Genomic DNA, 144,179 nt, shown 5'->3' with positions numbered 1-144,179 from the left:
TGGATGAGATCTTTGATTAGAGATCTCATCACCTTTTACTTTATATATAGATATACATTGAGTTTCACCTTCATTTAGAATTAGTACTTTTAATTCCTACATAGATTTCATTATATCATTGATATTACTATTATTAGATTTAAATATATTCATCTGTTGTTATTGTATCACAAGAATTTTCAAAATGCTTTCATTGGAGGCTTAGTACTATGTTCATTGGTTTATACAAATTCTAAGTACTTTGTTCAAATTTATTATGATAAGTAATAGATTTTTTTGCATACTTCATGATGGATTTTATATATGGTCATATAGTACTCCATATTTGACAAGATAGTAAACATGGATATATATATTGGTTTTTTTCTATAAGCAATAGTATAAATCCCTATATCCATTGGAATATGCTTGAATACTTAGTAGGAGAAGCCTAAGTACTTTTCTCGAGAGTACTATGTATTGCTAGAACCTAAGAAATGAAACAAAAGTCTTGTATGGGACTCCAAACACACTTTAGTCCTGTGTATTTCTAGTTATTATAGCAATCATAAGCTAATCGTTTGATGGTGTGGCTAAACTCCAAGATAAATGGTTCTTGGATTATCTCGACAATGCCTACTACTACTTGGAAGAAATCTCCAATCATTAGATCTTTTGGAGCTCCCTATTAAATCCAAAAATGTGCACCAAACACTAGCTTATACTTTGTTACTTGGACTGCAAATCTAATTGTTCCCTTGGCTCGGAAAAAGGGAAGTAAAATCCTAGGACATCTGTTTAGAATTCTCCTCAATCGCTTCTTCTCCCTTATTTCCATATGAAGTGCTATTTGCTATTTGAAAACTATGATCGCATACTGCACGAATTCGAAGCCCTTATTTTTTATGAGATTTTTCTTAATTGGCTAAAAAGCCACTTGCTTTCTAAATATCATTATATTCTAGAAGTTTACTATTCCTTTTGAGGATATTTACAATAAATAATGGCCAAAATATCAAAATAGACTAAAATGGTCCAAATACCCCATATTTTTGAACCATCCATACTATGGAGACTAACACTAATGACTAATATGGCATTAACTCTCTAGATTAATAAGAAAGCTAGATGATGATGCACTCTAGGGTTCTTCACGGTGTGTCTGTGTAGTGGTTTGACATCCACCCCCTTTGGACTTGCACATTCTCCAATATGTGCCATAGTCCTAGTTGTCACTAGATTCAGAGTTCTCCTCACCCTCAGCAACCATATCCTTTGCTTCTTCATCTTCCATATCTTCTTGGCTAGCCCTTGTATCATGGCTACTATTTTCATCCAATTCTAGCAACTCATAGATAGTAGATTCCAACCTCTTGAATAATTTGATTATTTTCCTTGTTACCAGAATTCTTATGGTTGTCCCATCCATCTTATTTAATGCATAAGTATCAAACACATGTCTTACCATATAGGGTCTGAACCATCATCTGGAGGCTTGGAGCCCCAAGAGAAACACCAAGGAAAAGGGAATTCTCTTGCAAGAAAATCTATCTTGTAACATCAACAAGCCTTTTTATTAGGTTTTATATGATCACAATGCAGAAAAGAACACCAGGCACAACAAATCTTCATGCAGTATCATGCAGATCTCCCACGGATTTGATAGAATCAACCATATTCTTCAACATCTTCACAAAATCCATCAATATAACAAAGAAAGCAAAGGAATACACCATCTTTGAATGGAAATACATCACATAGTATTCATCTTCAATATCTTCATAGTCTTCTCTCTCAATTTCTCATATACAATCACTCTGTTTTAGTAGAAGTGGCTATCTCTGACTCTCTCTCTCTCTCTCTCCATCAATCATACATCATATCCTCACTACAATCTCTCATAATCACTCTCAATAATCCTTCTTAGGTCGTGGATACCCCTCCCAAGAGGTATGTCTGATATGAAGAGTCACCAGAGCCACTACAGTGTCCTTTCGTAGCTCACCACTGTCACTTCACTTCAGTCTTTACTTGAGTCTTCAGCAGCTACTTCTTTCACTTCTTTTAGCTCTTTTGCACTTGTATTCATCTCTTTCCAAGGCTAGAAAACTTTCCCAAGCTACTCATACATTCTACAAAATACATACAGAAGCATACAGAACAGTCACAGTACAGCACCAGAACAACTACAGTACAGTTACAGAACAGAGACAGAAGCTCTACAGAAGGTTACAGAAGGTCATCAAAACCTCATAACTCATACTCAAACCATTCCAAACTCTCAAAAACTATTCAATAAGCTTTCACAAGATCTCAATCTTCATCAATCATCAATCCATGCTTCATACAGAAGACAATCAGAACAAAATAGAAGCTATACAGAAGGTATACAGAACCAATCAGAACATATCAGAACATCACAGAACCTCATATCTCTACTAATAAACATCATGAACTTCCAAAACATAATCAATATCATCCAAAACACTCTCAAACCACTTCCAAACCAATCAATCATCTCATAAAATCAACCATTCAGCTCTCAAAAACAACAAAAATCAGCCAAAAAACAGGTCATTTCAACACTCAACAAGGCTTTACGCATAGGTCTATGTTGGTTTTCCAAATTGCTATCATAAACTAGCACCCAATCCCCATCTTGTATGGTTTTGGGTCTCAATCTATGTCTTTTATCAAATCATTTTCTATCCTATATCCTTACTACCCTTAACTTTCCAATTGTTTCCTCTATGTCTTTTTATTTTCTTTCCAACCTTCTAATACTTAAGGCCAACAACTACTCTTGATTTAGCTCCTCTTCCCAAGATAGCACACTCCATGTGGCTGTCATCTCTTCTATCGACATGATAGGTTTTTTATCATACATCAATTCAACAGAGGCATATATCTTGTAATAGCACTATGAGTTGTTTTATCAGTCCACAATGCACAAGGGACAATCATGGCCACTCTTTTACCTTCCCACCACATGATTTTGTCAATGCCTTCACAATAGTGGGTGACCTCTTTCACTTTTTCCATTTTCTTCAAGGTTATAAGATGAAGTTAAATCAAGCTTTATCCCCAACCATACAAAGAAATCATGGGCTTCATCTGCATTCAGTTTACCCCTATCTGTTGTAATTTTTTCCAAACTACCATATTGACAAAATATCTCTTTTAATAGAAAAGTACACTTTGTATTTGTTATCTTGGTTTGTAGAGCTCTCCCTTCCACTTGGTTAGCCAAGTCATCATAGGAAAGTATAAGATATCTCATTTTCCAAAGACATGTAGGCATCGTGACTAAATCCACCACCCACTTAAAATGAAGAGATAAGAGATATGTGGGTTGCATCCAATCCATCCCGATGTCTCACAGATGAATACATTTGATAAGTCGTACATGTTTCCACAAAGTGATCAATATCCTTATACATGCACCCTACCACCAATATCTTTCTTTGATTTTTGCAAAAGTATCCTAAATGCCTCTATGGCCCCAACCCTTAAGATTTCATCAAATTCCTAGATAACATTTATTTGTGAAGCTCTATCACCCAAAACTCGCAATGGCATACCCTATTTCTTCTTAGCATGTTTTGACACGTATCAATCTTTTAAGAAAACCCATAGGATTTCCTCTTGATCTTCTTAAACTCCTCATCTAACCACTCTTCTATCTTTGTTAATATGCTGAGTTATTGACCAATTCTCAGTCACTCTCCTACATATTTGTCTTCTAGGAGCACTTCTACACAAGATACATAGCATCTAAAGTGTTTTCTCTTTGCTATCCAAGCTTCTCTTAGTGCTGTAGTAACTCCTTGAATTACTGAATTCACTATTACAACACTTGTACTTGACAAACTAGCTACTGTACTTACTGCATTTAATGTTATCCTTGCATTAATGAAAGTTGTACATGTAGTTACAACAACTACCAATTTAGTTCTACAAAAAAAAAACATCATTTTTAGCAGCAAGAAAGTCATCTTCTTCCTCCTCATCCATCATCCCATCTTCATTCTCACTCAATATAACATGTTTGCCACACCCGGTTATCTCTTCTTGCAATATGCTAAAATTCAGAGTTCAAAGATTTGATGTATGCAATCCACTATAGCATAGCAATGTCCAAGGTAGTAGCACAATTAGTAATCTTACCCAATATCGGCAAAGGAATCAAACTCTATTTCTACATGAGCACCCATCAGATCCTCCTTATCACATTTAAGGGCTGTCACAGTTCCCCATATTTTTCTTTTTACTTATGGATACCTTCTCTACCATTTGATCAATACTTTAGTACAAACCAAATTTCATATATTTTCCATTTCTCATCATCTTGCCTGATTGCCCATCCAATCCCAATTGGGCTCATATTTACAATAATAATTATATGCTTCCCATGTGAATAATCAACCTTTCTCAATGTAGAAGTAAATTTCAAGAGCCGCTTCAATTTCTTTATGGCTTTTTTATGCTTCCTTTCCTAGTAAAACCTATGAACTTTCCTTAAGAGCTGATATAGAGCATCAGCTACATGTGCAAAGTGAGGGATCCATATCAAATAGAACACACATGCACCCAAGAATCTATGCACCTTGGATATATTCATGCATATATCTTGCATTCTATCAATCCCATCTATTTTCACTGGTGATGGTCTTCTCCCATAGGGCCCACACATATGCCCAACAAATCAAAACCTCTTCAACTCCAAAGACTGACTTTTTTCTAGAAAGAGATAAATGCACCTCTTCTAGATGCGTTGAACTTCTTTCACAATCAACAATATGGTCTGCAACAAATTGTATGGACCCAAAAGCATCCATGTCTTCATTCTTTTCATCTACATCATACCTTTGATTAGAACACCATCCAAGAAGAGCATCATCAACTATGGTATAAAATCCCCAAGTATCCTATTCATAGCATTGTCATGTGTGCCATTGAGTTCGTTGCACTCTGTAAGAGAGTATACATTCGTACTAATCCCAAGGGAGTCTTCATGGTTATGGTATCCCTACTCTCAACTACAACCTGAAACTAATCATACCCCAAGTAAAGATCATCCAAAGAATAGATTTCTTTGCATGTAAAAGCCTCTACAAATTCATCAACCACAAGACTTGCACCACTCGCATTTCTTATGGTCACTTTATGGTTACATGTCTTGAATAAATCTCAAAGCCCCATTCTTTTTGGGCACAATAAACTAACGATTTGAGTACAACACTGAAGAGGGATCCAAGATCTTCATTGTAGCTTTTTATTTAGCAAATCCATTAGCTTTGATAAGTAAGCTTCAGGCATCATTGAAATAGGCCTCAAATTCCATGGTACATGTGGCACAATAAATATTACTATAGGAGAGACAACATTCGGATCCACATAAACCTTTTTTAGTTGATTGAAATGAAAATGCTTTCTTATGCCTAACCAACATCTACATAAAATAGTCTCTTTCAGTATAGGAAAAATAAACCGTTCTGTACCAACTTTCAGTTTCTATAATGTTTTAGCTGTAAATTGATGACCTATATATTTAGGATCCCGTAAACTTGCCTGCCTTAACGCTCTCTCATACAAACCCTCCCTATTTGGTGGAAGTGGCAAAGCAACCGGTTTTACCTTTTTGTTAATCGTCTTATATTTTATCTCCACAATTGCTTTAGGCCATTGTAATCCTTCTTGCTAAGCAAACAATGCTATAACATCATACATGTCCAAAGAACATAATGTCAACACTCTATTTCAACTTCTACATGTAACATCATACATGTCCAAAGAACATATCAACAACACTTTATTTTCAACCTTATTTTCTACATGTATGGTTTTTGAAATTTCAGCCATAGTGTCACCAATATTTAGCCCATAAAAGAGGCCTGAAATGCCTTAGCTATACCAATCCCAAAGGCTCTCAATTCCTTAACAACCCATTTCATAGATATGTGTTTAGCCTTGCACATAGCTTCCATAGGCTTAAACCAACATGAATTGTTTACTATAAGCTGAGAATAACTAATAGTAAATGCATGCTTCATTTCATCATGAGACGAGTACATCCTCTAAACAGCACTACTGTAGCCCCACATTATAGCAATGCTTAGTGAAAATCTAGTTCTTTGAATTCCCTTGCATTTGGAGGAAAAGGAGGCTCTCAAAGCGTATCTTGATTCCTAGGATGATTAACAAAAATGGTTAAAAATTGGATTGCTTTCCTTCCATCCTTGCTTTTGACTCTTACATAAGTAGAACCATCATTAAGGACCTTTGTTTCTGCATGCACTCTTGTAATATAGGGCTATCCCAAGATCACTGCATATGAGGAGCCATCTTACACAAAGTAGTGTTGCTATTCTTTTACATCACGAATTTTTACTTTTACATTAAGACACGCATCACATAGCTCCCCCAAATAATTATTTGTAGCCCTCATATGCCAACCATGATCAATGTCCACAGGCCATGCACCATTCTCATACAATCCATACTCAATGACATTAATCTTAGATCCATCATCAAGCAAAGCAACACAAGGAGTTTCATGCTCCCCTATTTTCACTACTATTTTAGTGGTAGCCCTTGCCTAGTGATTTCTTATGTAATGAACCCAAGGAATAAATCATGGAGTCTCTTCCCCTTTAAATTGCTACATCTGTCTTACTCCATCATGCATATTGTTGCAAGACAATGCATTTTTAGCCACTTCTCTTTTCCACATGCACTCTTGATTAACAGCATCCTTCATTGATAAACCTACACTTAACATCATGCTCATATTCAGCCCAAATGCCCAATAGACTAGTTTTCTCTTCAAATTGCAACAATGCATGAGTTGTATCTCCAAGAAATTGATGTTTCCTCTTAATTATGTCAATGATTTTGTCATGAAATTCTTGCTTGGCGATGCCAAACACCTCTCCAAAGGTGAATTCCACTGATTGTTTAAAATCCATTCTTTAAGAAACTTCTTGAGATCCATGGCTGTCTCAATATCATGTTGCACCTTATATCCTGGCTACTTGCACTTATTTTTTACCTCTTCTTTGCTATCCTATTTCTACTCTTGCCCAACCTCTTCCATAACATGATCGGGAGGTGGTTGATTTGTAGCTTTATCCATACTTCATTTTGTCACTCTCTTAGATGTCCATGTATTATCTTCATCTCTCTTTTGTTTCTCTTCCACAAGTACATCCATGTTTTGCACTTTTGCTAAATATGCATACATCGAATATACATCTACTAGAGATTCCTAGCTAGTCATGTCGCAAATGTCTTGTCCTACATGAGACATTTTAATATTAGTAGCTTTTCTCTTTTCACTTGCATACAAAGCATGTGTCCATATTGTAGCCTTTGGATCACTTGGCTAGGCATTTCCATCCAATTATAGATCAAAACTAGTAGCATGTACAGTCGCATAAGCATTTCACATAGCCAAGTCTTTCAACAACTTTTATATACCTTCCTTTCCAAAATTCAAAGCAAGAAACAATCTCCTTTCTTGTGCATGGATCTTGCCATCTTTTCAAAAGATTAGTTGTCATGCCAAGGTATCTTGATAAGTAGCACAATCCTTCCTTTCATGTTGTAAACTATTACACCACATACATCTTTTCCTTGGTTTAGGGGCTGCTGCCTGTTCTCTTTTTCTTGTCCTTTCTCATCCAATTTTACAACCTTCAACTGAATATCCCATATGCCTTTAACCAATTCATCTAATATATCTTCCCTAAGAGTGGGAACAACACGTGTAGTAGCCATAGGGTTAGCCATAGAAATAGGTGGCTTATTGGATACATCAACTATTTTGCCTGTAACAGCGAGCAACTTTGATGCATTTAACCTTTCTCTTCTTCTAGATTTTTCATCAGTGCAGTACCACAATCCTTTCTTTCATACTGCAAAGTATCACATCATATACATCTTTTTCCTAGTTTAGGGGCTACTACTTGTCCCCTTTTCTCTTGCCCTTTCTCATCCAATTTTGCAATCTTCAATTGAAGATCCCACATGCCTTTAACAAATTTATCTAATATATATTTCATAATAGTGGGAACAATAGGTGTAGCCATAGGGTTAGCCATAGAAGTAGGTGGCTTATTGGATACATCAATTATTTTTCCTGTAATAGTGGACAACCTAGATGCATGCAATCTTTCTCTTCTTCTATGTTTTTCATTAGTGTAATAAGAACATCCTTAATATGCCTCCACTCTTTTTTAAGCCTTGTATCTATAGTCCAATCCTCTAACAAATTAGTAAGCTTCTCTTAAAGCTCAGGATATCTGCCGCTTGTAAAAACAATTCAATTTTCTGACTTGCAAGAGCATGCTGTTTTGCAAGATCTAATTACTTAAATTTACTTTTAAATTCCCTTAACAACTTTGCACCCCCAAGACCCTTATTGGGTTTTAGAGTCCATTCCTGGAAAGTCTTGCAAATAATCAAACTGGTGCCTTGAATGTAAAATTCTTCCCTAAGTGTCTTCTTGAAAGCTACTTAGTTACTATCCTATATGTATAATTCAGTAACTCTAAATTTCAATTCATATACAATGATTCATAAAAATTCCAACTCCATGCAGGTTGAGCCACCCCAAAGAGCTTCATCTTTTGAGCATAGATATAAAAATAAGTAGATACATTTCTACAACATTAAACAACTTCATCTCATGCTCTACTTCTTGTAGAGTGTTCATCACAATAGTTTCTATTTGAGTAGAATCCTGCATCACTTGTTGTTGTTGTTGTACCTGCATAAGCATGTTCATATTCTACACTAACTACTATAAAGCATCACCATAAATTATGCTTGAAGGTTCTCCCATCTTGCCTTTCCTTTCGACAACATTTCACGTCAGGTTCACCAATATTAGGAGGATTTTAGTCAAAAGGTCATATCCACCAAGGATGGGAGAGAGGAAGTAGGTAATAGGAGATAGAAGCAAAGAAAAATAATAGGCAAGAGATTCAAATGAATCCCAAGAAAGCTAGAAATCAAGTTCTCTTTATGACATATCCATATATCATGAATTAATCATAAGACCTTCTGTTAAGTCTGCCAAAGCCTTTACATAAGATAAAGACAAAGCTCAATGATTTAGACTATGCATGTATTACATGTAAACTTTGTTGAAAGAGTGCAAAAATTCCAAATATCAATAGGTTTAGATGAGTTCTTGGTAGGAGAATCCCAAGTACTTCTCTCGGGTGGTGTACTATGTATTGATAGAACCTGAGAAAAGAAACAAAAGTCGTGTATGGGACTCCAAACCCACTTCAGTCTTGTGAATTTCTAGTTATTACATCAATCATAAGTTGATTGTTTGATGGCTAAACTCTAAGTCAAATGGTTCTTGGATTATCTAGACAATGTCTACTACTACTACGAAGCAATCTCCAAGCATTAGATCTCCTAGAGTTCCCTGTTATACCCAAATATGCACACCAAATACTAGCTTCTACTCTGCTACTAAGTCTGAAAATATGATGGTTTTGTTGTCTTCAAAAGGGGGATAAAACTCTAGAACACCTATTTAGAATTCTCCCAAATTGCACCTTCTTCCCTCTTTCCATCCAAAGTGCTACCTAAAAACTATGATAACACATTGTACGAATTTGGAGCCCTACTTTTTTTGTGAGATTTGCCAAAACTGGCTAAAAGCCACTTTCTACATATTACCCTATTCTAGAAGTTTAATATATATTTTGAGGATATTTACAGGAAATAATATCCAAAAAATAAAAAAACAAACTAAAATAGTCCAAAGATCTCGTATTTTTAAACCATCCATACTATGGACACTAATAGTAATGACTAATATGAAATTAAATCTCTAGATTAATAAGAAAGCTAGATGATGATGCACTCTAAGGTTTTTCACACTATGTTTGTGCAGTGACATGACAACAAATTGTTGTTACAAAGATGAAAATAAAGATTAGGACATATAGCATCTCTTTTCCTGATCTCCATAGTCATCTTTGCTACAATTGCCCGATTTAAGTTCTTGGACGATTGGATTCGCTCGAAGTAATGTGTCTTGCAAGTCCGTTGGGCGCATTGATTCCAATCGAGTGTTTATGGGTGGATTCAACTCAACATAGAATTTTGACACCTATTGTGTCATATCCATTGGGGGTGCATACTTTAGGAGTGAAACGAACTTCGAATAATATGCTTCAAGGGATAATCCTAGCTGCTTCAAGTCATAGAATTCATTCATCTTTTGTATGTGGTAGGCAGGCGGCAGATACCTTCCTCGCACAGCTTCCTTAAGCTTATTCCAAGTGACTGTCCCCTCTGAGATCACTTGGTCTCTGCACCACTCTTTCCATCAAAGTCTCACTTTGCCTGTAAGCTTAAGTTTGGCAAGCATGGCTTGGTTAGTAGGTGCAGTTCCTACTGCCTCAAAATAGTCCTCCATGGACTCAATCTAGATCTTGGCATCGGCTTGAATAGTCCCTCCCTTGCCATCAAAATCGGGTGGCTTAATTTGTTTGAGAAGGAACTTCTTCTCTTGAATCACAGTTGGACTTAGTGCACGAGTTGGATTTGGAACATGTGCTTGGGGTTGCGTCTGGACAATAAGATTCTTTATGTTAAAAACTTATCAAGCGTTCCCCATATTACGTTAATACGACTAGCATAGCTTTTAGCCAAGTGATTTAATCACTTAACACCTTAGCTAACATTTACGATCAAGATAGACAATTGTAAAAAATCTCATTTATTCATGAGGGCATATCCCTTTGAGTACATTTATTTTGGATAAGTAGGACAAGTTGATTGATACATCAGTTTGGGGAGAATAAGATGGTGTTACAATTGGCTACAGGGAGGGAATGGTAATATGGAGTGGGGTCATAGATTTTCAGGAAATAGTAAGTCATAGGAAGCTTGGGGTATCCCTTCCTTTGATACCCGTTCTTCTCATAGCACCCTAACACTTTGATCCTGTCGGCAGAGATCACCCGGGTCACCTCTTCATAGACATACTTGTTCTGCTTGACTTGCCGACCGCTAATATGCAAATTTGCATTTACGTGAGCTTCAACAAAGATAAATAGCTTCACGATCTTTAAATCCTCCATCCACTTGATTCTCTTCAAGTTGGTCTGAAGGTACGCGAGTTGGTGGGCTGCTATGTAGTATATTCCTGAGTCTCCCGTCCATCTCTGCTCCGCATACAGAGGCGAAGGGTTATAGATGCGGTCCAGAATATCCATCATGCCAAGTCTTTGACGATGATTCAAAGCATGCATTGCAGTCATGAACATGACCTGGAACACCAAGAACTTGCTCCATGCTTCGTGACTCTACAACCCAGCATCCATAAGTGAGTAAAGAAATGTTTTCAACAGAAAACACTGCTCTATTCCACTCACCTTTCCCTGACTATCCCCTTATTCCCTTTATTTTCCTCCATTAAGTCCCCTTGTAATCCTTGGGTCTCGTTGGTTCGCTTTGATACCAACTGTAACGTGTCCGCTCGTCCACTTGAGGGACACGTCTTAGCAGCCCATCGTGAAGAGAGTCTGGAAAGCGCCACCTAGCACTCACAAGGAATGTCACAGGGTTTGCGATCTAGGTCTTCTCGAGTCTGCCCCGTGCGGAAGTATCCGGCCATTTCCACTAAGATCGACCTGAAGTCCGAGTTCCTCGTAGTCGGGTCTTCCTAACAGTCTTCTAGCGTTGGTCTACAACTACTCCACTTTGCACAAATGCAATTGGACCCAAGCAGACTCATACCACACTTGGTTCAAAGAGAATGGGGAATGAGAGAGATGCATCGCTCGACCTCTCTACCCGTCGGGCATAGTCCCATTCCGGTCCCCTAAAACAGTATGAATCAGGGTTCTAACCAACATTGTCTCAGGTCATCGTCCGACTTTTCCTAACATTTCTCGTTAAGATTTCCTTTGAGGAAAGCTCTCTGCTAACCGAGACCACCCTTTCGTAGGATAGACCCATTGGTCACATCCACCACGCTTCACTCGGGGGTTATTTTAGTTATCTAATTACCTACCACATTATGTTTGACACATAAAAGCAGCTTTCTTAATTAACCCGTTAATCACAGGTTCCTTTACATAATTTAGGGCACAGACACGAAGACAAGATAACAAGATCAAACACTTCCTTAAATTATCTTCAGATTAATGTTTGTCTCCCGCCCATATAGGAGAATTAAGTGTCACTTTTTGCCTCTGCAAAAAAAATCCTTTCATCTCTCGGTAATAAAAATCTGAAGGTTTATCCTACCAAGATTCTACCTTGTAACTAGTATCAAGGCCTCGAGTTCCTATCTCGAGTCACGTAAAACACTTGTGTAGGATCCAAAGGCATTGGGATTTACGGCCAGAGCCCCCCTGGCACCCAAGCGTCCTCCTACGCCAAGTAATTTCCACGAAGGGACCTCTCGCAGCGGGTTCGGTCCACATTCCTGGCGCAGATTCATAACCCCCTTGGTTAGGGTTTGGCGGTTTGCGGGGGGTAGCTAGTGCCATCCTTCCTTAATTATCCCTTTAGGAAATCATCCATAGGTGAAGCAACCAGCCTAGTAACATTTACTAGGGAAAACATCCCTTTTGTTCCCATGGCAATTTATCCTTACAATTCCCGCCATAAAACTTGGATATTCATACAAAGCCACAACCAATCCTTAAATATCCTTTTGGAAACAATCAAGCTGAAAGAAGCCAGCCTAACATCCTTTAACTAGGAAAACATCCTTTCCTAATCCAGCAAGTAACCACCCTGCTTACTAACCTCTTTTCCATCTTAACAAGGTCAACCCTCATTAGAAACATCAACGGTAAACCATTTCAACAAGTCCCTTAAGCCACCGTTGCATTGGAACTTAGCTTATCCCTACTTAAATCATTTTCAGTCTTGATATACTGCCTCCCTAGGGTTTACTCTCCCCCTTGTGATCTAGGGTTGCTCAAGGAACAACTTTAGCGGTTATCTTCTAGATCTTTTTAATGATCTATGTGATTCCACCTTGACCTTTATTAATCAAGGCTACCTATTTAGGGTAGAATATCAACCCATCTTAAGCCCTTTAATGGCAAATACATGCATTTATGTTTTTCATGATACGCCGGATTAGGGTCTAACTTACCCATCTTCTCTCTAAGACGACTTTTAACTTTATCCTACAATTTCAAGGCTATCATACAAAACTTGAATTCAAGCACTTCAATGTACATTAAAATTGATGCAATCTTCTTATGCAACCTTGATATGCTTCTTCTTATATTTTATGCAATTTTCCTTCAGTGCATCATCTATTGTTACTTGCTTTTCAGTCTCCTTTCCTATTACTCATCTAATGTAACGCTAATGACTTTTACCTATTTTATGCATGCAATTTCTACCTCTAATTAAGAATTCAAGATGCGTAAGAAGAATCTAAATCTTGGTACAACTTGGATTTGAGCTATAGTTGCTAGAGGGTAGGTGGTATTAATGTCTCCTCTTGCATTGGATATGTTCCTAGCTCCGTTTGCAACTTCAGCACTTGTGCTCCCTGTAGCTCGTCTCTTGGGTGCCATCCTTGTGCAATCTTGGTCTTGCAACCCTTGAGGTAAATCGACCGCCCTTGCCTTGGCAGAAGAAAGTGGTACGAGGGTTCACAAGGAATCTAAGGCCAATCAATGTGACTTTAAACAAGCATAACTCTTCTCCTTCTCTCTCCCTCTTCTTCTCCTTCTTTCTCTCCCTTCCTCTTCCTCTTCTTCTTCTTCTTCTCTTCTTCTCCTCTCTCTCTCTCCCTTCTTCTTCTTCTCTTCTTTTCCTCTCTCTCTCCCTTCTTCTTCTTCTTCTTCTTCTCTCTCTCCCTCTTCTTCTTCTTCTTCTTCTTCTTCTTCTCCTCTCTCCCTCTTCTTCTCCTTCATTCTCTCCCTTCCTCCTCCTCTTCTTCTCCTTCTCTCTCTCCCTCTTCTTCTTCTTCTTATTCTCCTCTCTCTCCTTCTTCTTCTTCTTCTTCTCCTCTCTCTCCCTCTTCTTCTCCTTCTCTCTCTCCCTCTTCTTCTTCTTCTTCTTCTTCTTCTTCTTCTCCTCTCTCTCCCTCTTCTTCTCCTTCTTCTTCTCCTTCTCTCTCTCCCTCTTCTTCTACTCTCACGCCCAAGGGGCGCTGTTCACAGACGACGATTGGGGGGGGGGGGGGGGGGGGGGGTTCCCTAAACATGGCCAGGGGGCACTGTTGACACAAACAAGGGGGGCTGCTGCTACCTGCGGACGTCCAAGGGGGGCACTCCCAAACGGAGGGAGGGGGGAGGCTCTTAGGGGGAGAAGACGGCTGTCCACCACCACCCACCTGGGGGCTGTATGCCCCCCCACTCATTATTCACACACACTCTCTCTCCCTGCCATGCACACGGTAGGGGGAGAGAGAGGGAGAGTAAAAAAAAATTAAAAAAAATTTAAAAATTTTTGAAAGGGGGGGTTCTCATGGGGGAGGCACGGGGGAAGCACCGGGCGGGGGGGGGGGGGGGGGGGGAAGGGGGGATATTACACAATGAATCAAAGCACTATGTATTGATAGAACCTGAAATTCCTTGTCTGGCACTACTCAGAAGCAATCTCCAAGCATTAGATCTCTTGGAGCTCCCTTGTAAACTAAAAATATGCATCAAAATAGTAGCGTCTTCTCTGCTACTTAGATTGCAAATTTGATGGTTCCATTGGCTCCAAAAGGGTAAAACTATAGGACCCCTGATTAGGATTCTTCAAGATCACTCCTTCTCCTAGTTTGGAGTGTTGTTTGCTACCTGTAAACTGTGATCATGCCACATGATTTTGCCAATCATTTTTTTTGCATGAAATCTCCAAAATTGGTTGAAAAAGCAACTCACTTTTTGCATATCACCCTATTCTAGAAGTTTTCTATAGCTTTTTAGGATATTTACAAGAAATAATATCAAAGATATCAAAAATAGGCTAAACTTGTCTAAAAATCTAATATTTTTGAACCATCCATACTATGGACACTGACACTAATGAATAATATGACATTGACTCTCTAGATCAATAAGAAAGTCAGATGATGATGCACTCTAGAGTTTTTCACATTGTGTCCGCATAGTGACATGACATCCACCCCCTCTAAACCTACACATCCTCCAGTATGTGCCAATGATGCATCCACTTGGGTCAAATACCCATAGGGTCAACTTGTTGCTCATCATGCACATAAGAAGGCATCCCCTTGGATCATAGATCAAAATGGCTAGAATTTGCACATCTCTAACACCATACCAAGCATCCACTACTCTAGAGTCATTAGGCCTTGGGTGTGCATCATATACTAGAGGCTATTGAATTTTCATATATAGACTATCAATATACCCATCAATAAATACATAGCAACATGCCTGCTCTTTCAAAGTTGAGCGCATGGAAATTTGCTTATACTAACAATTGTATACCATATCAAACATCAACTGAGCCTCACTTGCATCCAACACATATTGATCATTACCAAAAATAGTGAAGTAATCCATATCTTAAAGCATCTTTGAATTGCCTATTAAGGCCTCTAATAAAGCATCTGAAATAGTTTCTAGCTATGGAACATTACATCTAACATCCTTTAAAGGCATATCTCAAGCTCATGAATTGTCTCAAAAATGATAACTCTATCATGGAAATCATGTACATCCAACACTTCACCAATCTCCCTTTGAGTCCCTACATAAAGTAAAACATAAGCTTCATAAACATCTTCAGATGCATTAAGAAAATCTACAAATGCAATGGTTGGATTTTCCACTATAGGATCTTCCAAGGCATCTGTGGTTATCTCAATATCAAACTGCAACTTATATCCCAGCTATTTGCCCTCTTGCTTGCTATCATGTTTTCGCACCTTCCAAACCTCTTCCACAACATGCTCTGGAGGTAGATGATTTGTAGCTTTAGGAGGATCCACACTTCTTCTTGTCACTCTCTTAGATATCCATGTACTATCTTCATCTTTCTTATGTTTCTCTTCTATAAGTACATCCGTGTTTTGCCCTTTTGCTGAATATGTATCCACTGAACATGCATCTACAAGTGATTCCTAGCCAATTATGTCACAAATGTTTTGCCTTGTATGAGACATTTCACTATCAATAACTTTCCTCTTTTCAACTGCATGCAGCATGTGTCCATATTGCAGCCTTCAGACCTGGCCAAGCATTTTATCCAACTATAGACCAAAAGTAGAAGCATGTATAGTCACATAAGCATTTCAAACAGTCAAGTCTTCCAAAAACTTTTGCATACCTCCCTTTCCAAAATTAAAGGAAAGAGGCAATCATGTTTCTTGTGCATGGATCTTGCCATGTTTCCAAAAGATGAGATGTTGTGCCAAGGCCTCCTGATAAGCAGCACCATCCTTTCTTTCATGTTGCAAACTATCACAACACATACATCTTTTTCCTAGTTTAGGGGGGGATGATGCCTATCCCCTTTCCTCTTGTCCTTTCTCATCCTATTTTACGACCTTCAACTGAAGATCCCGTATGCCTTTGATAAATTCATCTAATATATCTTTCTCCCTAATAGTGGAAACAACAAATGTGCCATAGGATTAGCCACAGAAGTAGGTGGCTTAGTATATACATCAATTGTTTTGCCCATTCTCGTGCTACTACATGCACACAGTGTAAAAAAAACATGAAATGCATCATCATTCAACTTTCTTATTAATCTAGAGAGTCAATATCATCTGAGTCATTAGTGCTAGTGTCCTGGCATGGATGGTTCAAAAATACTAGATTTTTAGACAATTTTAGCATATTTTTTATATTTTGGATATTATTTATTATAAATATCCTAAAAAGCTAGGAAAACTTTTAGAACTGGGTGGCATGTAAAAAGCAAGTAGATTTTTCAGTTAGTTTGGGATTTTTCATTTTAAAAAAAGAAGATGGGTGAAATCGCATGGGTTGCGATCGTAGAGGACAGACATAAAATAATACTCTAAACTGGGAGAGGAAGAAGGAGTGATCTGGGAGATTCTTGAGCAGGTGTCTTGCGGTTTTACCTCCCCTTTGGAGCCAACGGAACCACCATATTTGTGTTTCAAGAAATAGAGAAGAAGTTAATGATTTGATGCACATTTTTTGTCTATGAAGGAGCTCCAAGAGATCTAATGCTTGGAGATTGTTTCTGAGTAGTGCCAGATAAGGACCTTCAAGCTCTATCAATACATGGTGATTTGATTCATTGTGCTTTGTCTTTATCGTGTTTATCTCTTGTCTATTATTTTTCTTCTCTTCCTTCTCCTATTCTCTACTTCCTTCCATCTTTGATCCCTAGTGGATATACGACCTTTCTACTAAAACCCCTCCATCACTGTAACAGTGGGCAATCTAGATACATGCAATCTTTCTCTTATTCTATGTTTTTTCACCAGTGTAGTAACATCTTTCTTAATATATGTCCACTCTATTTTAAGCCCTATCTCTGTAGCCTGATCCTCTAACAAATCATCAAGCTTCTCTTGAAGCTCAAGATATATCGCTTATAGAAACAATTCAATTTTTTGACTTGCAAGAGCTTGTTGTTCCACAAGATCTAATTGCTCAAACCAACTTTCAAATTCTCTTAATAACTTTGTAGCCACAAGACCCTTATTGGGTTGTAGAATCCACTCCTGGAAAGTCTTGTGGGTAATCAAATTGGTGTCTTCAATGTAAAATTCTTCCCTAAGTGTCTTCTTGAAAACTAGCCAATCAGTATTCTGCATGTACAATTCAATAACTCGGACTTTCATTTCATATACGATAACCCATATAAAATACTAGCTCCATGAGAGTTGACCCACCCCAAAGAACTCCATCTTTTGATCATAGGTATGCAAATATGTAGATACATTCCTACCATTAAACAATTTGATCTCACTCTCTATTGCCAATAGAACATTTATTACAACAATATCTGTTTGAGCAGAAGCCTCCATCACTTGTTGTTGTTATTGTATTTGCATAAGCATGTTCATATTTTGCACTAACTACTGCAAAACATCACTAGAAATTGTGCTTGAAGGTTCTCCCATCCTATCTTTCCTTTTGACGACCTTTCACGTCGAGTTCACCAATGTTGGAGGGGTTTTAGTCGAAAAGTCGTATCCACTGAGATCAAAGATAGAAGGAAGTAGAGAATAGGAGATAGAGGAGAAGAAAAATAATAGACAACATGTACACAAGATAAAGACAAATATCAATGAATCAAAGCACTATGTATTGATAAAACCTGAAATTCCTTGTCGTCTAGCACTACTTAGAAGCAATCTCCAAGCATTAGATCTCTTGGAGCTCCCTTATAGGCCCAAAATGTGTATCAAACACTAGCTTTTTCTCTACTGCTTAGATTGCAAATCTGATTAGCTCCAAAAGGAGGGTAAAACTGTAGGACACCTGATTAGGATTCTTTCAAATCACTCCTTCTTTCCCCAGTTCGGAGTATTGTTTGTTGCCTGTAAACTGTGATCGCGCACCGCGTGATTTTGCCAATCCTTCTTTTTGCATGAAATATCTAAAATTGATTGAAAAAGTAACTTGTTTTTGGCATGTCATCCTATTCTGGAAGTTTTCTATAGCTTTTTAGGATATTTACAAGAAATAATATCCAAAAGATCAAAAATATGCTAAACTTGTCCAAAAATCTAGTATTTTTGAACCATCCATACTATGGATACTAACAATAATGACTAATATAGGATTGACTCTCTAGATTAATGAGAAAGTCAGATGATGATGTACTCTAAGTTTTTCACACTGTGTCCGTGTAGCAGTACGACAACGTGAAGATTGTTGAGATGGTAAACTGAACATGTGGGGACATTGATGATGGGTCACCTGCCTAGATGGGTCTACATGTCTATACTTAGTATGTTGATGATTATTATGATTCTCATATGGCTACTCACTTATTAATTATTATATTTAGTTTGTAGCACCTACCTACAGGTAGCATAGTTATATCACCAAGTTGATTATTAGTATAGTTAGTTATGCATTTTTTAACTTAGCAAGCCACTCTTGTTTATGTTGTATCTTATCTATACATATATGTATATTGTATTGTGTATGGAAGAAGAAGAAACCACAAGAAAAACATTTTGGTCTCCATCTCTCTTCTTGTGTTCTTGAATGAGTTTTCTCTTGTGTGTATGGTGTGCGTTTAGTACAAGAGCTAAAGAAAGTCCACCCACCATGTGATTCTTGACATGGTATCAAAGCAACACCATTAAGAGAGGCTTGTTTTGAAGGCTAAAGTGAAGGAGAAGAAGAAAGGATTCGAGTAAGAAAACAATGGATAAGAAACTCTCCAATTCTTTCACTTTCTCTCTTGGATACTGCCTATGGTGGCATCGAAAGTAGAGTAGAGCAAAAATCTCAGATTGCTATGAGATTTGGTGTCCAAACAGAGCACTTTATACCTGACAGATAAGCCCGTCATGGTTTTCTTACTGCTCTTTTAGGCATCTAAGGCCGTTTTGGGCCCTGTTTTAGAGCTGCAAGATTGTAGATAATAGTTTCAAAATATACTACCATTTTGGGTGTATCGATTGAAGTGGGTGCACAGATTGCATATTTCAAATCTATAAATTTTGAGGTTTTTTCCAAGAAGAAAACATTAGTCTTATCTATAAATAGGTTTGCAGATTACATGTAATATTGAGCAGGCTCACAATGAAAAAGATTGCTTGGTATATTGCTGTACACTTCTTATGAAAGGTTGGAGAAAACTTGCTTGTTGTTTTATATCATTTTTATGATAATGGTAGAGAATAGTGAAAATCCCATAATTGAGAAGCTAGATAAGAATAACTACCCATCATGGAATTTTCGTATAATTAAATTTCTTATTAGAAATGGTATTTATGAGTTCATTTTAGGTAAAGAAAATGAGCTAGAAAGCTTAGTAATCCTGCGAGTGTAGATGAATTAAAAATGTGAAAAGAATGGAATACAAAGGACAAGAAGTTGATATATTCTTGGCTATCTGTAGTCATTCATAATACTATGCTAGAACATATCATGTTAGTAAATGTGAAGACATGGAAGATTCAACTCAAGCAAGAGTCGAATACCTTGAAGAAAGGCAAAATGTATGTCAATGAGTATGTCTTGAAGGGGAGGATCATTGTAGATGCTTTAGCAACAATTGATACAATGCCTAATGATGATGATTTGGTTTCATCTACTTTGGGTGTCCTTAATAATGCAAAGGCTTGAAAATCATTTGTCACTTCTCTATATGTACAGAAGCCATTTCTAAATTTTGATGAATTGGTCTCTCTCATGAGATTTATTGAAGAGATCAATATGCAAGTTGACTCATTTGAAAAAAAATGATGAACAAGCCCAAGCATTTTACTCAAGTTTAGGAAAAGAAAACATGGTAGATCCTCATTGAGAGGCGATGATATGGGATGTGCTGGTGATAACGAGCAAAATAGGTTAAATCAACAATTCAATGAAATGCAAGTTTCAGGAGGCCTTGAAAACTATAGAGGCATGGAGATCTCTAGAGAAAGAGGTGGATGGAAGAATAGAGGTTTTAGAAATTATTTTATTATTTCCCATTATTTTGACAAAATAGGTCATATTATAATCCATTGTTATGCTAAGAAATGATGATATCTACATTGGTAAATTGCAACAAGAAAACTATGTATCGTCTTCACGATAAAATAAAGACAAAAATGAGCATCTATTTATTATGCAGCATATGATGAATGCTATTATAGAAAAGGAAACACATCATGATGTATGGTATATTGATTCAGGTGTATCTAATCATATGAGTAGTCATGCTAAATGGTTTGGAGAGATGTAAGAGTTACAAAATCCAAGTTATATGTAGACATGTAATGATTTATACCATCCAATTTCACACATTGAAAAGGTTACCTTATCCTTGGATGATGGGCAAATAAAGAGTCTATCAGCTGTATTACATGTGTCATCACTCATAAAGAATTTAGTATCTATTGATCAAATGGTAAAGCAAATATTATAGGGTCGATTTAATGAAAAATGTTATTTTGTAGAAGACTTTAATGATAAGTATAGGTTGGTTGTAAAAGAAAGTAGAGTTGGCTGCATGTTCACTTTAAATGCTGGAATTCTCACAATGAATGTTGCTATGTATGCTAAAAGAAAAGGAGTGGTTGGCAAATATTGAAATGTGGCATGAATGTACTGGGTATATAAATGTGCAAAGGATGAAATTAATGCAATTCAAAGGATTGATTACAAGATTGTTAGCTTTTAGAGTTGAAGAATTTCATAAAGTGTGTGAAGCTTGCCAGCTTGGTAGGCACACAACAATCCTTTTTGCATGATAGAGATATAAGTAAAAATATACTTGATGTTATATATACAAATATTTGGGGCCTACACAGAATATATATCTTGGTGGCAGCAAATATTTTTTTGTATTCATTGATGATTGTTCAAGGAAGCTATGGGTATATTTCATGAAGGAAAAGAGTGATGTATTTGAGCACTTCAAAACTTTCAAGTCTACAGTTGAAGTAGAAACAAGCTTGAAAGTTAAGTGCTTGAGCTTAAAAGGAGGGATAGAGTATCTCTCTAATGATTTTAGTGCCTTCTTGCGGTCTCATGGGATAAAAAGATAGTTTACTTGCACATATATCCAACAACAAAATGGGGTTGCAAAAAGAAAAAATAGACATATTGCAAAAGTTGCATTGGCATTGATAGCTAAAAATAATATGCCAAAACATTCTTGGTTTGAAGCTATTCATACTACTGCCTATATTATAAATAGAACTCCCATACCTATGGTTCATGGGATGACCCTCGAAGAATGTCTTACAAGCAAGAAGCCTGATGTATCCCACTTGAATGTGTTTGGCTATATTGTATATATTCATATGTGAGATGAGCTACAAAAGAAGCTTGATCCAAAGGCTGAAAAATGTATTTTTACGGGTATTTTTATTGGATACTCTTTAGAGCAAAAATGGTATCATTGTTATAACCTTGTCATAAGTGAGTTGAAAGTAAGCAAGGATGATATTTTTGATGACATGAGCAATTGGTATATATCTAGTGGTGATGCATTAGATGATGATGATGATCATGCTAGTTATATGTAGAAAGAAAAGCAAGAATTATGAAGACTTAGTGCACTAGAAATATCATATGGCAATATATCTACAGTTAGCTCTTAGTTTGGGAGACTAAGGAGTAGTCCCATATCTTCAAGTGGATCTACAAGTGTTGCAGATAAAGACAAAGGAAAGTAGAAAGTATTGGATAGTAATGATACATCTACTAGTCATTTGGGACTTGATGGATATTCTAGTGGTTTAGAGATTTCGGATGATGAACTTAGTATTCCTTTAGTCAAGACACCAAGTTTACAGAGAGTATATGATAATGTAAAGGCTCCATTAACTAATCTAGTGGTACACATGTCTAGTAGGGTTAGATACCTTGTTAAAAGATTTGGTTTTGACGGCTATGTTGCTTACCATTATGCTTATATGGTAAAGGGAGTTGAGGATGTTGAGCCTACTTGTTTTGAGGATGCTATTGGTTATGCTCATTGGGATGTAGTAATGGATTAGAAGATGGCTACATTAGAAGCCAATAAGAATTGGGATTTGGTATCCTTGCCTAAGGGAAAGATAGCTATTGGATGTATGTGGGTTTACAAAATCAAGGATAATGTAGATGGCTTGGTTAGCAAGTATAAGGCTAAGCTAGTTGCAAAAGGCTATGCTAAAATATATTGCATAGATTATGAAGAGACATTTAGCCCAGTTGTTAGGATAGCAATTATTAGATGTGTGATTGCTTTGGCATCAACCAAAGGTTGGAATTTGCAGAAAATGGATGCCAAGAATGCCTTCTTGAATGGTGAGTTATAAGAAGAGGTGTATATGGAATAGCCAACAGGTTACGAGGATTTAGAGTGTCCCACATATATGTGTAGGTTAAAGAAAGTGCTCTATAAATTGAAGCAAGCACCTAGAGCATGGTCTGACAAGATTGGGGAGTATCTTGTCAACATTGGCTTTTATGTTTCTCATGTTGACCACTCACTTTATGTGAGAAAGGGAGATGCATGCTTGGTCATCATAGTCATCTATGTGGATGAGTTGATTATTACGAGTGACAATGACAATGGGATTGATAAAATCAAGGATTTTTTGAAAAATAAGTTCCAGATGAAGGATTTGGGTGAGTTAAGGTACTTTCTTAGTATTAATGTGATTAGATGTGGTGATGGTATATGGCTATCCCAAAGGCAATATGGCTTGGATATGTTATCCAAGTATGGTACGACAACATGTAAGCCTCTTTTAGTACCATTGGAGCAAAATGTGAAGTTGAGAGCTGACATTGGGGTTGAGATAGAAGACCCTACTATGTTCACGACGATAGTAGGGAGTCTAATCTACATGACTATCACAAGGCCAGACTTGAGCTCTGTTGTTGGTCTTATTAGTGCAAATATTAAAGCGGCCTTAACCGATTCCATCATGGTTTCTCTACAACAATAAGTTTCTATTGCTTGTTTCTTGGGTATCTTTATCCTTGATCTCATTAGGTATGTTTCTTTAATCATCTTTTTAAACCCCCTCTTGTTTTTTGATTACTATGTGGTGACTTTTCTATTATTGTCATTGCATAATTGTGTATATTTTCTCGATTTGCTAATATCGAGGGCCTTACAAGACAACGAACAATCATATCCCGTACTTTTGAGAAGGTTAATCATATCCCATACTTTTGAGAAGGTTTACTTACATGAGAATTGATTATGTGTGAGTCATTTTCATTTCTTATCATGAGTAATAAGTGCTGGATCAAGAGCATTGATTGGTTGTTTTCATTGGCTTCTTCTATCCTAGTTTTGGTGCTAATGCTTTGGAATTCTTATCTTATTTGATAATTGAATAGGGAACATTGGAGTCTTATATTATATGATTTGTAGATAAATATATGTTACTTTACAAATACTATTGGCAAAGGCTACTATGGAAGAGCCTCATAGTTAGTATCTATGTCTCTCCTTTGAGCTTAGTTTGTGCTCTTTGAAGGTGTTTTCAAGAATACACTAGGTGTTTGTCTCACACGCAAGCTTCTTTTTGTATGGAGACCCTTCTTGCTAATTAGTAGGACCTTGGGGGTACAATGAACACATGGATTATGTGAGTCTCATAGCAACCCGATCAAGGCATGAGTTGTGGGTGGACATCATGCCTCAATGTGTTTCTGATCCTTGACACTATATTTGATCTTCCAAATATGAGTGCTTTCTAATCAAAGCTTATCTTTGCTAATCAAAGCTCACATTTTGTAGATTTGTCCACACATGATACTAATATACAAAGCTACTCTAATTTTGATGTTAAAAATTTCAAGATCACCACTCTTTAGTTCATTATAGCTCGTATTGGCCAATGCCATGGGGAGGGGTATCCTTGAATTTGCTAGCAGCCACTCTTTGCTCTTAAAATCTCAAAGGGAAAGACTGACAAGGTTTTCCATTGCTCATTTGGAAAAAAGTGGTAAATAAAAATTATCATTAAAAAATATGCCCCTCTCAATGAGTGATGCTTTGGTCCTCCCCTTCTTAGGCTCCTCATCCCAGCTGAGTCATGGATGGTATCTAGAACATCCACCACACATTCCATTGGCTGCCACGGCCGAATCTGGATGTATGAGGGCCAAGTGGGCTGAGGGCCGACGGCCGAGTCGCCCGGGCCGAGTGAGTTTTTGGGCCAAATCGGCCGAGCTGAGGACCAAATTAGTCGATGGTCCGAATGGTCAACTCGGACGGGCCAAGTAGATCTAGTCCGAGGGCCGATTCTGGGGTTCAACCCAGAATGGCCGTCACTCGGACGGGCCGAACATAGCGCAGTTTTGGCAAATTTGATGAATAATGCTTCATTTTTTATGATTTTGGTCTTGAGGGGTCACACAAACTTCCAAAATGTAAGGATAGACATGAATGAAGGATTCTATACCCCTGGAATAGCAGATAACCTCCAAAGTACAAATCGGCAAGCAAATCAAACCCTCTTTCCCTATTTTGATAGCAGAAACCCTAATGCTTATTTTCTTTGTTTTCTCCTACTCTAATGCATCCAAATCACAAAGTAAATACCTACACTACTCCACCTCACAACATAAATCTCAAAAAAGAAAAAAACCTTCTTGCCAAGGAGATCAAATACCATCTTCAACCCCCTCACTTCCTACCTGTCTCAAGTACCAATTCGGGGAAAACCCTACTTCAATGCTCGATGTGGAGCGGGCAAGCACTCAAGGCTTGAATCCGTTGGTCCCAGCAATGGAACCAAAATGTAGTGGGAGCTCACGCTCAACCGCCAAGACCCACGGACCGCTTATTGCTTCAAGCGTTTCAAGTCGAATGCTAATGGCTACCTCTCACATAGCCTACGTGCTCTCATGCCTACTGGGTGTAGTGAGCTTACCTTCATGCCGATCGAGTTGCCTCCTCTCCCACACACTCTGGTAGCTCCATGATCCAAGTGCAAGCTTGAAGCAAGCTCGATCCTCCTACTCCAAGCTCCAAGCTCCATCGCCGTGAGCAAGATAAGAGAAGAGAAGAGAAGAGAAGAAGAGAGGAGAATATGAAGAGCTTCTCCACCCCACGGTCCCTCACCCTCACACACTCACTCCCTCACACTCTCACACTCCCTCTCTCAAGCACAAGCTCAAGCAAGCAAGAACAAGAAAAAGAAGAAGAGGAGGAGAGCTACTTTTGGCCACACACAAGAATGAGCTTCTCATTCACTTTTCAACTTTATATACAAAACCCTAAATCCCTTTTGGGCGGTCATCCTCTTTTTCCCTTTTTTACATAGCCCGCCGTATCCTAGCCCATTTTTCCCATTGTTCTTCTATCTTCCTAGCTTCCTTTCCACCGCCCGTCTACATTTACAAATTGTACGGGTGAGAGCCCGGTGCTCCTTGAATTAAACCATGATGCGCTTGTGCTCTTTTACAAAAGTTTTGACTTGCAATTTTCCTTGTGCACCTTTCTCCCTTATTTAGGACTCTTCTCCTTGTGCATCTTTGTCTTCCGTTTCTCTTTGCCTTGGCCTTTGTCTTTGTCTTCTGCTTTAGCTTTTTCGGATTTTCCACCTTCGTTCATTTGAGGGTTAACAAATGCCCAAGTTCAACATCCTTTGGGAAACTACCACCAATTCTTGATCCTTTGCCTCTTCCCAAGAAATTATCCTCGTTTGCGATCTCGAACTATAAAACCAGAAGTTAGAATGAAAAAAATGAAAATATGTATGTGGTTTCACAAAAACAAAAGAAAGCATTACCGTTTGATTTTCATCACTCTCAAGTTTACTTGGATTCCATAAACTAATTGATGTCTCCTTGATATCCTTGAGTTCCTTAACATATTCTAACTACTCCCTTCCAAAATTGGAGATATTAAACTTCTATGGTCAAACTCATTGTCAATAGCTTGTAATTCTCTCTTCACATATCTTACCTTGCTTAAACATAGGGAAAATGCATCTAATGCATCTATAAACTTATCATCTGAAACTTGAGTATCTAACTTTAGTAAGTCCTCCTTGGATTCATTCTCAACATCCACAATGCCTTCTGCATCTTTGTAGATGCCTCTACAATAACTACCAAGCAATAATCCTCTCTCAAATTGAAAAGGATTTGTAGATGAGGCAATAATTTGTACTCTTTGTCTTTGATTGGAAAAGTTGGCAAGGATGGAAAAATGAGATTGGAAGGGACATCAGATACTTCATCAACCTCTGCATTGTTCTCTTCAATTACTATCTCTGCTTTAAATTGAGCAATGTCTAGGTCTTTTGCAATTGATGCTTCCATCTATGGGTCTACTTGCTCCTCAACATCCACATCATCTGCTAACTCTTTAAAAAGACAACAGCTGGACAATTTTGAGGTTTCCTTAAGCTTTTCATCAAATTTGATGGGGTACTTCACAAGAGCAAATACAATAAATATAGAAGATTTAAGCATAAGCTTTCATTTTTTTTGGGTGTAAAGAGCATAACTCAGATGCATAGAATCTACCAAGAGAATGATAACCACATTTCTTGGTGAAGGAAGACTTCTCAATGGCTAACCTCCCAATAGGAGTGTGAACATAATCCTTGGAGTCCAATTGAACAATAGAATATGCCAAATCTTCAAACTCTGCAAAGTCTTCCCTCAAAAGTCCTTTGAGTAGTTCGCAACCTGATCAAGATCCCACTCTGGATTGAAAATCTCCCTAGCTATTGCAACGAAGGACAAGTCAATATTGTTTTCAATAAGGAAATCCAAATGTCTCTCTTAGGCTCTGACCTCTGTAATATGAGTTCTAACTAGATATTGCATCCAGGCCATGCTACATGAAGCCTTCAGCGAGAGAATAGTTAGTGAGCACCAACCACCTCAGCTACATGAAGCCTCGAGCGAGAGAATAGTTAGTGAGCAGCAAGGTTCAAAAATATCGAGCCAAGGGGGAAGAAGGAAGTTTACTCTCAAAATCCCCATTCGAAATACCAGCTCCACCATTGAGGAAAATAAAGAGCTACAAAGGGTGGAGGATTCAAAGAGGTTGGAAGAAGAGTGTAGAAAGAGGCAAGAAGAGGAGGAAGAAAGGCTAATAAGACAAGAATAAGAAGAGATTGCCCTTGCCATTCAGAGATCAGTGGAGCAACCCTCCCGATCTCAAGAACTAGCAATGATGAGCCCCAGCAAGGGAGGACGTGCCAAGCGTTGGTCATTCTTATTTTGTTAGTGATTTTTACAATGTTGACTTGCTACTCTTTATGGGTTTCTTTTCCCTCCTATTCTCTTCCTGAGATCAAGATGGTCGAGCTTGCTGGGGTGGAAAAACGATGCTCTTCATGGATTGGTGATGCCTCCATGTGAATTGGCAATGGCTCCAAGATTTTCTCTACCACTTCTCTCTCCTCCTCCTCTAGAGCCTCCTAGATAATGGCTATCAATGCTCCCCCAAAACCTATGGTTGAGGCCTTAGAGGCAAGGCTTTTCCTTTCAAACTCTATAGTGATGATAGCCGCCAAGGACTCTCCTCCTACGAACCTTGGTGCTGCAGCTAGCACCTTTGCCAAGGCCTGTATTGTTTTTCGACCGTAGGCATTCTAATTCACTTCGTCCAAGGCATTGCCTAGAAGGCTTTCTAGCAAGGGTATGCAGATTCTACTCATAAGAGCATTGTATCTCTGGCTTAAAAATAGTGTGTGTATCACTTTAGCCTTCAACAAAATGGTGGGATCCGGGATATCGACTAGGCTGATTCCATCATTGATGTAGACTTTTCTTTTGTCCATCCCTAGCATTCCATACACATCCCTCTTGGATCTCCTTTTCGGATTCTCTATTAACCCCATTGCCCTCTTTACAATTTCTGAATTAAGGGGAACTGCCACACTTCTAGAGGTCTCACCTTGCTTGATAGTCACCGTTCCAATGTTCGTTTGGACGTCAAAGGCCCTCAAGAATTCGGTACATTTACTATGGTCGTGAAATGTGAGAAGGATCGAAGCTTGCACACAAGAGCTATGGCGGGAGAGCAAGAGCAAGAAAGAGAGAGACAAGAAATGGGAACTCCAGCAACCACAATGTGTGGCCAAGCCTTCCTTTATTCAAACTGTCACTAAAAGAATAAAGAATAAGTGACTGTGATGGGCACCCGCCACCTGCAGTGTGCAGTGGTAGGTACTGTCAATGTAGTAATATTTGGGCGGCTAGGCGGAGGCACCTTTACCCCCAACAACCTCCCATTTAAAGATGAATCTGCCCCAGTGAGAGAGAGAAAAAAGAAAAGACAATACAACATGTACACATGTACATCAGGATGAGGAAAAAGACCGCATCTCATCCAATGCCCATCAATCTCCTGAGGAAGGCAAAACTCTCAGTAGTGAGTCTCTTCGTGAGCAAGTCTACAGGATTTTGCTCAGTCGGAATCTTGATAAGGTCAGCAGGCCTGTCCTCAATGGCCTCGCAAATGAAGTGATACCTCACCTCAATATGTTTTGTCTTTGCATGGAAGACCGGATTCTTGGCCAACTGAATGGCACTCATAGAATTCGAATGCAGTGTAGGCATAGCATCTATCATACCAAGGTATGCAATCAAACAACCTAACCAGATAGCCTCTTTGCAAGCCTCTATGGCTGCAATATACTCGGCCTTTGTAGTAGAAAGGGCCGTACACTTCTGTGCCCTAGACATCCAAGAGATAGCCCCTCCATCATAAGTGAACACATAGCCAAAAGTGGACTTCCTACTATCTGCATGTCCTACATAATCAGAGTCAGTGTACCCCATAACTCCTGTATCCTGGCTACCATAACAAAGACACATATCTGTTGTGTCTTTCAGGCACCTCATGATACCCTTCACGGCATCCCAATGTTTCTTGCCACAGGTGTAGCCATATAACGTGCCACAACCCCAACTGCAAAAGCAATATCTGGAAGGGTGGCTATCATGGCATACATAAGACTGCCCACAACTGATGCATAGGGAATCTTGGCCATCTCGGCCCTCTGCTCATCTGTTTGTGGACAATCGGCCTGTGAAACCTTCACATGAGAAGGTAATGGACAGCCAATAGGCTTAACATCCTGCATGCGGAAGCGCTCAAGGACTTTATGTATGTACTCCCTCTATGACAGATCGAGGAGTCCCTGAGATCTATCACGCGTGATGCGCATACCAAGTATATGACAGGCATGTCCTAGATCTTTCATCTCAAAGCTCTTCTTAAGCTGAGCCTTCTTATCCTAAGGCACTTGCATGGCAAAGCCTTCTTATCCTAAGGCAAGGAAGCCAAATCCAAAGTCTTATTCTTATGCAATGAGTCAAGCTCAGACTACATAGCCCTCTCCCAAGAGTGACACTCACCTCAACCCATAGCCTCATCATAAGTGAGAGGCTCTCCTCCATCTGTAACCAGTACATAATCCATAAAGGGTGCAAAACGGTCAGGAGGTCATCTATCTCTAGTAGAATGCCTCAATCTAGGCTCTGTTGCCTGACTAACATCCTATCTAGCATTAGCATATCTAACATCTGGGCCATGAGCATCAGGTGATGTTGCACGCTATCTAGCTGGCCATGGAGTGGGCTCAACAGGAGTAGGTGGCTCCTCTTGAAAGATAACTATGCGTACCTCAACCACATTTTCAGGCTGCATATGCATTTTTTCCTCATGAAAGATGACATCATGGCTGCGGATCACTTTGGCCTTGCTCAGTTGCTCATGGAGTCCTAGTTAAACTTTAGGTCAATAGGCCATTTGAGCACTCAAGGATTGAACACCCTCCATTTTAGTTCTACTCTTCCTCTATTCCGATTGACATTGTGGAAGCTTGGTTCGTGGGACCTGAGAATGAGTATTCGACTTAGCATTCGTGAGTTTGGGCAACCACATTGAGGTGTTACCCTCATAGTAACCTTGGGATCACAGCAAAGCTTTTGGAACCTAGTGGTGATGCTCAGTCACATGTGCACTATGGGAGTTGCAACTCCATCGTTTAGGCTTAGAGCATGATGCATGGAAACTACGCATTCTCAATGTTTGATAGACTATGCTTCATGCTTAGGAATGCACTTCAGTGTTTGGACCCTGGTTCCTTGATGCAACTCGATAGGTACCATGGAAAAACGTCAAAATGTATCACTCACCTCCTTAGGATGGACACCAGGTTTAGCTACCAATAGGACTATAGGTTTTGGGATAACAATAGTGCTCTTGTTGAAAGCCATTACAATTCTAACATGCTCGATGGCGAGGTCGATGCGCTGCAAGTCATAGTCTACGTTGTAGGTATACTTCATCTATGATTCGCAATGTCATTGTTGCATGAAGCACAACTAAAGCTAGCCCATCTGGCCAAGCATGCTCACCAATCAAGATTGAACACAAGGTAGTGCTATACTCACTATAACCATAGTATCATGCCCTCGATAACAACAAGGTTGGACCTATCGTTTGTGTTAAGAGCTAAAGTGATTGGGGATTGAACACAATGTAGTGATATGCTCAATAGAACCATAGTATCATGCCCTCCACAATAACAAGGTTTGACCTATCATAGCAACACAATTAGTCACATGGGAAGGAGGAATAGGGTTTTCAAATGATCTGCCTTATGTAAACTTTGATATAGCATTTCAAGGTCCTCGAATTACTAGTTTAAGTGCATGATGTATATACTGTGGCACTAGATGTGGGAGCCTTCGCTCAACCGCCAAGACCCACAGACCGCTTATTGTTTCAAGTGTTCCAAGCGAGCTCTCATGGCTATCTCTCACCTAGCCGACGCGCCGTCTATCCTACGAATGCAGTGAACTTACCTTGATGCTTGATCGAGTACCCTCCTCTCTCTCACACTTCGGTAGCTCCACGATTCTTGATGCTAGCTCAAGCATCCTCAAGCCTCCTCCATCTCCAAGCCTCATCCTCCATAGCCGAGCGCGCAAGAGAAGAGAAGAAAAGAGAAGAGGAGAAGGGGAGAGGAGATGGTGGAGAGCTTCACCCTCTTGATTCCTCACTCTCTCACACACTCACTCCCTCACACTCTCACACTCCCTCTCTCAAGAGCATACACAAGCAAGAAGGAGAGAAGAAGGGAGGAAGAAGAAGACTAGTTTTGCCACACCAAAGAATGAGCTCTTCATTCACTTTTCAACTTTATATACAAAACCCTACTTCCCTTTTGGACGGTCATTCCCTTTTTCCCTTTTTTACATGGCCGGTCATAGCCCAGGCCCTGTTTTCCCTTGTCCTTTTATCTTCCTTGCTTCCTTTCCACTACCCTTCTATATTTACAAATCGCACGGGTGAGAGCCCGGCACTCTTTTACAAGATTTTAGGGTGCGCTTTTTATGCGCCTTTCCCTTTTTGTGGTTGCCTTGGCCTTTAACGGTTGTCCTTGCGCTTTTGGCCTTTTCTCCTTCTTTTCCTTCAGTCGGGTTACCTTTTTCCCGCCTTTGCTCTATGTCTTTTCCACTTTCTTCCGCTCTCTTCGTGTTGGGGTTAACATTACCCCCCTCCTAGATGAGTGCCAATCCCATGGCACTTACTAGCGTAGGGAGCAAGTGCTAGTATGCACTGAAGACTTCGGGGGGGCAGGGGCTTGGGGTCTGCACTGGTGGCCGATGACGTGGGGGTTGGTTGGGGATGCCGTGTAGGATGATTTTTCCGGCTTGTCGGATGCTAGGTGGGCAAATAGCATTGGAGGTTGATTCAGAACGAAGGGCACTTGGGCTGTGGTTATCAACGCCTGCAATTAAAAACCTGTTAAGTGGTCTCTCCCTAGGGGTAGTGCTAGTCTCTGTATTGTGCACAAGACTTAGTTTGGGAGACAGGTCGAACTCTAAGCAAGTCTGAGAGTGTTGTCCTGCACTTGAGGACCCAAACTGTGAATTAGTTCTGTGTAGGTATTATATGAGTGTCGTGCGTGTGCATACTTAAATATTACGTAGCTAGAAGACTGGGCGGCGGGGGCCATGTGGAGCAGAATTGTGGTAATGGGGAGATGAAGTACACCTTTGACTCTTGTTTGGAGGCGTCATTAGGGGTGTGCCATTGTCGTCGGAGCTTGCTTGCTTTTCTTTTCTTTTCTTTTCTTTTCTTTTTTTTGGGTGCCATGGTTACATGGAGGCAGCAGTACAAGGGATAACGGGAGTTCTACTCCTCATCATCCAAATGGTGGGGAAGGGTGGGCGGAGGGCGGGGGGCCTTGTTAAGGAATTTTTGGCTGAGCAAGTAGCCTTTAGTGTGGAGGCGGGTTTTGAGGGTGGTGGTGGAGAGAAAGGGGTGGTTGCACTGTGTGAATTTCCTGTCATTCATGTCTTCCATCAGTGCACCACAGAAGGATGGCAACAGAGCAGCACGCATCATGAGACGAGTCATGGTGGTGCTGTCTATGGCATTGGGGTCAAAATAGAGGGGTGGAAGGTGGTGCTCTTGGGGTGTAGGTTCCTGGTGTACTAGGATTGTAATTAACCGAAGATAGTTACAGGTGGTGATGAATGCTGGGTCAGGGCAGGAAGTGAATTCGTTAAGGAATTTATTTATAGAGCTGTACAAGTCGGGTAGGGTGAAGAGAAGAGCATTCCTATGGGAAGTGGTATTGGCATTATAAATGACGGGAAAGTCAAACCTGCCATGGATGGACGGGTTAAAATCCACTCCTACCCTTCGAGGATACGGCATAAAGGTGGGGTCGTTCCTTTCCAAAGGGAGGATGTTGCAAAACGCCATCCACGCCTCCAGGTTGACGTCAAAAATGCGATGCCTCCAGGTGGGTTGGGAACTATAGCCTTCCACTGTGCGAGGTACTTGGAGGACTTTGTCTTGCCAAAATTCGCGGTCCTCGGTTCCCGAAGCAGTTGGGTGGGCCTCACACTCTTCTACCCATTTAGCCTTGAGCCGGGCCCCCATGGCGATGACATCCTCCACCAATTGAATGGGCAGCACCCTATTCAAGGCGGTGGGAAACTCGAAGCGTAGGTCGAAGGGGTCTCGGCTATACTCCTGCTGCTCCCAGATAATCATTTCAGCGCGGTACTCGGCGGGGGAGTCTTGGGTGCACAGGGGGAAAGGGGCAGGCTGTTTCGGAGCGGGTCTGGCCTTCAGTTTTCTTCTTGCCTTCTCCACCATTTCCTTCCTTCGGGTGGTGTGGGCCGCTCTTCATTCGGCAGATGCGTCATGGGGTGGCACTTCGATTTGTTGGGGTTGAGGGGGTGGCGGGGCATATTCCTCATCTTGAGGCCCTAGGTCAAGCTCGGGCTCACCCCCTTCCGCTTGCTCCTCCTCCTGTGTTTTCTCCTCAGTGAAGCCCAGGTCATCCATCTCCTGTGTTGTCAGTCCTGCTTGTGCAAGATATTTCCTTTGTTCCTCTAGGCTCTACGGAGGGCCTCCTAGCTGCAGTGGTACGTGCAGGCCTGCCATGAGGGCCCTGCACGCAATGGTTAGCTTTCTCTGCAACTGATCATTGGCCTCATCTGTTTCTGAGTGGGTGGTGTGGAGCAGCGTGTTGATAAAGGTGCGCTGCTGAGCCATCATAGCAAGCTGGGCTGCCTCTGCCTAGTTTTTAGCCATCACTTTGTCTCTCTCAGCCTTGGCCAGCCGCCGTGCTAGGTCCCGCACTCTCTGCTCGTTATGATTTGACCATTCCTTTGCCCGCCTCTCCATGTCTTCCAAGCTTTCCCCCTGTCGGAGGGTCATCGCCATAAATTGTTGTTGCTGGGCTTCGAGCTCCTGGTGCAAGCGGGACTGCTCTCGGTGCTCCTCTGCGATCTGCTCGTTGAGTTGGTCCCGCGTCGCCTGCAACCTGCGCCCCTGTTCTGCCCTCAATTGATCCAGCTCTGCAACATCTTGTCTAATTTTTTCAAGTTGACTCTGCGCCTGCAAGTTGGTTACAAATAGCTGGTCATTTATGCGCTGAAGGTGGGCATTTGTCTCCCTCTCCCGAGTGAGGCGCTCCATTAGGATTTTCCTTCGTCCCTCCCAGGTAGCGTCGCGCTCCTTCAGGGTTTTCAGTTCCTCCGCCTCCTTGGTGCTGGCCTCCTCCCTAAGCACGGCAATTTCCTTTTGATATTCTGTTATTTGCCTTACTCTGTCCAGTTGGAGAGCAGCTTGCGATTCGCGCTCCGCTGCCAGCTCTTCCACCGCCACCCTCCTTTCTTGCTTGGCTGTTTGCAATTGCGCGAGCAGCTCCTTTACATAGTTATCATAGTGGCCTGTTGGAGGTGGGGAGTGGGGCATGATCGTAGTGGTGGCAATCTCCTCCACTTTTTGTCTTTTCTCCTTTGGCCCTGGCTCCAGCTCGGCCGTCGCTGCCCTTTTGGCCCCTGAGACTGGGGTGGCCCCGGCTACTTCCCTTGCCAACTCTCTTTCCACCAAGAATTGCAGCCAGGTGACTACATTGCTTTCATCGACCTTTGGGGTGTGCATCAGGGCGGCTGTGGCAGGGGGTGTCACCTTGAGGGGAGTGGCTTGCATGGTTGGTGCGAGGAGAGGGGAGACGGGTCTGACTGGGTCTTTTCCTTTCCCTTCTGTAGGAGGCGGCGGCACAGGTTCCGGCGTACCAGTGGTGGGGCCGGGTGCTTCAGATTGGTATGATCTGCCCGCTCCTTCCATGTCTTTTCTCCGTTGTTCCTCGATGGAGCGACGCGTCGCCAGCTCCAATTCTTCTTCTTCTCTCCTCCTCAACTCTTTTCGTGCAGGCTTTGGTCCGTTGCTCCGCTTTCCTTTCTGGTGCAGCCTAGCATTCTCCCTCCTCATCGGTGTCCGTCTCTATTTCATCCGACTGTTCCTCCGCCTGGGGCTGGGACTGCGGCGACGATTCGCCACCTTTTCCACCATCTCCCTGTTTGTCCTCTCTCGTACGTCCTTGCCCTATTGCCTCATGGAGGATCGTAGTGAGGGCACCTCCAAAACCTACGGTGGAGGCCTTGGAGGATGAGGCCTTGCGGGTTGATCGAGGTGAGGGGGATTCTCCTGTTACGGCCTTTCCTCCTATTGCCAGGGCCTTTGCTGAGGCCTCAATCATCCTTCTCACGAACCCGTTGAGGTTCACCTCATCCAGTGCCTGAGCCGCGATGCTTTCGAGTAAAGGCACATTTATCCTGGACATGATGCTATTGTACCGTTGACTCGAAAATAGGGTGTGCATCATTTTTACCTGCAGCTGAATCTCTGAATCAGAGATGTCTGCCAAGTTGACTCCGTCGTTGGTGTGGACTTTCACTTTGTCCATTCCCAACATGGCATAGACATCCCTTTTCGGCTTCTTCTCCACTTTGTTCGAAAGCCCCATTGCTCTTTCTATCAGTTCAGGGGTCAGTTCAACCTGCACCTATTTGGTGGCTTCCGCATCCCGCACTGTGATGGTGCCCCTGTTTTTGTTGAAGGTGCGTAGGAACTCGGCGCACAGGGTATAGTCTATCCTCTGGCCCACTGCTTCCAGATACCGTTGTAAGTGGCATTGCTCCATGATCCGTCGTACCGCTGGTTCCTCAATAACCACATCCTCCAAGTTGAATATGTGGCGGAACTTCAGCTGATTGAATGCTCTGGTTTCCACCGTGAGGCCATACCGCACCTGTTCCTCCTCTGAGAAAGGAAGTTTGCCAGCTTTGTCTTGACCTGCCATGGTCGCCACCTGTACATTCAGTCAATTCACTTCTTAGCATTTTTGGCAACCAATTCGTAGGACGACCATAGCAGAATTTATCATTTATAATCATGATTCTTTCCTTTCAAACTTCTATCATCTATTTCTGCATGGCATTTTAATTTGGAGCCTTTTCATGCTTGGTTCACTTTTTAGTTTTAACTTTCATGCTTGGTTTGCTCTCTAGATTTACTGCCCCATCCTCCTTGTGGAAAAGAAAAATCCATTCCCGGATTGGGGGGTGTGGGTCCAAGGCGTTCAGGTTGTTTTGTGGAGGAGCCAATCGTAGAAGTTGGGGTTATATTCGAGGTGTGCAGAGAAGTCCAGGTCACAGGGTCGGATGCCTACGTGGGTGATGTATGTGAGGACATCGGTGAGGAAATCTCCAGAGTTGACCCGACTTGCGATGTGGAGCTCTTCTTCTGTCAGGATGCAATCGAGATAGGGGTGTCCTAAGATATGATCGTCCATGGTCCGACCTCGAAGAGTGGTTAACACTCGATACGAGGTGGGCGCGATGTATGTGGGATCATACTCAGTTGTCTTGATAGCTCGGTGTTGTTTGGCGTTGGTCATTATGCGGCATCCTTCCACTGCCCATTTTAATCGAAGAGTGTACCACTACTTCAAGGAGGGAGATTCGGTGTCCGCGAGGTGGGACAACCTTGTTATTTATTGGCTAGTGAGGCCGAATGTCATGCGCGGGTCAAACGATGGGATGAGGCAGTGCTTAATGGCTTGCTCTTTGGAGACCTTGCGAGCGAGTAGCTCAGCGGCAGAGCGTGAAGCTTGTGTGAAGGCGAATTCAAAAGTCTCCCAAGGGCAAGGCATGGTGCGCACGTCCGTTGCAAGGGGTTCCGCTAACAGTCCCAAGTCTAGGCGGTCATAGCTGAGGGCCAGTGCCACAAAGGTGGCGTCGAGCTGTTTGATGCAATCCACAACGTCATCCCCCATGTCCTCGATGAGGTCAGCGGCGGCCAGCGTGAGGAATGACTTCCGTTCATAGGAAGGCTTAAGGCCGACGGGTGGTTGAGGTTTGCTGGGGCTGGAGGCTCTGTCGGTACAGAGCTGCAGCTGGGGGCGTGTTTGAGTCAGCAACTCGGGCGTTGGTCGGATGGATGGGTCGGGTTTGATCTTAGGGGCCATGCTAGTGCGGTCGGCAGGGTTGCTGGGTTGCGAGCCGGGTCGGTTGGGTGATACCTCCGGTGGTGGTGGCCGGTGTTTGGGCCGTTGGGCGTGTGTGACGCCGGTGGGGGGTGACTCGTAAAGGAGTCGGATGACTGGGGTGGGCTTTGCGATTCGTGGTTTTGAAGTGTCAGAGGACGCTGTGTTTCTCTTGGCTTGCCAACTGCTTTGACAGCCTGCTCATACGCTTCATGATCTGAGAACGGCAGATCAAGTGTAGCGAGAACGTGCATCCAATCCCGCTCGTCCTCTGGGCAGGGGATATACTTCGTCAAGGACCCATAGGGTTCCTTGCTCTGGGTGTTTCCCTTGAGTAGAGTAGATATGGCATCCAAGTTGACTGGTGAGGTCTTCCAAGTGTCCATCTCTATTCTCACAGCGTCAGTTCGGTTGCCCAGGAAGATCAGGCTGTTACCCCAGTCTTCGATAACTTTGGCATTGCGCATCCAGGGTCGACCCAATAAGATATCATAGTCCACTCCCTTCATGACGATGAAGTCGACAGAGAACTGGACTCCTGCAATCTTCACTGGCCAATTCTTCAAGACCTCGAATGGTCCCACTCGCATGCCATTTGCTAGCGTGACGTTAAACCAAGCAGCTTCGACAGGTGGATTTCCCCACTTCTGTAGCACTGCATGGTTAAGCACACTGACCCCAGCTCCCGTGTCTACAATCCCCTTTCTCGTTGCGTCCCCCAGGGCTAGGACTGGCAAGACTGCGTGCATTTCCGAGCCCTCCCAGAAGGCGTTGACGTGCAAGGATTTAGAATCTGAGTGTAGCGTCAAACTTGGTAAGTGTGTTTCCGTATCCTGGTCTTGAGCATTTTCCGGAGCTTGCTCGTGTGGTCTTTCAATCCACTGTTTGAGGTCCTGCCATAGGGTAGAGTGCTGCCGGAGCAGCTCTCCCAATCCAACCGTTATAGGTGTGGTCACTAGTGTGGTTAGGAGATTGCTAAACACTCGTCCTTCCCTTTGTTCAGACTGTCCGGGCCAACGGCCACGGTCGTCCTGTGGTTCTGTTACGTCTAGGCTTGGCCTTGTCGGCACTGCTTGTGGTGTAGCAGCCTCGGCAGACTTAGGTTAACGGCGCACTCATGCTGGAGAGGTCCTCAATCTCATCCTCCGTGATGGGCTCGACATCCTTGAGGTGCTGTTGAGCCTCCCTCACCCATTCCTTCACCTTTTCTATGGCTTCCAATTGCCGCCTGGGGTGTGGGTATTCCCCTACCTTAGCGCTTTCCTATTGGGCAGTTCTAGGGGCTGAAGTCTCTGCCTCTACGTCTGAGACTTTCTTTCCGTGGGGTAAGGTCGTAATGATGTCAGTCTTCAGTGCGACCTTAGCCTTTGACCTCTTCTTTTTCCGCCTACGGCTTTTCTTTCCTACCGAGGTAGCGTCGAGATTGCTAGGTCCTGGCAGAGAGACACCGGCCTGCTTCGTTTGTGCTCGGGTCATCACTCGTAGGGGGATAGGTGTGGCCTCCCCATCAGGGTTTTCAACACCAAACAGTCCCAGCGGGACAGACGGTAAATTAGTTGTACCAGAAGGTGGCTTCCGTTTTGGGCAATCTATGAAAAGATGAGTGATTCCGCACTCTGCACACCTTTGGTTAGCTTTGTCCCTACTTTGCTGCTCTCTTTCTGGGCAGCGTGATGAGACATGACCGGGATGTCCACATGTCCAACAAGTGACTGGATCCTGTGGCTGCCCTCCCATGCCTCTACCCCATCCTCGTCCTAGTGCCATCACCGGTACTGGTCAGTAATCCATGAGGATTGCATTGTCTTCGTCGTCATGCGGGACGTAAGGGTATATGTAGGTTTCTTCGTCACTAGGCTCCTCTACGTAGTGCACAGGAGCATCGCTCGGTGGGTGGGTCACATAGGGACCAGGCGGTCTAGATATACTGGTAGGATTTATGTCCAGCTGGTAGGGCAAGAGGAGCTCCCCTTCCGTAGAAGGGTTGTGGCCTGTTAGTCGGGTAGAGCTAGCCGTAGGGCTACGTGTACGGTAGTCTTCGTGGTAGTCTGCAGTGTGCGGCATCATGGCCGAACCTTCCGCAGTTAGCGCAGGGTCTTGACCTAGGGTCCTGACATTCTGCTGGCAGGTGGTTTCCTCCGCAGTACACGCACTAGACATGCGAACGCATAGGTCGCCTTAACATGTCTTGTATTTTGGCCAGTTCTGTCTTGACCTCGGCCAAGCCGTGGTCCGTCTCGGCGGCCTTCCCCTTATCATGGGACGATGCGTTGGATCGCTCGCTAGAGGTTGGCATTCATTCTAAACTCCATGGGTTGATTTCTTCTGGGTTCAAGCTCCTGGAGCTCCGCTCCCTCAGCTGGTCATCGACCCTAATGGCTTCCTCAAAAACCCTAGCCACTACGTCCCTTTGCAAGCTTGAGTTGCCTGCTAGTGCTTTGTACAATTCTTCATCCCGAATCCCGCTGATGAACACGGTTGACACTGCCCTGTCAGTCGGTCTTTCGCCCAAGGGGATTCTCTTAAGGAGGCTTCTCACGTGGGTCACATAGTCGCGGATGCCCTCCTTCTCCTTCTGCTTGACGTTCATCAGACGCACTAGCAGGTTGTCAGAGTATCCGGGTTCGGCAAACCTCTTGACAAAAAGGTCCTTGAGGTTATTGAAGTTGGCTCGTTCTATAGCATCTAGGCTCGTATACCACGTCCTACCCTTATCGCTTAAGCAAAGTCCGAATGCTTGCGAATGTTGGGCCTGATCGTTGAGGCCATTAGCTTCGCAGACCTGCTCGAACTGCTCGACAAAGCTATACGGGTTGTCTGGTGGCTGGTACTTGTCGAGTTGCTTAGCGACGATAGGTATTTTGGATTGGCTCTTTGAACCCTAGGTTGCCCCTAGCCCTGCAAGTAGCGAGGTTGCTAGCGCAGCGGCACTTTGTTCCACCGCGGTGTTATCGAGCTGCCGTTTCATGAGGAGCTCGCCCAGTGTCAGGTCTTCCTCAAGTGCTCTTTCCTGGTCCGTTCGGTTTCGGCCAGCCAAGTTCAACACTCGCTGCACCTCATGCAGCTCCATGCTTTGCCTTAGGCTCCTAGCTTGTTGGTCCCTATTATAGTCTGCTATGCCCTGCAATGCCTTGCGGGCTAGCCTCCTCTCCTCCTCTAGGTCCGCAATGATTGCCTCCGCCATCCTGCCATGGTGTTCGTACCTGGCATGCGCATCGTAATTGCTCACCATTTGCTGTATGGCTTGTGAAAATGCGCTAACATCTAGCTCCCCTGCAAATCGATGATCTGAGCCTCTCTCTGTCATGGTGAAATTCTCACGCCTGGTTGTAAGTCAGATCCTTGTCGTTGTCGCTCCTTGCTTAATCCTGCCCTGCGCTCTGTGCGTTTGTTACGCTTGGGTTTTCTCCTAGTGGTGGGTTTTTTGGCAATTTATCTGAGTGAGTTCTTTTTAATTTTTGAATGCAGTGCTCAACTTAGGGTCACTCGTGAGTGTGTTTTCCCTCGTGCACTCCTGCTCAAACAGGCTTTCGACTTTCCTAAGTGTTCTTCAAGTGGGGAAATTCAATCAGAGTGCTGTGAGTGTTTTCCCTGCGTCTTACTCACTCTTGCTCGTTTTGGGCCTGACAGGCTTTGCTACTCTAGTCCTGGCCGCCTTATGGGTCACAGGGCCCTATGCTGCTTCCTGTTGCTCACGTGGGGGTGGGCCACTGGGGGAGTGCCCCAGTGTGTCCCTGGATGGGTCAGGTTTTGTTTTGGTTTGACTCTGGGAATCGGACGTCCGATTTACTAATGGTCCGATTTACCAGTGGTCCGATTGTGGGGATCGGACCAGGTATGTTAGGGCGAAGTGGGGGTCTTAGGGTCCGCGTGTCCGATTCTCAAGAATCGGACGGGCGAGTGTGCGAGGAATCGGTCCGATTCTAGGAGGTCCGATCGGACCGGTCGATCCGATTCTTTCTGGTCCGATTATGGATGGGTCCGATTCTAGGGATCGGACCGGACATGATCCGACTGGTGACGTGTATTACTCCGTCCGATCGGACCGGGTGGGTCCAAGTCAGAGCGTCCGAGTGGTCCGAGTAGTTGAGTCGGACAAGTTGGTCCGAGCGTCCGATTCTAAAAAGGGGACGGTCGGTCCGAGTGCCACGTGGCACGTCCGATCGGACCAGTTAGTCCGAGTCTAGTGATTGAACGGGTTGTTCCGATCGGACGGTTGTCCGAGTGTCCGATTCTGGAAATCGGACACTGGGTCGGCCGTCCGATTCCACCGGTCCGATGGGTTACGTACACCGATTTGCTCGATTTTCACTAGGTGTATTATCCTATTGGTCGTGCGATTACCCCACGACAGAGCTGAAGTGGGGCAGACGAGATCGATTACCTGAAGTCACCGAATGCGATGTCCTCCTAGCTCCAGTCGATCGGACAGCTGCCCAGCTCGCTCACTCTCTCACTCTCTATCTCTCTCGCTCTCCGTTGGTTGGAAATGGGGTCCTCTTGCCCTCCCAGAATTTATACCCTGCTAGTTCTGCCCTACACACTATAGGTTCCTTCCCTGGCGTTTCCTATGCCGTTACCTTGCATCTACTCCATTTTTTCCCTTTGTTCCTGTGGTTTTCCCCTTGTTTCACAGCAGCAGCCCTCTGCCTTTTCATGTGTGATTTCCTACTGCCAATCTATCCTAAACACATCCTGAATCGAAAGCAAAACAATGAACTAATTTCTCCATGTTTTCCACTCATTAATAACCAGATTGTTCCAAAACACTTACCTGTTCTGAAGATCAAAAACACCAGACTTCCTACCTATCTCAAGCTCCGTTTCAGGGTGAATGCCCTACTTCGATGCTCGATATGGGGCGTGCGAGTGCTCGAGCTTGAATCCGTTGTCCCGGCAACGGAACCAAAATGTGGGAGCCTTCGCTCAACCGCCAAGACCCACGGACCCCTTATTGCTTCAAGCGTTCCAAGCGAGCTCTCATGGCTATCTCTCACCTAGCCGACGCGCCGTCTATTCTACGAATGCAGTGAACTTACCTTGATGCTTGATCGAGTACCCTCCTCTCTCTCACACTTCGGTAGCTCCACGATTCTTGATGCTAGCTCAAGCATCCTCAAGCCTCCTCCATCTCCAAGCCTCATCCTCCATAGCCGAGCGCGCAAGAGAAGAGAAGAAAAGAGAAGAGGAGAAGGGGAGAGGAGATGGTGGAGAGCTTCACCCTCTTGATTCCTCACTCTCTCACACACTCACTCCCTCACACTCTCACACTCCCTCTCTCAAGAGCATACACAAGCAAGAAGGAGAGAAGAAGGGAGGAAGAATAAGACTAGTTTTGCCACACCAAAGAATGAGCTCTTCATTCACTTTTCAACTTTATATACAAAACCCTACTTCCCTTTTGGGCGGTCATTCCCTTTTTTACATGGCCGGTCATAGCCCAGGCCATGTTTTCCCTTATCCTTTTATCTTCCTTGCTTCCTTTCCACTACCCTTCTATATTTACAAATCGCACGGGTGAGAGCCCGGCACTCTTTTACAAGATTTTAGGGTGCGCTTTTTATGCGCCTTTCCCTTTTTGTGGTTGCCTTGGCCTTTAACGGTTGTCCTTGCGCTTTTGGCCTTTTCTCCTTCTCCCGTCGGGTTACCTTTTTCCCGCCTTTTCTCTACGTCTTTTCCACTTTCTTCCGCTCTCTTCATGTTGGGGTTAACACTAAAAGTACCTTTTTTGGGGCACAAGTACCATGGAAAATTGTTTCCCAACAAGAATTACAATTCCTCCAACGATGAAGTCAACTTACCTTTTTTGCATTGCACATACATGATGGGGTTTCATGAATATTATCATTGAAAGAAGGGTGTATTTGGGTTGCATTTAATAAGGATGGGCCTTTTTAGCAAAATTGATGAGCTTGCAATATATAGAAACATAATTGTGTATTTCTAGGAAAATTTTACGCAATGTCTTTAAATTATTCCCCACTTTAAATCATGTATAGACTCATCTTTGGTTTCTTTTCTCTTCTAACTTAAATACGATGTGAGAAGTATATATTCAAACCAATGTTTTGTGTGGATATGTACACACACATACACACAACCTTGCAATAAGTGAAGAAAATTATGCAAAAAAATTTCTTTCCTTGCAAAAAAATATTTCTCATGAAGCAACCAGGACATGACATGCCACATAGCAACCTAAGGGTCCTTGCACACAAGGCCTACTAAAAAATGAGTATCAATATTCAATCTTCTAAAATTGCTACCAATTGGATTAAAAGGAAACAAAGAGCATCACTCGTACCCATCTCATGTGACTCACTCTTGTGGAGTTCATCTTGCTCTTATGAGTTTCATGTTTCTACCCTCTAGTACTCTTCTAGCATGAATTTCCACTTTTCTTTTATCTTTCTACCATCTGCCACTCTCATACCATGAATTTCCCCTTTGAGTTTTATTCTTAAACCTCCCAATTTGGTTGGATGGCAAATTTGCACCATTGGCAGAGGCATTGGGAAAGGTGCTTTACATTTTGTTATTATGCCTTGTCATGGAATGCTTAGAGTAGTTGAGAGGAAGGTTTGTTTCTTGTAGGATTAAATGGTTAAACCCCTAGAGTTTATGGATATTTTTGAGGTAAATGAAATGGAAGTGGTATTGAAAGTTGGGTTTGGTTCTTTTGTTGATTTTTTCTTTTTGTAGGGTTGGGGTTACTTTTCTTTGCCCAAAGAGGCTAAAAATGCACAAGAAAGGAGACAAGCATAAGTTAAGGACAAAGAAAAGGAGCTACAAGTGCTAGCCGATCTAATCAATGTCTCAAAGAAGGGGCTCACTGCCCAATAAGGTCACAAAAGACATGTGAAGAAAATAGATCTACAAGCTTATTAGAGCAAGCAAGCTCTTAAGCCCAATCGCTTGCAAAATATGCAACAAACATATGCAAATAATTTGGATTGGGAGAATTGGGATAAAAAATTAGTCAAGGAAAAATGAAAGCAACACAAAGCCAAGCAAAATATCGCAACAATCAAGAAATTGGTCATGCTTCAGCTTGTTGATTATAACTATTATGCTACCATTGAAAGAGTTAAGGATCCTTTTAAAGAGAATACTATTAACATGCATTTTGCCACAATGAAGATTAATTACCTTGGTGACTTGGACTATAAGAGTGATGTGTTTAGATTGAAGGGAGGATGTGCTTTATGGCATTGTAAGATTAAGGAAACCAAGAATCATCACCCTTCAAGAGATCAAAGTTGGAAAAGATGAACCAAAGAAATTTGTATTAATAGGATACTTGGCCTATGTTGGTAGATGCTTTCATGGAAAAGAAGAAATAGTTACACTGTCTAGTTGAGGGTCATCCGAGCACATGAATAAGGTTCTATTCTAGCAATTGCAATGGTTGTGGATGTTGAGCTAGTGGTAGTAGTTCTTGTTTACGCCTCAAACACTTCTTTGAAGAGGTTTAAGTAGTGGGCCCTTAAGTTGGACATAGGGAACTCCCTCTTGTTTAAGGATTGGAATAAATATGATGGTAGGACATGGAGATAGGTCTCAAGGATATGTCATTATGCTTTTGGAGGACATGATAAGGTGGAATGGTCCAATGGTTGGCTAGCAATTGCAAGATTTGGCACTTATTTTCAATGATTATGAATAGCCCCATTATAAATATCACAATGTTCATCGAGGACTTACAAGATTTGGCCCTTCTTTTCAATGATTATCAGTTGCCCCATTATAAATGGCACAATGATCATCGATGAGAGTCATGAAGACTTGTGCATCTATATGGAATGTATACCAATAATTGCATGGTAGCTAGTATAGCTTATTGTAGAATCAGGGTACTCTTAGAGATAGTGTCCTTTGATCATTACCTACTTCCTTTAGATTGCTTGCCTATTTGAGATACAAGGACCACCACCATTTTTCCCTCGGGGGGGTCACTCATGAATATATGTATATATAACGTGAGTTCAAAATAAGGGGTTTTCAAAACACCATTTTTTACATACAAAAGGGTGTCATATAAAGGAGTTACTTACAGATTGAATAGAAGAGGGTTGTGTTTTATTCAAGAAAAATTCACATATTAGGATATTTATAAATAGGCCATGAATGCACGTTATACAGAGAATATATATATAGTGAACCCCCCGAGATTTTTCCATGACACATCCTTCTTATCTAACAAAGGATAAAGGAACTTGTCAAACATTTAAGCATGCTTCCAAGTGGAGACCCCAAAAAAACAACCTATGTGGCAAAAATTTTACATGATAGAAATAAAGATAGTTCCACAACTCTTTTGTGTGATGAACACCAACTAGCTAGTCTAGACTTAATAAACAAAACTGACCAACAAAACAAAAAAAGTACGATAATAAGTCTAAAGTAGCTAGTCGAGCTAGTCTAGAAAGGAAAGGTAGGCCCACCACTCTCTTTGTGTGATGAATATAAACTCACGAATCTTAAACAAATTCGATGAAATAAAACAAAATCATTGGGTCAATAAAGTAGAGTCCTTAGTGCTAGAACAAGCTAGCTAGCAATACATAGATATACTCAACACTAAGTAAAAGAGTTGTAATATTAAAAGTGGTGGTCATGACTAAGAGCATTGATAAATTCTTTCAATAAATGTTTATCTAGAGAATCTTGCATAATAATGGCATTGGCCTAGTGGACCAACTACAGAAAGATATTTCTATAACAACTAATAGCATGTTTGGCTGTTCCAAAAGTATGAACGTTAGCAAGTAATAGAATTTCACCAAACTTTGCATTTGTGCATTGGAAGTACCAATTGATATATCGAACAATTATTTTATATGCTCATCCATTTGGATTTTAGGGGTGTATGCAAGAAATATTGAAATTATGGCATAGTCCTAGATATTTTGTATGCTCGTCCATTTGAATTTTGTGGGTCTATGGAAAAAGCACAAAATAAGACATATTTAATTTAAGGCACAATCCTAAATATGAGATGCGCTCTAGAGTCCAATTCAAATATTCTTTAAGGCGACGGGCAAAAAAGTGATTCTATATATGGATTTGGCATGATGATTTTGGATCAATACCAATATGGGATTCCATATTTGCATCTAGGAATTTTTTATGCCTTAGTGACTTGGATCATGATTGGAATATATTTTCATATTATTAAAAATAATCTAGTAGAAAAGCGAGAATTATAGTTATCTAGACACCCTTCTTAGAACATTTAGATATATCATAAGTGAGATTCTCTTCATGGATTTGTACTTAACATGAGTTGAAAAAAATACTCTTTAGGGGTATCTTTGAGAATTGATTGCAAAAAGATGGTTCTATTTGAGATCTTTCACATATAGTGAATTTTTTAATAGCCCAAATCTTTTATGAAAGATACTTTGGCATATGTATGAAACACATCGATATAGATGTTGCATCTATTGAAGTAAATTTGTCAATGACTTTTGCTTGAAGCTAGGTTGCATATCATGAATACATCACAATGTATCATATTTAAAATATTGGTGTTTATATATCAAGGAAAAAATATAGCATATTATACATTAGTTTGTCAATAAATTAGTGAGGTAGCATTGTTACAATTTCTCATGAAATCTAAAAGACCCCCCTAGGTTTGAACACAATGATTATATTTTAGGTTTTTGAATTTTTTTTCAGTTGTTGGTAAACTTAGACTTGAACAGCCAAGCTAGCATTCTATGGTTTGTTTTTTTTTTTTCACTATCACACCTTTCACCTTTGTTTGGTTGAGATTGTGTAGAGTGCACTGCTTCAAGTTTGATATTGTAGATTGGAAGTATATTGTAGTGGTAGATGCAAGAATATCTTAACACTATGTGATTTATATAGGATAGGAGTGAGGATGATGGCAAAAAGGTAGAGAAGTCTAAGGTAAAGATAGAAGACGTTAAATGTATGTACTAGTGATGATGGAGATGTATTGTATGTTTCCTCTTTTACTGATGTATTCGTGGTTGCTATGGATACTGACATGTCACAATTTGGACTCATTCAAGAGCATCATTCCATGTCATTCCACATAGAGAGTGAGTCGCTACTTATAATGCTCGTAGATTAGAATGCATCCGATGTTTTTGCAATAAGTGCATGTGGAATTGTTGATATAGGGGATGCACATTTGTCTCTACCTAATGGATTTTCTTTTGTCTTGTGGAATGTACATCATACTCCAAAATTGACTAAGAGTGTAGTTAGTACTAGATAGCCTGATTATTGTGGTTATAGGGTGATCTTTGGAGATCATGTATAGAAAATTTAGGGTCTTAGTGTATTGCTAAATGGCATGAATTTGGTACTATCCTTTGCATGTTTCTGGGGTTAAAGACCATGTTGTAGCTATCATCCAATAGCCGTTAGTTTCTTTATGGCATCATTATTTGGGACATGTGTTAGTAACTAGAATGAAATCTTTGTACTATTTTAATTATCTTTTGTATCATCTGAGCTTTTCTAATATTGGCTTTTAAGAGCATTATATTTTTAGTAAAAAAATGAAATTGTCTCATAAGAAACATGATTGTACTAGAAGATCAAAATCCTTGGATTTGGTTCATAGTGATTTGTATGGGCCTATATCTACGATCTCATTGGGAGAAGCTTCATATTTTGTCACTTTCATAGATGATGCCATTAGTAAGGTTTGGGCTTACCCTCTTCATAAGAAGAGTGAAGTGCTAGATGCATTTCAAAAGTTCTTGGCATTTGTAAAGAATCAATAAAGCAAAAAGCTTAAGTGCTTAAGAACTAAAAATGGTGGTAAATATACTTCCTGTGCTTTTATGAACTTTTATGCAAGACGTGGGTAACAAAGGAGAGTTGACAACTCGTAAAAGTCCTGCTCATAATGGTGTGGCTAAAAGGATGAACAAGATTATTCAAAAAAGGATCCATAGTATGCTTTTATTGCTAGTCTCACTAATGGATTTTGGACTAAAGTTGTAAAGGCAACAATGTGCTTGATTAACAAATTTCCTAGTGAGCCATTGAATGGCTAACTTTCAAAGGAGTTATGGTCTAGAAAGAGGCATGTTATGATCACTTGCATGTCTTTGGCTATGAAGTACTTATATATACATAAGAATGAGTGAAGTAAGCTTGATCCTAAGTCTAAGAAGTGTATCTTTCTTAGAAATGGGAAGTCATAAGAAATGGTCTATCACTCATGGGACCTCGAGTCTAAGAAGATAGAAGGTAGCCATGATGTCATTTTAATGAGGAAAAGATGCATAAGCTACATGTTAAGACAATAAGATCTGCTGGATACTATGCCAAGAGATGGATAGTCATCACATGAGTAGTAACTACGGCCTATTCCACATGATGGAAGGCTTGGACAATCAAATAATGTTGAGATGGAAATCCCACAAGCAGGTGGACAACCTCATGTTTTACATGATAGACAGATGGGATAACCATGAGCTCCTATTGAGCCAATTTTACAACACTTTACAAGGGTTTCTAGACCATTAGAGAGATGCACATGTCTCTAAACGGTGTCATGGTTATAGATTGTGGTGAGTCTTCTTATTATGTTGATGTTATGACTAGGGATGATGTCATAAGTGGAAGAAGGCTATGTAGTAAGAGATGGATTCTTTCGTGAAAATGCTACTTGTGACTTAGTTTCTTTGTCTAAGGGTAAACATAAACTGCCATGCAAGTGGATCTACAAGTTGAACATTTTTGCATTTGATGCATTGACTAAGTACAATGCAAGTTTCTTGGCCAAGATTAAAAAAAAGAAGGGGATTGAATTTGGTGAAATCTTCTAACAAGTAGTCAAGATGAGTATGCTTCATATAGTACTTGCATTGGTTGCCAAGGAAGATATGGAGCTTGCTCAGATGGATATAAGAACAGCTTTCTTACATGGAGATTTGCCTAAGGATAATTATATATAACATCCTTAAGAGTTTATTATGGAAGGTAAGAAACACATGGTGTGTAAGATACATAAGAGCTTATATGGTTTGAAACAAGGCTCAAGGGATGGTATCATAAGTTTGATGCCTTCATGTGGTCTTAGGGGTAGAAAAGAAGTGAGACTAATTCTAGTCTATACAACAAAAATGATATAGATAGAAACCTTATTATTTTAATTCTCTATGTTAAGGTTTCTTGCATTAGTAGGTGATAGCTTGATGTACGACATGGTTGCTACATGTCTAGGCATTACCGATGTAGTGGGAGTGGTTAGGAGGTATATGGCAAACCTTGGAAAGAAGTATTGTGAAGTATTTAAGAGTATCATGAGATACATGAACAGTACTAGAGCTATGTGAATATGCTTTGAAAGAAAGGATGCATCTATTCTTGGATATGTAGATGTTGACTTTGCAAGGAGTAGACTCTAAGATATCTATGGCAAATTTTGTCTTTACTTTCACAGGTGGTGCAGTTTCTTAGGTCTCTTGATTACAACCATGTACACCTTTATACAAAACTAAGTCTGAGGATGTTGTAGCCATTGAGGCATACAAGGAGGCTATATTGCTTAATCATTTAGTCAGAGACTTCGGTATTGCAAGAGAGGTGCATACATTGCACTGTGATAGTCATAGTACCATTACAGTGGCATGAAACCATGTCCTTCATGCAAAGACAAAGCACATTGAGGTGAAGTATCACATCATCAAGGAGATGCTTAAGGGAAAGCACATTGAGCTTGTCAAGGTCCATACTGATTATAATCTTGCAGATCTTCTCATGAAAGTTTATATTTTGAGTGCTTTTTGTACACTGCAGAGTGCTATTGGGCATTACATAGTATCTTCACTTTCTTCTTATCTTGCCATAAAGTTACATTAGCTTTTAGGTGGGAGGTTATCGGGATAATAGCCAATTGCCAATAGGTGGACAAGTACCCCTAATATAATACACACTATATAGTCATATATAAGTAAAGATAACAAAGAATATGGGCACCACATTCATTGTACTCACAAAGCTCTCTTGTGTGATTCTCTCTTTCCCCCAAGCCTCTTACACTCTATAACTTTGACCTCGCATCTCACAATTGCTTCCCTCTCTTGTATGTCTGATCCATATCAATGTCAACACTAGAGGACTCACTTTTGAGCCTTATGAATTGCCATGTCATCATTCTATTAGAAAAAGGGCACCCACTAATAACTATATCCATTGTATCCCAAAACAGTATCATGTAACATATCATTGGGAAGATCTTGATTTGAGGATTCTAACACACCAACCTCTCCTAACTAAAACATCACCTCAAAAGTTCCATAATTTAAGCCTCACCCTTATTTGTCATGACATATTCCCTAGAATTCCAAAGAATTAGTAAGGCTCAAAAGTGAGTCCACATTTGTCATAATGATTGTCTCACACCATATAGTGTACACATGCCCTTCATTTGCAACTTGCAAGTAAGAAGATCTAAAATTGGAATTGTGACTACCTAGCTATAAGTGCATGCCTATAGGTAAACAAAGTATTTACATCACTGACTAGCAGTTGTAGCCTAGGGCACACTTAAGAACGACCTGTAAGTTAAACTTGACTCTTAACTTACACAACTTAAATCATGAATGAGACTAGTCAATGATGGTCAACTTTGATGAGTCATCATAAACAACCAAGTGGTAGGTGGCAAGAGTCTACAAATAGGTTTTGAGCAAAGGGAGACATCATAGAATGGATTGATTAGATGAACATGATTGTTTGATGCATGTATATCATCAACAATGTTCTACAAGATTCAAGGCTATTTCCAAAGTTCCAAATCTCTCTCTCTCTCTCTCTCTCTCTCTCTCTCTCTCTCTCTCTCTCTCTCTCTCTCTCTCTCTCTCTCTCTCTCTCTCTCTCTCTCTCTCTCTCTCTCTCTCTCTCTCTCTCTCTCTCTCTCTCTCTCTCTCTCTCTCTCTCTCTCTCTCTCTCTCTCTCTCTCTCTCTCTCTCTCTCTCTCTCTCTCTCTCTCTCTCTCTCTCTCTGTTTAAGATATATGCTCAATTCTTGAATTTTGGAGCCACTCATCACATTAACAAGTAACTACTCACATTTTGTTAGAAAATGAAATGGAAGCTTGGAACTCATTAGTGGATCCAACTTAAAAGGGGGAGGCCCCTTAAAAGTGGGTCTAACACATGTCAATCTACATGGCATTAGTAATGGTGCAGAATCCAAGGCATCGGCTAACACAAAGTAGGATACATTACAGGAGGACCACTCCCCATCACCACACACATAGAATCAATCAAGGCAAGCACCCCTCCATGTGTAGTCATAGTGCCCTACCATGTAATCATCCTCACAGTATTGTCAATCAGATAAATCACATTAGTCAAACAAACACCAACCTTCAATGGTTCTCCTCCTCAACCACGCAACCATTTCCATGTGACTTACATGATAGCCACTACCAACATTTAGCTCTATCCCTACAAATATGGGGGGCATAAATTGAAAAGACATCTAATTCCTATTCGTTATGGACACCAAATAAATTACTGTTGCAATCATTATGCATTGCTCTTGGGAAAAATTCACAACAAACAACCTATCAACGAACCACCTTTGCATCTACTACCAGAATTGCTAAAGATAGTGTATCCTTTCTCCTAGAGGACAAGGTTAGGGGTTTCTTCAAGTTTTGTTTCTTGCAAACATAGCACATTAGGTTTACATCTATTAACTAATGTCAAACAAGCATTTTTCCCGTTGGCAATGCATAATTCTCTAACATTCCAACTAAGGATGGTAAGCTTAATTGGAGACTCAATCAATATTTATATTGTGTTTATATAATGGGATCCAAAATCACCAAGCAAGGCATAGATTTTGGTGAACTCTTATGTCTGGTGCCAATTTCTTAAGTGATGTTTTTAGAGTCCTTTGAATCCAACTCATAATTTTTGAGATCTTTCTATGGGTCACTCTAAAGCCTTTGGGTCTATATTCTCATTGTCCTATAGATCCAACATCTCCTTTCCTTTGCCTTCTTAGCTATTATGCCTGATTTGGCAACCCTTGGATCTCCTTTTTCCATGTTGACCTTCTTAGAGGCCTTTGGCTAATCCCAGCTCTCGGAGTTTTGATGATTGGAAGAATCAATAGTTTAAGATTTTTCAACCTTTGGTTTTTCTTTGATTCTAATAATGCTTTTTGTGGATTTCTTGCTCTTTGATCGAGCAAGTCTTCTCAAAATTTCCTAATTGGTGGTAGAGGTGGCATACATTGAGGAATGACGAGAACCTAATCTCACAAACAATTTCAAATTCTAGTCTTTATATCCAATAGTTACGATTGCTAGATATGCCTATCCCAGAGAATGCACACTTTGCATTCTCCCTTGGGATTGGAGAATAGAGGTACATAAAGAACTTTACGCAACAATGTTGCAATACTACAAACATCAACCTCAAATATGGCATGAAGTTTTGGGAACACCTCAATGCGACACTCAATAAGTAAGACATCCTCAACACAAAATAAAGCCGACCATAGCAAACACTATGCTAGATTCCCCTTATTTTGCACTAAGCAAGAGAGAATCCAATCCCTCTCGTATTGAGAATGAAGCAACACTTCGTAAGATCCTTTCCCAAAAGAGCAATGGGCTTAAAATATGCCCAGAAACCAAGGGCTAAACTCATCATCATTCAAGATTCTACTCCTAAACTAGAACAAGAGACCAACAATAAAAGAATTGTAGTACCTAACACATGGATTTGCTTGAGCCCACCAAGGTAAGTTTATATGTCACCCGCCAAGGCTTAGCCACTTCTGCTAGGTGAAAGCCTTTAGCCTTGGCATGTGATGCATAGCTTTCTACTTCCACGCTCCTTCTATCATCAAGATGTTTCAGCAAAGCCCTAGTGTCAAGAATCTGGTCCTCTCTTGCCCACTCACCTTGCATGCAAAGCAAAGTAGTCTCTTCAATACCATGTGCATGGTTCCCAAAATGTCATGCCTAAGTTACAATTCGAAGGTTTCAAAATTTCAAGTTCTAGTTTGTTTGTATGATTCTACATAGTTATTTTGTAAGTTTCTTCTCCATTTTCTTCTCTCCAGCTTTTTTATTGCACTACTTCCTACCACAACTTTTTGTACTCGACCATTTACCATAGATGAATAAGAAATTGTGAGTGGAGCACCAAAAAACACTAGCAACATTATCAATAAGAATTTAACCTAATTTATTACACACACACACACACTCTCTCTCTCTCTCTCTCTCTCTCTCTCTCTCTCTCTCTCTCGTACGCATGCATGCATGTGCAAGAGATTGAAATGAATAGAGAGCCTTCTCAATAATTTTATTACATCACATTCTGTGTGTGTGTGAGATACAAATTCATTAACACTGAATTGATCTCTCATCTATTCTTAGTTCCAATCGTATTCTCTTATTCTCACTCCTACATACAAAGAACTAGGAAAATGGCCAATGCTTTGAACTAGTTTTAGTGATAAGTAAGACACTTCACATTAAATACTTTTCAAAGGCTCACATTTTCTCTTTTCACTATTATGTCACCCTTCAAAAAAACTCATCTTTGTTTCTTAAATACAAACCTCTCTTCTTTGTGCCATATAGGCTTGGGACCATTCTAGTTGATTTGGGATCCCCGAACCAAAGCTCTAAATAATATATTAAATAGATTATTGCAAATGCCATATGTTATTCTACTTGAGCATTACCATTTCTCAACCAAATTTCATGCAAGATTCACATGTACGCATTAAAAACCTTTACTGAGTCATTATTGTGATTACTTTGTTTTTTGTCAATTGGTACTTATAACGACCTCAAATCATACTCGGAAAGATGCAATACCTCACATTGTATTTGGAAAGATAAGACAGCCACATCCCCACTACGCTAACGTAAGCCCTTAGAAATTCGACCTTGTTAAAAGGACGTGTGAAATTATAAATGGGGAAATCTTTTAAGTACGTATTTAACACTGGGAGGCAAAACACCACTCAACTCAATAGAAGAGCTTAGAGACAATCCCGCCACTAAAAGAGATCAATTTCATTATGCTGGGATCCCCAACTATCAGCATGCCCATATCCAGTCACTGACTACGCCACCCATTTATACATGTCTAATGAATTAGATGCTTTTATATCTTGCTGGAAACCTCATGTTTGGTCTGGTCCAAAACGTTTGCTGCATGTGTAGAAGGGGTTGTGGGGGCTTCATCAGAATCAGCTCCATACGTACCACAGGTATGCCTTACAGAAGCGGGAAAATCTTGACCTTGTGTCATACCAAATTTCTGTGCAAAAGCTTTCACTCCACTGCTCGTTTAAGCAGCAACTCTTCATCTGCCAGTGTCGGATTGTTTGTTGCATTGTAGTCCCTTCTGTAACTAACATATAAGGGAGTGTAGAACAGTGAGCATAAAGCAAATGGTACGGCCATCATTGTGAACAAGCCTCTCGAAAGCGCCAGAGCTTCAACTCGAGAGCCAGATTCCGGGATGACTCTGTCAACTCTATATCCAAAAACGTGTTCTGCCAGAAGGCCTACTGCTGGTGCAGCTAATGCAGAAAAGGACCCTTCAAAAGCTCGATCAAATGCATATATCATTGTTCTATGATTGGGATGCACTACATCAGCAAATATCGGATTGTTTGCACAAGCCTGACACCAACTTATTGTCAGCCCCATGCATACCAGAGTGACAGCAAATAAAAGCCATCTTTCGGATTCTTGAGGCAAACCAAGAAGCAATATTGAGGAGAAAGGAATGCCCATAAAGGAGCTGAATTGGGCAGCCATCACTCGTCCAAAGAAAGGATATTTCTTACTTGCTCTATCAGCAATCCAGCCTCCTAAAAATGATCCAAAGGCACAACCAATAACAAATAATCCCATAAGAGAGGCTGCTCCTTCATGCCCAAAACCTGTCATCGTGGATTAAACTTGACTGTCAAATTCAGAAGAATAACCAATTTGCACAAAATGTGATCAACTGTGATTGCTGGTGTATACAGAAAATTCTCTACATAGGAATACCGCAAACACATTATATGCTAAAGTTGGTCTTTATACAGTCATGTATGAACAAGATTAGTCTGACCCACATGCACACATTTCCCTCTCAAACCTGTATGATGGATGATGAGAATGAATTACAAAGATGGTTGGACCAGCAGAAGGAGATGGATGACTTAAGGCAACAGTTTAAGTTATTGGTTTTGTCGGAAAAGCTCCTAGGTGTACACATCAACCAAAGTTTTAGACTCTAGATAACTCTGAACAGGTAGAAAGGTCAGATTTTGTGACTTGGCCAACCTCAAACATTTTTTAACATGTGTTGACCTACCTCTTGACATTGTTAAGACCTTTTGGCTAATGAAAGCCACAATTTCTTTCAATCAATTATGTTTTTGCTTGGCAGGCACTCTCATCTCTCAAGTTTGCATGTCTGCAGCTGGCATTCAGACTAAAGCATTGCATGTAGCACCATCCCAAGGACCTCTACTGCTCTTGGGCGTACAATGTATAGTACAAGATATTGAATTCAGTTTTCAGCAACCTCTCCCTTTTGCATCTTGAGTTTGTTGCTCCAGCATTACATTTGGTACCAAAGCCTACAATAGCAATCCAAATCAGATACTAACATACTATCTAGAAACCAATATTTATTATCAAAGCCATGGAGCTCAAAAAATCAATGAATGAGAAGATCGGATCTTTTCTGTTCTTACCCCCAGGAACTGGTGGAGAAAGTGAACTCCAAGAGTGAGCAATGGAAGAAAAGAACACAGAGAGAAAAGAGAGCATGAGAGAAGAAGAAACCTAGATGAAGCTGGAGGAATAAGACTCTGATCTAAACACACTACAAGGCTGCAAACAGTCAACCCCTGCACGTGTGGATGTCGTATCAGTAAGGCCACTAGACTGATGGCAGAAAATGACGAAAATGCAGGCAATGATGATGAGACTGAGGTGAAAGTCTGTTAATGATCATTGAGGCATAGAAGTGACAGCCTGATAGAAGTGGCCCACCTCTACATGGCCTGACAGACATTCCAACAGGCCGCCCAAATAGAAATGATTCCGCCCAAACTGCCATGTGGCCAAGAGATGAAATGCATCCCTGAATCAGGCTGAGAACAGCAGTAAATGAAAACACCTAATGCATGCATAAATAGAAGGCATGTCAAATCTGCTCCATCTCCGTCAACTCTAATGGAGCTCACAATCATGAGATGACAGCAGAACCCATATTGCTAATACCGCCTCTCAGATCCCAAGAGAGTTGAACACCAAGGAGATGCATATGAAAGCATAGAAGGCAAGGGACAGTTCTTCATGAAGCTATCTGCTGCATAGTCCTTCACAGGCCAGTTAACCAGCTCCAGCTTGCTCTCCAACCATACACTTTGTGGTCTCTATTAGCCCTAGGGTTTGCACTCCCATTGCTATGGGTTCAACTTCGTAGATTCATAGCCACATGTAGTAGGGAAGGAGGAATGGGCCTGGGAATGCTAGGTAGGTAGCTCTGCATCTGAGCAGCCGATGGAATGTGTGGAGGCACACCATAAGTAGAGGATGGATAGCCCTATGTCTAAGTGGCCAATGGAATGTGTGGAGGCACACCGTATGCAAAGGATGGATACTCCCACGTCTAAGTTGCTGTAGAGGAGAGTGAGGGGGATACCCAACACTACCATCCCAAGAAAGATGTGTTCAATTGTGAGTGTGTAAGGTACAATGCATAAGGGTGACATGCCTGATAACAGAGTAACAGGGTGCAAAGTTAGATTTCACCTCTAGGTGGCTAACATGTGGAACTGAAAGAGAGAGGGACGGGAAGCGATTTGCGATTGATTAGCAACAACATGCTTGTAATGAAACAGAAGGTAATGTAGTATGTATGCTTGTAGACATATGTCAACCTCTAGAGCCTCCTCTATGGACATCAACATAGTTATGTTCTCCTTCATGACTTAGATTTGGATCATACACAGCACAAGGGATATCAGAGAAGCATTTTTCTTCATATGACTCAAAAGGATTATATGAACCTCACTCTGGCCCTAGCTCTGATAAAGACAAGTCGCCACAAAAAATGGTATGTCCTCCCTGAGCCAAAGGTAGCCAACCTCTCCAACTAATCCAGATTGATGTGCATTGCTATCTGCAATGAAGAGATTTGAAATAGTATAGTCATGCCAATTTTTTTACAAGTACTCTCTGATTCCACATCTATATCTGCTTTACACCTATGGAAGAAGAAGATGTGTTGTGACCATAGTGGCTCATCAAGGCCTCCAATGAAGGAGAAACCCAAGACAACATAGCTTCCCCATAGGAAGGTGTCTCAACCATTGTAAGTTAATTGCGTCACTCATGTATCTCACACAAACCAAGCCTTCATGATAGCATTAAGATATTCTTTTGAAGAGTAGTGGCTCTAATACCATGTGAAGATATGCTAGCGTTTGCATAAGAAAACATAGAATGTTACAATTACAACTAAAACACAATAACTAAACAAAAACGCAACACTGCAAAAGAAGCAGCTTGGATGAAACTGAATGAATGTTGAGTGTGACATCCACCAGATCCAAATCCTAGTGTTGCAACCGCCGATCCGAGCTAAGAGAAGTAGGCTAGCAGCAAAAACATAGCCTGCACGTGAGTGTTTTAGTGTGTGTCCTCCAAGCGCTCTCGAGCAGCAAGTGATTGATCAAGCGTGAAAACAGAGCTCTCCAAGTGGCTAAGAAGCAGGGCAGCAGCAAGGAACACAAGCTATCAAGAGCTTCAACAATCAAGAAGTTTGCTCAACCAATTGTAGATAGTCGCCAGCAGGCCAACAAAGGCTAGAATCAACAAAAAGCAAATGCTGAAGGGTCAAGGACCAATGTACAAGCAGTCATCAAGCAGCAAGGCTGCAAAACACAGCAACGGCAACAAACTCTAAATGGGCAAGCAACAACTAAGAATGATGATGTGCAATGGTAGTAGCAGGTGATGAACCTAGCAACCACTATCATGAGGACATGCATTTTTGAAACCTCACTTAACATGTGGATTAATTTTTAATCACATGGTTAAGTAAATGTTGCCCATATGAGGTGTAATTGGGGTTAGAGTAAACTTACGAGCCCGAGACCCGAGGAAATCACGGGATGTCAAAGACAAAAGTTCCTATAAGTTATGCCGCACAAGTACTTGACGGTATCTAGTGCCAATTGTTGGCCTGGGTCATTCATTTGGACATAAGTATCAATCAATGACACTAAAGAAGTGATGTTTAATGGTACCTAATGCCAATTTGATGGTCCAAGATGACACAAAGACAATCAGGAATGAAAGTTGCCAAGCCAATTTAATTATTGGTCCATCGAATTATTTTTCTACACACCAAAATAATTATCACATTACTTATCACTATTTAAAGACTCAAAATTAGTATTTAATTATGGATAATGCTGAAAAAACCATTTGGCAAGGCTGCCACTTGTCAAAAATGCCCATGCAAGACTAAAAAACGTCTTCAAAGGCTAGAGAGAGGCATTTTAGTGTATTCAGCCTGCAAGAGAGGGAGGACATATCGTTGGTCTAATCTATAACCATTGGAAGATTTTCTGAGGCATCCAAGGGCAGGAGAAGACTAATCAACAGTAGGTGACAGCATCTACAGGCTGTTGAGACAGAGCAACAGTAGTAAATGACTGATTTTCTTCAATTCTTTACATCTACAAGCTGTTGAGATGGGGCAGCAACAATAAATGATTGGTTTTTTTCAGTTCTTTGTGAAGAAAGTCTGAATTTTCTCTCTCCTCAGCGTTCTCTCTCATCTCCCAACCTTTCTACAACCTTACTCCAAAAATTATAGCGTTAAGATCACTAGAGGCTGAGAAATTTCAGATTTCTCTATTGTAAACCCTAATGTGTAGTAGAAATTAGGGTTTAGTAGCAACCTTGAAAACATGCCAGAAATTGACAGCTCCAAGTCTTGGATTCAACATGGTTGAAGTTGTTTTCAATCAAATTCAAAAAGAGACACCAGCAAATCAATGAATTTGGGACATTTTCCATCTCCATCAAAGCGAGTGAAGACCAATTGACTACCCAATCAAGGGGCAAATCAGATTGAAGACTTGTTCTTCATTCTAGACAACAAGGGGAGTTGGAATACTGAAAGAGATTGGGAGAATCCCATTGTACATCAACTTCTTATTCAATTAAGTTAAAGAAATACTAAAAGGGGCGCCAATTTTGGAGCCAGCAAGGTATCCATTGTCCAAGATTATAAGTTAATTTGCATTACTCAGTTTTGTAATAAACGTTATTGCTGTAACTAAGTTGTAATCAAGGAATTACCACCCATCCACGGAAGGAAGGTTGGTTACATGGTTTCATTGCCAAGATACCACTCAATCCCTTGATTTGATGGGCCCGAGGCACCTCATTACAAGCCAAAGCTTTGTGCTAGTGCTAATTTCTACTCTCAGATGAGAAATTACAACAATATGTCTTCATACAGTGAGATGGACTCAAGCAGTGATGATACCTCTCAATGTAAACATTTAAATGGAAATGAAAAAAATGCAATGCCTGACCTTGGATAAGACTCAAACCATGGACAACAAGCTGAAAATGTTGCTATTGGACAAAATACACGGCCTTTAGGGCATAAGAGGCTGATGACCAACTAAGTGAAAGAAAAAGACGTCTTCTACACCATCAAGACAGCAAGGTGCACCAAAGATAATGCCAAACCCTTCATTTGAAGCTCCCAAAGATACTAATGAAACAAAACAGTTAGTATCTGCAAGGCAAGAAATGCAAATGCAAAGACCATCACGGAAGTACCAATCCAATGGATTTTGGATAGCAAGGCATGCATGCTATGGTGGGGCAACCAGGATATTTTGGTGAAAACATAATTTCTCATGCTATGGTTGGACAAGGACCGCATACGGGAATGTATGGCAAAAATCCCTATGGTATGCAACAACCAATGCATGGTATGCAAGGCCCAATGTATTCAAGTATAGCTAGAAATATGCAAAACCCTATTTATGACAGCATTGGCTTGATGCATGGGACACAAAGTAGCATGTTTAATACTGCATTTGAACCCCCGAATACTCATGGTGCTCAAGGGTTGAATGTTGGTCATACAAGTGCTCTATTTGGCATTGGTTTTTATGTAAATTCAACAAATGCACCCTTTTTGCAGCAGCCAATGTATGACAACTTGACATCTAAAGAGGCAACGAAAGACTATAATGAGGATGGAAAAGCAATGAACTTTGAGTCCTTTAGTGGTGTACAAGATAGGCTAAAAGCTTTGAATTTCATTCAGTAGTTTGATACTGCCTATTCAAGGAGGAACTTCAAGGATACCTTTTTGGGGATATTTTATTACCACCCACCGTGCAAGCAATTGATCATTCACAATGCATAGCAACTGTTACCAAACCAATTTCTCTGAATATTGATTTAATAATTGAAAAGGGTTACGGATATCAAAAAAATAACTCTGAGGGATATAAGAGTGGGGAATTTCCCATTGATGCCATATTTACGCATGCCTAAAATGCAAATCATAGTATACATCCATTTGAAAGTCCTAAAGAAATTGGGGAAATATCATTCATTGAAACATGGACCAGTGATAGTATGACCCCAAGTGAAGCACTTTATGAGTGCTTCCAAAAATCTCATAGATTTATTTGATCCCTTTCTGCAAATGAAACGAAATGCTTATTGTTTTAAAAGCAATGATATTATTTTCAGATACACAAGACCGTCTTCTTCTCATTGAAACGACATGGATAAATCAGTTAGGAAAGCTACATCAAAGAATACATTCATTGATCAATTACAATTACCTACTAGAGTCTACCACTGTCTCAAAAGAAGATTCGAAAGGCAACTTTCTTGAAAGGGAATGCATTACAATAGTCCACTCTGTTGATACAAGGTAGAGCACCGTCAACGTGGATACAATTCAAGTAAATGTTTGCATCAAATTGGTTAACAAGTACCTTTGAGGTGGACATCATGACAACTTGGAATAAGCTCGATGCTAAGGAATGTAAAATTTTGAAGCAATATAATCAGAAGTTTTGGGATGCATTGCTGTCTATTACTTCTTATCGCCTTGTACTCCTTCATGAGCAACTGGAAAAATATGTTTGTGAGCTGCCTAAAAGAATTAGGGATTTTTACATTAAATCCACCGTGTCTAACATGTCTCAACTCATAGAGACTACTGCTATAGCCAATGCTTTGCTACATGGGAAGGATTTGGACTTCCTAGAGAGAGGAGAAAAGCTAAATAAAAAGTTGTTTAAGGTTATCAGGTTATTGAGTGGAAAGATGGATCTTTTACATGGGATATTGTCAACGCATTCTTACGAGTAGTCCCTTCGAGTTTAGTAAGGGAGGAGGAATTGTACCTATTATACATCCTCTCTCTCCACTCCACTTTGATTATCATGAGTACGAGTGAGTTAATCAGTGTGGTGTGGCCTATCAATGAAGACTGGGTCTACACTTTGTATTTTAACTAAGCTTCTAGAGGACCCGCTAAGCATGCAAATGTTGGTGTGGTCATTAAAGATCCTTGGCATAGAGTTAATATGAAAATTGGAGCATTTCTTGACAATACTTTTACGAATACCATGGTGGAATATAAGGCCTTAATCGTGGGATTGAATGCAAAAAGATCAGAAAATCGGCCTGAAAAGAGACCAAAAGAGCAAGAAAAAAGTGGCTTGAAAACATTGGCACAACGTAGGAAATTGATGGCTACAAATAAATGGTTTATTTGCGAATAGGAGAGTCACATTGCAAGGGACTATCCCAATAGGCAGCATGCTAGAAAATTAAAAAATCGGGGAGATTCAAAAGAAAAGAAGGCCAATACATCAATGGGATTGATGCCCAATGTTGTTAGTGATCAGCTCAATGATAATGCTACTAAGTTATGTAGAGTATGGAGCAAAATTAGTAATCAGCATGCAATGATTTTCTTTCATAATGGTCCACGAGCCAACTTCATCTCTATTGACATGGCAGCTCGTCTAAGCATTAGAGAGAATGAGATAGGACCCATGGGAAAAGTTGGAAGCGCATGTAAAGGCCATGCAGAGCCCATCACACCGCTCATTGGAAAGCTTTGGTTGCATATACAAGGATATGTAGACAGCTAAGAGTTCTTCATTGCTCCACTTGAGGATTATGATGTATTGCTTTGTATACCATGGTATCACTATATACATGCAGTGATTGATTCTCATGCAAAAAAGATCACTATTCAGCATAAGGGAAAGGTACTCACACTTGATGTAAAATTGAAAGGTGAATATGTCCTTGTTATATTTGCAGCTACTATTTCTAAAGTAATGAAAAATCATCTTTCAACATACTTGGTTTTTACTAAGGATCAAGATGATAGTGACAATGTTGGAAACATGTCTAAGTTAGAGAAGGATCTCATGTCATTTCTAAAAATGTATGTTGATTGCTTCTCTCAGTCACTTCCAGAGCAGCTACCTCCTAACAGGCCAGAAGATCAAGGCATAGATCTTATCCTTGGAAGTAGCCCACCTAATAAGCCACTCTATGGAGTCAGTGAAGCCCAACAAGAGGAGATTATGGGTCAGGTGAATGAGCTATTAGAAAAATGGCTGATTCAACTAAGCTTATCTCCTTTTTATTCTCCACTGCTTTTAATGCAAAAAAAGAATAGTTCATAGCTCATATGTATTGATTATCATACTCTGAACAAGATCACGATAAAAAATTTCTTTCTGATTCCTCAGATTGATGATATTATGGATAGATTGCAAGGGACAACCATATAGATTTGAAAAGTGTATATCATCAAATACGCATTAGACTAGAAGATATACCTAACACAACTTCAATGACATCTTTTGGATTGTATAAGTTTCTTGTTATGCCTCTTGGACTTACAAATACTCTTGCCACTTTTAATTGGATCATGCATTGCATTTTCAAGCCACATAGAGGATTCATGGGCACTTTCTTTGATGACATGATTATCTATTTAAAGAACGAGGTAGAGCATAAAAGACACTTGGACATTGTGTTCAATGAATTGTGTGAGAATAGACTGGTTATCAATGGCAAGAAAAGTGAAATTTTTTTACATGAAATCCATTTTTTGAGGCATATTGTATCGGCTGATGATATTCGCAAGGACCTTGCAAAGGTTGAGACAATATAATCATGGCCACCTTTGAGAAATATACATGAGATCCGTAGCTTCTTGGGTTTATGTTCTTACTACAGAAAGTATGTACATGGGTTTATTGAAACTGCGTCTCCATTGCATACCTTGCAAAAGAAGGATGTGCCATTTAGATGGACAGCAATGGAAATTTCAGCATTTGAAAAGTTAAAGGAAATAATAACTTTAAATCTTGTGCTTGTATTACTTGATCTAAGAAAGTTATTTGTAGTTTAGTATGATGCATATGGTAATAGCTTTGGGGCTGTTCTTAGGCAGGACGACCGAGTTGTGGCTTATGAGAGCCGAATTCTCCACAATGCAGAAAAGAATTTGTTGGTCTATGAGAAAGAACTCTTGATTGTAATTCATGTACTATATACGCAAAAACATTATTTATTGGGGGCTGATTTTACAGTGTAGATAAACCATCAAACTTTGAGGTACTTTCTAATGCAGACAAAGTTATTAGAGAAGCATATGAGATGAACAAATTTTCTCTCTATGTTTCACTTTTAGATTGTACATATTGATGGTAAAAAGAACGATGTGGCTAATGCATTGTCATGTAAGCCACAAATTTCAACCATCAGCATGGTTTACCACACTCAATTGGATGCCGTGAAAAAGCAATATGTTGTTGATTCAAACTTTGCAAATGTTTATGATCAGCTTTGCAATGGCCAAAGGTATAAACACTTTGTGCTAAGAGATAGATTTCTGATTATGCATGGATGATTGTGTGTCACAAAGCAGTTAAGGCCCAGACTTATCACTGAAAGTCATACTTCTCCATATGTAGGACACAAAGGTATTGATGCCACGGTCAAGGCAATGGAGTGTTTCTTTCAAAGGTTTACCTCTAGGCCTTAACTGCTTTGTGATACACAATCGTCCATGCATCATCAAAAATCCATCTCTTAGCACAAAGTATTCATACCTTTGACCATTGCAAAGCTGATCATAAACATTAGCAAAGTTTGAATCAGCAACGCCTTGCTCTTTCACGGCATCCAATTAATGTGGTAAACCATGCTGACGGCTGAAATTTGTGGCTCACGTGACAGTGTATTAGCCACATCAATCTTTTTACCATCAATATCTACAATCTAAAAGTGAAACATAGAGAGAAAATTTGTCCGTCTCATATGCTTCTGTAACAACTTTGTCTGCATCGGAAAGTACCTCAAAGTTTGACGGTTTGTATACACTGTAAATCAGCCCCAACAAATAATGTTTCCACGTATATAGTGTATGAATTACAATCAAGAGCTCTTTCTCATAGACCAACAAATTCTTTTCTGCACCATGGAGAATTTGGCTCTCATAAGCCACAACTCGGCCGTCCTGCATAAGAACAAGCCCAATGCTATGACCACATGAATCACACTAAACTACAAATAACTTTCTTAGATCAGGTAACACAAGCACAATATCTAAAGTTATTATTTTCTTTAACTTTTCAAATGTTGAAATTTCCATTGTTGCCCATCTAAATGGCACATCCTTCTTCTGCAAGGCATACAATGGAGATGCAATTTCAGCAAACCTGTGTACATACTTCATGTAGTAAGAACATAAATCCAAGAAGCTACGGATCTCATGCACATTCCTCAAAGGCGGCCATGATTGTATTGCCTCAACCTTTGCAAGATTCTTGCGAATACCATCAGCCGATACAATATGCCTCAAAAAATGGATTTCATGCAAAAAATTTAACTTTTCTTGTCATTGATAACCAGTCTATGCTCACATAGTTCATTGAACACAATGTCCAAGTGTCTTCTATACTCTGTCTCGTTCTTTAAATAGACAATCATGTCATCAAAGAAAGTGCCGACGAATCCTCTATGTGGCCTAAAGATGCAATGCATCATCCAATTAAAAGTGGCAAGAGCATTCATAAGTCCAAAAGGCATAACAAGAAACTCATAATTAACAGTTAAGGCCCAGAGTTATCACTGAAAGTCATGCTTCTCTGCATGCAGGACACAGAGATATTGATGCCACGCTAAGATAGTAGAGCATTTCTTTTATTGGCCAGTTTTGAGACATAATATAGAAGAATTGGTTAAGACACGCATCGTATGCCAAAAGGTAAAATTTGATAAGCAAAAGATTCTGGGTTTGTTGCAACCCTTACCTATTCTAGATAGGCCTTAGCAGAGTATTGCAATAGACTTTATTTTTTAGCTTCCTAGGATACCCACAAGGAATGATGGGATATGGACTACCGATGACCTATTTATTTTGAAAGGGATTATTTGAGAATATGGGTACACGCTGAAATTCGCATCATCCTTCCATCCGCAGAAAGATGGTTAGTCTGAGGAAGCAAATTCCATAGTGTTAGATCTTTTGAGGTGCTATGTTTTAAACCACAAGACACAGTGGGAGCAATATTTGCCCTTGGTTGAGTTTGCTTACAGCAACACAATGCATAGTTCTACGGACAAAGCGCCATTTTGAGGTGGTTGAGAATAGCAAGAAAATACCACCTATTCTGCAAACTAAGGTTAAGATCTTTGAGGCTAATTGTTATATGGAAAACTTGGATGTAGCCTATGCAAAGATAAAATATGCACTTCAGAGATCACAAGAAAAGCAAAAGAGGGCAGTTGATTGCCACAAGCGTGCTTTGCAATTTGCAAAGGGTGATTATGTATTGTTGCGCTTTGAAAAGGCAAGGCTGAAAAAGACGAAAAAAAGAGAAAGATTATATCCAAAGGTGAGTATAAGATACTATGAGCCCTTCCAAATGTTGAAGAATATCAATGATATGGCATATTGGCTGAAATTACCTCCACATTGACGGATACACAATGTCTTTCGTGTCAGTTTGTTGAGGCCTTTTCATGGTGATGTGCAAAAGAATGTCTGCTGAAATTCGACTTGAGGTTGAGGAGCCAGATGAGATTTTGGTATTCGAGCTGATTTTGGCACATAAGGAGAGGTCAAAGATAAAGTTTTCAAAAGATACTTTGTGAAATTTCAAAATTATTCACCAATGGATACCAAATGGATGAAAGAGGATGACTTCGCAGACCATTCTTAGTTGTTGCAACTTTATCTAGACGTCTTTCAATTAGAGCCGTCCAACTTAAGTTTGGACTCCATCAAGTTCAACAAAGCAAGGGTCCGAAGTATTGTCCGATGCTCAAGGGAAAGGTAGCACTTCCACTCCTCCAATTATGGACAGCTCTCGTATGTAGTGGATCTCAAATGTATTCAGCATGGATCCAAGGTACTGTGCTGATAGTGTTTGCCATTATTCAGGAATGAAAGTTGCCTAGCCAATTTAATTATTGGCTAGTCTGATTATTTTTCTGGGCATCGAAATAATTATTAGATTAATTGCCAGTATTTAAAGACTAAAAATTAGTATTTAATTATGGATAATGCTGGAAATTCTATAGCCATTGGAGGACCTTCTAAGGCAACCAAGGGCAGAAGAAGATCAATCAACAACAAGTGACTGCATCTGCAAGCTGTTGACAGAGTAGCAGTAGTAAATGACTAATTTTCTTCAATTCTTTGTATCTACAAGCTGTTGAGACGAGGCAATGTTAATAAATGACTGATTCTCTTCAATTCTTCGCAAAGAAAGTCTGAACTTTCTCTCTCCTCAGCATTCTCTCTCATCTCCCAACCTTTCTACAACCTTACTCTGAAGATTATAGCATTGAGATCACTAGCGGCTGAGAATATTCAGATTTCTCTCCTGTAAACCCTAATCTGTAACAGAAATTAGGATTTAGCAATAACCTCAAGAAGCGTGTCAAAAATTAAAAGTTGTTTTCAATCAAATTCAAGTGAAGAGTCGAGCAAACCAATGAATTTGGGGTATTTTCCATCTCCATCAAAGTGGATGAAGGCCAATTGACTACTCGAATCAAGGCGCATATCAAATTGAAGACTCGCTAGTCATTTTGGACAGCAAGGGGAGTTGGAATACTGAAAGGGATTGGGAGAATCCTATTGTACATCAACTTCTTCTTCAATTAACTTCAAGAAATACCGAAAGGGGAGCCAATTTTGAGGCCAACAAGGTGTCCATTGTCCAAGATGGTAAGTTAATTTACATTTCTCAGTTTTGTAATAAATGCTACTACTCTAACTAGGTTGTAATTGGGAAATTACCGCCCATACACGAAAGGAAGGCTAGTCACAGCCACAAGGTGGGATAGACTACATGAGGCAAGCTAACCTACATGATTGGGAGATGCAAGCGACTAAGGACACCATCAATTTATAGATAAGAAACCAACCAATCTTTGGAAGTTTCATTACAAGATAGAAAAACTCTTCTTAGCATTGAAGTTTGAGTTTTGGGGCTTTTTAAATGGGCTAATTAAGGTTTAATATGTAATTTTCCACTTTTATCTTAGCACATTCAACATAGGAGAACCTAAGTGCTAATCCGCAAAAACAAACAACACATTACGACATGATGGCCTGAGCTGCCTCTTGTTGCACTATTGTTGCCACCACCATCTTTCTCCTGCCACACTGCTACAACCTTCCATCTTCCTCCCTCCCCTCGCCCCCCCCTCTTCCCCACTACTACCAACGCCTCCTGGCTACATTGCAGTCTTTCCCCCTCCCCCCCTTCTGCCTCATCCTACATTGGTCTTCCAGTATTATGCACAACACTTGCCACCCCTTTCACACAAGCATCATCTCTCTATTGTATCACCACTCTTCACCAATGTTGTCCATCACCCACCACCTCCCTACTATACCCCCTACTACCTGGCCTACTTGCACATAGCTCAAGCACACCCATCCTACACAAACAAGCTGTGATGCTCGCTGCCCCCCCCCCCTTTAAAAAAAAAATCGTCTCTCTTTTCCTCATCGCCATAGTTGTCAAGTATGAAAGATATGATATGATATGGTACAATCAAATACAGTACTAAATGGTACAGTATATAAGGTACGGTACAATATTAGTATAGGAAAAAATTTAACTTGATTTTTAAAAAAGCTATAAATCATTAAATGATAAAACACATGTTTAAAGTAAAAATAGCCATGTCATCACAAAATAAGATGAATATATGAGGGTGGCCCTCCCAATCACATGCGCTAGTCTAGTATATACATGAATGATGGATCATAGTGGATACAATGATAGTAGATACAAAAAAGAGAAAGGCCTATGATGAGGCATCACTATTATCATCAAAATCATCCAAGTACTCATCAAGAGAGTCTGAAGATGGCTCCTTAGCATCAGATGATGAGACACTCTCACACTCATCCTCATTGATGAGATTACCATCATCATCAAATGATGGCTCTCTAAGCACTAGCTATGTGTGATGGTGGTTTTTTTTTTCTTTTTGGAATGGAGATGGCCGAGGGGGGACGGTGTGGACCACTCTCTTCACCCACTTGAATTTCCCAATGTCCTCAATAAGCACATCCAAACAATGACTTACATATGGAGTCCACACAATCGTCAAAAACTCAGCCTCAAGCAAACCATCCATGCGTCGAAAATTCGATACATTGTCGATAATAACTTGCATCACATTCAAGTAGCCCATCTACAAACACAAATTACAATACTTAAAGAGAAAAAGAATGTTGAAGCCTCAAAAGATTCAAGAATCAAGAGAGAAAGAGGCTTAGGGGAAAGAGAGACAAAGATAGAGGTTTTACAAATCACAAATCAATGATCATGATCATTAAATTATAATTTATAATACAAAACTCAAATTATGAAAGAAACAAATTTTAAAAGACAATATACACCTCAATGATAGCTTATCAAATGTGGTGATAGATGATGCATCCATCATTTTTCTCCCCCACTTGCCAATGTCTACAACCTGCAAAAAGTAAGTGCCGAGTGAACATGAGACAAGTATGTTGATGATGCCCCATTTCTTACAATTACTCCATTCATCAATGAGAATGGAGTAACCACATTTTGTCCATGTGACCTGAATAAGATCAAGGGCTCTATCAATCCTCTCCTTCTCTTCATGAATCTTATTCGTCGTCCTCATGTCATTATATGTGACACTGGTTTATCCTTCACATGGACCCACATTGGCAATGGCTTTTACCACCTTCTTCCATTGCTCTTACTTTAGGATATTGAATGCAAGATTACACTCAATCACCGTGCGTGCAATTTCAATGCTTGCAAGTCATTGCCTTTCTTTAAGAAAGGCAACCAATCCACACATATGACCAAGAGCTTGAGAGAGAGAAGATTACCTCTCTAATGCCACATGAACCTCCACTCTTTGTCTTTTGCTAGAGCTAAATATGGATGTAGAACTCCCACTACCAATGTTGGAGACCTCACCCGCATGGGTTGAAGATATGCACACATTTAATGCTTCCTTGTTAGTAGGAATAGGTATATTGATACCAATACCCCACTTCCTCCTCTAGTGGACTCCCCTCTCATGTTGGCGAGAATCTCATCCATGGTGTTTTGAGGGGATTTCCTTGCATGGAGAAACATGGCCCCCCAATCTTGGAAACATGTTGGAGAAGTTGGGTCACACCCCTTGTCTAGTGCTTCCCGTAATACTTACGCATCCAATAGTGGAAGTTGGACTTCTTTATGTCTCTCTCCACATGGATGGCGTGCAAATTGAAGGCATCGTGCTTCTCACAAGTCATGATGCTAATGGAGAGAGAGATTGAGAGAGAGAGGCTCGAGGGATAGTGAGAGGCTTGAGTCTTAAGAAGGAGAGGGAGAGTGAAAGGCTTGAAAGTTAAAGAGAGAGGGGTGGGACAGGCTTGAAAGTTGAAAGAAGAGCATCCAAGGCTAAAGCAATGGAACCAAGGGGGTTGGGGTGGCAATGGGCATCCAATGATTCAAGCGGCAAGTGACAAGGACTCTAAAGTGCCACACATGTAAAAATGGGCCAAAAACACACTGGAGACAACTTTCACTGAATGCAGGATCGTGCCCAAACACGATGGACAAAATGTGCATGTATTCTCATACGAAATCGTATAAATTTATACCGTATGGTACCGTATAGCTATCCATTCAACATACCGAAGCAGCTATGCTCCTCACTCACCCACCTACCATCATCAACCCAACTCCAACTCCTCCTCCACTTGTCCCCCTCCCCCTACCCACCAACAACTTCATACCCCACTCTTCTTTTCCAACCAAAACAAGTTTTACTAAGTGCCCCCTCTCTTTGCGGCTACTTTCATCCCTGGACAACATGCAAAGAAGGGCCTCCGCAAAGATGCATAGTGGAAACCTTTGGTCCAACACTGGAGCACTCTACAAGTGCCCCCTAATCAAATGCCTTGCATGTCATTCTCATTGAGGCACAACTCTAATCTATCTACACCATGATGATGTTAAGCCAAAAATTATGCATTACACATTAAATTGTCATTAGCTCTTTAAACCAGCCCCAAAACGCACTGATTACCAAAGTTTCTATGTCCCATAAGCCAAAAACCTAATTTTGGAAGGATCCACATCTATGAATAGGAGGCTATCTAACCACCTTGTTCATCCTTTCTTTTGCAAATTCAGCCATCAGCCCTCTCCATCCAGTGGCTGTCAAGTCCACATGACTACAGCAATGGCTTCTCCAGCTCCTAGCGCCCTGTCCACAGCTGCCAGTTGCTGCCTCCATCTGCTGGTGACCTGTTCTAGAGCCTCTAGACTGCTGTGTTTGCTTTGGAGCAGGCTGCCTTGCTGTCCAGACTCATCCTGGCCTGTTTTCAGGCTGCGTTTGCAGTAGTGCAGGCCTAGACTGCATCAAATATACCTTCAACTGTTTCCCAGCCCTCTATTACTGCATGTGACCAGCTGTGCACTCCTTCACATAGTACATTGCTGCATTTACCAATTCCAAACCTCCAAACTACTGTGTTTTGATGCCCAACCTGCTGCCCTTCTATTTTCAGCATCATATCAGCTCCAACTAGTGGTTACAGCCCTCAGGATTCATCTCCGGTGGACGTCACTCTCCAACTGCTCCCTCAATCAGCTGACATGAGAGTCATCAATTCTTGGACAGCTCTACCAATGAGCATCTTGTACACTCTTTCATTCATTTATAGCATTCATTCACTTAAGAGTTACCTTTCTTCTATATTTGCGCTTTGTGTTGTGTTTTGCATTTTTGCATTTTTGTCTAAGTTATTGTCTTTTAGTCATGCTTGTATATTATGTGTTTTCTTTACGCAAAACCAAGCATATCTTCATATGGTATCAAAGCCAATGCTCTTCTAAAGAGTATCTACCGCCTATGGTGGAGGCTTGGTTTGAACAAGATACACAGGCCACACATAACCAATTCACGATGTCTAAGACTCCTTCCTCTTGGGATCCCATAGTGTCTTTTCAAGTTTCTCCATCATTGGAGGCCTTGAGGAGACATTATGGGCTGAACGAGGAGGACAACATATCATCACTTTATTCTTCTTGGCCAGACATAGGGCTGATAATGGAAGCAAAGTTCAATGAATTCCTGCATATCAAATATTCCCATCACTCTCAAGACACTCCTCGGAACGTTGCACATCAACAAGGATCAGTTAGTGAGATTGGCCACCTCTCCACTCAAAGAGGATATACTGCATTTGGAACAATGGGCAACCCATCTTCACCACACCCACTCCGGTCTCGAATTCATATAGCCCTTCTGAGTCATATGGAACAAAACCCTTCCCTGTTTTTTCTTCTACTGTGCAGGATCCGAATTTATGAAATGTTTGATCATGTTAACTTCGATAGAGGAGGCTCTAGACATAGATATACATCCATAGATATACCTGATATTGTACCCTCTTTCATTTGAGCATGGAGTCGGTATTGTTGATTCATAATTCCCTCCCATCCCACTCTCTTCTGTGGATTCTCTTTCATTTGCTTTCAATAGCTTATGATTACATTCCACATCTACATCTAGCACGATAAGATTAGAATCCTTTGTTTTTGTTCCTAGCACTTTTTCTTTTTCCGAACCACATGTTAGCTACCCACAGGTGACTACCACTTTATACCCTACTACATCATTAGCAAGAATCCCACCCATTAACACTGCACTACATCTTACACATACCTGTAATCAAGTGAGCACACCTATTTATCTTAATCAAGGGATATGGTGGCTCCGGTAGATCGAAAAAGTGATGGTGCAACTATTGTGCATTGGACAAAGTCCCCAACAAAGACATTGGGCCTTGCATAAATGTGCCAATGGAAGTAATAGTGAGTCTTCATCTTTGGCACCGAAAAGGTATGGAGATTGAGCTACAAGAGGATGAGTACTCTCATCCAACACCACATAGGGGTAATGAAGCACAAGGGAAGTAAAAGGATAGGCTAGTGAACCTAGTGTCGCTAGCTAAATTGGAGATCGCAGTGGCCCATCAAAAAGAAAAGAAGCCATATTCATATTGGGTCCTAGTGCAAAAAGAACTCCGTTGCTAGCTTCTACTGGTGATGGGTAAAGGGGTTCCTTGCATGGTCCAAGTGTCCATGCAAAACTTCAAATATAGGCTATTGTAGAGGCAACTAGGGAGCTCACATGCTTATTTATTCGGTGTGCCATCCCTTTTAATGTGGCCACTATACATCAATGAAAAAACAAGATCAGCGAATGAGCTGCTTAGGATGTGGATGGAAGGGCCCTTCTGCGAATGTATTATGCACACAAAAGATTCAAAAGGAAAAGCATCCATAGAGACTCACTTGGAGCCTTTGAAAGAGGCGTGGATGAAATATAGATACGCAATTCTATGCGATGAATGGTTGGATATGCACTGAAGAAATGTATACAATGTTTTGGAGTCTTCATGCAAAGGTAGCATGTTCATTAAGGCCATCGATGCCTCTGCCTTACGTCTTATCATGGCAGGAGCTTTCATTCGGGAGCACATGCGACAAGTCATTATGAACATAGAAGTCCAAAATGTGATGTAGGTAGTGACAAAGTCATTATGGGAGGTATGCTTGAGGAGGGATTCCTTAGCATGGTATGGACTCTATGTCCATCCCATTGCCTTGACTTACTCATGGAAGATGTTGGACAAATATCTTAGGTGGATGATATCTTCAAGATATCTTGGATGGATTATATTTTCAAGACGACAACAAGCATGGTAAGATTTGTGAAGAAGAGATCATCCATCACTAGTATGTCTTGAGCCAACACACTTGAGCTATTGGAGCCCTCTATCACTAATTTTTCTTATATGTTGTCGCAGCGCGTAGGGTTGAAGGTCACCACAGGGGTTTGGCAAGAAAACTAAACAAGATATATAGAGATGTGTCTTCAAGAGATAGGTAGATTACAGTGAATGTTTAAAGCTTCAAGAGGTACTTTACAGTCAATCACAAGGGTTTGAGAGAGAACAATGTATGGGGGTTCAAGAGCATAGACTCCGAAGATGGTAGAGATAAAAGAAGGATTGAAGGTTTCAAGCCAAGTTCTAGAAGATGTTAATAGAGCTTCCAACTGCATGTTCTTAGCAAAGATCACAAGATCTCATAAGTTCTAACTCAAATCAAGCTTGTTTTCTTAACTGTAAGAGCAATCACAAATTATAAAATCAAATACAATATACTGTCATGTATCATAAACAACTTTTGCATCCCATCATTCATACATGATGCCATAGCATGAATCAACTTTGCATTATTACATTCAATATAGACTGTTAGGGACAAAAGCTTATAAGTCAATTACAAGGCTTGTAGGGCAAAGAGACTTGCTTCAAGAGAGCTTCAAATTGAGTTCCTAATAAGGATAAGTTACCACAGCCAGGAAATAAGAGACAAAGCTTCTCTTAATTCAACTCAAAGCATCTATGAATGATCTACAAACATTGTCCTGTCATAGGGATACATAATACTTGCATATTTTGACAAGATGTCTTCTGTAGAGTAAGAAATGAATTAAAAGAACAATGTTGTAGCTAATTCTCCGAATATGGATGAAGATATCAGCCCCAAATCAGCCCAAATATCTTCTGGAATTCACCTTTGATGATAGCATAAACTTCCCCTAACAAGGTGTCAGAGCATTTGGTGTCGAAAGTCCACCATGGGGGTAAGAGATAGCAGGGTGAAGGGAGATTCACAGAGAGGAGTAGATGGAAGAGAAGGGGTTTGAAGAAATAGAAGACGTAGAAGAATACTCACAAAAAGAAATAGAAAATGTAAAAGATTACTAACAGAGATGAAGCTTGTCAGTTTATTCCTGCATTATGAGAAGATAAAACTCTAATAGAAAAAAATGTTTATAAAATAGTATCTTCCTCTATGCTACTCAGATCATCAATCTAATGCATCCATTGGCTCTGAAAGCAGGTAAAATACCAGAACACATGCCCAGAATTCAGCCAAATCACTCCTTCTTCGAAGTGTTGTTCACTGCCTGAAAACAACGATCGCACGTCGCGCGATTTTGCCAATCTCTCCTTTTATATAAAATCCTCTCAAATTAGCTGAAAGCTACATGCTTTCTTTTACATAGTCTAGAAGTTGTCTACATTTTTATGGATTTTTATAAGAGATAATATCTAAAATATCAAAATTTGGCTAAAACTTGTCCAAAAATCTAATATTTTTAAACCATGGACACTAACACTAATGTTTAAAATAACATTGGCTCTCTAAATCAATAAGAAAGCTACACTCTAGTTTTTTTTTACACGGTGTGCACGTAGCGGCACGACATCCACCCCCTCCTGACCTGCACATCCTCTGGCATGTGCAAAAGTCTTACGGATTTGCAGTGTCAGAAGAAGTATCTTCTACCATGTCAATGTCTTCATCTTCTCCCTCTTCTTCTTCTTCTATGTCTTCATGCTCTTGAATTACATCCAAGTTTTCTAACTCATTTGTTGAACTTTCTCTTCGTTTGGAGAGCTTGAATTTTTTTCCAACTACGGGTATCTTTATGCTGGTCCCATCCAATTCAGCCAATGAATATGTGGCATTGTCATGAACGACCTTTACCACATACGGGCCAAACCAACACTTTACCATCTTCCTAGAAGCACTGTATTGATTATCTAAGCTGCTATCATAGACAAGCACCCAATCATTTTCTTGGATAGCTCTTGGCCGAAGTGGATGTTGCCTATCAAATCTTCTTTTGTTTTTTAGTCTTGTTGTTTTTAACTTATTAATAGCTACTTGAACATCATCAGGCCTTCTTTCTAGCTGCCATATGCGCAAAGTCAACAACTCTTCTCTACTAATGTCTTCCTCCCAAGGTAGAAGACTCCATGTGAGAATAGATTCTTCAATTGGCATAATTGGTTGTTGTCCATGTATAAGTTCAGCTCGCATATAGCCAGTCACTGTATAGTGAGTAGTCCGATTAGCCCATAATGCAAAAGGTAGCATTTTATGAAGGAATCGATTAGGCACGGAGATAGAGGTGGACAGACCTTACGCTCAGTGAGAGAGACGGAGAGAGTGCGAATGAGCAACGTAGAGAGTGAACACGTTTTTTCGGTACAAATGACTAGTGTATCACTTTAGGTTTTAGATAAATATATGTATGAAAGTACAATGTGCTAAGGGTGTTTTCACACCCGTGCACATATAAAAGACACGATGGCACTTTATTCCCAACAACCTCCCACCTAAAGGCAATGTGCCTTAAGAGGAGAAAAGAATCAGCTAAGTCTAAGTATGTACAAAGCTGAAATAAATATATCTATCCAACCCCCATCATCTGTCGGCAATGAGCAAACCGCTCTGCTAGAAGACCCTTCGTGAGAAGGTCTGCAGGATTATTATCTGTATGCACTTTGACAAGCTCAATGCTCTTGCTGTCAAGTACATCTCTAATGAAGTGATACACTTGTATGTGCTTTGTCTCTGCATGAAAGACAGAATTCCGTGCTAGCATGATAGCACTCTGACTATCACAATGGAGAACAGGTAACTCTATGATACCAAGCTCTCCCACCAGACGTGAAAGCCATAAAGTCTCCTTGCATGCCTCAATGGCAGCTACACACTCTGCCTCTGTAGTAGACAATGCAACATACTTTTGTAGCCTGGAGATCCAAAAGACCGCTCCTCCTGCGAAAGTAAACATATACCCAGAAGTGGACTTCCTGCAGTCCGCATGACCAGCATAGTCTGCATCCGTAAAGCCAACAACAGATGCCTTCTGCTTTCCAAAGCAGATACACAACTCCTTTGTGCCTTTGAGGTATCTCATAATACCTTTCACTGCATCCCAATGCTTCTTGCCAGGGGTTGCCATGTATCTGCTAACCACTCCCACTGCAAAAGCAATGTCAGGACATGTAGCAACCATAGCATACATCAAACTGCCAACAGCTGAATCATATGGTATCTTGGCCATTTCAGCCTTCTCATCATCCGTTGTAGGGCTGTCCTCTGCACTGAGTTTCACATATGGAGACAATGGAATCCCAATTGTTTTCCCCTCCATATTGAAACGCTGCAAAACTTTGGAGATATACTCCTGCTGAGATAGATAGAGTAAACCTTTAGATCTATCTCTGAGTATTCACATGCCAAGAATGTGATTTGCATCACCCAGATCTTTCATGTCAAAGCTGCCATGAAGACTTTGCTTCAATGAATCCAAGGCATGAGTATCCCTGCCAACAATCAGCATGTCATCAACATACAAAACCAAGATAATCAAGCTGCCATCTGCTGCCTTCTTGGTGTACAAGCAGTGATTCACTTGACTTCTATGAAAGCCTTGGGATTGCATGAATGTATCAAACTTATGATACCATTCTCTTGGTGCTTGTTTCAACCCATACAAACTCCTTTTGAGTTTACATACCATTTGTTATTTCCCTTGTTCGACAAACCCTTCAAGCTGCAGCATATATATGTCTTCATGCAGATCACCATGTAAAAACGTAGTCTTTACATCCATCTGTATGAGCTCCATATCCTCAACTGCAACCAAGCCCAAAATGGTTCTCAATGTAGTCATCTTGACTACAAGAGAGAAAATCTCATCCAATGGTCATTGTTTGCTGGCTGTTCCTGCAAATTTCCATTTTTAGCATGCTGTCCTGGCATTTCAGCCTGCAAATCAACATTAACAGCTTGTTGTCCTGGCAGTTCCTGCACATGTAATGGCTCATTTTCATGGGCAATAGCTGGCTGATCATTTCCAGCATCATTTCCTGCATTTACAGGTTCATTTACAGCAGGTATTTGCTACTGTACAGCGGGCACATTTTGCTGTCCAAAATGTATTTTTTCCCGGAATACAACCCTACGGACCTCCTCAGTCTTTTCGGGTTGTTTGTGCATGCAATCTTCCCGGAAGATAACGTCATTGGTACGTACTATTTTCCTTTTCTCGCAATCCCACAATTTATACCCCATTTCACCCTCGTCACCATATCCTAGGAAAATGCATTTACAGGACTTTGACTCAAGTTTGCTGCGTTTTTCTTTACGAATGTGCACAAAAGCCTCACAGCCAAACATTTTTAGATGAGCATATGAAGGTAGCTTGCCCGACCACGCTTCTTGGGGAACTCCCCCCCCCCCCCCCCCCCCCCTCTCCCAAAGACCTGTTTGGTGACCGATTAATCAAGTGAACGGCTGTCATAATAGCGTTTGCCCAAAAACCATGGGGTAATGCAGCATGAGACAGCATCGTACGGACCTTATCCTGTATGGTCCGATTCATACGCTTTGCAACTCCATTTTGGGGTGGATTATGAGGAGCAGTGAGCTCCCTCTTTATGCCTTTGCTGTCACAAAATGCCTGAAAGGCTTTGGACACATATTCCCCACCATTGTCAGAGCAAAGACACTTAAGTGTCTTATCTGTCTGATTTTCAGCCAATGCCAAGAATTTTTTAAACTTGTCAAGCACTTCATCCTTGCTACGAATAGGGTAAACCCATACTTTACGTGTAGCATCATCGATAAAGATAACAAAATATTCATTTCCCCCTAAAGATAATCCTGGCATTTGACATACATCCGAATGTACTAACTCTAGAGAAGAAGATTTCAAAGAAAGAGACTTTTTGTGAGAAGTCTGTGCATGTTTGCCATAAATACAATGATCACAGTGCTCAAAATCAGCATAACGAAAACAAGGCAAGTAACCCAAACAAAGAAAGCACTTTCATTCATGTTTGACTCATGTGTCCCAGCCGGCCATGCCACAAAGAAACACTTGGCTGCTCGGTCACGGCAACAACATGGTCACGCATACTAGATACACAAAGTGGATACAACGTATCACTCTTGCAACCTCTGGCAATAACCCTAGATCCCTTACAGATCTTCCATTTTCCATCACCAAGGGTGGTATGAAAACCATCATCATTTAGTTGCCTTGTGCTGATCAAGCTATTCTTGAGCTGAGATACATGTCGTACATGTTGAAGTGTAAAGACAGTGCCATGCTGAAACTGTAACTGCACACTGCCAATACCTGCAATCTCACATGCATAGTTGTCCCCAAGATGGACAACACCATGTCGACCCCCTGTATATGCAAAAAACCACTCACGATGAGGGGTGACATGAAAGGAAGCACATGAATCAAAAATCCAAGTATGCATGTCATCATTTGTATTTGCAAGTAGAGCATGTGCACCAAAATGTGAAGAGACAAAGAGTACATCACTCCCACTGTCACTATCATGAGTGACTACATTCACCTCTTCAATTTTGACACTGCTTTTCTTAGGCTGACCCATTTGTAGCAGTCACGTTTAAAGTGACCCTTCTTGCCACAATGATGGCATTCAACATCTTTGCCACGTGATTTACTGTGTCCCTTGCCATCATATATATTGCTGTGATCTGCCCCTAGCATGCAAAGCACTGAAAGACTTACTGGATGCATTGTTCTGCCGATTCATCTCTTCCATAAGTAGAGCGCTCTCTACATCAACATACAAAAGGATCACATTAGAATTGCTCATAGCAGTCATGAATGTATCCCAACTCTCTGGTAGAGTACAAAGTAAGAAAATAGCCTTAAATTCCTCATCAATCATGAACTTCAAGGCAACCAGCCGGCTGAAAATGGAGTTAAACTCACTCAAGTGAATAGACATTGCTGTACCTTCTTTCATACGCAAATCCATAAGCTTTTTCAACCAATACACTTTACTTGCAGCACTCTTCTGTGCATACAGTTCTTCCAGTCTAGTCCATATAACATATGCAGAATCCAAACCTTCAATGTTAAAGAGCAAGGCATCAAAAATCGATAGCTCTATGGTTGAGCATGCAAGCTCATTCAACTCATCCCAATCGTCCTGATCCATGTCCGCAGGCTTTGCCCCTTTAGTTTTGATCGGCTTTGCCAGCTTCTTGAAAAGGGAAAAATGTGGATATACCTAGATAGGTTAACAACTCTCTTAAAAAAAGTTGAGGTTTAGGAATATTGATACCAATATATTTAAAGAGACAGTTAAAATTTCACAACTCTATGGTGGAGACATGGGCTTCAAATAGCATAACACACTACATGGTTAGTATTATCAACATTACAAAAATATATCATCATTGCAAATTAGTTTATGTTTCTAATCTCTCTTTCTTATGCAACATATACTTGAGGCACATGGTCCATACTTTGTAGATCAAGTGAGTTTAGCAGTATGGTCAACTCAAGGCATGAAACGTAGGCAAGCTCACCAAGAACTGGCGATTCAGGCCTTTCTTGTGTAGAGTGGCATGGATTGTCGCCCTTTCAAATTCTGCTTCCATGGTCAGATCTTCTTATTCTTCGCACATTTGCCTATTGGCAACGCAGGCGGTTCTTCCTCTGCCTGGAGTAGAGGTTCCCTGACCACGGCCCATTCCTTGGAAAGGTGCTTGGCGATGTCCTTCTCCAAGCTTGGGACATTGCCTCTTGAAATGACCGGGCTCGTTGCAGTGGAAACAACGGAGGTTTCGGCCATTGCTTTGAGTAGGAACAAAGTTGTTGACATTGTTAGTTCTTGCCTTCTTTCTTTGTCCCTGATTCTGACCTTGAACTCTCTTCATTTGAGGCTTGAATGCTCCTCTATTTGGGTCATTATAAGACCAAGTTTTGTTACCTCTTGGTCTAGCCTGCACCTCCTGAATTATAGAGGCAGCTCGAATGAGTGCATCCTGCAGCACTGTTTTTGCCACACTGCAAAATTATGTGCGCCTTCAAGCTTCTTTATATGCATCAAATTACTGCTGTCATTGCTGCCAGCCATGGTTTTCAGCTCAAAAGTGACCAAAAAACCAGTAAATGCAGGCCCAAATTGTCACCCAAGTGACCAAGGTACAAACAAGCACCAATCAGCATAAATGACCACGCAGAAGTACAGATTTCAGATCTGTAATTCAGTTTTCAGAAGTACCAAACCAAGTGCTACAGCATTATCCAACTGATTACAGCTGTTCCAAAGGGCATGTGCATCACATTACATGAGAAATCCCAAAATTTCAGCTGCAATTTCTGTTGTACGTGTACCCACGGGCATAAAATTTGACACAAACGGTCAAAAGTCCCAAAATTTTGTGCTCAAAAGCGTCAAACACACATCTACATTTCCTCCGTCATGCATAGGACTGTCCAATTTTGCCAAAATAAAGCAATTTCAGCAAAACCCCCAAATTTCACCAAGTGTTGATGTCCAAATTACGTGGAATTCAACCTGCATGTACATAAAATGACCAAATCCTGCACAAATTTTGCCCAAATTGCACGGGGTCCAATGTGCCTCAATGTCGAGAATTTGGGTTAATTTCAGCCCAATTTGTGCATGTACATGAAAAGCCCCAAATGTCAGGGACAAAATGTCACAAATTCCTGCAATTTCTGAGATAATTTTGCTTGTCTTGCAACAAATTTCCCAAATCTGGGAAAAGCCCCAAATTTTTGGGCTAAATGTTGAGAAATTTCACTCAGATGAGCAAAATCTCAACAATTTTGGCGAAATCCCCAATTCAAATGCACACAATGTCTGCAATTCCGAAGCAAATGCCTCAATTTTTCACGAACAATGCTTAGTCTGGCAAAGCCCCAACTTTCTGGGCCAAAATTGCATAAATTTGATGTTTTGTGCTTGCAGGCATGAACCTCGGTTAGAGGAAGGAGTTTTAGAAAAATATTTTTTTGAAAAAAGATGTTTCGAATGACGGGTCCGTTGACCCGTCAAGCCTCCCTGCCGCGCGCTCGTCAGACCTGTCCTTGCTCGCTAGCGTCCCACGCCCCGTCAGGCCTATCCTTGCCCGCTAGCATCGCGCGCACTATCCGGCCCGTCTTGCTGGTCCCGTCACGCTCGCCCGATGACGAGTAGCCTCACTGCCACCTCAAGGCAGCGCGTCTACCGTTCCACCACACTGCGATACTTCAGACCTGCTCGACTGGTTGTCGCCCGTTACTCCACGCTAGGGCCACACGGCTATAGTTCCCACCGCCCCATGCTAGGGGCCAAGTGCACACTCTCCACGGCCTGTCCGCTTTCTGCAGCTCACAACTGCCTCAGCCTGACTGGCGATCGTGCTCAGCACGCTCAACACCTTATGCTCTGATACCAATTTGAAGGAATCAATTAGGCACGGAGATAGAGGTAGACACACCTTACGCTCAGTGAGAGAGACAGAGAGTGCGAGTGAGCAGAGTAGAGAGTGAATACGTTTTTTCGGTACAAATGACTAGTGTACCACTTTAGGTTTTAGATAGATATATGTATGAAAGTACAATGTTCTAAGGGTGTGTTCACACCCCTGTACATATAAAAGGCACGATGGCCCTTTATTCCCAACATTTTAGGCCATTCTTTGATCTTTCCTCTACAAGACTTTGCTAGATCTTTGAGAATAGGTTGATGTCTTCTCTCACTCTTTCCATTGCCTTCAGGGTTGTAGCCTGATGTTAGAGCCAACTTAATATCCAATTGAGCAAAGAAGTTGCGTGCCTCATCAACATCCAACTCTCCTCTATCTACAGTTACTTTACCCACACAACCATATCTACAAAACACATCCTCAAGCAAAAAACAATAAACAGCTTCAGTCGTCTTGGTTGTTAAGGCTTTGCCTTCAACTTGATTGGTTAGATCCTCTCTTGCAAGCACTAAATATCGCATATTCCATATTCTTGTAGGCATGGTTACAAGATCAATAACCCATCTAAAATGTATAGACAAGGGATAAGTCGGTTGTAACCCATCTCGATGCTTGACCATAGAATACATCTGACACACATAACAGGTTTCAACAAAATGTGCTATATCCTGATACATGTTTTGCCACCAACATTTTTCTTTGACTTTACTAAAGGTTTCCCATACGCCTCTATGGCTAGCCCACAGGCTTTCATGAAATTCCTTCATTACCTGTTGTTGCAATCTTTTGTTACCTAAAACTCGGACAGACGCTCCTTTCTTCTTCTTTGCGTGTTTCCATAGATGCCTTTCTTAAGGAAAAAGCCATAAGCTTTCCTCTTAAGATGCTTGAACTCTTCATCAATCCAAGACTCCTTCATTGTGCTCAAATATTGGCCGATCTTCAGCCAATCTTCTTCATAATCTTCTTCAAGAAAATGAACTAGAACTTGAGCAATGCAATGAGCATGCTGGCTTCTAGTTGACCACCCTTCTTCCATAGATAACTCTTTAATCTTTGTTGTTGTATACTGATTTACAACAGTATCTTTTCCTGTTCTTATTGTACTTAATGCTATATCATTAAAAATATCAACTTCACTTGCAAGATTCAGCTTTGGATTTGTATATGCAGCAACTGAAAAGGTACTTTCAGCAACCATGGATTGAAATTCAGCAAGTATAGATTCTTCAGCTTCATCTTCTTCTATAAGCTCTTCTTCGTTGTCATATCTTGCATGGGATAGCATGTCAGCAACTGGATTTGCCTTTCCTTCAATATGCTTTAATTCAGGGTTGAGAGATTTAATATATGCAATCCATCTTAGCATAGCAATGTCGGGTGTAGAGCAATTGGCAATCATGCCCAAGAGTGGAAAACAATCAATTTCTACCACTATGGAAGCACCTATAAAGTATTCACGATCACACTTTAATGCTATTACAACTCCCCACAATTTCCTTTTTACTTGTGCATACCTTCTTTGACGTTCATTGAGAACTTTTGCTCCAAAACAAATTGCATACCTGTTATCTTTAAGATCCTCTTGGCCAACAGCCCATCTTATCCCAATGGGACTTGTATCCACAGTAAGGATGATGGATTAACTACTTGAATAATCAACCCTTTTGAGAGTGGGGACTGAAATTAACAGCTTCTTTAATTTACACATAGTGAGAGTATGCTTATTACCCCAAGAGAATCTTTGACCTTTTCTTAATAATTGATAAAGATTTTCAGCTACATGAGCAAAATGTGGTATCCATATGAGATAGAATACGCATGCGCCAAGAAATCTTCTTACTTTGAAGCATTTGTACATTTTTCTTACATTCTGCTAATGGCATCTATCTTGATTGGCAAAGGTTTGCGTCCATAGGGGCCACATAGATGACCGACCACTAGGATTTCTTCTACTCCAAAAATTGACTTAGCTCCAGAAAGGGTAAGATGTATCTCTTCTAGCCTTGTCAAAATCCTGTCACAATCATGAATATGATTAACTACAAATGTCCTGCAGCCATCTTCGTCAAGCTCCTTATTCTTTTCATTGACTTCACATCTCTTGATAGGTAGATCATCAAGAAATGGAAGAGTAGATTGTGGATTAAAGTCCCTTAAGACTTTATGCATGGCATTCATCAAATGGCATCCATCATATGGGCTACGAAGTTTGTTGCACCTTATGGTAGAGTGCACATGCGGACCAATCCAAGAGGTGTCTTCATTGTGGTAATATCTCGGCTTTCTAATAAAAGCTGAAATTGCTCATATCCTGAATATAGGTCGCCCATAGCATAAATTGCTCTACCTGCAAAGTGAGTCTATGTGAATGAGTCTTAAAGTTTAAGTGCTATATAAGAGGGTTTCACTTTCTATCTTATTCATCAGGATCCATTTTTCTTGGGTACGGTAAACCATCGATTTGAGTAACGTGCTAAAGAAGGTTCTAAAATCTTCACTCTGATCTTTTCATTTAGAAGTTCCAGTAATTTGGACAAATGCGTCCTTGGAACAGGAATGGGCTTGAAGTTCCAAGGCACATGTGGGACCGTAAAAATGATCATAAAAGCCACAATATTTACATCCACACAGTCTATTTCACTTGGTTGAAATGCAAAAGTTTTTCCATGTTTCACTAACATTTGCATAAAAGAGTGTTTTTCAGCCGGCGAAAAGAAAGAATTTTCATCTATTTTGAGCTCTTTTATACTTTCAGATACGAACTTGTGACCAATATTGGAAGGATCAAAAAGACTTGGCTGATTTGTTGCCCTATCAGCCAGTCCTTCACTTTCAGAAGGCAATAGGACTGCCAAAGGCTTGACTTTCTTATCCACCGTCTTGTATTTTGTCTCCACTTGCGCATCAGCCTTGTTGAGTAAACCAATGTCTTCCTGCTCAACAATTTTCTGAATTGTTTGATAAAAATCCAATGTACATACTTCTATGGACTGATTTTCAGCCTAATTTTCTATATGAGCAGCTCCATATATTTCAGCCAATGTGTCAATAGTAATCAGTCCAAAAAAAATACCCGAAATATCTTCATTTTCAACCATCATGTCATAAGTTTTCAGCACCCTTTTTACATGACATAAATACATACATACAAATTTGCTAGAGAGACAATTTATGTAGCATAAGGAGGTTCAATCTTTTTACATAACGCACTGCCATAGCCTCCTTTTATAGCAGTGCAGCTCGAAAACCTTTGAATTCTCAGGCATTAGGAGGTATAGGATAATCATGCAGTAGATCTCTGTTTCGATGATGGTTAATACACACAGTAAGAAATTGGACAGCTCATTCATTATCCTTGCTTCGGATTCGAGCATAGGAAGAACCATCATCAAGAGCTTTTGTTTCTAAGCAAGCTTCAGAAATGTAAGGTTGCACAAGAATAATAGGTTAACTGAAAGAGTTTTGAACAAAAAAGTGAAAATTGTCTTTTATGTCTCCAATAGTTAACTGCACATTAGGACATGCAGCATATAACTCTCCAGAAGAGTTGTTTGCAGCTCTCATTCGCCAACCTGGATCAACATCTATGGGCTATCCGCCACTTTCATAGAGACTCATTGCCATGACATTTATCTCCGAGCCATGGTCTAAGAGTGCAATACATGGTGTTTCTTTTTCTCCAATTTCGACCCCACTGTCTCCGTTGGTTCTCTTGCCCAATGCGTACAAGAGTAGTGACTGCTTGGAATGAACCCAACCTCTTTCTCCTCATGCATGTGCTGTGGATGGCCTTTTTTAGAGGTGGGCTACCCAACTGGTTTGGATCCGCCGACCATTATATTTTCAGCTTTCACTTCTTAAATTTTTGCATTCATGCTTTCTTTATCTTCAACTTCAATTGCTACTATTAACTCTTTAACTACTTCAAGATAAATTCCTTGTGAAGCCAGCTTCTCTTCATCTTGCACAAACACTTGAAGAACTTGCAAAAAAGCATGCACTATTTCTTAAGCTTCATCACCAACATATTGTCTTTTCCTTTTAACTACATTAATAATTACATCATGGAATTCACATTTGGCAATTCCAAGAATTTCGCCTAAAGTGAATTCAATTTTGCTTCCCAGAATGCGTTCTTCTAGGACTCGTTTGAGATCGGTTGCAGATTCTATGTCAGACTGCAATTTATAGCCTAGTTGCTTGCCTTTCTTCTTTCTTACGGTCTTCTTTGTTTATGGCGCATCTTCCATCTCTTTATCTGGGGTTTTATTTATAGCAAGCTTTGGTTGTTCAAGCGTTATTCTAGTTACTCGTTTTGGAGGGCCAGAAGAGGAAGGCCCCGGTTTATCTTCTCTTCTTCTCTTTTCTTCAATCAAGACTTCTTTATGATTGACATCAGCCAAATGTGCAAAGGCGGAAAAATAATCTACCGATTCTTTCCAACCAATTATTTCTCGAATGCACTGACTAGCGTTAGCCAAATCTTCTTTAGCTACTTTACCACGTTTCATTTGATCTAGTGCCTGCATCCATACTTTAGATTGCACATTAGCTTTAGATGCTTTCAAATTTGATTTAGTTGGCTCAATTTGCAACCCATAGGTAACGGCATCAATTGCTACGTAGGCATTCTTTACATGTAAATCTTCTAATCTTTTCTTCATTCCACCATTGCCAAAATTTGGCTCAAGTGAAAGACCAGTTTCAGCTGCATGAATTTTTCCGTCTTTCCAAAAGACAAGCTTCTGTGCTTCAGCCTCACGGAAGGCAAAACACTCCCTCTTGTCATGTTGTTGGCTATCACACCAAATACAACACCTCTTAAAGCCTTCTCTCATGGGTCTTTGAGTTGATGATCGTCCTCGTTCTTCAACTTTGACATCTAGCTTCTGCACCTTGGAACTAATTTTTGTAAGATTTAGATGAAGGTCACGCATGCTTTTAACGAGTTCATCCATGACATCACTTTAGAAGAAACAGAAGAAGAAAGAGTTGGTTGATTAGTCAAAGGAATAGGGGATTTTGAAGGTGGAACAAGCTCCATCAATGGAGTTGTTGAAGTTGAAGTAGAGCCCAATCTTAGTCGCATCCGCTCTCTTCAAGCAATCATGTTAACTGCATCAGTAACATCTATCCATGCAATCTTGACTCCTGATTCGGAGGTAGCATCTTCTAGGCGATCAACAAGCTTCTGTTGCAGAATGGGATCTGCAGCCTTAAGGAACAATTCAATCTTCTAACCTTCCATACTTTGTTGGTCTTCAGCATTAAGTTGTTCAAATTTACTTTCAAACTCATGGTATAAAGCTATTGCAACTAAACCTTTGTTGGGTTTCACAACCCAATCAGTGAAACTTTTCTTCGTCATTACGCTAGTCATCTAAGAAGAGTTCCTCTTACAGTACACCAAAGAAGAGCATTTTCTCAACATCTAAGCAAATGAAAACAGAGACATTTTGACCATTAAATTGTTTTAATTCCCGCCCAATTTCCTCTAGGGCCTTGATAGCTATGGAATCAATCTTCTCTTTGTCTTGCCCTTGTTGTTGTTGTTGTTGTAACATTTGGATTTGTTGTTGCTGAGTCTACTGCCGTATGTGCACTAACTGTTGTAGAGTATCTCCTGAAGAATCCCCCATCTTGGAGTTCTCTTACACCGACCTTCACGTCGGGTTCACCAATGTTGCAACTCGTAGGGTTGAAGGTCACCACAGGGTTTAGCAAGAAAACTAGACAAGATAGATAGAGATGTGTCTTCAAGAGATAAGTAGATTACAGTGAATGTTTAAAGGTTCAAGAGGTACTTCACGGTCAATCACAGGGGTTTGAGATAGAACAATGTATGGGGGTTCAAGAGCTTAGACTCTGAAGATGGTAGAGATAAGAGAAGGATTGAAGGTTTCAAGCCAAGTTCTAGAAGATATTAATAGAGCTTCCAACTGCATGTTCTTAGCAAAGATCACAAGAGTATTATCTCATAAGTTCTAACTCAAATCGAGCTTGTTGTCTTGACTGTAAGAGCAATCACAAATTATAAAATTAAATACAATATACTGTCATGTATCATAAACAACTCTGCATCCCATCATTCATACATGATGCCATAGCATGAATCAACTTTGCATGATTACATTTAATATAGACTGTTAGGGACAAAAGCTTATAAGTCAATTACAAGGCTTGTAGGGCAAAGAGACTTGCTTCAAGAGAGCTTCAAATTGAGTTCCTAATAAGGATAAGTTACCACAGCCAAGAAATAAGAGACAAAGCTTCTCTTAATTCAACTCAGAGCATCTATGAATTATCTACAAACATTACCCTACCATAGGGACACATAATACTTGCATATTTTGACAAGATGTCTATTGTAGAGTAAGAAATGAATTAAAAGAACAATGTAGTAGCTAATTCTCTAAATATGGTTGAAGATATCAACCCCAAATCAACCCAAATATCTTCTGGAATTCATCTCTGATGATAGCATAAACTTCCCCTAACACAGTGTCCGAGCATTTGGTGCCGAAAATCCACCATGGGAATAAGAGATAGCAAGGTGAAGGAAGATTCACAGAGAGATGTAGATGGAAGAGAAGGGGTTTGAAGAAATAGAAGACGTAGAAGAATACTCACAAAAAGAAATAGAAAATGTAGAAGAATACTAACAAAGATGAAGCCTATTAGTTTATCCCTGCATTATGAGAAGATAAAACTCTAATAGACAAAAACGTGTATAAAATAATACCTTTCTCTATGTTGCTCAAATCGCCAATCTGATGCCTCCATTGGCTCCGAAAGGGGGGTAAAATACCAGCACGGCCAGAATGCAGCCAGATCACTCATTCATCTCCCACTTTGGAGTGTTGTTCACTGCCTAAAAACAGCGATCATGCGTCGTGCAATTTCGCCAATCTCTCTTTTTACATAAAATCCTCTCAAATTAGCTGAAAGCTACATGCTTTCTTTTACATGTTATCATAATCTAAAAGTTATCTACAATTTTATGGATTTTTACAAGATATAATATCTAAAATATGAAAAATTGGCTAAAACTTGTCCAAAAATCTAATATTTTTGAACCATGGATACTAACACTAATGTCTAAAATGACATTGGCTTTCTAAATCAATAAAAAAGCCACACACTAGTTTTTTTTTACACGGTGTGCACGTAGCGGCACGACAATATTTATTATGTTAGAGAGTTTGATGCAAGTCAATTCAAATTTACCATTGTATGCTAAGACTGGCTTACATGGAGTGAGAGAGAATCTCCAAAGGCTCTTGCTTTTCAGCGTAATGTTTTTAATAAGAGTTGGTGGATTGAGACAAAGGCATTGGTGTACAGTCTCGCTCTTATTACCACTATCTTACACATCAGTGTATGAAGGGGAGTACTTTGAACCTTTTACACGAGTGTATAGATAAAATTAGCAAGGCCTTGCTTTGCAACAACTTTTGATCTCAAGACAAGTAAGTTACTATTTAACTTTTGCATATGTAATATGGATAATTGTTTAGTATTAACGACTCATTGATGATTATTCTAACTTTTAACTTATTTTATCAATAATATATCATAAATCACTCTCAAGGGTTGATGAGGTTGGTGCTGTGTGAAATGCATGATGGGATTAGTTCCATAAACCAAACCATGCTATCATGCATATATTATATCCCCTTTGATACAATGAGAAGCAGTACACTAGCAAGGAGTTGACGAAGAGCTTCATGGAGTACATGAGACACCTCACAAGAGATAATCTAGATAAGATAAGGAGAGTAAAGAATGATTTGCCAATATTCCATAATCATTGTTTTCATTTTGGCCGGGCTTTAAGAGATGCAACTTCAACCTATCCTTTGGTGCGAAAAATACGACAATTATGCTTCTACTTTGGTATATGAGTCGTGACTTTTATAATTTGATAATCTAATGCATTATGCAACCTAGGTCCTATAATCTATTGCCTACTTAAATGTTGGTTTTATGCCTTATCTATTAGTAATTATCTAACCTCAATCTCCTAAATTTGAATAAAAACACATTGTCATTCATATTCTCTTACAAGATTGTAGTTCAAGCCCTCATCCATACCAAAAAAACAAACAAACTCACAATAACCTAGTTGGAGTATCTAGTGTTTTGCCATTGCAATTTTCAGCTTCTTAAGAGGATCGCCATATCCCCTAAGCCTTCACAGGTAATGAATTATATTATGTATAATTTGATTTTTTAAGCTTTTCATTGCTTGAAGGTTGGATTGTAAATTTTACTATATATGAATACTAACCATATTGAAACTTCTCTCGTATCTATCTTTCTTTCATCTTTACAAGTAAATATCAATGAAATCAATATAGAGAATGTATATGATATTTCTAAGATACCACAAGAGGAGAAGAATATCTACTCCATTCTTTATGAGAAGTTATCGGTACTAATCCATGAGACTCATGCACAAAGGAGAGCTAGAGCGACTAGTGCAAGGACCACATGTGGTCATCCAACATAGCCAAAGTTTGAGCTAGAGTCTGAGACCAAGGTTGAGTCTGCTTCATCATCTAATTAATCAAGGTCCTTGGAGTCAAATGAGGATATGATGTACGGATTCTTGGAATTCAGATGAGTCATAACTCATGGACTCTGGAGATTGCAACCATAATACCTCAAGAGTCAGTTTAACATTGCAGTAGTCACATAATGATATCACAATTGTTCATCGATGATGATACTTATTACTCAATAATTACTAGTATATAGTGTTCATTGGACTTTGGACAAATTTTTCATATGACACAATTTCATGTATCTTGATTTTACTTTTGTTTTATTGTTTAAATTTTTGAATACTTAGTCTTAACTATATTAAACTACCTTAACCATTGAGTCTTTACTCGTGACACATGTAATGAATAATGATTTTGATCATATGACATAAAGACTCAAAGTTTTGTATGGCATGTTATTGTAGACATTTATATATTTACACACCCACATAATATCGTGTTTATTTTAGCATACAATTCCTTATTTCCAAAATTTTTCCAAAACTCTAAACTCTGAATTTTTCTATTTCCGTTTTCTTCATTCCCAAAACTCCCCCGTATTATGGACAACTCTATCTTTGAGTATCTGATACACTCTTTCAATCATTTGAAGTATTTATTCACTTCAAAGATATCTTTCTTTTTTGTTTTCGTTTTTGCATTTTTTTGTTTTTATTTGCTTTATTGTGTTTTAGTCATGTTTGTATATTTTGTATTATATATAGAATGAACTAGAAAAGATTGCAATCTTCAAATAAGTCATGGGTCATTACCCATTCAAGGCACAATTTTAAGATTGGCTCCACTCCACCTTGCATATCGGCACCTGATAGATAGTAGAGGCGATGTTGATGGGACAAGGCATCTTCGTGGTTTACCTCACCTCTACAAATATAATGCAAGAGCTCATTACTAGCTTCTCAATAATATCTTTCAAAGGTATCACTATTTAGTTCCTTGGTACAAGCACAATTTAGAATTCCTAGGTTGACTTAGAGAAGAGAGAAAAATCTCAGTGGATTTCAACAAAGCTTCCACATAATAAAGAAGAGAGAAAAAGCCCACTGAATTTTGGTAGTGCTGCTACATATATATGGAGAAGAGAAAATAAGCTTGGTAGATTTTAGCAAAGCTTCTGCGTGCATGTAGAGAAGAAAGGAGAAGCTCGGGGATTTAGACAAAGCTTCCATACATGTGTCAAAGAGAAGAGAAACTTGATGGATTTCCATAGAGCTTCCACGCATGTGTAGAAAAGAGGAAAAAAGCTCAATAAGTTTTAGCAAAGCTTCCACGCATGTTTAGGGAAGAGAAAAGAAGCTCGGTGGATTTTGGCAAAGCTTCTACACATATGTGGAGAAGAGAAAAGAAGCTTGATGAATTTCAATAGAGTTTCTATGCATGTGTGCAAAAGAGAAGAGAAGCTCAGTGGATTTCGGCAAAGATCTCACATAATTGTAGAAGAGAGAGATCTTTCATCTAGCTTCGCTCGCACCCGCAGAGTGGTGCCTCCTCCGAGAGAGTTGTTATCTAATTAGCAAAACATGCTGCCACACTATGAAAACATATAAAAGCAACTTCCTTTTATTATCCTATTACACATGGTTCATTACACATAATTTAGGCACAAGACATAAACAATCAATAAGAAAAGCAATTCTTTTATTTTAACATTTGATTCCTTTATTACAATCCCTGCAAGGATCTTGCCTTCTGTAAAGCCATTCCAATCCCCCATAAGGACTCCCAACCCCTCAAGATCATTCTAGCTCTTGACTAGTATTCGAGACTATCCATCCCTAATCCATAATGGGGATCATGAAACTTTACATCCCTATCATAGGCTGTTGAGAGATTCACTATCTCAAAGTCTCTCTAAGTGTCACCAGGACATGAAATTTTAAGATGCTTTAATCTTGCCAATTAACATTTGATTAAGTTATTAATAGAACATGTGTTGCACATGGCAGTTATTTCATGATAACAGGCCAAGAACCCTGAGGATGAAGCAAGTGCCAAAGACAAAAGTTGTACTAAGTTATGCCAGCTAGGCTTTGGGAGTCAGTTGGTGTCAGTTTTAAACCTAGGACAATTATTCGACCAATAAGTGTCGGTGGTGACACTAGGGACTAGCATTAAATCTAAGGGTCAACAGAGATTTGAGACCACTCCAAGTTGCAAATGGCCTAGCCAATTTAATTATGGATCAGCACATTTAATTTTGGGCAAGTCGAAAGGGCTGAAATTAATTTTCAAGTTTATTTAATTCTAAAAATTAAGTAAATGGCTAGATAATGCTAAAAAATGGGTTTAGAAAGTTGCCACTTGGCAAAAATGCCCATGCAAACTAAGAAAACTTTTTTGGGGGCTGGATCTCAACCATTCAATTAGTTTACAGCCTAGGGGAGAAAAAGAGGAAGTTGGTGATCCATTTTCTGATCAGAGAACGGTAATTTACTGCAAAAACAACCATCTAAGAGCCTCAACAGGCAAGGGACAGCAGGGAGACACCTTCCAAGAGCTAGCAACAGCATTGTTGATCAGGTGACAACCTTTCAGAGATAGCTAGTAGTTAGGTGACTGCATTAAATGCAATCTGGTGCAAATAGCAAGCAGATTTCAAGGTTTTCTCAGAAAGAAAATCAAGTTTCTCTCTCGTCTTGGCTTTCTCTCACCTTCTCCAATAATTTCTCAAAAAACCTCAACATTTATCAACCATTCTCAGTAGATCTCAACCAGATTTGGTGGACGATAAGAGGATTTCTACTATAAATCCTAAATTTCTATATAAATTAGGATTTGATAGCCACCTTGGGACCTATGCCAATAGAAGAAGGCATCGTACACTGAAATCAGTACTTGAAATTCATGGAATTGACAAGGATTTCCAATGTCAACCCATCCACTGTATATTGAGGCAATATTTGGCTAGTTCATGATTCCATTTGTGCGAGTCTTGGATAAAAATCAAGGGGCAATTGGGCCAAATTGCTTGCTGATTGTATGTACAGCAAGGGGCTTTTGGATCAGCAAAGGAGATTGTGGATCTCAACTTATACACTATCTATTAGCAATCAAAGTTAAAGAAATACTGAAAGGGGTGTCAATTTTGGAGCCAACCGCATGTATGTTGTCCAAGATTACTAAGGCGATGTGTGCATTTCAATTTATGCTCAATTATCAATTGTTGTAATTAAGTGCTTGATCAAGTTTTACCACCCTATCTAAAGAAGAAGGCCAGTTTCACTAAGCTCCTCCATCTAAGGTTGTAGCAACAACATGCTTGGCCTTTTTCACCACTTAGCTCTCGACCCTAGATACCAAGCGATTTATCTCAATTACTCCAATATTCCCATTAGACCTTTGGGCTAGTCCAACTGTTGGCTTCATTGGTCCCACAAATCCAACAACCACGTATCCTCTTTTTTTTAATCCCGAGTATCTAAAGCCACATATCCCTTAAATCTTCTTATTAATTCACAAGCAAAATCATAAAGTTAGCATATCAAAGTAAAGAATACAATCATTTCCAATCAATAAACAAGCTCAACTAAAGAAACACTTTTAATCCAACTAAAACTAAAAATATATAAAATAAACAACTCAAACCCAATTATCGTGAGTCGGTATGATATGAATTACATCCTCAATGCCATCTTCTACATTCTTTGTTGGGATGTCTTCCTCCAGTTCTCAAGAAGTGCCTTCTCGAACAATCTCTTGTCCGTGAAGATATCTCTTAGGGCTATCGTTTAAAGTAAATTTGACAAAGCCTCCATACGATTGTGAAAAGGAAGAAAAAAGCTAGATGGATTTCGACAAAGATTCTATGTGGTTTTAGATAAGAGAGAAAAAGCTTGGTGGATTTCAACAAAGCTTTTGTTTGATATGGAGAAAAAGAGAGAAAAAGCTGGATGAAATTTGATAGAGCTTCGACCCATGTGTGGAGAAGAGGAGAGAGGCTCAATGGATTTCAGCAAAGCTTTCATACATGTGTGGAGAAAAGAAGAAAAGCTCGACAAATTTTTGGCGACGCTTCCGCATGTGTGTAGAAAGTGAAGAGAAGATTAATGGATTTCAGCAAAGCTTCCGCAGACATGTGAAGAAGAGAAAAAAGCTCAATGGATTTCAACAAAGCTTCCACGCACGCATGCAAAAGAGGAGAGAAGCTCAGTGGATTCTAGTAGAGCTTCTATGCATGTGTGGAGAAGAGGGGAGAAGCTCGGTGGATTTCGGCAAAGCTCCCACACAATTATAGAAGAGAGGGGGAGAAAGCCCAAAGAGATCTTCCATCTAGCTTCACTCCCACCCACAAAGTGATGCCTTCTCCAAGAGAGTTATGTCCCTATGTGGTACCCTCCTCCCCTTTATATACTAGTGATGGGGAGGAAGGGGGGGTTTGCTTTTAGCATTTGCAGCTTACATCATCAATGATCAAGACAAGGTTACCTAATTTGAGTAATTTTTTTAGAGATTTTTCTTAAATTTGAAAGTATTCATGTTTTCACAAATTTAGGAATCCAAAAAAAGTAGAAACACAGCTCTTTTGAACTTGCATACAACTCATGCATAAAAATTCATACACATTGGACATAACTAAAAATGGCCATACTTTTCGAAATTTGGATACATTTGAACCATTGTGATCATGGTGATGAGCTCTACGATTCTGCCACTTCATTTTACATTTTTGAGAGAGATTTAAAATGTCAAAATTCAATCTTCATGATTTTCCATGAGAAATGCCTACAAACATCTCAAAAAAATCAATAGGGGCAAGGCCTTTGACACTCCCAAACATTATTGCTCTTAAAATTACTAATATACAATGAATAGAAAACATGGTTGATTACTTTCATTACTAAGTATTACATAATATCTAAGATATCAAGGTGGATACATTACATGAGCTGCCCAACCTGCCACATCATCAAATTGTTGCATTTGACTATTTTGCTCAATCACCCAACCACCACGACATCAATATTTGCTACGTTTGTTGATTTCCTACACCAACAACGTATCTGTGAACCTTCATGGAGTTGCATTTATTGATACTAGACACCTTCAAAGGCCACCTGCTGCATTTTGGGACCCAGCAAAGTACAACATACTATTTTGCTCATACTCTGTGCCCTAGTCCTACAGACACAAAAGTTCGAGTATCGATATTTCACCTTTGCATAGTGTTTTTGCTACATTGAGCATTGTATTAATTTATTATTTAGATTTTCTTCATCTTCTGTATTCATTCTCTCAATGTTACCCTAACTCTAGCTATGTTTCTTTATCAATTTGTGTGTTTTGTTATACAATTGTGTTTGTATTCTGTAGTCAAGCATTTGTTTATACCGACATTTGTCAATGACCTCGTTATTTAGGGCTTTTTTTCTATTTACAGCCCTATAATCTATTCCAAATCAAGTTTCCCTACTACTTTGAAGCTTCAACAATCATCCCCCTACTTATCACCAAGTCCTCCACCCTCAAAACTGCCCCAAATGGCCCAAAATTGAAGAAAAACAGCCCAACATGGAAGATAACTCACATGCAACCCAAAACTAACCCAAACTTAACATTTGGCAAATTTCCATTTTCACTAGGGCATCCACATGCAAAAACGAGTTGCATAACCCTTTGGCCCTATCCTCCTTACATGTGCACAACTGAAGTGTCACAACTTATGCGTCCAAAGAGCATTAAGTTAGCAATTTATGTCCTCATGACAAACCTCCCCCTTAAATCTTGCAATTGCCCTTAATTGCAATGTCACAAAGTTAGCCACTTAAACTAGTTACAATCCACAAACATGAACCATGACAGTCGATACCCAATCGGAACCCAAAATTAACAACACTTGCAGTATTCCTTAAACCTTAATTCCAAGATGTAGACTGATCTCTCTACAAATTCCCTGGGGCTATCACCAATGACTAGTACATCACAATCCAATTTGTCCCTTGATTTTGACACAATTCAAACACAAAATTGAATCGAGAACACTTGCATACAGGTCAATACAAATGTGAAAGAGCAATCCCCTTCAGATCAACTACAATTTCTCCCATTACAACTGCTACTCTAATCACCGGGTCTTCAATTAATGAGCACAAATCCCAAGATGGCTGAGAAACCCTAACTTCTATTATATTTTGACAACATAAACACTATTGTTCACCGTCAAACTGCTAAGCAAAACTGAGAATGGCTAAGATTCGATGACATACTTCTCAAGAAGGCAGCTGATAAATCCTAACTATAATAGTAATTAGATCTGAATTAAGTGAAACAGTACTGAATATCTTCAAATTTGTTGAGATAAGGGAGGACAATAGAGGTGTTGAAACCAATCTTCCTTCTCGAAGAGGCTAGTAAAACCTGATCAAGCACTTAATTACAACAATTCATAAGTGAGAATAAACTAAAATGCACACATTACCTTCTCAATCTTGGACAATAGACACCTTGTTGACCCCAAAACCGGCGCCTCTTTCCGTATTTCTTTAACTTTCATTGTTGATGGATCGAGTACATGTTGAGATTCCACAATCTTCTTTGCTTATCCAAAAGCCCCTTGCTATACATACAATCAACAAGCAATTTGGGTCAATTGCCCCTAAATTTTCACCTAGGACTTGTACGTATAGAACCATCAACTAGCCAAATGTTACCCCAATTCATAACGAATGACTTGGCATCTAAAATCCTTGTTAATTCCATTCTCCTATTGGCATGGGTCCCAAGGTGGCTCCTAAACCCTAATTTCTACAAAAATTTAGGGTTTATAGCAAAGATCCTTTGCCCTTCACCAAATTTAACTGAGATCTACTCAAAATGATTGAGAAATGCCAAGATTAAAAATGAATCAATAGTCCTCTCTCTCTCTTCCAAGCTATAAACTAACTTGTTGGGATAAAGGCCCGGTTTAACCGCCGTGTATAGTACATGCACATTGTACACATGAATGCACCCTTACGTGCCCTAAGTATAAATACATTTTATTCTTTGTGTACCAACACATGGTTGGTACCCTCATATCGAATCGTACTTGACTCTGCTCTCTCACTCTCTCTCTCCAGCCGTCACACTCTTACACTCACTTCTCCTCAAACGTCTATCACTCTACAGTTGAGCTTTACAACAATTGGTATCAGAGCGAGGTTCTATACGTTTCTTGACGCGCAGCCGACTGACAAGTGACAGAAGACGTACAATTGTTGAGCAAGTGATGTGCAGTCAAATGGGTTGCAAGGTGATAGGCAGCAACAGGTCGACGACCAAGAATTAGCTACACTCGGGTGTGACGCAGCCAGGCGACAAGGCAGGCGCAAGCGCAGCAGTCACGTGACGTTTGACAGGCGCTGGTGGGCTTCAATGAGACAGCATTCATGACGCAAACACACGTGGGGGAGACTAGGTAGCAATCGACACGGGATTGGGCTATGACAGCCAAGTCCTCGGCAAACAGGACACACAACCCATCTGACGCGTCGACGGACCCCACGTTACGTCATTTTCTTTAAATAAATTTTTTCCCTAAAACCTTTCAATCACCTATTCTCAAAGCTCTAGCAAAATATTGTAGAGGAAATATCAAAGAATGGCCTAAAATGCTACCTTTTGCATTATGGGCTGACCGAACTACTCACAGTACACTGACTAGCTATATGCCACCTGAACTAATGCATGGACAACAACCAGTTATGCCGATTGAAGAATCTATTCTCACATGGAGTCTTCTACCTTGGGAGGAAGGCATCAGTAGAGAAGAGTTGATGACTTTGCACATATGGCAGCTAGAAAGAAGGCCTGAAGATGTTCAAGCAGCTATTGAGAAGCTAAAGACAGCAAGACTAAAGAACAAAAGAAGATTTTATAAGCGACATCGACTTCGGCCAAGAGTAATTCAAGAAAATGACTGGGTGCTTGTCTATGACAGCAACCTAGCCAATCAATACAGTGCTTCTAAGAAGATGGTAAAGCGTTGGTTTGGCCCATATGTGGTAAAGGTCGTTCATGACAATGCCACATATTCATTGGTTGAATTAGATGGAATAAGCATGAAGATATCCATAGCTGGAAAAATAATCAAGCTCTTAAAACGAAGAGAAAGTTCAACATATGAGCTAGAAGACTTGAATATAATTCAAGAGCATGAAGACGTAGAGAAAGAAGAAGAGACAGAAGATGAAGACACAACATATGAGCTAGAAGACTTGAATATAATTCAAGAGCATGAAGACATAGAGAAAGAAGAAGAGGCAGAAGATGAAGACATTGACATGATAGAAGATACTTCTTCTGACACTGCAAATCCGTAAGACTTTGACACATGCCAGAGGATGTGCAGGTTAGGAAAGGGTGGATGTCGTGCCACTACGCGCACACCGTATAAAAAAATCTAGAGTGTGGCTTTGTTTTGGATTTAGAAAGCCAATGCCACTTTAGGCATTAGTGTTAAGTGTCCATGGTTCAAAATATTAGATTTTTTTAGACAAGTTTTTAGTCAATTTTTGATATTCTAGATATTATCTCTTGTAAAAAATCCATAAAACTATAGACAACTTCTAAATTAAGATGACATGTAAAAGAAAGCATGTAGCTTTCAGCCAATTTGAGAGGATTTTATGTAAAAAGAGAGATTAACGAAATCGCGTGACGCTTGATCGCTGTTTTATGGTAGTGAACAGCACTCCGAAGTGGGAGATGAAGAAAGAGTGATCTGGCTGAATTTTGGCCAAGTGTCCTAGTATTCAACCCCCCTTTCGGAGCTAATGGAGGCATCAGATTGGCGATCTGAGCAGCATAGAGGAAGGTATTATTTTGTACACATTTTTGTCTATTAGAGTTATATTTTCTCGTAATGCTAAAAGAAACTGAGAGGCTTTCTTCTTTTTTTTCTATTTCTTTTTGGGAGTATTCTTCTATGTCTTCAATTTCTTCGAACCCCTTCTCTTCCATCTACTCATCTCCCTGAATCTACACCCTGCTCTCTCTTATCTTCAAGAACTTGGCTTGAAACCTTCAACCCTTCTCTTATCTCTACCATCTCCGGAGTAAAAGCTCTTAAACCCCCATACATTCTTCTCTTGCCAAACCCCTATGATGACCTTCAGCCCTACGCACTGCAACACCGTGGCAAACCTCCCCCTTGAAATCCCTGCAATTGTCCTCAATTACACTCATTGTGCCAAAGAAAAAGCATATTGCACCGGAATTTCTATAAGGCATCACAGTCACAACATTAGCCACTATCTTCTAACCATGCTATATACCCCAAAGCTTACTGAAAATTTCCAACCTACATAAACATCAAACAATACTAAGAAATAGTCCAAAATTGTTGCTAGAAACCCATTGAATGCATCCATAACTCATGTTTCTCAACTATTCTAACTTCACAACCATATAAAGCATAAACTCAGTATAAACCATGGCTGAAACTGCCAATGGCATTGACTAACATGCTACTGTCCATGGAACCAAATATAAACCATTGAAAACTAAGTATAATCTAATCATAAACTTATCATTTGCTCATCTGAGAAGAGCTGATTACAAACTGCTATAAATGAGACCCCAAACTAATCACAAACTCACTGTAAAAACTAACTAGTAACTAATACAAAAACTTATGCGAAATTGATCCTAAAAGTGACCATAAACGGTTCTCAAACTGAGTTGAAACTAATCAGAATTAGATCTCAAAACTAAGGCAAAAGCTCATGCCCAACTAATCATAAGCTGATCTCAAACTGATGCAAAAGTATAGTCTCAAAGCCGCAATAACAACCATACTCATATGCATGCATCTTATAGTGAGTAGTACACTAAGAAGTGACCTCATGGCAAACATACTAATAACATAGTACCTTAGATGCATGCTAAATACATCTGAGATCCACTACATATGAGAGCTATCCACAATTGGAGAAGTGGAAGTGCTACCTTTCCCTTGAGCATCAAGTAATACTCCGAACCACTGCTCTGCTAAACCTGACTGAGCCTAAACTTAAGTTGGCTCTAACTGAAAGGCATCTAGATAAAGCTGCAACAACTGAGGGTGGTCTACCATGTCATCTCTTCCATCCATTTTGCATCCACTAGTGAATAATTCTAAAACTTCATCAAATATATTCTCGAAACTTTACCTCTAACCTTTCTTTCCTTATGTGTCAAGATCTGCCTAGATAACAAAATCTCATCCAACTCCTCAAGCTCATGCTAAATTTCAACAAACATATCCTTTGATACATCACCATAAAAAGGTCTCAACAAATTGACATGAAAGGCATTGTGTATCCTGCCAATGTGGAGGCAATTTCAGCCAATATACTACATCGTTGATCTTCTCCAATACTTGGAAGTGCCCATAGTATCTCATACTTAACTTTGGATACAATCTCTCTCTTCCTTTCATCTTTTTCAACCTTGCCTTCTCAAGATACAACAATACATAACCGCGCTCTACAAACTGCAAAGCACATCTATGACGATTAGATATCTTCTTTTGCTTTTCCTTTGATCTTTGAAGTGCATATTTTATCTTTGTATAGGCTACATCTAAGTTTTTCACATAACGATCAACCTCAAAGATCTTATCCTTAGTCTGCAAGATAGGTGATACCTTCTTGCCACCCTCAACCACCTCAAATGGAGCTTTGCCAATGGAATTAGACACTGTATTGTTATATGTAAACTCAACTAATGGCAAATAGTGCTTCCGCTGTGTCTTGTAGTCTGAAACATAGCACATCAAAAGATTCAATACTGTGGAATTTGCTTCCTCAAACTGACCATCTATTTGCAGATAGAAGGATAATGAGAATTCCAGCATGGTATCCATATTCTCAAACAAGCCCTTCCAACTGGTCATTCGAGGGTCTCGATCACTGACAATTGACTCTAGCATAACATGATACTTAAAGATGTGATATAAAAACAATCGTGCCACATGATCAACCTTTATTTCCTTCCTCCCCGAAATGGAATGGGCCTGTTTGCTAAGTCTGCAAATGATAGTCCATATGGGAATCATTCCTTGTAGGTATCCTAGGAAGTCGTAAATAAAATCCATTGCAATGCTCTACCAAGGAATAGGCAAGGCTGCAACAAGTCTGGCATATTTTTCCTATCATGCTTTATCTTTTGCATACGATGCATGTCCTAACAAATTGTTGTACATTATGCCTCAAAAATGGCTAATAAAAGAAATGCTCCACTACCTTAATTACTATGTCCTACATACAAAGAAGCATGACTTTCAGTGATAACTCCAGGCCTCAACTACTTTGTGACGCCTATGCATCATCAGAAATCCATCTCTAAGCAAAAAGTGCTTATACCTTTGGCCATTGCAAAGCTGATCATAAACGTTAGCAAAGTCCAGATCAATAGCATATTGCTCTTTCATGGCATCCAACTCAAAGTGATAAACCATGCTAACGGCTGAAATTTATGGCTTATATGATAGTGCATCAACCAATATATATATATTTTTACCATCAATATATACAATCTGAAAATTAAACATAGATGGAAAATTCACCCAATCATCTTTTCCTTTAATTTTTCAAATGCTGAAATTTCCTCTGTTGTCCATCTAAATGACACATTCTTCTTATATAACGCATGCACACTTTCCACAAACCCACATACATATTTCCTGTAGCAAGAACATAAATACAAGAAGTCATGGATCTCATGTATATTTCTCAAAGGTGGCCATCATTGTATTGCCTCAACCTTTAGAAGGTCCATGCAAATACTTATACAATATGCCCCAAAAAGTGGATTTCATGCAAAAAGAATTCACTTTTCTTGTCATCGATAGCCAACCTATGCTTACGCAATTCATTGAACAAAATATCGAAGTATCTTCTAAGCTTTGCCTCATTCTTTAAATAGACAATCATATCATCAAAGAATGAGGCCATAAATCCTATATGTAGCCTAAAGATGCAATCCATCATTCAATTAAAAGTGGCAGTTGATCCGAGGAATTGGAAACCAATTATTTATCATGATCTTGTTCAAAGCTCGATAATTAATGCACATACACTATGAACCATCTTTTTTCTGTACCAAAAGCACTAGAGAACAAAAAGGAGATGAGCTACGTTGAATTGGCCCTTTTTCTAACAGCTCATTTACTTGACTCATAAACTCCTACTTGGTTGCATTGACTTTGTAGGGTGGCTTATTAAGTGGGCTACTTCCAGGGATAAGATCGATGTCATGATCTTCATGCCGTTCAAACGGTAGCTACCCTGGAAGTGACTAAGAGAAGCAATTAGTATGTGTGCTTAAAAATGACATGCGATCCTCCTCTAACTCAGACATCAACATTCTCACTATTATCTTTATCCTTAGTAAAAACCAAGTACCCTAAAAGATAATTTTCATTACTTCAAAAATGGCAACTACAGATACAACAAGAACAGATTTCCCTTTTAACTTTACATCAAGTGTAAATGTCTTTTCCTTATGCTAAATAGTAATCTCTTTTGCACAAGAATCAATCATTGTATGCATACGGTGACACCATGGCATTCCAAGCAATACATCACAACCCTCAAGTGGAGCAATGAAAAACTCTTCGTTGTCCACATATCCCTGTATATGCACCAAAACTTTCCAATGAGTGGTATAACAGGCTTTGCATGGCCTTTACATACCATTCCAAATTCCTCCATGGATCCCATCTCATCGTCTCTGATTTCTAAATGGGCTGCCATGTCTACATGGATGAAGTTGGCTCATGCACCATTATCAAAGAAAATCGATACATACTGATCCATAATTTTGCCCCATGCTCTTCACAAATTAGTAGCATCATCATTGGGCTAATCACTAACAATATCATGCACCAATCCCACTAATGTTTAAGGCTTCTTTCCCTTAGGATCTCTCTTATTTTCTAATTTTTCAACTTGTTGCCTATTGGGACAGTACCTTGCAATATGACCTAACCCTCTTGTTCACAAATGAAACATTTATTTGCAGCCATCAATGCCCTACATTGTACCAATGTTTTAGAGCCCTTTCTTTGCTATTTTGGCCTCTTTTCAAGCTGATTTTCAGATCAGTCTCTTTTCTTAGCCTTAAACAACTTTTTATTCGTCTTCTCCCCACTCTCTAGGAAGCCTGAATCCTTCCCACACAACAAGCATCTACCGTAGTAGCAGTCTTTGTAAGCTGAGACATGCTAGAGATAGTGGATTTAATACAAAAATCCCTAATTCCTTTAGGCAGCCCACAATCATATTTTTCCACATACTCATGAAGGGGTATGGAGCAATAAGAAGTGACAGACATCCCAAAATTTCTTATTGCATTGCTCCAAATTCTTACATTCTTTAGTATTCAACTTTTTCCAAGTTGTCATGATGTCCACCTCAAAGGCACTTATCAGCCAATTCGATGCAAACATTTGGTTGAATCGTATCCACGATGACAATGCTCTACCTTGCATCAAAAAAATAGACCACCATTGCAATGCATTGCCTTTTAAGAAAGTAGCTACCTTTTGAATCTTCGAGGACTTAATGAAGTTTCCCCCTAAATAGGTTGCATCAAACTACTAAATGAAAGTCAAAGCTTTCAGCCTATCTTATATACCACTGAAGGACTCAAACCTCACTGCTTTTCCACCCTCATCATAGTCTTTTGCTATGCATTTGGGTGTCAAGTTGTCATACATTGACTATTGCAAAAATGATATATTTGCTAAATTTACATCAAACCCAACACCAAATGGAGCATTTACATGAGTAGCACTCATTCCTTGAGCCCCATGATAGCCTCACATTTGCATTCCTTGCCTTGTAGATACCAACTGTTTTGCTTCATTAGCATCTTTGGAAGCTTTAAGTGAAGGCTTTGGCATTACCTTTAGTGTACCTTGCTGTCCTACAAGTGTAAAAGATGACTTCTTCTTCTTGCCCCTGTTGTTCTTCTTTAGAGTACTTAAAAATCAAGTAAACTAAGGATCCTTTGCCAATTTAGCAAAAAGATTTGCTCCTGTCCTCATCCAATTCTCGAATTGGTCATCAAATTCCTCTTCACTTTATTAGTCATCAGCCTCATTATGCCTTGAAGGCCCTACATCTTGCCCAACAGCAACATTTTCAGCTTGTTGTCCATGATTTGAGCCTTGTCTAAGATTAGACATTGCATTTCCTTCTTCCCCATGTGAGTGTCTATACCGAAAGGCATCATCACTTCTTGATTCCATCTCATTGTATGAAGACATATTGCTGTAATTTCTCAACTGAGAGTAAAAATCAGCACCAGCACAAAGCTTTGACTGGCAATCAAGTGCCTTGGTTCCACCAAATCAAGGGATTGAATGGTATCCCGACAATGGAACCATAAAACCAATCTTCCTTCTCGGAGAGGGTGGTAAAACCTAATCAAGCACTTAATTATAGCAATTAATAAATGGGCATAAACTGAAATGCACACATTACCTTATCAATCTTTGACAATAGATACTCGGCTGGCCCCAAAACTGGCATTCCTTTCGGTATTTCTTTAACTTTAATTATTAATGAATTGATATAAGTTAAGATTCCACTATCTCCTTTGTTGATCCAAAAGCCCCTTTGTGTACAAACAATTAACAAGCAATTTGGGCAATTTACCCTTTGATTTTCACCTAGGACTTGCACAAATGGAACCACCAACTAGCCAAATATTGCCCCAATTCACAATGGATGGCATGGCATCTGAAATCCCTAATAATTTCATGAATTTCATGGTGTTGATTTCAATGTACGAAGCCTTCTCCTATTGGCGTGGGTCCCAAGGTGGCTGCTAAATCCTAATTTCTATAAAAATTTAGGGTTTACAACAGAGATTCCCTTAATTGTCTACCTAATTTGGCTGAGATCTACTCAAAATGGCTAAGAAATGCTAAGATCTCCTGAGAAGAGATTAGAGAAGATGAGAGAAAGGCAAGATAAATAAAAATCCGATTTTCTTCATGAGAAAACCCTAAACTTTACCTATTGTCTGCTCTAGCCTACATTTAATGCAATCACCTACTACTAGGCACCTCCAAAATGTTGCCACCTAATCAAGAATGCTGTTGCCAGCCCCTAGAAGATGTCTCCCTACTATCTCCTGCCTATTGAGACCCCCAAACGGCTATCTTTTGCAACAAATTGTTGTACTCTAATCAGAAAATGGACCAACTCTCTCTCTCTCTCTCTCTCTCTCTCTCTCTCTCTCTCTCTCTCTCAAGCTATAAACTAACTAAATGGTTGAGACCTAGCCCCCAAAAACGTTTTCTCAGTTTGCATAGGCATTTTTACCAAGTGGCAACCTTCTAAAGCCATTTTTCAATATTTTTCAATCATTTAATTAATTTTCATCATTAATTAATGTTGATAATTAATTTCAACCCTTCTAACCCCGCCCTAAGTTAAATATGCCCATCCACAATTAAATTGGCTAGGCCATTTGCAACCTAGAGTGGTCTCCAACCTCTGTTGAACCTTAGATTGGCATTAATTAATTAATTAATGCTAATCCCTAGTATCATCACTAACATTTATTGGCCAAACAACTATCCTAGGGTCACAATTGACACCAATTGACCACCAAAACCTAGTTGACATAACTTATTACAACTTTTGCCTTTGACACCCATTACATCATCGGTTCCTTGGCCTATTACCATGAAATAACTACCATGTGCATCACATGTGCTAAACAACCTTGCATATTTCATTAATAACTTAATCAAATATTATCGGCAAGATTAAAGAATCTCAAAATCTCACATCCCTGTGACAGTAGAGCAAAGAGAAACCTTCAATTAAGAGTTTGCTATTGTCTACAACCCTAATTTCTAAACTAGCAACTGTCAACAACGTCATTTTTAGGGTATCCTACTATTTACAACCCCAAAATCTCTTCCAAATCAGGTTACCTTGCTGTCTTGAAGCTTTAGCAATTTTCTCTCTACTCATCATCAAGTTCTCCAACCTCAAATCTACCCCAAACAACCCAAAATGATAGCAAAACAACCCAACATGGAAAATACACTTGCATATAGCCCAAACCTGACCCAAACTTGACATTCGGCAGATTTCCATTTTCATTGGGGCCTCCACATGCAAGAACAAGCTGCATAGCCCTTTGACCCTATCCTCGTTAAAATAATATTGAAGGCTATCCAATCTCAATTTCAAATTCTAACCTCTTTCAACTTGAAAGTCTTGAAACCTTCCAGAAACCGTAGTCTAACACATTAAATCATCTAAATCTCCAACCCCCGTGACACTAAAAGTCATTTCCAAGGGAATATTCAATGTCCTTGACTCAAATCTATCCTAGATATCCCACTAGCACCTGTCCACAACAACTTCTACCAATGTCCCCCACAACAAAGGCTAGGATTCTCTGTCACTATGACAAACATCAAACTTAATCTCACATGTGCACAAGTAAAGTGTCACAACATAAGTATGCAAAGAGCATTAAGTGAAAATTTCATTTCCTCATGACAAATTGTCACATGTAGAAGACTATTGTTGATAAAGCATGACTCCAGCACTATAAAGCCAAAGAAAAAGTGTGCTGCAATGATTCAACTTGCATAAGGAAGTTATTCATCAATCGACTCCAAGAAGGTGATTAATATCTAGCTGTGACAAGTGAGTCTCGAAGAAAAAGTTTTGCAACTGATACAAGAACATCAACAAGAGATGGACTACTATTGCTAGCATAGGAAGTTATTCATCAATTGACTGCCAAGAAGGTGAATAATATCTAGCTGTCACAAGTGAGTCTCGAAGAAAAATTTTGCAACTGATACAAGAATATCAACAAGAGATGGACTACTATTGCTGCACTGCTACTGACTAGCTTCACTAATTGACTCTTTGTAACTGGTAGCTTTTCAAAACCAAAAACTGTCAGAGTACAGCACAAGAACATTGTAAGCAACAAACCTATCAGCTCAAACCACATCGTGAAAAAGACCATTGATGCCCATGGAAGCGATCCCACAAGACCCTGAAGTACTACAATTTGGAAAGATCGAACTTTCAAGACAGACCGCATTGCTGACAAGGAGTCTCTCCACATGCTCAGTGAGAGTACATGAACTTCATCTTTATCTTCACACCTGCATTCCACCAAAAAATGACTTTCTATTCAAAGAGATGACAATAGATGATGGTCTCCACAACAGAACTAGAAACTAAGCTATAAAACAAAATCAAAACAGGAAGCCCAACAATTTCCAACAATGTTAAAGGTGAGGGAAAAAACCCCTAGCTGTTTTGCCCTCATGCAACAAAAGATATTTGTTGTTTGAAATTTCACTTTTCCTGTCCTGACCAATGTTTTTCTTTTCTTTTGGGTCCCCAAGATAGGAGCAAGAAAATTATTACATGTACAAGCACACCAAAATGTTGGACTTTAAACTTATGGCATCAATGGTTAGTCATGCTGCACTTAACCCCTAGAGCAATATCCATTGTTTCTGAAGTGAAATGTTAGTCTTCTTAGCATGCAAAGAAACCCTCTCCTTATCCTTCTCTTAAAGATGATCAAGCCACACCCAAACTATGCATATCATAGGTATTTCTTTAATACTGACAAATATAATCCTGGCAAAACAAAAGAAATAGACTAGAAGAGCACAACTAGATCATAGAAGCAATTAAACCAAAAACATTCATTTCGAAAATGTTTCTATTAAACCAAATCTGCCAGATTTCAGAAGAGCGGGATTAGGAGCACTAGAGATGGAGCAACACCCTGCTTAAAGGGGTGACTAATGTGCCCAGTCCCAAGGGGACAGCCATTGACAAAGGGGGTTGGCCTCAGTTGACTAGGAAAGTAGTATTATTATTCTTAAAAGCAATTGTACTAGGGCAATTACTTGGCCTAAGGCAGCCTGTTCAAAGCAGTTTACCAACCCACTATACAAGTTAAGGTGGCGTATAGTCCATGGAGCAGCTAGAAAAGTCATTGGACTTGGTCAAACACAATGTAGAAATTACATGGCACAACGGATAGAATCTAAGCAAGGAGTAGAGAACACACAGCAAATATAAGAAAAAGTGAGACTACTTTAATTTCAAACGAACTAATACAAAGCTGGCTTTGTCCACCTGTGCACTTCCACTGTGAAACTTAGATGGTGATCTAGACAGATGATAGGCGAAGAGCTTAGGGTAGTTGGAAGGACTTTGACCGGGTGGAAGATAGATTAACAATGGCTTTAGAGGGGTCTTCCTTTTATAGCCCAGGAAGGTAGTCTGGTCGGAATATCCGACCATATTGTGAATCTTCCCTAGTTAGCCAAGGAATATTTCCTTTATCCTCGGGCCAGGGACACGAGCCAAGGCCACTACCATTGGCCCCCCCTAATACCCCCTAGCCAGAGGCTGCTTCCGCGGCCCCCAAACCCCATGCTTTGTGCCTCCAGTTGCTACCAACATAGCTACTCTAACCCAAGCTAGATCCACAAGGGTCCCCTTTTTGCCATCCGGTCACATAGACCTCATCTGATATACAAGTTAGAACTCACCCGATGTCCGTGCTCACACATGGCTTCTCCTCATAATGGGGACCTTACAACTTTGAGCACCACCACAAAAAACTCCTAACTCTGCTTCAGCTGTATTAGCTGTCTTCTTCCCTTTAGTCTTCACGGTGCCATTCTTTTCATCTGCCTTCTTGACATGACAATTTGCAATTGTGTGTCCTTTCCTCTTGCAGTAGAAGCACTCTCATTGAAACCATTTCTTACCACCCTTCTTCTTTTTGTCACTGTTGGTAAAGGAACCACCTTTGCCTTTCGCATTGGCGAAGAATGTAGCACCTCCACTGTTGCTATCTTCTCAAGCTTTAAGCATCAACTCCTCCATTATTAGCGCACAAAATTACTCAAACATCAAAGTTTGGGGTCTCACCTAAGTACTTAGGGTAGTTACCAATCCATCAAACTTTGGTGAACAAATCCGAAGACACCTTCAAGCTTGCTCCTTACTAATCTTTTGTATCCCAACGCCAACCATCTCGCCGCATAAATTCTCGATCCGAGTAATGAATGCTTCAGCTATCTCTCCTTCAGCAAACTACTCTGTTGCTAGTTGATTTTCCAAGTTCTAAATCCTTGTTTGATTTTGCATTTCGTACAAACTCCTTAATACGTTCCAAGCCTCTAATACCTTGGTTGTATGATGAATCAAGGTCAAAACATTGTTAAAACAACTTGTAACTAAGATACACACAATGCATCTGCGTTCCTTTGTTTCCAAGCTCGTAGAAGATCTACATTTGGAGGAATCATAATACTCGAATTTGATGGATCGGGGGTGGGTTGTGGTTCTAGGTCAGTCCCCAATACCGTCTCTAGAAGCTCATAAGAATCAAGAATAGTTATGATTTTAAACTTCCACAAAGTATAGTTTGTTACATCTAACTTGCCTTCACTGTAGGTTGGTGGACAAATCCTTAGTGTTTGAATTGTTGGTACAACAATACCACCACAACCCGATGCGCCAACACTACTACTTGATGTAGCAAATGATATTTCTCCTCTTCATTGTTGAAGCCCTTGCCTCTCACATACTCTTCACTCCTTAAAGCCCCCTAGGTTCTAATACCATGTAGCAATTACACGGTACAGCAGACAATTTGAGCAAGGAGTAGAGAACAAACAACAAATATAAGAAAAATAGAGACCGCTTTAATTTCAAACGAACTGATATATAGATGGCTTTGTCTACCTGTGCACTTCCACTGTGAAGCTTAGATGGTGATCTAGACAGATGATAAGCGAAGAGCTTAGGGTAGCTGGAAGAACTCTGACAAGGTGGAAGATAGATTAACAATGGCTTTAGAGGGTCTTCCTTTTATAGCTCGAGAAGGTAGTTTGATCGACATATCCGTCCATATTATAAATCTTTCCTAGTCAGCTAGGGAATATTCCAAGGAATATTGTCGGCCAAGGATCCCACAATATGGGCCCCTATAACTCCCACATGCTGCAACTTGATGCTTTGTGCCTCGAGTTGCTACCAACATAACTACTCTAACTAACCCAAACGCTAGATCCACAAAGGTCGCATTTTTACCATCCGGTCACAGAGACCCATCTGACATAGAAGTCAAGACCCACCCAATGCACATGCTCACACATGGCTTCTCCTCATAATGGGGGCCTTACAAATTTGAGCACCATGAATCATTGGTGGCACCTTACAAGGGTGCGGTATTAAGCATATTTTACACACAGTATCCACAAGGAACAACAAAGATACATGCAAAGGAGATGCTCTGTGAACACTTTGAGAAGTACAGCCAAAAAACTCAAAAGGAACCCAATCCTTAAGTGACAAGACTATCAGAAAGAGATTAGTAAAGAGATCTTCTAAAGTAGGTGTAGCCATCAAAAACAGTAGCCATAAAGGTAGCAAAATTGTGAAGATTTCCTGCTATCAATAGTATCCAGAAGTGTATAAGAAAGAAAAGTGGCATAAGGCCTTGATCTACCTAGGAAAGATCCATATAGCTAAAGCAACTTGCCAAATCCAAAAGAAGTGAAAGGCCATCAAAGAGAAAAACACACCCAATGAATAAGCTCTTACAAAGGAGATCTTCAAGAAACATGTGGAGTATTCTCATTTAAAGCACAAAGACCCACTCCTTAAGTGACAAGCGACAGCTTATTGGCAGAACATGTTCAATGCCATTGAGAATTTTTATGATGCCAAAGGAAATTAGCATTTTTGTTATCAAAGTCTTAGGCTACAAGATAATATGCACAATTGCTTTGATTCTTGATAAACGCATTCCATTAGGTCTTGCCTTGTTAGAGCCCCTCTCATGGTGACAAGGAATGGCAATACAGATCCTTGTCCCTATCCCCAAAACCTATCCCATGTTACTATGACTCACCACCTTTCAAGTCACTTGAAGGTATGGCTAACTGGTCTTGTGCACAAGCTGCATTGGACTTCACACCACTAGCTCATCTGCCATCCTTTAAGGGCTCATGACACAACAATAGTGATCACTATCTCCCTATTATCATGATCTCCCTTAGCGAAGATTTGTTGAAGCCTTAAGGACGTGTGATTATGGTAACACCCTTAGGCTAGCATCTTCTAGGTACCTTAGGATACACTAGGCTAGTATATCCTCAGACTAGTCTAGCATTTACTCTTCCACTCTTTGCTCCTTAGGCTCTTTAAGTTACACCCATATGCTACTTGGTCCTTTATGTAACTTATCTTTACTATTTAGACCTTTCCTTTTCTTCTACAACACGTATTCATTTACTCACTCACTTTATCCATTATATTTTTCTCTTAGCTTGCCTTGTATTTCTAAGCTTAGCACCAAAGCATCTCAATATGAGGCATTGGTATGCATGTTTCAGTCTCTTCTAGTACTTACATGCTAGGTTTTGGGTTTCAGTCAAGGAATAACATTGAGGGTCTACGTTGGCCCTCACTAAGCTGAAGACAAGATTAGTTTGTCATTCCATGGTGGCTCCATAATCTTTCTTGGTTTTCTTTTATTGGCATGGAGGTTGCCCCCAAGATCGAGCTTCAAGTATCACTTGACACTACCATGGTGGCTGCTTCTCGGACACAACTCTTACAACTAAGTTGCTTCTATATCTACTCCATCAAGTTCTTAACATCACATAGCCAACATTAGCTCTTTTTCTACCTCTTAGCATCAAGGTCCATTGTTTGAGAGAGGCTTCTTTTCCCCTTCTGAGAATGATGAATACAACCCTACTACTTTTGTGTGTTTGTTTTTAGTTTTCAATCTCTACTAGGCTTGGCCCTTGAGTCTCACCCCTCAGCCCTCTAGTGTCTCTTGCTGCCTTGATATTAGTTTGTTATCTATTGATTTTGTATTGTATGATGTTCACTCTTATATTCTTTGTAAATGTCCTTTTGTTTGGTGACACATAAAATATGATGGTTGCGTTGGAGATGCTTATTAGTTTAATGCTCAAATTTCAATATTATAGCATTTTCTCGTAAATTTGTTAAAGTTAGAATCACGTATGGTTCAGCTCAAGGGTCTCAAACCATAGTCGAATTATACTTTCATATCCGTCTGTGTTTGATGTTTAATTGACGTATGAAAAAATTTTAATAACTCCTTTCTTCACTTAACAGCCCTCCAATGATAGTTTCTAAATGTTATGGTATTAGGAAAAAGAAAACAGAAAACAAGAGTTGTAGTCTGTTACTTTTGTTAGCTCCTTATTTTTACACTTAAACAAAATAGCTTCATTTTTTGTTCAATAGGTCTTATCCACTACTATTCAACCCTCTCTACTCTAAGTCTTTCCATCTAGAAGTTGTATAAGGCAGATTTTGCAATGTACTATCTGGAATTGCAATTCTCGGTGCCCTTTATGGACAACTTCTCTTGTTAGAGAAACAGCTGATCAAGGAAAAAATCTTTAGCATCAGAATCTATCCTCCTCTGTTGTTTGCATTGTTGAAAAGTTGTTCATGTTTTGACCTAAGACCAAAGACCTGATAGTTGGCCCTTGCTTGTGTGAGGGCAGCAGTGTCAGGATCATTTGCACATATGCCGAGAAGACACCGTGTCTTTGGTTGTGGGAGAAAATAAGAGTAGTAATGGATGAATAGATGTATACAATGTTAGAGAGATCCTTAAGCGAGGATTAACGATAGTAAGAGATAAGACAATTTCTTGTATGAGAGCAAAGATGATGATAGAGATTACATAGAGTAAAGACCAACGAGAGATGAAACACACATGCAAGAGATCAGAGGCTCAAAGTATCCCAAAACCAATCCTTGATTAAGAAAACCTGCTTACAAAGAGTCTCCTCTTCACCATATCCTATTTCACCCTGTTATACCAAAAAACTCGCACCAAACACTAGCTTCTACTTTGCTGCTTAGACAGCAAATCTGATGGTTCCGTTGGCTCCAAAAGGGGGGTAAAACCCAAGGACACCTAATTAAAATTCTCCCAAATCGCTCCTCCTTCTTCACCGTCCAGAGTGTTGTTTGCTACCTAAAAACTGCGATAGCGTGCGACCCAAATTCGAGAGCCCTTCTTTTTGCATGAGATCTCCAAAACTAGCTGAAGAGCAACTTGCTTTTTGCATGACACCCTATTCTAGAAGTTTTCTGCACCTTTTGAGGATATCTACAAGAAATAATGTCCAAAATATCAAAAATATGCAAAAATTATTCAAAAATCCCGTCATTTTAAACTAACAATACTATGGACACTAACACTAATGGCTAATATAACATTGACTCTAGATTAATAAAAAAGCCAGATGATGATGCACTCGAGGGTTTTTCACATTATGTTCGGGTAGCGATATGACAGCGGGCCATTGCAACTTGTTTTCAATCCAAACCTTGTGTTGTTATTCAAGGGCAAGTATTTACATTTCACACAGACTCCTCCCATATTTCATTAGTATCAAAGCTTAGATTCTTTCTTGTGAGAAGTAGGTGATGCAATGCAAACAACTGAAAAAAGAAAAGTTGATGAAAAAGACCCTCCTGTAGTCAACTATGTTTCCAATATATCAATGTCCCCCTCTAATGAACTTCACAATCTCAATATTGATATTACATATGGACATTGTGATGCTGAGCTCGGCTAGTAAGTGCAGCAAATATGCAGCTGCCTTGATCATCATGCAGCTCCATGAAACAGATAATGGATGGCAGCAGCTATGGAACCACAAGCAAGCTGAGCACACTCACAAGTTCAATTGCACTAAGCTGGACCTAACACATGAATGGACTTTCATTGTGCAAAACACTTGTGTATCCCACACTGTTTCATGCCCTAAATGCACTTTAACTAAAGTGCATCATTCTCCAAAGGGTATAGCACCCCACATTAATTCAAAAGATAAAGATCTTCACATATATAGCTCATAACAAACCCTCCAAGACTTTTCGAAACCTTTCAACTAAGTGCATCATTCTCCAAAGGGTATGGCATCCCACGTTAATTCAAAAAATAACGATCTTCACATACATAGCTCATGATGAACCCCCAAGACCTGTCAGAGTGCAGCGATGCAGAAGCGTGGGACCAAGACTGAGAGAGAGAGTGAACGCAGAGAGAAGAGAGAGAGAGAGAGAGACAGTGGAAGATGAAGATCTGTTGTATAAAGTGTGCTGTATACAAAGATATGCAGATATATACACGGGCGCAGTGCGCGGGACTGCGTGTCTCCACCTCGACGATGCAGCCTGCTGTTCACCTCGAAGTACGCTGCAGTCTGCACGAATCTCCAGCCTGTAATCTGCAAACAGAACTGTGAAAGAATGTGCAGAATGTCGGCTATAAATAGCCAAAAAGAATGCGCCCAGAAAAAGCAGGTCGGCTACATTAAATGCAGCCGACTGGTCAGTCTGACTGGACTGCCACGTGGCTGGCCGACTAGTCAGTCCGACCAGACTGCCACGTGGCTGCCTGTGCCGCCAGGACCTGATAATCGCTAACAGGACCATGTACTCACAAGTAATGCCATAGCATACAAACACAACATGGACAACTATTGAAAAGTGAAGTTAGTTGTGCCAAACCCTATGCAGCAGGAGCACATGGCAATCCTTTTGCATGGCATTAGGGCTGGTTTGTCTGAATGACCAAAGTCTGTGACCATGTGTATGACCAATAACTCAAATCACCTTGGCTCTTCTGAGGATGCCAAAGGTGTAACAACATACTTTTGACACACTATAAGAGTTGTATGCTGCAAGATATGTGATGTAGCTTTTACCTTCGAAAGAAGCTTTTCCATCCCAGATTTGTAGTCGAGACGTTTTGGGAAGGCAGCCATGTCATGTTGATGATGATTGACTATTTGGCAGGCACCTCTGAGCCAAAACGAAGTGAGCCAAGGGTAATCTTGTGTTATTTTGTCAGAAGTAGAAGGTTGTTTCTGCTTGCAATTCTTGCAGTTGCTTTCTACTAAGCAAGTCTTTGCCTTTATGCAGCATTACCTTTATTATGCAAACTCAGAAAATGAGATATAAATGTTCAAAATTTTGTCATTGAGACAGCAGTTTCCAAGATAGGCACTATGTTATCAGCACTGGCTGTGCATCATTGTCAGGATTTATAAACTTGATTAGTCATTTACTTGCCAAGCTATCAAGCAGTTTCTACTCATGGCCATTCTTAATATAAAACATTCCTTTTACTTAGCCATTTCGAGCCATCTCTAAGAATGTTGCTTATTGCTTTTCTTTTTCGTTTCCAATCAATGTGCATCTGTGGAAGCAGTTCCCCAAAGTGTCACTATCATTAATAGGCCAACATGTCAAGCCAGCTTAACAGAATGTGTAAGGACTAGATGTTGAGAAACCAAGTCGTTCAACACATTTCCTCTTTTTGGTTTCCATTTACAGCCCCAAAAAGGCTTTATTTGGATCATTAGTTAGTGTCTAGGTGCCACCCGAGAGACTTTAGTGGTCGCCACATGAGAGACTTGGGACACCACTCCAAACAATCTATGCCTATAAATACGGCACTGACTTCTCTCGTTCTTTATTCCACACATTCATTCCTGCTGACACTCTATCATTCTCTTCCATATTCTTCTCTCCTTTCTCCTTCCTCTCCATTCATACCCTACGAGGAGGACATTACAGTTTGTGGCTTCTACATCCATCTCCACCTCACATTTTGCAGCCTACATCATCCTGCGTCAGCCCTCCTCACCTAGCGTCATCAGCAAGCTTGTGTTTGCAGCAGTTTCAAGCCACCTACAGTAGGTTATACCCTCCTTATCAGCCCTACATCAAATACCTGCGTTTTCTAGCTTTCTTCACACTTGAAGGGCTGCTCGACAATCACCTATTTACAGCCACTTACATTGAGAGACCTTCACCAAATATTCTTGCATTTTCTTCTCCAATTGGCTGCTCATCAATCGCCTTGAAAGCAACCATCATCTCAAAGAGATTTCAGTATATCCTTCATCTCTGACAACTCTTGAGGATTGCATTTCGCTCCCTCTACAGCTAGTTGTCCTTTCCTTCACCATTTAGCCTTACCTTCAATATCCTACTACCAAAGGACTACCTTTTGCTCCCTTCACTATGCAAATTCCCTTCAGGTACTGCCGCTATCAGTGCCTGTGGGGTCAAAAGTCTACCGCAGGGGTAAGAGACAACAAGGTGAAGGGAAAGGAGATTTAAGGAGGAGAGGAGTAGACAAAAGAGAAGGGGTTGAAAGAAATAGAAGACGTAGAAGAATACTTCACAGAAAGAAATAGAAAATGTAAAAGAATACTCACAAAGATTAAGCCTGTCAATTTATTTTTGCATTATGAGAAGATAAATCTCTTGTAGACAAAAACGTGCATAAAATAGTACCTTCCTCTATGTTGCTCAGATCGCCAATCTGATGCTTCTATTGGCTCCGAAAGGGGGGGTAAAATACATGAATACCTGGCCAGATTTTTCATCTCCTAGTTCGGAGTGCTGTTCACTGCCAAAAAACTGCGATCATGCGTCGCGCGATTTCGCCAATCCTTTTTTTTTAAACATAAAATCCTCCCAAAATGACTGAAAGCTACATGCTTTCTTTTACATGTCATCCTACTCTAGAAGTTGTCTACAATTTTTGGATTTTTTTTACAAGAGATAATATCTAAAATATCAAAAATTGGCTAAACTTGTCAAAAAATCCAATATTTTTGAACCATGGACACTAACACTAATGTCTAAAATAGCATTGGCTCTCTAGATCAATAAGAAAGCCGCACGCTAGAGTCTTTCGCACGATGTGTGCGTAGTAGCACAACATCCACCCCCTCCTAACCTGCACATCCTCTGGCATATGCCAAAGTCTTATGGATCTATAGTGTCAAAAGAAGTATCCTCTGCCATGTCAATGTCTTCATCTTCTACCTCTTCTTCTTTCATATTCTCATGTCCATGCTCAATATCCAACTCATTCAACTCATATGCTGAAAACTCCCTATGTTTAAAGAGCTCGATACGTTTTCCAGCCACTGGAATCCTTAGAGTTGTCCCATCCATCTCATTTAATGCATAGGTAGCATTATCAAAAACAAACCTTACCACATGTGGACCAAACCACCGCTTTGCCATCTTCCAACTAGCACTATGTTGATTTTCCAAGCTGTTGTCATAAACTAGCACCCAATCCCCTTCTTGTATAGCTCGTGGTCAAAGTCTGTATCACTTGTCAAATCTCTTCTTATTCTTGATCCTCGCAGTCTTCAACTTTTTCATGGCTGTCTCAATGTCTTCAGGCCTTCTTTCTAACTGCTAATGCATAGGACCAGCAACTCTTCTCCATTCAAACCCTCTTCTGTAAACGCCCCGAACAACATAGTATGCTTAACAATTATGATATTCACTTGTTTTCGAGATTTAATATAAAAGAGAATGAACACTTAAAGCTGAAAATGAAAATTACTCACAAAATTACAACCATGAAAATGTAAAAGTAATGGAGACAAGATTGAGGGTTGAAGATGGGCAACCCCCCCCTCCCCCTCCCCGAAGGAATGTATTTCTGCTCAACCCAAGTCCCTTAGGGAAGAGCTCAGTTACAATCAACCTGAGAGTGAGGAGAAGTAATTCTCACTCTCACAAGATCATGCAAAGATGTACAAACACACATGCATTATCTATTATGCAATGATAAGAACTGATTTCTTTACAGTATGAGAGAATAAAGAGGGAAAATCAGCCTTTCTTCATCATTGATCAACTGTACATGGATAGGGCTTGCTTCTTGTTGCTAAAATGAAAAAAAGAGCTCAAGAAGGAGGTGTTGTAATGAATTTACAGGCTTGCTGTCCTGTAAAACAGCAGTGATAGAAGAGGGAATATGGAGGATTTTGATAATGGAGAAGTGGGGGATGATGATGGGGATGGATGGGGCCAATTTCTGGCTATCTGTGGGTGCTGTACATGAGTTTACAGCAAAGAATAATGATGCTGAATGAAAAAAAACGAGCTCTTATCTATAGAAGAGGGAAGAGCTAGTACAAAAGGGGAGAGTGGAGTAGCACAAGACAAGTGTCCAGCCACATGTCATGAGATGTGACAAGTGGTGGGACACTTGGAAACTTGTGTAACAAGTGTCTTGACACTTGTTTCTTCTCTATGGCCTTCCTTTTTGGGCTGAATACTGTCAAGAATAGAAACAACCAAATTTAGTAAGCACACTCAGAGTACAAAATTTACTATTTTTAGAATGACATCCCTATTTTTTAGGACTAGCATTTTTAGGCTAATTCGAGGTTCCTAAAATTTAGGGACCTCCTAAAATTTAGGGACCCTCCCAATATGGGTATCATATGAAAGCTTTTTCTGTATACATCGCAAAAACGGTATCAGAATCTTCATGTGACTTTCCTATGCAAAGAAATGTGCATTTCAAGCTTTCAACCCACACATGCACATTGTACAAGCATTTCATAATCATGCCATCTTGTTGATTGTAACTGTCTGTTTTGGCGGATCTAGCCCACACTTCAAGGCATCAATCCTTTCTGTGTGCGAGTCTAACCCTGATATGCGTGAGTTCTGGTCACAGGCGCCCAATCGGGCCATATAGGTGGAAGTGTGAACTATCTTTTCTCTAACCCACCGCGTGGGTCCACCATAACCTGTGACCACTCATCAGTGGCCAGCTCCAATGCACTTTTCTTTATATCTAATTAGTCCAAAGGAAACAAATTTAATAAATCATTATATAGACAAATTAATGAAAAAGGATACAAATTATGTTTCTATAGAGTTGTAACATCTTCCCATGGTAGAACGCTCCAAGTAGCAATAGTCTCCTCAATAGGCATGATTGGTTGTTGTCCATATATTAATTCAGCAAGCATATACTCTATAACTGCACTATGAGTGGTCCTATCAACCCATAAATCAAAGAGTAACATTCTTGGCCACTCTTTCATCCTGCTCTTGCATGACTTTGCTAATGCCTTAATGATAGGCTAATGACCTCTTTCACTTTTGCCATTTGCTTCAGGATTGTAGGCTGAAGTTAAAGCCACCTTGATACCCAATTGTGAAAAAAAGTCACGAGCCTCATCTACATCCAATTTTCCTCTATCTGCAACCACTTTTCCAACACAACCATACCTGCAAAAGACTTCTAATAAGAACCTACAAACTGCTTGAGTAGTCTTTGTGCTAAGAGCTTGCTTCCACTTGATTTATCAAGTCTTCTCGTGAAAGCACAAGATATCTCATATTTAATAAACCTGTAGGCATGGTAACCAGATCAACTACCCACTTGTAATGCATAGACAATGGATAGGTCGGTTGCAACCCATCTCTATGCTTTACCATGGAATACATCAGACAGACACTGCATGATTCCACATAATGCTCCACATCTTTATACATGTTTTGCCACCAATACTTCTCTTTGATCTTGGCAAATGTGCCCCAAACCCTTCTATGTCCAGCCCATAAGCTTTCATGAAACTCATACATCACCTATTGTTGAGAAGCCCTATCTCCCAATACACGTACTGGAGCTCCTCTCTTTTTCTTTGCATGCTTCCATAAATATCCATCTTTTAGGAAAAACCCATAAGCTTTTCATTTAATCCTTTTGAATTCAGCTTCAGACCACTCAGCCTTCTTTGTCATAAGACAGAGATATTGGCCTATTTTTAGCTAATCATCCTCATACAACTCTTCTAAAAATTGTGATCTCACTGAAGCATAACATCGATAATGCTTTCTCTCTACTGCCCATCTCTTCTCCACGGCTGTAAGCTCTTTTATTACTACTGAAATTCCTCTTACAACAGTTGTACCTGCAGTAATAGCAGCTGCATACTCATTCCTTGCTATCATAAGGTCATTTTCAACACCTATCACATCATCCTCTTCATCTTCCATCATCTCCTCTTCATCTTCAAACCTTGCTCATGAAAGCATGTCAGTCACGAGGCTTTCTCTACCTCCAATATCATCTCCTCTTCATCTTCAAACCTTGCTCATGAAAGCATGTCAGTCACGAGGCTTTCTCTACCTCCAACATGCTGAAAATCAAGGTTAAGTGACTTTATATATGCAATCCACCGTAACATGGCAATATCAGGAGTTGAGCAATTCACTATCATGCCCAATAGAGATAGACAATACGTCTCTACCACTACATGAGCTCCCATAAAATACTCCCATCACACTTAAGGGTTGTCACTACACTCCAAAGCTCTCTTTTGACTTGAGAATACCGTCCTTGCCGTTCATTGAGGACCTTTGCTCCAAACCGAATAGCATACCTATTTGTCAGAGTACAGCGGTGCGGAAGCGTAGGACTGAGAGAGAGAGAACACAGAGAGAGAAGAGAGAGAAAGAGTGTGACATTAATGTGACATTAAAAGTGATATTTAATGTCACATTAAGGTCATAAATATGGAATGTGACATTAAAAGTGACATTTAATGTCACATTAAGGTAAATCTAGGGGAACATGCATGAGAATGACCGTCCGGGCTCTTGGGCGCCCAAACGGGGTTAAGGGGAGCCTAGAGAGTAAGAGAGTCCAGGAATAGTAGGACTCCAGGAAGTTGACGGCTGGCAAAGAAATCCGAGTAGGAGGGCCAGCATAGATCTAGGCGTGGTTGGGAGGAGAAGAGACACTCGTGCTTTTCATCGTTTTTGTGGATCGGACTCTCCGTCATCTATCATTGGTATCAAAGCCTATGGTTCAATGTCTCAGATCGTTAATCGTTCGTCAAATTGTCAGAAATCTGTCAGGTTGTCAGTCGCCAGTCAGGCCGTCAGTCTTTTGTAAAGTCGCGTGAGTACCAGGCGACGGGCCGTGAAGAAAAACAAAAGGGAGAAGCGCCACGTCACATCGCGTGAGTACCAGGCGCCGTGAAAACGCGACGGGCCGTGAAGGAAAACAAAAAGGGAGAAGCGCCACGTCACACTAATGTGACACCCTACGTTACGGGCAGAGATAAGATAAAACGTGGGGTCGCGTGGAACCAGACCAAACGTGGGGTCATGAGAAAACGTGACTCTATCACAATTGCTGTTGACAGGTAACTGCGACTGCTCCTGAGACGGATATGACTGCGACTGCTGTGAGAGGGACAGAAGAATGTCATATACGACTGAAGTCAGGAAATTGAATTTCCAGCATGATTACTTCACTGTTCTAATCCGGGAAGATACAATCTGTTTCTTACTCTTCGAGTTTCTTTCCGAATCAACAGCCACTATCTACCATTAAAAATCAGGGAGTACTTTACTTGTATGCAAATTTCTTATTTTTGCTTTCCAATTCCAGTGTATTAATGGCAGAAAAAGAGAAAGAAAGGGTAATGGAAAGTTCTAGTTCTGGGGATCAACCTATGGTAGATCCCCATGAACCAGACATACAAGAAGAACAATGGGAAGAATTTTTTGCCACGCGAGAGCAATTCGATGATCTTACTGCTCGTGTGCAAACTCAAGGGGTTCAAATGAAATTTCTAACCCAAACACTTACTGAAATAAAATCTCAATTAACTTTATTGTTGGAAAGAGATAAAAATAAGATAGAAACCTCGAATGTCCCATCTTCATCGAAAGATTTAGATGTGACTATGTGAGATCCTAAGGAACCCCAAACTTACCATAAATTGAGGGATAATCCAGTTTTAAAGTATATGAAACCACCTCAATTTTACGGGGAGGAAAAAGATAGGAATAAAGACACAATCTTTAATTTCCTCCAAAAATGGGAAGATTTACATAAATTGAAAAATATCCCACCACATCTCCAACCACTGGAGGCTAGTTTAACCTTGGGGCCCAAAGCATATAAGTGGTGGCGAACTTTAAAGGAGGCGAATAAAATACCTGAAACTTGGGCTCAATTTGAATCCGTCTTTTTGAAAGAATTTCTTCCTGAAAATGAAATGGAAAGAAATTGGGAAGATTGGGATTATGTCAGACAAAAGGGACGACCCCTACTGACATACCTGGAGGAATATCGTGAGATAATCCTCAAACTGGAAGGACTTGATGAATTCCAAAAAACAAGAGGATTCATTAGGGGACTGAATAAAGCCTGTAAAAAGGAAGTAAAACGGAGTTTACCTAAGACGCTCGAAGAGGCAATTAAATTTGCATTAATTTATGAAGATAGTACGCGTCCAGGTACACTCACTAGTCTCACTGATACGGAGCCCAAGTCTAAGGAATTGGAAACCTCAAAATTTGTGGGCAAATTTAAAAGGAAAATGCCATTTTTCAAGGGTAAAAAACAACCTTTTGAAAAGAAACCATATATGAGGCCAAAGTTAAGTCCTGATGACTTTGATAAGGCCAAAAAAGAAAAATTGTGTTTTAATTGCCTATCCCCTAACCATGCTGCTTGGAATTGCCCTCAAAAGAAAAAGGGGGAAGACAAAGGAAAGGATAAGGACAAGGGCAAGGGAAAAGAAAAACAAATCCATGTAGTGCAGACCTTAGAATTAAAGGGCCATGAAAAGTATAAATCTTTAGAGATCTTGCACATGGACGTATAACATAAGTGTTATATGTCAACTTCTATGTGGCAGCCTACTTTTGGGCCACATGATTTACTTAGAGTACATGGATTGATAGCTGGAAAACGGGTTAGAGTCATGATTGATGACTCTGCCACACATAATTTTATAAATTATGCACTTGTCAAAAAATTGAAACTTCCCCAACAAAACAGTGAGCATCAATATGTTGTTCGTATGATGCAAGGCCAAGACAATAAAATATGGGATACAATGGTATCCAATTTGGAAATCGAGATTCAAGGATATAAAGATAAGCTTGATTTCCAAATAATGAACATGGAAAGAGCTGATATTGCTCTAGGGAGGGAGTGGCTATGGGGATTGGAACCATCCTTAGAACGTAGCTATCACCATAATACACTGGAATTTGAAAGGGATGGTAAGATTTTTGTCATTCAAGGTGAATATGAAGTATCTGATAATCCTTTGCTGTGTTCTACTGAAGTTCAGAAGCTGATAAAGAAGGAAATTTGTGAGGTATATATGCTATGGTCTCTTCCTGTACAGAATACTTTTACTTTCTGTAATATTAAGCAACAATTTTCTTATGTTTGTGAGTTGAATGTTAATAATGAATTGAACAGTTTGTTAGATGATTTTAAAGATGTGTTTCCTTCTGATTTACCAAGTGGCCTTCCACCAGATAGGGGTGATATAAATCACCCAATTGATATAAATAAGAATACACACCCAATTTCAAAACCACCGTATAGGTTAAGTGAAACACAGCATCAAGAAGTTGAAAAACAAATTAAGGATTACCTGGATAAAGGGTTTATTCAACCCAGTAATTCACCTTGGGCTTCACCAATTTTATTGGTAAAGAAAAAAGATGGTTCTATACCACTTTGTGTTGACTATAGAGCACTTAATAAAATAACGGTGAAGAATAAATTTCCTATGCCCAGAATGGAAGATCTTTTTTATCAATTGCAAGGGGCAAAATTCTTCACAAAGATAGATTTAAGATCAGGCTATCACCAAATAAGAATTAAGACACAAGATGTTTCTAAGACGGCATTTCGTACTAGATATGGGCATTATGATTTTTTGGTGATGCCTTTTGGCCTCACTAATGCATCAGCTACCTTTATGAAGCTGATGAATAGTGTTTTACGGCCCTATCTAGGACATTTTGTAGTAGTCTTCTTGGATGATATCTTGATCTTTAGTAAATCAAGAGAAGAACATTTGGAACACTTACAATTAGTATTCCAACTGTTAAGAACGCATTCCCTTTATGCGAAGAAAACTAAATGTGAATTCTTTGCACAAGAGGTCAAATATCTAGGGCATATTACTCGAAAGAGGGAATCAACATGGATCCAGAAAAAGTAAGGGCAATTATTGAATGGCCACCTCCAAGGAACCTGGAAGAGCTGCAGATCTTCCTAGGTTTATCTGGATTTTATCGTAGATTCATTCGAGATTATGCCAAAATAGCTGTTCCTATGACAGACCAACTTAAAGGGAAAGGGAAAAGTTTTAATTGGGGAACAGATCAAAATGAAAGTTTTCAAAAACTTAAGGTAGCTATTGCTACAGCTCCAGTATTATTAATAGTGGATCCCAACAAACCATTTGTGGTTGAAGCTGATGCCAGTGATAAGGCAATAGGCGCGGTCTTATTACAAGAAGGTCGACCAGTTGCTTTTGAAAGCAAGAAATTAGATCGTGCAAAACAGAACTACTCTGTTTATGAGAGGGAGCTGTATGCAATAGTACATGCAATGAAGAAATGGAGGCACTATTTGTATGGTGCCAAACATTTGATTTTATCGGATCATGAAAGCATTAAGTGGCTTAATGATCAACCAGATTTACACGGGCGTAAAGCCAGATGGGTCGAACTCCTCCAAGAGTTCGACTATGAGATCAGATATAGAAAAGGAAAGTATAATATAGTAGCTGATGCACTCAGCAGAATGCCCATCATTAATGAATTGAGTTTTACTCAGTTCACTTCCAACTTGCTTGAATCTTTAAAAGGGAAATGCCAGGTTGATCCGGCATATTCCAATATATGGGAAGCAATAAAAAATGGAGATCCAATTGAAAGTGCTTCTACTGAGGAAGGAATATCTGAGGATGTTCAACATGGAAATGGAGCATTAGGGGCTGCTCAAACTGGATTCAAGTGGAAGAATTTTACCATTGATAATGGTTATTTACTCTACAAGGGTAGGGTATGTGTCCCGAAAGATACAGAAATAAGGCGCCAGATACTCTTTGAGTGTCATGATACCCCTAGTGCGGGACATCCAGGAGTTAATAAGACTTATAGTCTTATTAAAAGGCAGTTATATTGGCCTGGAATGAATAAGAACGTCCTTGACTATGTGGTCAAATGTAATAAATGCCAGGTTAATAAAGCTGAAAAATTAAAAATGGGAGGACTTCTCCATCCATTAGAAATTCCTTCGGGAAAATGGAAGAGTATCTCCATGGACTTCATTGTTGCTTTACCTAGAACACAGAGGGGGCACGACTCTGTGTGGGTGATTGTGGATAGGTTAACCAAAATGGCTAGGTTCATTCCAACTTCAACTGATGTTAAAACACCAGAATTGGCTAGATTGTTCGTAGAGAACATATACCGATTGTATGGCCTTCCGGCAAATATAGTTTCCGATCGGGATAGAAAATTTGATAGCCATTTTTGACGCGCGGTATTTAGGAAATTGGATACTAAACTTAGCATGAGTACGGCGGATCACCCGCAAACAGATGGGCAAACTGAAAGGGTTAACCAAATTCTTGAAGATATGCTTAGGGCATATGTAAGTAAAAGGCAAACTAATTGGGAAGAGTATTTACCGTTAGCAGAGTTTGCATATAACAGTGCCAAGCACTCTTCCACTGGATATAGTCCAGTTATGTTAATGTATGGGTTTCAACCCAGAGCTCGTTTTGCAGTAGGACTGCGTAAGGAAAAGGTTCAGGCATCTAAAGATTTTTTGGAGGATATGAATAGTATGTTAAAATTTGCTCAAGAATATTAAAAAAGCTCAAAATAGAGCTAGAGCATATGCAGATCCTCACCAAAGAGACATCTCCTTTGAAAAAGGAGAATTGGTCTATCTTAAGGTGCCTGAACAAACTAAAACTATGAAAAAGGGACACTGTCCAAAGCTTTCACCTAGGTATTGTGGTCCTTTCATAATACTTAAAAGGATGGGAGAATTGGCTTACAAGCTCCAACTACCTGCTGGTAGTAAAATACATCCAGTTTTTCATGTAAGTAAATTAAGAAAGAAGCTGGGTGATTTGGATAATCTAATCTTAAATGGTGATATTGAGGAGTTATTCTATGACCAATCTAATCCACATGAACCAGAAAAAATATTAAATGTTCGCAATAGGCGAACGAGGAATACTATTTATCAAGAATGTTTGGTTAAGTGGAAAGATTGTTCAGAAGAAAGCTCAACATGGGAGCGAGTAAGTACTTTAAAGAAAAGGTTTCCCGATTTACAGTTAGACCTTCCAAGTATCGTTTTCGAGGACGAAACCGATTCTTAAGGGGAAGGAAATGTGACATTAAAAGTGATATTTAATGTCACATTAAGGTCATAAATATGGAATGTGACATTAAAAGTGACATTTAATGTCACATTAAGGTAAATCTAGGGGAACATGCACTAGAATGACCGTACCGGCTCTTGGGCGCCCGAACGGGGTTAAGGGGAGCCTAGAGAGTAAGAGAGTCCAAGAATAGTAGGACTCCAGGAAGTTGACGGCTGGCAAAGAAATCCGAGTAGGAGGGCCAGCATAGATCTAGGCGTGGTTGGGAGGAGAAGAGACACTCGTGCTTTCCATCGTTTTTGTGGATCGGACTCTCCGTCATCTATCAAAGAGACAGTGGAAGATGAAGATCTGCTGTATGAAGTGTGCTGAATACAAAGATATGCAGATATATACACGGGCGCAGTGCGCTAGACTGCGTGTCTCCACCTCGACGATGCAACCTGCTGTTCACCTCGAAGTCCGCTGCAGTCTGCATTGTCTCCTGTCTGAAATCTGCGAACAGAGACAGAATTTGCGCGTGTCACCGGTCTGTAATCTGCGAGCAGAGAAGTGTAGGAGACTCTGGAAATCTTCGGCTATTTATAACCACAAAAACAGGGTGCAAACAGGACAGGTCGGCTGCATTTTGGGCTGCAAGCAGTCGGACTGCCACATGGCAGTCCGACTGTGCAGCCGACTGCCTCCTGCCTGGCTGTGATCTCTAGCACCCCCTCTCAGAGCCGGAGCAGGGCAAAAGCCCGAGGGATCTGGAATGTCTCCGAAGTAGAGCCTGGGGAAGTGCCTTCGTAAACAAATCCACAAGATTGTCCTCCGTCTTGCAGTACTCCACAGTGATGGTCTCATCCAGAAGCTTCTCGCGGATGAAGTGGTACTGGATCTCTATGTGCTTCGTCTGGGCATGAAAAACAGGGTTCCGTGCCAAGGCAATGCAACTCTCATTGTCACATTGCAACAAAGTAGGACAAGTCTGGGGGCACCCAAGCTCCTCCAATAATCTCCAAAGCCACACAACCTCACATGTGGTGGAAGACGCGGCCCGATACTCTACCTCAGTAGACGAAAGGGCTACCGTGGGCTGCTTCTTGCTACTCCATGAGATAACACTTGCACCCAAGGTAAAACAGTAACCTGTAGTAGACCGCCTGTGGTCCACATCACCGGCCCAATCCGAGTCGCTCCAACCTGCAAGTGCAAGATCGGAACCATCTGTCCTTGCGGGGTAATGAATCCCTAAATCAGACGTCCCCCTCAAATACCGAAGTATCCTCTGAGCAGGCTGCCAATGCACCGTCTTAGGTTCACTCATGAACCCTGCCAAGAGCCCAACTGCAAAACATAGATCAACCCTAGTGTTGAGAAGCCAAATCAAGGACCCAATCAACTGACGATAGCGGGAAGCATCCGCCAAAAGAGAAGCTGAATGGGAAGTGGCCTTCCAGTTCGGATCCATAGGAGTAGAAAGGGCCCGACAATCCTCCATCTCAAAAGACACCAAGAGCTCCTGTACATATCTCTGTTGAGAGATAAAGATCCCCCTCTGAGACTGATAAATCTCATGGCCCAAAAAGAAATGGAGTAGACCCAAGTCCGTCATCTCGAACGTCCGATGTAAAGCTGACTTCGTCTCTTGGACCTGCTGTGCATCATCACCCGTGACAATCAAATCATCAACATATAAGACAAAAAGCACACAACCATCCTCGGAAGTGTGAACATAAAACTGCGGATCGGCCTTGGAACGCCGATATCCCAACTGAGACTGGAGGAACGAATCAATCTTCTCGTTCCATGCACGCGGAGCCTGCTTGAGGCCATACAAGGCCTTCTTCAACTTGTAGACTTTACCATCTGAAGATCCAAAGTCAGGAAGCTGCTCAACATAGATCTCCTCCTTCAAATCACCATTGAGGAAGGCCGACTTCACATCCAACTGGTAAACAGGCCATCTCCTATGGCCAGCCAAAGCAAGAACAGCTCTAATGGTCACCATACGAGCTGTGGGGGAAAAAGTATCATGACACTCAATCCCTGGGCGCTATGCAAAACCTTTAGCAACAAGGCGAGCCTTGTGCTTATCCAAAGAACCATCGCTAAGGTATTTGGTCTTGAAGACCCACTTGACGCCAATCACCTTCTTATTCGGGGGGCGGGGCACGAGTGACCAAGTGCCATTCCTCTCAATAGCCTCCAACTCGGCTTCCATAGCTTTCATCCATGGTGCGGACTGTAAAGCCTCCTTCACGGAGGTGGGCTCTCGATCCTGCATAACACAGGTCATCAAACAATATTTAGAGCAGAAAAGCTCCGTAGAATGTGTCTGGTGCCGCCGTGACCGCCGCGGACCATCCTGCGGTCCCCACTCCTCAGGAACCCCCTCGATCCCTGAATCACGGAGTGTGTCATGGGCCCAGCGAGGAGGAGGCTGAACCTCCCCTCGTCTCTCTCCATCAGCAGAGGACTCTGGAATATCCACCGGTGGTAACTCCTCTGAGGTGACCGGTGGAACAGTAAACTCTGTGTCAGAAACAGAATCATAATCAAAAGGCACGGGCTCCAGTGGAACTGTAGAAGGAGCCTAACTCTCCCCTGGATCTCCAAGAACGGGATGCTCCTCACCCGTTGATATAGCCGGAACTTCCACAAACCGCACATCGCGGCTAGTGTACACATCCCGCTTGACGGGATCATACAGTCGATAGCCTTGGGACTGGGAGCTATAGCCAACAAATACCTATTTTCGGGAAGCTGCTTCAAATTTATCACGGTGAGCCTTGGGAATGTGAACATAGGCATCACACCCAAAGACCCGGAAGTAAGAAACATTTGGCTTCGTCTCAAAATAAGCCTCAAATGGGGTCATCTCTTCCAAGGCCGAAGTAGGGGATCGATTAAGGATGTGGACGGCAGTAGCCACAGCCTCGGCCCACAAAACCTGAGGGGTCTGTCGGTGCTCCATCATGGTGCGCGCCATCTCGATCACACTGCGGTTCTTCCGTTCAAGAATGCCATTTTATTGAGGAGTGTTGGTATTGGCAAACTCCTGGTGAATTCCTTGATCTGCACAAAGCCGAGCAAACTCATTAGAAACAAATTCACCGCCCTTGTCAGATCGCAAGGTCTTCAATTTCCGGCCCGATCGATTCTCCTCAAAGAGAAGCCAATCCTTGAAGTGTGAGAAAGCGTCTGACTTTAATGCCAAAAAGTAGGCCCATGTCATCCTGCTGTAGTCATCCACGATCAGCATGAAGTACGAGCTCCCACGCAAGGACTCATTCCTCATAGGGCCACATAGATCCGTAGATACAAGCTCCATCGGTGAAGTAGACCGCCGCGAAGCTGTGTGGAGAATGCCATCCCTATGCTGCTTCCCCCGAATGCAGGAGACGCATGGCTGCTGGCTCGCCACTATATCTGGCAACCCTCGAACAAGCTGTCCACATGACACCCTCCGAAGATAATCATAGTTCAGGTGACCAAACCGAGCATGCCATAACTCTAACTGTGACTGAGAGGTAAGAAGAAGAGTAGAGAGGGCGGTGGAAGACTTCAGTTTATAAATGCCGTTCTCCTCATATCCGGATGAGAGAACCTTCCTCGATCCACGATCAAGGACTCGCACCATAGTACTGTCAAACTCCACCAAAAGGCCAAGGAAGAAAATCTAATGAACTGAAAGGAGATGGTACCCTAAGCCTGGTACATGCAAAACCTCGGAGGTATGGGTACCACCTCGTCCATCGGGAATAAGCTACATCTTATCCCGACCTACAATAGATACTGAAGAGCTGTCTCCAATGAGAATCTGCCCACGCGAGGGTCGCAATTGGGCAACACCATCTGATAAAGAAGTCATGTGCCGTGAGGCACCACTATCAACGATCCACTCTCGAGCCTGGGGAGCCGTCATCGCAGCATCAGAAGCACGCGGTGAAGCGTCCTCAATGACAGCTAGATGAAGAAATGCAGCTGATGAGGGTGCAGCCACCGCTCCAGAATCCTTGGTGTCCTTGTTGGTGTCCTTCTTGTCTTTGTCAGGGCAATCCTTCTTCCAATGGCCAGTCTTTCCACAAATATGGCATGTGGAGTCTTTGTCCTTGTCCTTCTTGGACTTGTTATCCCCCTTCTTCTTCTTTTGGTCCTTCCCCTTCTTCTGAGAGGCTTGACCTGTCAGCGCCTCCGACTTGGAAGCATTCTGTCCCTTTAACTGTTCCTCTTGGTCCAAGACCATAGGAACCAACTCTTCCCACCGAAGAGTAGACTCTCGCCCCGAAGCAATAAAAGCAGAGTAAAATGTACCGAATCGTGGCGGCAACTCGGACAAAAGTGTGATCGCCATGTCTTCGGAGAAAATCGGCTTCCCCGAATTCTGAACCTGCATCTGAAGCTACCTTAGCTTGTTAATGTGCTCCCGCAGCAAAGAAGACTTGTTTAGGGACAAGGTCTGCATCTGTACCTCCAAAGAAACCCGCTTCATAAGGGTCATCCGATTGTACATCTGATCAAGCTCCAGCCATATCTCCCGAGCCACCGTCAAGTGCTCGATGTGAGCGATTACGGCTGTAGTACATGATAGAAAGAGAAAGGAACGAATCCTGGCATTCAGTTTGTCCCAATGAGACTGAGCCTTGGCCAACTCCGAACCAGCATCGGAAGAGAGTTTGGACTCATCTCTTACCGAGGGCCGGTCGATCTCCTCCTGTACCAGCTCCGCCAAATCATAGAACTCAAGGATGGCCAACATCATGACGCGCCAAATGCGGTAGTTGTCGCCGTCGAGCTTCTGATCTGTAGGAAGAGCCGGTAAGATAGGCACCTTCCGGTCCATAATCGACTGGAGGCTCTTCCGCGTCCTAAACCTTCTTCACCCGCCGGAGGCGATGAAAAAGCAAAACCTGCACTTGTAAGCGAAAACTCAAACTTCCTCCGCGTCAAACAGCAATAAACAACAGCAAATCCACCACCTGGACTCCTTTCCTGCGCGCCCACACTCGTTTCAGCCTTGTTCCAAGGCGCAGCCCTCTTGTTTGCCCTTAAACGCAAAAAACGCAAATTTGTGTCGCGATGAAAACTCCTCTTCAGGTTGATTCTGCGCTCAGTCAGCCCTCTAACACTGCTCTGATACCATGTCAAAGTGCAGCGGTGGGGAAGCGTAGGACTGAGAGAGAGAGAACGCAGAGAGAGAAGAGATAGAAAGAGACAGTGGAAGATGAAGATCTGCTGTATAAAGTGTGCTGAATACAAAGATATGTAAATATATACACGGGCGCAATGCGCTGGACTGCGTGTCTCCACCTCAACGATGCAACTTGCTATTCACCTCGAAGTCCGCTACAGTCTGCACCGTCTCCTGTCTGAAATCTGCGAACAGAGACGTAATCTGCGCGTGTCACCGGTCTGTAATCTGCGAAGAGAAGTGTAGGAGACTGTGGAAATCTTCGGCTATTTATAGCCAGAAAAACAAGGCGCAAACAGGACAGGTCGTCTGGGCTGCAGGCAGTCGGACTGCCATGTGGCAGTCCGACTGCATAGTCCGACTGTGCAGCCGACTGCCTGCCTGCCTGGCTGTGATCTCTAACACTATTCCCATTAGCATCATCCTAACCCACTGCCCAACCAATGCCAATTAGGCTTGTATCCATGGTGAGAATAATAGGCTTCCCATTCTCATAATTTGCTCTCTTTCGTGTTAGGGCTGAAATCAATAAACTCTTTAACTTTTGAACTGCCTTCATATATTGTTTACCCCACCAAAACTTTTGCCCTTTTCTCAAGAGCTGATATAAACTTTCAGCCACATGAGCAAAATGCAGAATCCATATCAAGTAAAAGGCACATGCACCCAAAAATCTTCTCACCTCAGATACATTCGAACATGTCTCCCACATCCTGCTTATGGCATTAATCTTTATTGATGAGGGCTTTCTTCCAGAAGGTCCACACATGTGCCCAACAACTAATACTTCCTCCACTCCAAAAACCGACTTTTCTCCTAAAAGAGTCAAATACACTTCTTCAAGAGGGCTCAAAATCCTATCACAATCAGCAATATGATCAGCCACAAACATTCTACATCCTTGCTCATCCAGCTCTTCATTCTTCTCATGGATATCACACCCTTATATTGACACATCATCAAGAAAGGGTAAGATCCATTGAAGAATATACTCCCTCAAAACTTTATGCATAGCATTCATCATATGCGCCACTGAATTGGTTGCTCCCTGTGGAAGTGTACACATCCTAACCAATCCAAGTGGTGTCTTCATGGTAGTAATATCCCGGCTTTCCAATGCAAGCTGGAACCGATCATATCCGAAATATAAATCATCCATAGAGTAAATTGCCTTGTCTGCAAATGCTTCTCCAAATTCATCCACTATCAAGCTTGATCCAACATTCCTTATGGTGACGTTATTAACTGGTTGCAAATCCTGTATAAACCTCAAAGAACCATTCTTCTTTGGAACAGTGAACCACCGATTCGAATATGTAGCTGAAGAGGACTCCAAAATCCGCATCCTGATCTTCTCGTTCAAAAGCTTCAGCAACTTGGGCAAATATGCCCGAGGTACTAGAATAGGCTTTAAATTCCATGGCACGAGGTATTGTAAAGATCACCATAGATACAACTATAGTCGGATCAACACATCCAATTTTATCTAGCTGAAACGCAAAGGCTTTCCCATGCCTTACCAACATATGCAAGAAACAAGCTCTTTCTGCATGCAAAAGAAAGCTTGTATCACCAATTTTTAGCTTTTGTAAAGTTTCAGCTGTAGATTTATGTCCTACTCCATGTGGATCCCATAAACTAGGCTAATGAGTCACTTTTTCAACCAACCCATCACTAGTGGTAAAAGCAAAGCCACAAGCTTAACCTTCTTTGCAATAGTTTTGTACTTTGTATCTACCCTTGCTTCAATCCTGTTTTGCAGCCCATATTGCATCCCATAACATTCATGCTCAGCAAACTCTTGAATGACTTCATACATCTTTGAAGTGTCAACATAAATAACCTATTTTTTTGCCCTGTTTTCAGCATTAATTGTTGCAAAAATTTCAACCACTGTATCAACATCAACAACCCTGAAAATAGCCCTGAAATACCTTCATTTAATATTCTTAAAACTGCCAAGACTACATGCTATCCATTCTTGCAATCCAGACACAAACACAGTTTCCCCCTTTCTTGGAGGTATAATTATCGTCCTAGAGGCACTGCCATAGCCTCCACTTACAACAGTGCTGTCTAAAAACCCTTAAACTCTCGTGCATTAGGTGACATAGGATTATCCCGTAGCCTATCCCGATTATGGGGATGATTCACACAAACAATGAGATACTGGACTGCCTTTGTATTGTCTTTACTCCGAACCCATGCATATGAAGAACCATCATCCAAGGCTTTTGTTTCCAACCTTGATTCTGAGATATAGGACTCCCCCAAAATCACTGGATAACTACATGAATCCTGCACAAAAAAAATGATATTCATCTCTAACATCTTCGATAGTCACGGGTACATTCGGGCAAGCTGCATAAAGATCCCCTGATGAATTGTTTGCTGCCTGCATGCGCCATCCTGGATCAATATCAATCAGCCGACCTCCATTCTCATACAAGTTGCATACCATAACATTGATTTTGAAACCATAATCCAAGAGACCTATGCAAGGCGTCTCTCTTTCTCCCACTTTAACAATTGTCTCTGTTGTAGCACAAGCCCAATGCGTTTGTGAATAATGACTGCTTGAAATAAAATGAGCATCTTCTTCTTCATGTGCTTGTTAATGGACATCCCCATTATACATAGCCTTCTCTCTATGCTTAGTACTGTCCATAACACCATTTTCAATCACAAGCTTGCTATCTACACTCCCATTTAACCCATTTTCAACATCAACCTACTCTTCAAATCAACATTACATGCATCATCATATTTCCTCTAAAGTTGTTTCTCTATGTCTTTGTCAACCTGCATCAACGCTTGCAAAACTTCACCATCAAACTGTCTTTTTCATTTTAGCATATCAATGATTGCATCATGAAATTCACACTTTGCGATTCCAAGAACTTCGCCAAGTGTGAATTCCACTCTGTCAAGTATGCAATCTTCCAAGACCTTTTTAAGGTTTGTGGCAATCTCAAGATCCGATTGTAACCTGTAATCGGATTGCTTGCCTCTTTTCTTCCCTTCTTGTTTCTTCTCTTGAGATACATCCTTCATAACATGCTCAAGTATGGCTTTTTCAACCTTTTTGCTGCTCCATTTTACTTCATGTTATGCGTTTAGATGGGCTTGAAGAGGAAGGACCAACAGTGTCCTCATCTCTTCTTCTCTTTTCTTCCACAAGAGCTTCTTGGTTATGAAGCTCAACCAAATAAGAATAGGCTGAAAATGAATCCACTGGTACACTCCATCCTGTTCTCCCTCATATACTCTAACTTGCATAAGCCAATTCAGACTTTGTTATTTTACCTTTTTCCATAAAATCTAATGCTTGCATCCAAACACAAGATTTTGCTTCAGTCATGCCTCCTTTACGAGCTTCATCAACCCTTTCAATTCTCAATCCATATGTGGCTGCTTCTGTGGCAACAAATGCTATCCTTACAGCCATATCTTCCAACCTATTCTGAATGTCACCATTTTCACAATTTGGCTCTATTGAAAGACCAATTTCTGTTGCATGTATTTTACCATCTTTCCAAAAGACTAACCTTTTTGCTTCCACTTCACGGTAGGTTGTATAGTCTCACTTTTCATGCTGTAAACTATCACATCAAACGCATCTCCTCTTATATTTTTCTCTATACGACCCTTGGGCTGTCGCTTAGCCATTCTCTTCTACCTTGAAATCCAACTTTTCGACCTTTGCATAGATTTCTGTCAAATGCAGCTTCAAATCACGCATGCCTTTGATTAATTCATCCACAATATCACTTTTAAGAGCCAGACCAACAAGTATAGCCAGTTGTTCTTCCATAGCTACAAGCGTCTTGGCTACAATTCAACCCCCTTCTGAGCACTGGTAGGTATGGTGCTTGTATTCCATCTTAATTTCATCTGCTCTCTCTTTACCAACATATGCACTGCCTCAGTTACATTGGCCCTCTTCAGTCTCGTTTCAGAAGAGGCATCTTCTAAACAATCAATTAGCTTCTCCTACAAAACACGATCTGCAACCTTCAAAAACAAATCAATTTTTTAACTCTCCAATGATTGCTGCTCATCGGCATCCAACTGGGCATACCGACTTTCAAATTCATGGAGCAAAGCTCTAACAATCAACCCTTTATTGGGCTTTTCAATCCAATCTATAAATGTCTTTTTAGTTATTAATCCTGCACCTTCCAAGAAAAACTCTTCTCTCAAAGCTTTCTTGAAAGCTGTCCAATCAGCATCTCTTCTCTATAGCTCATCAATCCGATCATGCAATGCATGCATGGCCAAACAGGAAAAATACTGACTCCATGCATACTGCGGTACCCCATGAAACAACAACTTTTTTTCATACAATCAGCTGAAGGCCAAAACATTTTGACCTTTAAATTGCTTCAATTCTTACCCCACTGCCTGCAATGCATTCATAGCTAAGGAATCAATTCTTTCTGCTTCCTGCTGAGTTTGCATTTGTTGTTGTAACAATTGTTACTGTTATTGTTACTACATCAAAGCAATCATCTATTGTAAAGCATCACCACCACTGAATCCAGCAGAATCCCCCATCTTTATACACCTCTGCTAGCAACTTTCACGTCGGGTTCACCATTGTCGAAGCGTTCGGGGTCGAAAGTCTACCGTGGGAATAAAAGACAGCAGGGTGAAGGGAGATTCAGGAATAAGAGGAGTAGACGAAAGAGAAGGGGTTGAAAAAAGTAGGAGACGTAGAAGAATACTTCACACAGAAAGAAATAGAAGATGTAGAAGAATACTCACAGAGATGAAGCTTGTCAATTTATTTCTGCATTATGAGAAGATAAATCTCTTGTAGACAAAAACGTGCATAAAATAATACCTTCCTCTATGCTACTCAGATCGCCAATCTGATGCTTCCATTGGCTCCGAAAAGGGGGTAAAATACCAAGATACTTGTCTAAAATTCTGCTAGATTACTCCTTCATCTCCCAGTTCAAAGTGCTATTCACTGCCAGAAAACTGTGATCGCGTGTCACGTGATTTCGCCAATCCTTTTTTTTTTTTACATAAAATCCTCCCAAAATGGCTGAAAGCTACATACTTTCTTTTACATGTCATCCTACTCTAAAAGTTATCTACAGTTTTTGGAAAAAAAAAATCAAGAGATAATATCTAAAATATCAAAAATTGGATAAACTTATCCAAAAATCTAATATTTTTAAACCATGGACACTAACACTAATATCTAAAATGACATTGGCTCTCTAAATCAATAAGAAAGCCACACTCTAGAGTTTTTCGCACGGTGTGTGCGTAGCGACATGACACCGCTTGATCAAACAGGACAATGCAATCATCTTCAAAGCTTCAGCTAAGTTGTATTTGCTTAATTCACTTAGCATGATTTAGTGATTCATCATTCATCACCTTCTTTCTTCTATGTATTCTCTAAGTTTCTTCTCCTCTTAGTGTTTTCTATACACTCTGTGTTTCTCCCTACAAATCCTATTCTCTCTCTTTTGACATTAGACTCCTAGACTGCAAGTATGGATGCGTCCTAGATGTAAGTTTTTGTGACGCAAGAAAATAAGCTCTTTAATCATTGATGCATGCACTTAATTTAGGATGTCCAAATTCAAAGTATGAGAAGAGCACAAGTGCGTGAAATCAAGTGGATGATAGATATGCATGCTAGTGCAAGAGTGATCTTTTAGTATAAGAGTGGAGTTATAGTATAAGAGTAAAGTTACCTAGTGCAAGAAATATCTTAAGAGTAAGAGTAAAGTATCTTAGTGTAAGAGTGATCTTCTAGTGTAAAAGTGAAGTTATAGTATAAGAGTGATCTTCTAGTGCAAGAATGAAGTTACCTAGTGCAAGAATGATCGAGTGTAAGAGTACTTCCTGCAAGAGTAATCTTTTAATGCAAGAGTGATCTTGTGCATGAGTTGAAGTCTCCTAGTGCAATGTCGGGCCCTAGAAGATCTACTAGGCTTGTGTCTACTGCTTTATTAGCATCTATCGTTACAACAAATTAGCGGCTCTCTTCAAAAGGTCGCTAGCGAGCTATCAACCACCAAAATGCAAAGATTTCCAGCCCATAAGATATAGCCTTGCAAAGATGTAGTATTTATGCAAACAAAACAAAATTCCTAATATAAATACAAACATGAAATGTTCCAAAACGAACACAAAAGTACTTGCTTATGTTTGAAGAATGTAATGTTAAGTTCCTTTGCAATATGGTATGATGAAAACTAGAATATGTGACTGAATTTATATTCTACAAATTGTGAAGACATAAAACATATCTCATAAGTGTGAAAAACATGGATTTAGAGCATGACAAGAGCTATGAAGGATGGAAGATAAATACACAACTCATGATGACATAGACTTAGACTAATTGCTACCATAGTGAATCAGGTTCCAAGATGGAAGCTTAGACTCATAAACACATTCTTGTGTAAGATGAACAATGACATTGGCAATGACTCAAACTGATAGTTCCATTACTTTTAAATGAGTGTCAAGTACATGCCTTTATAGCTTTTAGATAGTACCACTCTCCCTCATTGTGCTTATGGGATTTTGAACATCTTTTTCTAGAGTATACATCATTTGTCATCTCTTTCATATAAAGCCACTTATGGACAAGCATCTTTTGGGCACGCATATCAAGCATCATTTGCTATTCTCAACACCCCTCCTCAAATGATGAGTTCCTACACTTGCTGGCTTTTGCTCCCCCCTACATGATGACATGGCCCGAGAGACTAGCTCATAGGCAGCCTAGTCAAGTTAAAGCTTGAAACTTTACATCTTTAGAAAGGGTGTTGTTTTACAAAGCAAACCCACTAAGAAAAACAAAAATTCACTATGGAAAAACATAAGATCCACTATGGAAAATATAATTTCTTCAAAACAATCTGTCAGAGTTGTTGATAGTGGAAGTATCTTCTTCATTCATGAATTGATTTTGATGATAGTTACCATTCTGCACTTGTTGTGCTTTATGGTCAGTCTTACCACAATAATGACATGTCATCTGATCTTTGTTGTCGGAGTTGAATTCTCGACCTCTTCCTTTAGATCCAGTAGCTCCTTTAGTGTATAAGAGGTTTTCCCTAGATTATGGGACACCATCTTTTCCATTCTTGTTCTTCTCTTTATCCTGTTCATCAAGAAGAGAGCGATCAATATATTTTTGTAGCAAATTAGGTATGTTGTTGAACGTAGGGACAAGATCTTCATAAGGATCCTGGTTTACACTAGCAAGGAATACAGCAATGGCTTTATCTTCATCTATTGTTTTCTTCAGAGTGGCAAGTTGAGTTTATAGACTTTTGAATTTATTAATATACATAGTCATTGAAGTGTTGTCTTTTATGTCAAGCTTATAGAACTGCATTAACAACTTGATCTTAGAGTTTTTTTACTTGACTTCCAAAAATCCTGTCAAGCTCATCCCATGCCTCTTTAGCATCTCTGATGCCAAAAATATGGTGCAATACATCGTCAGACAATCCCCACGCAATAATTCTTAGAGCTTTATTATTTATCTTTTTTCACTCTTTGGACTTTGGTTCTTCAGGCTTTGATTGGACCCTTCCAAGGATTTTTCCATCTTCACTTTCTACTTATTCCTCCTCTTCCTCAAACAGGTGCCACAAGTCCTTCCACATAAAGTGGTACATGGTCTTCTTCTTTCAAGCATGAAAGCCTTCACTATTAAACTTGGATATTTGCTCAAGCTCTGTCATATTAATCAGCTTCAAATAACCAACAAAAGAATTGTAGCTCAGTGATTAAAATCATTGTTGATAGCTTCAGTGAGAAGAAACAATGAAAATGTCAAGCTTTGAATCTTTGGCTATGGCTGCCCATAGAGATAACACTTAAGGTTTCACACATTGTGACAAGAGAGAGAATTTTGAGAAGCCTTTTCAACCGGAGATTGCCCACTTTGTTCAAACGCCCCACAAACATCTGGAGAATCGTGCCTTATGCTGAATGATAAATCAAGTCGAATCCCTACCTGCGAAATCTACATTAAATTCAAGTATTTCTGCAATGTCGGGTCCTGCAAGGCACAATGTTGATGTCTAATGTAACAAGGAGTATCTCAAGCTAGGAAATAACTCTTGAAGAGAGCAAGAGCTAAGATGCCTTGGTTTGGTCACACTATCCTCCAAGGTCAGTAGGTATGACAGTCTGCAAGTGCAATCAAGACGAGTGACAATTTTCACGATGCCAAGGCTGAGAGAGACCAATGTCAAGCTTTGATGTGATAGAATGTTACCGATGGAGTCAAAGGAGAGATCTCCAAAAGAGAGCTTGAAGAGATATGCTTTGGTTTGAAATATCTAAGTGCTCAAACAAAGGTGGGTGCAAGCTGGCTATAGCAGACACAAAGTCAAGATGAAGGTGAAGTTGAAAATAGATTCATAAGCTAGATCTGAGCTAGACAGAGATGACCAAAGGTGAAGAGAGACTAAAGAAGCAATGTATGGAGCTATGCCATGCTCAGCTAAGTTCTGATACCATGTGAAAAGCATGGATCTAGAGCATGGCAGGAACTATGGAGGATGAAAGATAAATACACAACTCATGATGACATAGACTTAGATAGACTAATTGTTACACAAGTGAATTAGGTTCCAAGATGGAAGCTTGGACTTATAAACACATTCTTGTGTAAGGTGGACAATGACACTGACAATGACTCAAACTGATAGTTCCATTACTTTTAAATGAGTGTCAAGTACATGCCTTTATAGCTTTTGGATAGTACCACTCTCCCTCACTGTGCTTATGGGATTTTGAGCATCTCTTCCTGGAGCATACATCATTTGTCATCTCTTTCATACAAAGTCACTTATGGACAAGCCTCTTTTGGGCACACATATCAAGCATCAAGTGCTATTCTCAACAATAAGTGCCTCAGGTATAAGACTGTTCTGAGCTCCCTCTAGAAAACACAACAACTCAAAATAAACTCACCAACAAGCAACTTCAAAAACACGAATTCAATGAAAAAAGGCAGCAGGCAAAAGGTAGAGAACTTAACCCTTCATAGGTTTTTCGAAGCCTTGGTGATCGTACCAACAATTCCTTAGGATCCACAACAAAACGATGCACCAGAACTCCCAAGAGGGAACTAAATAATGCCACAATTATATGTGCAACACGCCAACCAGAATAACCCCCAAAATTATAACCTGCCATGATTGTTGCCAGCATGCCTCCTCCAATTCCACCTATACACCCAACCATACTTAACCATCCAAATGCAACCCCTCTCCCATCTTCAGAGTGACTGTCAGCAATGTAGGATTGAAGAGAAGGAATGACAATAGCCAGTCCCATTCCATTTACAGCTCTCCATATTGCACATTGTGTAAGGTTTTGTGACAAAGCCACACCTGCTGTAGAGAATGCCCAGAAGAGCGTACCAAACCCAACAACAGAGGGCCTAGGATAGTGCAATGCCAGCACTCCTGCCAAAGGAGAAGACACTGCCTGCACAAAAGCTCGAACAAACGTGAGGTAGCCCAGTTGAGAAGGACTTGCTCCAAGTTCCAGGCCAACTTCTCTATACACAGCAGGTAGCAGTGTTTCATCAGCCTTTTCCATGATGGCAGAAAGATTGATCAGAAATGCTGAAATTCTTAGGTTCCATAAAACTTTCGTCCTGCGTGTGCAACACCAGCAAAACACAGACATCAAACATGATTAGAGATATTGATTAGATCTGGCAAACACTAGATGTTATCACTGGCAGACAATAGAAATGTTCTTTTTACAGACCATGTCAGCATTGCTAAGGTGTTAATGTTGATTGATATATACATGCTAGAAACAGTTGATTCAAATATGCACAGATGCAAGTCATGCAGATACACTCTAGTTAAGACAACCTCCTAGGAACATTTTAGAATCTGCGGACCCACATGCATACAAATGAATTTGAATGTGTGCACGTGTATGCATCAGTCAGGAGCAGTTGCAAAAAATAGAATTAAAACATTTTAGAGTCTGCGGACCCACATGCATACATGTGAATTTGAATGTGTGCACATGTATGTATCAGTAAGGAGCAGTTGCAAAAAATAGAATTACTGTCACTGAAAGCTCAAGCACAGGTAGAACGAGCTGAGTGAGGGCATTTGTGCATGTCCGTCCTAATTTTGTGTGACTGAATATGCGAAACATAACTTGCTTGCAACCGTCTCATAGATTTAGAGGTTTTCATGTCTGTCACTGTCAGAGTTTCACTCTCATAGATTAGGGACAGAATTTGAATTGATGGTCTATCACTCCATGGACTTTTCGTAATGTCAGTCCATCGTTAGGAGGAAGATCCATCACCCCGGGCCACATAACCTAGTCGGATATCTACTGCCTTGACTAGCCAAAAGAGCATTAAGACAAGGTGCAATCTTTCTGATATACGAAGAAAATTTGGACATGTACACGACAGTATGAAAATCTTAGAAATGTACAGATCTCGGAGTATTGACAGGAAAGGCAAGAGGCAGTACTTCTCCATGGCTAATGATGCTGGAAGATATCTCTTCTATTTCTCTGTCTCTGCTCCTTCTTCAGCTTCGTCGCTGGAGCTGCCGTGCGGAGACAAGCTGCATCTGGTCCTCAGAAAGAAGGCACCAGGTCTGCTGTCCTTGTGTCTTTGCGTCATCACCTTTGAAAGGGACACACAGAGGCAAAAACGTGGAGTCCCGAACTATTAAGAATGAAGAGGAATACACGACGACGGACCTCGTCAAAGGGCGAGACAGCGACTCGTGAGATGATCTCGTGAATGTCGACGTCTTATCGACAGTATCTTCTTTACCAAAAGTCGGGATATTTTTGAATATTCGAATAGGTAGGCCCCGCCACGGCTCAAACCTCGAAGAGTACAAAAACGATAGAAATCTTCAATTTCCCACAATACCTTTGCAAACTTGCTGCCTTAGAGGCCTTTCGCGTGCACACACTATGTCGGCTTGCAAGACACGCAATTAAATGATGGCCGCACATTCGCAATACACAAAAGGAGCTAGTAAGCTTGTGCTGATGTATGCTGTTTTGCAAGCTTAGAGTGATGATCACAAATGCAAGACAAGGTCACAATTGATGAGACCACTTGCAACAGGTTGAACATGGGAAATTTTGCCCACTTTGACGAAGTTTAAAACCGAATGCTTTGTTTCAAAAGAGGTGAAATGAAGCCAACAGCCTTGATGCAAACGTCTTGACCATGCAAGTTAAGGTTAAATGAGGCCTCATGCAAAAGGCTTCTTATACAAAGATCCTTTCCCACCTAGACCTCTCACAAGAGTGAGGATCTCATCTATACAGTTATTCTTTAAGTTAGGCCGAATTCACCTTGGATAGATGAGCAATGCAACTGGGGGCATAAAGGTAACTTGTCAAGCTGAGGAGGATAAAAAAAGTGGCCAATGGATGAAAATTTTAACCATCATGACCCCCTCGCCCAAAGGCTAGAACATTGCACCTTTTGCAAAACCAAGACTAGAACCAACAACCTTGCATTCCATTGTTTTTGGACAACTTCTTCACATTAAGTAAGAAAGGCCACATATCCAAATTGTTGTGAATCTGACCTTAGCTATGCTAGAACTAGATGGTAGCCTTCCAAAAAATGTACCACTCCCAAACCTCCAAATGAATCTAATTGTGATGATTCAAACTACATTCTAGAGCTTGATCAAACATTCAATAAGGTCTACTAAGTCTCCAAAGACCACTAACTTTTGATTAGTCTTATTGTGGAACCCATCTTAGCTCATTCCACTTTCTCAATGTGGTCCACACACCCTTAGCTTCGTGATGTTCCCAAATTAGGTCTCAAATTAGGTGGTAGAGAGATGTGTTAACCCTTTTGCATGTGGTGTGCAGGGGTGAGATTTGCCGCCCCTTTTACTGAATTTCTTCCTTGTAGGGAATTTATTCATAAAAACATTTCTAAAGTGCCATATTTAATTTATTCAAAGGAGTACTTTTCTAAACTAATTTCACTTTTTTCTTCCAAATGAGGTTCTACAATTTGAAATAAGTGTTGATCACCTTGTTAGAAAACATGGTTGAGCAATAGGAGAGTAGTGGGCTATGGGGGGAAGAAGAAAAACAAGAATGAGACCATGATAGCATGAAGGAGACTTGATTGATTTGATAATGAAGCAAGTATATACTTTGAAC

General features: G+C 40.4%; 1 protein-coding gene across 1 annotated transcript; it reads right to left on the bottom strand.

Annotated features, from left to right (window-relative positions):
* Positions 1-54,394: 54,394 nt before the first annotated feature.
* LOC148031669 (Major facilitator superfamily protein) lies at positions 54,395-142,766 on the bottom strand. The gene is made up of 4 exons (XM_087685249.1): positions 142,499-142,766; positions 141,025-141,648; positions 107,685-107,860; positions 54,395-55,306 (listed from the first exon to the last, which is right to left on the bottom strand). The coding sequence occupies exons 1-4, from the start codon at positions 142,504-142,506 to the stop codon at positions 54,690-54,692; spliced, it is 1,425 nt and encodes a 474-aa protein (XP_087541375.1). The 5' UTR covers positions 142,507-142,766; the 3' UTR covers positions 54,395-54,689.
* Between the last annotated feature and the right edge of the window lie 1,413 nt (positions 142,767-144,179).

This window comes from Lygodium microphyllum, chromosome 9 (genome assembly GCF_053477565.2).
Source record: "Lygodium microphyllum isolate KBCC chromosome 9, Lygodium_microphyllum_v1.1.10, whole genome shotgun sequence".
In the NCBI taxonomy this organism is placed as follows: domain Eukaryota; kingdom Viridiplantae; phylum Streptophyta; class Polypodiopsida; order Schizaeales; family Lygodiaceae; genus Lygodium; species Lygodium microphyllum.
The sequence above is the reverse complement of the archived record's forward strand: the minus strand, read 5'-3'. Positions and strand labels throughout refer to the sequence as shown.

Coding starts and splice junctions, on each gene's coding strand:
- LOC148031669 (XM_087685249.1), bottom strand. Junction 107,861..141,024: donor CTTCGAAAAACCTATGAAGG/GTTAAGTTCTCT, acceptor GGTGGAATGCAG/GTGTGAAGATAAAGATGAAG. Junction 55,307..107,684: donor GATGTGGTTTGAGCTGATAG/GTTTGTTGCTTA, acceptor CCACGATGACAG/GTTTTGGGCATGAAGGAGCA.